Genomic DNA, 139,855 nt, shown 5'->3' on the forward strand with positions numbered 1-139,855 from the left:
GATTGGGCCCTGCGGGTCAAGTCTGCCGCTCTCAATGCTGTCCCGAAATCTACAGCCTGTGTTTAAAAAAGTTCCATATGCTCAGAGACTTTGCTTCTGTTCATTGGGGGATATAGGAAGCTCAGAGCACTTTAGATGTCCCTTTTATGAAGAGGCACATAGTGAGACCATTGATCCCCTGCTGGTGAGGCTCACTGACCTCCCAAAAAAGCAAAAATTTGACCTTTTCCTGTTAGGCAAAGATCATAAGACGACCCGGATGGTCGCCAGATTCTGTGTACAGATCTGTAGGCGCAGACCATCCCCCAATCCAAACTAGTTCATTAAGAAAATCCCCAAACTCGGTTCCATGGGTGACTCTGGGTCATCTCTCTGCGGTAGCTTATCTTAAAGTTTTAAGTGTCTATATGCTTATTGCATTTATAAATTTTAAATTTATTGTTGTACATTGAATTAAATGTTTGTTTTCCTTCTGGGATTGTACCCCCAAGTGTGTTTTATAATCTGGTCTCAGACCGTAATAAATTATCTGTCTGTCTGTCTGTCTGTCTATCTATCTACAGCCTGTGTGAGATGGGAGAAGGGCTTCCAGATTTAAGAGGCCATTTGATGCCTGGGAGGTTCTGGCAACCTTGAATTTATTTTCTATGAGGGTATCTGTATAGGGCTATTGGTGGCTCCCAGTGGCTCTGCTGTTGGAAGGTAGCAAGCAAATTGCTGGAATTATAATGGGGGCTGATCTAGTTGCCAGGTTTATCTTATGTTCTTATGCTATTTGAGTTTTTATTTAATGTTTTAAAATTGATTGTACTGTTTTCATTGTTGTTGTTTGCACCACTGGGCACCTTTGGTGGGGTGGAAATTGAAGGAAGGAAGGCATTCACATTTTCATTGCTATGATGAAGAGAGGCTTGTTCTCTTTTCAGAAGAAGCCCTTGTTATCGAAGAATAGAATTCTATAGTTGGGTCTATGTCCATCAGTGGCGTGTGGGTCAGCGGACTAGGTGGACAAGGCTAGTTCCCTAAATGTTCCCTTGGTGCTTCCTTCCCAAAGCCCAGGAAGCTTCTATCTGGTTTAGGGAGGGAGGTACAATACGCACACATGGGACATTGTTGTGATGTTGTGGCATTGTGACATCACCGGGGCCGGATTTAGGTTTGATGAGGCCCTAAGCTACTGAAGGTAGTGGGGCCCTTTATAGGTCCAACAAATTGCCACTGTTTTTTGTGTTGAATATATGCTATATGGTAATTTATGGACCTAATAGGTATCTAAAGCCATTTGCACATATTGCCATGCAACCAGTCCATGCAGAATGTAGGCACCCTATTTTAGGAAGCAAACTAGCAGGCGGGGCTCCTTACTTACATCATAGGAGCCTACACAACACAAAACACTGTTGCTGTATGTAGTTTTAATTTTATTTGTTTTTTATCTTATATTTTGGAAATGTACATCCAGGTTTTTTTTCATTGGGGGGGGGCAAGAGAGTGGGGCCCTAAGCTATAGCTTGTTTAGCTTATACGTAAATCCGGCACTGGATGTCACTGTTGTGACGTCACCCTTCCAATTGCCCTCACAAGCTGGTTCCCTCTGGCGCTAACTGTTCCCCTACGAAAAATTTCACCACACGCCACTGTTTATCCATGCTACCCTGAACATGCCCAATCTCGTCTGATCTCGGAAGCTAATCAGGGGCAGGTCTGGTTAGTACTTGGATGGGAGAATTGTAGAGGATCATCTATGCAGAAATCTTTTGCCCAATGTGGGACTCGAACCCATGACCCATAGATTAAGAGTCTTGTGTTCTACTGACTGAGCTATGGGCCCAGTTGCACCTGCATGCCTCTGTGCTTGGTTTTGAAACTCAGCCAGTTCCAAAAGCTGTGGAGGTGAAGTCAATGCAAAAGGGGGCAAGAACAGCCTGCCTTTTAAAAAAGGGAGAAATATGTTTTTTTAAATTATTTTGTGTAGTAAAATGGGGAAGAGGTGGCAAAATACTTCTCTCCTCTACCAGCAGCTTCACTGTCATTGGTCAGAACACCGGAAGGGAGGAGTAAATTAGTAATCTGGATGAGAATTTGAGTAGAGCAACCTTCACCAATGTAGAGTTTTGGACTACAACTCCCATCAGGCATGCAACATGACTGCCAGCCACGGCTGATGGGAGATGTAGTCCAAAACATCTGGAGGGAACCTTATTGGTGAAGTCTAGGGTAACATGTCCAGCAACCTTCCCCTGACCTGGTGCCATTTTAATTTTGCTAAGCTTGTGATTTGCTGCGCCCCCCTGCTCCAGCAGGGTTAAAAGGGGGGCAAGGGGGGGACTTCCTTTTGAGGCAGGCATGCAAAACCTCAGAACATACAAAGCGCTTGAAAGAGTGCCTTTAGGCATGCCCAGAGTGCAGTCTCTAAAATGGCCAATCTGTTGCAGTCCAACTCATCTGGAAGGCACCAAGGACTCAGCTGTACAGCTGCAAATATAATGTTTTAAGTGCATTATACAAATGTGACACTAGATGGCGATGGTGAGCTAATGGCAATTTCAATTTTTCTTAAAAAGCATTTTCACAGCTGTTTTTTATACATGTCTAGATTCCACCCAGGCTGCGAAAGGAGGCCTTTTCCTCCTAGGAAAGTTTGTGCGCTCGTTGGTGGCTTCTGAGCTCCGGCAGATCTCTCCGCAGAGACGCCCAAGCTCTGTTTGTGACCCTCTTTGTCTTCTTCCCCTCCAGCAGAAGTACCCGTCTGATCCCGGGGCCGGCAGCAGCAGCAGTGCCGCCGGCGGCTTTGTCCCCAACCTCAACACCATCACCACCAGCCACGAGCTACAGTGGATGGTTCAGCCCACCATCATGGGCGCTTCTCCAGGAATCCCCCCTTACCCGCGACCCTACCGTTGCCCGCACTATCCTCCAGGCATTCGGCCGGGTGTGATCCGCACTGCTGGGCCAATCCTGACACCGCGGAGGCGTCATTCGGAGCATGTGAGTATTGGGGGTGGGTGGGCAGGGAGGGAATGTGGAAGGCCCAGTGGGTAGATGACAGCAGAAGGTTCCTGAAAAATATGTGAAGCTTAGTGCATTTGTGCAGCGACATTTCAGTGTGGCAAAGACCTGCTGTTGTCTCCTAGATAGAGGAGGTTAAAAAGGAGGGAAGAGACTCTGAGGGCAGGCTTGGAACATTCAAAGAATGCACAAGAGGCAGGATTAAGAGGCCTGAAGCACTTAAAAGATTTTGGTGCCCCCATATATGTCAAAATACAGTGGTACCTCAGGTTACAGACGCTTCATATTACAGACTCCGCTAACCCAGAAATATTACCTCAGGTTAAGAACTTTGCTTCAGGATGAGAACAGAAATCGCGCAGCGGCGACAGTGGGAGGCCCCATTAGCTGAAGTGGTGCTTCAGGTTAAGAACAGTTTCAGGTTAAGAACGGACCTCCGGAACGAATTAAGTTCTTAACCCGAGGTAGCACTGTATAAGCAAATAATAAACCGTAAAATGAAATTCTATTAAAAAACAAACAAAAAAAAAACCCTACAATAAGATGGATAAGAATCTTTGGTTTTGTATACAGTGGTACTTTGAGTTACAAACGCCTCAGGTTACAAATGCTTCAGGTTACAAACTCTGCTAATCTGGAAGAGTTACCATGAGTTGAGAACTTTGCCCCAGGATGAGAACGGAAATCGTGTGCCGGCAGCAAGAAGCCCCATTAGCGAAAGCATGCCTCTAGTTAAGAACAGTACCACTGTACTTCTACTTTATATTTGAAAAAATGTTCTCCTGCTTTTTCTTATGGCATTGACTTTGATCAAGTCCTCAGCAGGGCCGTCTTTACCTGGGGGTGCAAGGAGTGCGGGGCACCCGGGTGCCGAATTCTGGGGGGCACCAGGTGCCTGCCGCTGAAGCCGCCTAAGCTCTAAACTATCTACCTGTTATTAAATAATAAATAATTTTGATCAAGCTAGAAAAAACAAAATACACATATACCTAGGTATTACCGAAATGTATACCTACTGGTTCACTAAAGGACTTTTGACTTTGTGCACTCATCTACCAAAGACGCACTGCACCAGCAGCGGCGCTTGTCATTCACAACGATGCCGTGCATGCGAAATTAACTCTTACATCAAAATATTATGTTACGTATTGTATTGAGCTGCTATGCGGCAGCAGGGTCAGTGGCACCTTTGACACGACGATGTTTCTCCTAAGTCGGTGCCTAAACAATACTTATAAGTTTGTGTGTGGTGGCACTAATTTGGGGGCTAAACTAAATTTGGGGGCGCTGGGTGGATCTTTGCAGCCCAGCGGCACATAGGCTAAAGACAGCCCTGGTGCTCAGAATGAATATTACGTAGTACATCTGCTCCTATGCTTGGTAGAGAGATAAGGCATCCAGCCTGCCTTGTTCTTCCGCTGGGATTTTTTAATAAACTTCAACTGAGAAAAGAAACACTCAGCTGAGTAATTTATTACCATTAATGTTAAAAATCCGGCAATGAAAATTTCCCTGCTTCCCTTGATGCCCTAAGCTAGCCTTTCTCAACCTGTGGGTCCCCAGATGTTGTTGAACTACAAATCCCATCACCCCTAGCTAGCAAGGCCAGAGCTCAGGGATGATGGGAGTTGTAGTCCAACAACATCTGGGGACCCACAGGTTGAGAACCACATGGGTGGGCAAACTAAGGCCCGGGGGCCAGATCCGGCCCAGTCGCCTTCTAAATCCAGCCCGCGAATGGTCCGGGAATCAGTGTGTTTTTACATTAGTAGAATGTGTCCTTTCATTTAAAATGCATCTCTGGGTTATTTGTGGGGCATAGGAATTCGTCCATTCCCCCCCCCCCAAAAAAAATTTTAGTCCGGCCCCCTGATGAAAAAGTTTGCTGACCCCTGATCTAAAGCATGCTCTTTGGGAAACATTTTACTCCATTTTGGAACAAGAATGTGCTTCTCAAGCACTTGTTGCCCCTTCATGGCCACAGAAACCATTTTCTTAGGTCTACTCCTATTAGGTTGGGCCCAGGGATGCTGTAGGGCTGTGTCACCCACACGAGGGTTGCCATATGTCCGGAATTTCCCAGACATAGCCGGGATCCGGCCATCGGAAACAGTGTCCTGGTGGAAATCGCTGAAATGTCTAGGAAAATTCAGGACGTATGGCAACTAATGCCGGAAGTCTAGATTTTCCCTGATTTCCTTAAAAATAGCTCCAAAACTTCATTTTATTTTTTTAGATTTTGCAAAAAAAAAAAAAAAAAAATAAAAAAGGTCAGCTTTGGGCAAAACTAAAACTTTGGTTAGAGTGTGTTGCTGATAATATGGGTGCATTATTCCACTGCAGGGGGTTGGACTTGATGATCCATGGGATCCCTTCCAACTCTAGGATTCGCCTTTATACATATATAAAGGTGAGGTTGGAACAGCCTGGTTGCAAGGTGTGGCGTCCTATGGGTGGACTAACTAAGGGGAGGGGAGCACAGAACGTGATACAAGCCGACATCCTTTGAAACACCCAACTGCATGGGCAGACAGCTGGGATAGAAATTCCCATGTTAAGCAATATGATAACACAAAGGGATGTACTGTTGCAAAGCACGATGCACAAAGCACTCTGGGAAGAAAACCAGCCCTGCACATTTCAAAGTCTTCATGTGTACATAGCTTTGTATATCCTCAGCATGTTGATAAACTCAGCAGGCCTGCACTCTGGACATGGCCAAAGGCTCTCTTGTCAGGGTTGGATTAACCATTATGCAAAATAAGCATGGGCTTAGGCCAGGAGTCAGCAAACATTTTCAACAGGGGACCGGTCCACTGTCCCTCGGACCTTGTGGGGGGCTGGACTATATTTTTTTGGGGGGGGAATGATCAGCCCATAGTGTGGGGTGGGGATTATGTCATGTGCACAGTACCCCTGAAATGCACCTGCGTCCAGCACTGAATGAACATGATCACACAGTCTGTAGATGCCTCAAGAGGGCCTCTGGGCATGCACAGAGTGCAGGCCTGCCAAACCTTGGCACATGCAAGGAAAGTGCAAGAGGGCGCTTCCAGCAGAGTCCAGTCTCCAAAAACGGCTGAGCCACTAGTGTAAATTAAACATGGCCTGCTTTTTGATCTGCCTGGTGGGATCTTTCATAGCCGTGCAACAGGCATAGGTTTGACAGCTATCTCTTTTTGATGGCCTGGAGAGGCGGCAGCAGGAGGGGGGCCTGTTTAGCTTTTCTGCCCATCACGTAGCTGCGGAAGGGCACAGAAGCAGCACTGGACGAAAAGGACACATATTTTCACTAGAGATTCGCTAGAGATTAAGGCCAAGATGCTGTTGGTGGGCCATCTCAGCTGCGTTTCCGTAGGCACTTGCGCCCTCTGCTGTCCATGAAGCGCATAGACGGTACTCCAGTTTGGAGAGAGAGCTGCCTCCAGTCATAGACTCGTGGAATTATAGAGTTGGAAGGGATCCTGAGGATCATCTACTCCAGGGTCTCTCAAACTTGGGTCTCCAGCTGTTTTTGAACTACAATTCCCATCATCTCTGACCACTGATTCCACAAGCTAGGGATGATGGGAGTTGTAGTCCAAAAACAGCTGGAGACCCAAGTTTGAGAGACCCTGATCTAGCCCAACCCAATATGCAGCTGTCCCATCCGGGGATCAACCTTGCAACCTTGGCATTATCAGCACCAACTGAGCTATGATGAGTCAACTTCCTGTTTAAATCAACTCAGTTCAGGACCATGTGGACTAGCAACTTTATTTCAAGGGGGAAAGGCCATAGCTCAGCGGTAGAGCACCTGCTTTCCATGGGAAAGGATCTGGGTTCAATCCCTACCATTTCCCAGGTAGGGCTTGGACAGACTCCTGTCTGAAACTCTGGAGACAAAACTGAGCTAGGTGGATGAATGGGGTTTGTGATTTGGTGTGAAGCAGCCTCTGACGCGCCCGTCTTCTGCAGCTGACACCCGAGGAGGAGGAGCGGCGGCGGCTGCGGAGGGAGAGGAACAAGCTGGCAGCAGCCAAGTGCCGGAATCGCCGGAAGGAATTAACTGACACCTTGCAAGCCGTAAGTGACTCTCCCATGCTGTCCCTGGTGCTTCTGGAAGGTGGACTCTTTTATTTAGTGACCGGTATTTAGAGTGTTTGCACCACAATTTTCAGCCAAAAAAAAAAAAGGCTCTCAGAGCAGATTGCACAGAATCAGAACCAAGACAATCACTACCAACAGGCATACAATCTTCTTTTCTTTTATATAATCCTATTTACTGATTTTTCACAAAGAAAACAAGAATCTTTACAAATTTTAACATAAGCCGTAAGTTACTTTATCCATTGACTTCCCATCCTCCACTTCCATGGTTTCCATAAGGTAAAGGTAAAGGGACTCCTGACCATTAGGTCCAGTCGTGACTGACTCTGGGGTTGTGGCGCTCATCTTGCTTTACTGGCCGAGGGAGCCGGCGTACAGCTTCCGGGTCATGTGGCCAGCAAGACTAAGCCACTTCTGGCGAACCAGAGCAGCACACGGAAACGCCATTTACCTTGCACTTATCTACTTGCACTTTGACGTGCTTTCAAACTGCTAGGTTGGCAGGAGCAGGAACCGAGCAATGGGAGCTCACCCTGTCATGGGGATTTGAACCACTGACCATTGGCAAGTCCTAGGCTCTGTGATTTAACCCACAGCGCCACATATTTACCCTTAAATGCTGCTTATTTCGCCTATACCATTCAATGCATCCCACTGGACCTATTTGTCTTAATAATAAGATTGCTCCTATTTCCAGTCCTGCTCGCGTTTTCAGCTACCTATAGTAGTTCTTTAAATACTCAGTGGGAAGTTTCCAGTCCCCGAGAAATACAATCTACAAAAACAGACAGAGAGCTCTCTTAGTGAAGTGGTAGAAGCAATATGTGGCCCCCTGGGCCTTCATACCTGGCCCTTGATCCTCTCCACAGGCCCCAACCCTCCCCATCTTGCTTGGCACTCTCCTTGCCTGAAGTCTCATCCTTGAACTCTGACCACGCCTCTTGGTTCACCAGCTGTGGTGGCTGTTTTGCTTCTGGCCCCACCCACCACTGGCTTGTGGCCCCTGGAGATTGCCTAGAAAGGAATGTGAAGAGGGTCTTCTACACTCTGCCCTAGGGCGTGTTATTGTACTCAACAGTTCCCTTTTGCCTGTTTCTCTCCTGCCCTCTTTGAAAAAGTTAAGAAATCTGCATTTTTCCCCCTCCCCAGGAGACGGACCAGCTGGAGGCTGAGCAATCTGGGCTGAAGAAGGAGATTGCGGAACTGCAGAAGCAGAAGGAGCGGCTGGAGCTGGTCCTGGAGGCTCATCGACCGGCCTGCAAAGTCCCTGAGGAGTCCTCGGGAGAAGAGGAAGAGGGCCAAAGCCGGCCGGAGACCCTTGCCCAGCTTCCGGTCAAGCGGGAGTCCCCGCCGGGCCCCAGCGCCCCTCGCAGAGCGGCTCCAGTGCCTCCCAGCATCACTCTGCCCCCCAGCAGCCTGCTGGAGCCAGAGGCTCTGCACACCCCGACCCTGATGCCCACGCCGTCCCTCACCCCCTTCACCCCAAGCCTGGTCTTCACCTACCCCACACCGGGGGACCCCGATGGCCCCTCGGGCTCTGGCTTCCCACACGAGGCCTGCTCCTCTGCCCACCGGCGCAGCAGCAGCGGCGACCACTCCTCCGATTCGCTCAACTCCCCCACCTTGTTGGCGCTCTGAGGACCAGGAGGGACACCCTGGCTCCGTGGCAGGACAGTCCGGAGAGCGGCGTCTCCAGACCGTTGCGGTTTCTAGGCTGCTTCTGCCGAGGGTTGGGGTTTTTTTTTTGCTGCCAACGGTTCTCCTGGTCATCTGTATACATACCTCATTTGGGGTCCTTGCCTCCTCTGCTGGCCGGAGACCTCACAGGCCTCTCGTTCTGCCATCTGCGCCCAAGTGCTTGGAGTCAAGTTGCCAGTCCTCAAGAAGGACCAGACCATCTTCCCTCCCACCCTACCAGAACTCAAGTCATTCCTTGTTTCTCCTTGCTGGTGGCCGAGGCAGGACAACCATCTCTTTGTGGGGTGGGCTCTAGTTTGGGATTTCCTGCTTCGGCCAAGGGGGTGGAACTCAATGGCCTCAAATGTCCCCCTCCAATTGTTTTATGACTTTTCACAACACTTAAAAAAACACACAACCCTTACCCTTGATATCCTAGTGGTTTTAGAATAAACAAGCCTTTTACTGTGCACCTTTCCACTTCCTTTTCTCAAACTATTGTAGAATCTGCTTTCTTCAAAGCCAGGCATAGAAACACTGATGTTAATCTTCCGTGAACCACCAAAGACTGATCTTTGTGCCCAAAATTATTTCCCATCTCCTGGATGAGGTGGGATACCCTTATGTCGGCCAGGGGTGGAGCCGGTTGAAGACAGATATTTTTTATTATAAACTCACACGTCCCACTGCTTCGCCTTGTCTTAATGTCTCATTTAGTTAATTTGGGTGTTGTTTTGCTCTTCTAAGAGGGTGCATCCTTTGTCAACAAAGCCTGTGGCAAAATGAAGGCGGCAACTTCATTGGTTCGGAACAATTATCCTGCTAAAGATGAACAGGAGGAGCGTTTGTTGTGCTGTTGGGAGGGCAGGAGGAGAGGAATCCCCTGCGAATTGATCAGGCAGCTGATCAAAGTCTCCTTTAGCACAAACCACAAGTCTGGGTTTGTGGAAGGGATTTTTCTGAGGGAAAATACGGGGAGCCTTATGGGCTCTGTGGATGTCAGGGAATCTGGATCTGTCTATCCTGGGTACAGGAAAGTTTGCTTTGTAGAATTGAAAAGCTTGGACTTTCTAGAAGACAAACACCCAAGTTCCTAGTCCTCATGAGCCGCTGGTTAAAAATAGAGAGCGGAGTCGAAATTCCTCAGATGTTTTAAAAATAACGCTTGGGGGTTTCTTTTTCTTGCCTCCCTGGAAAAGGTCACTTTGAAGATTTCTCCCAAAATATTGTCTGCCATCCCCCACCCCCAGTTTTTCTCCCACAATACCCTGGGGCAATGCTAGTTCTGGGGCATTATGGGGGATGTAAAATGGTAACCTGGGTGCCCACAGTTGGCAGACAAGATAGAAGTTCTGGTACTGTCGTGTGACAGGTGAACCCCAGATACCGAGAAACAGGATCTCCCCTCTACCTGGAGAAATTCAGTGAAATTTGTGCCCCCAATTTATTTGCCTACACGGGGTGGGGAAACATGGCAGGACCAATGTTTTGGCAAAGGCTAAAAAGTAGCATCAGTAGAGGAGTGTCTTCCCTCAGCTTCTGTTGCCTATGCTCTGATAACCTCCTGTGTTAGATTACTGCAATGCGGTATACATGGAGCTGCCCTTGAAGGTTGTTCGGGAACTGCAGCTAGTGCAGAATTTAGCAGCTGGATTGCTGACCCCAGAGGCAAGATGGTCTGAGCATGTATCACAAATCCTCAAGGACCACTACCCACATGAACCAACTTGCACACTCCACATCGTGGAGGATGGCAACATGGGAACGGGCCTTTTCGGTGGTGGCTCTCTGCATCTGGAACGCTCTCTCTCGGAGGAAGCATGCCTGGCGCCCTGGTTGCCTGTCCTCAGGAGCCCAGTAAAACTATTTCTGTTTACTCAGGCAGGTGTTTGGTTCTTAACCAGAAGAGTACTAGTTATGTCTGCGGGCCTCTTTTTGTGCTCATTGTTTTCAATGTGGTGGGATTTGTTTATATATATATATGTGATTGTCTTGGATGAGCACTTTAGGCTTATTGCTATTTTTTATATTTGGTTTTCATGGCTTCTTCCTGTTTTTTTATTATGCAAGTTGCTTTGAGATGCTTCGGCGTAAAAAGTGACCAATAAAAATTAACACAAATATATATATATATAAAACACACGGCATGTGCTTTATTTGCAAGTGAGGAGTGGGGTGAGGATCTCCTTTCTTTGGGGGCTGAAGAGTGAACATCAGGATGAGACCAAAAGCCCATCCAGTCCAGCATCCTCTTTGCCACAACTAGATGCCTCTAGGAGGCCACCAGAGGAAACTGAAAGCAAGAGCCCCAGTAGCTGATATTCAGATACACTGCGTCTGCAGCTGAAGGTTTCATACAGCCCTCAATAAACTGTTTTTCCTGCCACATTTGCCTTGAAAGTTGCTTCTTTCAGCCTCTATACCCTACCTAGAAAAGGGGAATCTGACTTTCCTTGCTTTTCAGAAGCTGACTTCTGCCAAGTCAGTTTCGGGACCTTTTTCTGAGCAAACCACCACCACCACTGAAGAACGGGCCTGGCCCTAAATCAGAGATGATCAACTTCAGGTCTAGGGGCCAACTGTGACCCTCCAGGACTCACTCTCTCTCTCTCTGGCCATGGGGACTCTATGGCACTACCACAAACCCCACTACTCTGAAAATCTCCTCTGCAAGAGACTTTTGTGCTTTGGCAAATCATCTCTTTGCCCGGCCAGCCAAGAAAGGTTCCTTTGGGCAGCTCCCACCTGCAGTTGCACAGAGACTGCTTCATACCATGGTGGATTTCCTCCACATCAGCTTGTGGAAACAACTCGGGGCTTTTTTGGTGGGAAGCGATATAGGGAAAGGTAAAGGGACCCCTGACCATTAGGTCCAGTCGTGACCGACTCTGGGGTTGTGGCGCTCATCTTGCTTTATCGGCCGAGGGAGCTGGTGTACAGCTTCCAGGTCATGTGGCCAGCATGACTAAGCCGCTTCTGGCTAACCAGAGCAGCGCATGGAAACGCCGTTTACCTTCCCGCTGGAGCGGTACCTATTTATCTACTTGCACTTTGATGTGCTTTCAAACTGCTAGGTTGGCAGGAGCATGGACTGAGCTCATGCCGTTGCGGGGATTTGAACCACCGACCTTCTGATCAGCAAGTCCTAGGCTCTGTGGTTTAACCCACAGCACCACCCATGTCCCTTGGGAAGCGATATACACCTTTTAAATTAAAACCGAAACCTTCTGCGCGTTCCACGGCGTGGGGCCACAGCAGATTCCTTCTCTCCAGCAGGGTGGGAACATCTGAGGTTAGAACTCACACACTCACAAGCCAGCCCTTTTTGAGCCTGGGGAGATCCAGCTGCAGAGCAACAAGCATGTCCGGTGATTGTTGAGGTTGACTCCTCGTTATCGGAGAGCCAGGATCCGGCCATCTGCTTCCTGGCTGGAGACCCTTTGTCTCCACTTTGGCTGGGCAGGAAGCAGAGGGGTGGTGGTGGGGGTGGACAGGGGCTCTTCCTTGCTTGCCCTCTCTTTTCAGCCTTGCGGGTTGGTTCTTGACAACGGCAAAATGAAATTTGGGGGGGGGGGGACATGCTGACCAGCGCTTGTGCCACAGCCACGTCCGCAGGGTGCCTTGTTCCCACAACGGCAAAAGTAGGAAACACAGAAGCAGTGGTACCATCAGAGTAGGGATCTGGGGACAGATTCGGGGGGCCCTTTCCGCGGAATGGGCACAGGGGTCCCCAAACACAACAGTGCAAGGGCGATCGTCACCAACACAGGACGGTTTTACAGTGGTACCTCGGGTTACAAACACTTCAGGTTACAGACTCCGCTAACCCAGAAGTACAGTGCTACCTCGGGTTAAGAACTTAATTCATTCTGGAGGTCTGTTCTTAACCTGAAACTGTTCTTAACCTGAGGTACCAATTTAGCTAATGGGGCCTCTCGCTGATGCAGCTGTGTGATTTCTGTTCTCATCCTGAAGCAAAGTTCTTAACCCGAGATACTATTTCTGGGTTAGCGGAGTCTGTAACCGGAAGTGTATGCAACCTGAAGCGTATGTAACCTGAGGTACCACTGTATTTGTATTTCCTGTTCAAAATGTTGGTCTTTAATTGCTTCTACTTAATTTGATAATGCGAAAAGAGGTATGTTTATATGATGTATAAAGAATTTATATAGTTAAACACAGCCAGTTATATTGTGGGTGCTATTGTTCAGGGAGGGGAGCAGCAAGACCACCAACCCCAAAGATACTAAGTGTGTCACGTGTAGAGAGTCGCAGACGTCAGCTTAACACACCCTCTTCTCTAATGGTCTCTGTGTTTAAAGAGCTCAAGTTGGCCTGCACGGTTCTTTGCCTCCTCATTTTGACAAAAGCTGTTGAGGTCCTTTTTGAAAAATCTAAAAAAACCCACCATTTTATTTTTTTTAAAAAAGGAAATTCACCAAAATCTACACTTCTGACATGGGTTTCCATCCAGGGGCACTGTTTCCAGTGACTGAATCCCGGTTATGTTTAGGAAATTCCAGACATATGGCAACCCTACCTCATTAAATCCCCCATAACAACCCTGCGAGTTAGGTGGAGAAAAGACAGGGACTGGCCCAAGAGGAGTTTTGCGACCAAGTGGGGACTTGAACCCTGATCTCCCCGGTTATCTAACCACTACACTGCTTTAGGGAACCTACTGCATACTGTGGCTGAATGGACGCTGTAAATCCAGTCCTTCTAGGCTCTAGCCACTATACCACACTGCCATGGGGGAAGGGATCTTTTTAAGCCTTTGGGAGCTGCCTCAAAACTCCCCAGCCAGCAACCTGCCAGGAATGCATTCCACCCCGTCTCCACCGGCCTCTGAGGAACATTTCTCTCTTATCCGGTTTTCCATCCAACCCGCCCCCCCCCCCCACCACCATGGCTGGCCTTCTCCTGACCCCGGTGCACCAGGATTAAGTTTAGTACTGGAGGAAGGAAGAAGCACAGCACCCATTTCTCTCTTCCACACACCCCCTCCCGCCGCCCTCCCTGAACAAGCAGCTGAAACGTAGGCAGGAGGACGGACTCTGCCACTAACTTCACGCACAAAATATGGGAGCTTCCATACGGTTGCCATTTCCGTGTGAGATGCAGTCATGATCTGGCAAATTCAGGTTTCAGAATGAAAGCCAGTACAGAATGAAAGCCAAAAATCCGCCCCCCACCCCCCGTGTTTTCGTAAGAAGGGAAGTACACTGGTACCTCGGGTTACATACGCTTCAGGTTACAGACTCCGCTAACCCAGAAATAGTACCTTGGGTTAAGAACATTGCTTCAGGATGAGAACAGAAATCGTGCTCCGGCAGCGCAGCGGCAGGAGGCCCCATTAGCTAAAGTGGTGTTTCAGGTTAAGAACAGTTTCAGGTTAAGAACGGACCTCCGGAATGAATTAAGTACTTAACCCGAGGTACCACTGTAACAGGGAAATGTGGAAATGCGGGATAACTCTTGAGTTGATGAAGTGCTGTCTGACCTCTCCACAAAAATCAGGATGAATGTTCAATAAACTGGCTGACTAGAATTGACTTTTACGGGGTGGGGTGTGTGTGGCATTTTGGTAACAAGGCATTCCTTGAGCTTCAAATCCATACAAAACACAAGGCATTATTCTCCCCACACCACCCCAGCTGCAAAGCTGATAGATGGGAGTTGTAGTTCAAAACATCTGCAGTGTACCAGGTCAAGGAAGGCTAGGCAAAATAGGAATAAATTGACCCTACACATGTGCAAAGTACTCTTAATAGTTTAGGGATAGTTTTCACACAAGCTTCCAACACAAAGCCATCCACGCCTACTCAGAAGTCACACAGAGTTCAATGCGGCTAGAATTCCTACAAAAATGTGTGCAGGAGCGCAACCTAAATATGCTCTGTTTAGTTGTTAATTATGTTTTACAGAATGTGGAAAACCCCTGGAATTATATTTATATTCATATATATATATATATATATATATGCACTTGCTGTTTATTTAAGATGTTGTAAACTGCTTAAGAGTTTTGTTTAAATATAAGCAGTACTGTATATAAATTAATTAATTAAGTTTCCCTCTATGGAACTACTAATAACTCGAGGGGTTTAGACCTCCAGACAGCAACACACACTTGCACAAATTAACTCTCTCTCTCTCACCCACACACACCCAATTTGCTCCACACCAAGTAGCTGGCTGATAAAAGAGCTTAAAAAGAGTACCAGAAATCAGGACATACACGAAGCAGAATGAGGCCCTCTCCAAAAGTGACAATTTAATACATTTATTAACACCCTGAAAGAAAGAGGAGATTGCTCAAGTCCTGGGTTTCTTTTCAGGGTGGGAGGGGTGTGTGTGTGTATCCTTTCCATTCTGAGGGTGACAAACATAAACATCATACAATGGATATCCTCCGCGCCATTTGCTACACCCTGGAAAGGAGATGGAGCAAGGAGACCTGGTTGGGGCATGGATGCCTTTTCCCCAGCTTCTGTGTCCTGTAGTCCCAGGATGTTGACAAAGAGAAACACTATTAACAGAGGCAGACGTTTCTTCCAGGTCTCTCGCGTTACACAGAGTTCTGTGCATGGTGGAAGCTTGCTGCTTTCACCACCGTTTCTCCAACAAAGAGCAGCATCGCAACAATTTCTCAAGCTCTCTCCACGGGGGACCATCGCAGCAGCCCCTCACGGAAAGGTTAAAATATCCTCCACCCTTCCAGCATATATCCTGCCACAAAGGGCCTAGTGTTTCAAGTGGAGGAGAGTTCCAAGGACCACCACGTTTAACCATTGAGACCATGTTCTCAGTCAAAACTGAATCATGGAAGCTATTGCTATTCAGAAGTTCACTTTCAAGTTGCGGGGAGTCGTTGGCTCAGGGACCCAGCAGCCAACTCCCCCCTCCCCCCACGATCCCTGTTTATTCCCTAAGGAGCAGGAGAAGGGCGCATTTTCAAAAACAGGATAATGGTTCCTTTTGAGGTCCTACCCTCCAAGGAGAGAGAGTTGCAGCCTCTTGGATCCTGCTCCAATACGAGGTTCCCAAATAGTTTTTGAGGGGCCGTTGTTTTCAAGGGATGGTGGTGTTCCCTCCAGGCAGTTCCAGTCAACTGAGCCTCTGGGTTCCTTTCCAATTTCAATAAATGAGAGGAGCGGGGACAGAAGCATGCAAAGTGGGCGGGGGGGGGTCCTGAAAAATCCTGCAGTGTGGCTTGACTCTCTCATCCCCTCTTGCACAAGAAACCTGCCTTCTTAGGCACTCCAGCCAAATTCAGACGCCACAAAAGCACCACCTCCAAACACCCCCCTCCCTCCGAAGCAGCCAGGATCAAATTATCATCACTGCTGCTCTCCCCTATCCCCCTCCAACCCTGTGTACACACAGAATCGTGAGAGTTGCAAGGGACCCCCGCCAGGGTCATCTAGTCCAACCCCCTGCAATGCAGGAAATCCAATTTGAAACCCGCTTAGCTTTGCAAAGGTCCTAGTAGTTTTATTGCTGCACAAGGAGGAGACGCACACAATGGAGGATTTTTCCAGGGCACAGAGAAAGAGGCTCATCACCCACACCTCTCCTTTCAAGAGGGGAAGCCCACTGCCAGAATCAGCGCACCATTTCTAAATACTGCCAAGTGCAGCCATGGAATTGCAGACGCCCCTCCAAAAGCGTGCTACCTCCCCCCCCACACCAAAATGGTTCATGACATATAAAGGTCTCACTCCGGTAACGCGGGAATGTGGCAGCAGAGAGACCCTTGCTGTACCCGACCTTGCTAGATTGGAACAATGGCCCCATTTCCATTGGGACGATTTAGAAGTCCCTGTTTCTCCAGGGGAGTGTTAGGATGTCAGCCACGGGGGTCGCAAGATGGGGGTGGGAGGAGCCCTCCAACGATATTTTATGGCTTTATTTAAAAAAACGAAACACCTCCTTGTAATCAATCCAAAAGCTCTGTACACTGGCCAGAGTTATGGCTTTATATATTTTTTGAAAAAACACGAGCTCTGTGTGATGTCGAAGCTTGCTGCGTTCACCGATGCAGCATGGACCACACAGGAACCACTTTTTAAGAAAACGGAAAAAAACCGGTGGCAATAAATTAAATGCATCCACCGTTGCCCTGCTTTGGGATGTGGGGGGACGGGCGGGTTCTCGTCTCCCCGAGGCGTGAAATCTTCAGCGACAGGGGCTGGGGATGGGAAGAGAAGGCGAGGAAGGCCGGGCGCCCTGTCCTGGCTGACCCGAGTCGACGGGCCGGGCGGCGCGAGGGGTTCAGTCGTCGGGGGTGCAGGCGGGGTGCAGCTGGTCGGGGCTGCCGACGCTGCCGGTGCTGGAACTGCCGTCGCCCAAGTCGCGGGGCCCGCAGGGCAGGTTGAGCTCGGAGGAGCCTCCGCCGGGGCTGGGGCTGGCGTCGGGCCGGGCGGAGGCGCACTCCTCCTCCAGGGCCAGGCAGAGCTCCTTGAGCTCCAGGTTGTCCTTGGCCAGGCGCTCCTGGAGGCCCTCGAGGCCGGCCAGCTTGCGCAGGCAGGCGGCCACCTCGTCGCGCAGCACCTGCGCCGCGTGGTGCCCGAAGAGCTGCCAGTGGCGCGCCAGGCGCTTGGCCTTCAGGCGGTCCTCGTCGAGGAAGCAGCACAGGTCGCGCAGCTCGCGGTTCTCGGTCTGCAGGCGCCCGTTGACGGCCTTCAGCTCGCGGATCTCGCGGAGGTGCTCCTGCAGCTGCCGGTTGACGCCCTGGATGAGCCGGCCGCGCTGCACCAGCGCCGCCAGCTTCTCGGCCTCCTCGTGGCGCAAGCGGCGCACCAGCTCCTCCTTGCTGCACACGCCCAGCTCGGCGTCGCTCAGCTCGGCCAAGGCAGGGCAGCAGACCCCCGGCGTCGTCGGAGGCGTCTCCGGGCTCTGGGGGGGTCCGGCCGGCGGCGCGGCCTCGCGGGCGGCGGGGAACATCGCCGGGGCGCACAGAGGACTGGCTCCTCCGCGGCGCGCTCACCTCCAGCCAAGGCGCAGCAGCAGCGACATCTTGCACGATTCCCCTCCTCGCCCTGCTCAGCAGCACCAGCAGCAGGACATCCTGCCCGGCGGCGGAGATTCCCCTCTCTCCTTCCTCCTCCTGCTGCTGCTGCTTCCCCGGGATAACGGGACGCACGGACGGGAGGCCCGCCAAATGAGCGACGCCAAAAGCCGACGCGCTGCCTCGGCGTTGCAAATGCACGGGTTAAACGGTAGGGGAGCAGGTGCATGGCTGCGAGAGGGGCGCCTGCGCCGAATGGGGGCGGAGTGGGGTGGGGGTAGAGGAGAGAGAAAAGAAAGGGGGGCGGGCGGACATAGGGGAGCGTTAGCGGGTGTGTGAATGCGCGGACTCCCCTTCTGGAAGGGGCGAGAGGGGCGCTGGCGGGATGCAAAGGCTGGCAGAGAGAAGGAAGCAGCAGCAGGAATGCATTTGCAGCAGCTTCGGAATCCCGTCCAAGCGCCCGGCAGGGCGCCTCCCTCCCGCCGGCAGAAGGATTAAGAGGCCGCGCAAATGGCTTTAATCCGGATTAATGAAGGCCGCCGCCGCCATCACTCAGAGGCCCTGGCTTCTCTTGTACAAAATCATGAAGCCAGTCGTCATAAGGCCGCGAGGCTCGCCAAAGCGCAGCACAAGCAAAAACCTTTCCAAAATGCAAAGGAGACCGGGGGGGGGGGGAGAGAAAACCGCACCCGCTTTAATTATGGTGGATTAACTGGCAGGACTCCAGCAGCATCGCATTCTCCCCTGTTCGTGTCTACTGGGGTGTAAGCCCCGTTGACTTCAGCTGCATTTGCGCCTAGGCAGGTCCCGCTGAATTGACCCTATGCAGCTAGCTAGGATTTACTTCTGAGTGGACAGTATTAGGGTTACAGGGGCTCAGATTGAAATAATTGGTCTAAGATATTCATTATCTTCGTTGACTGTCCATGAGTTCCAAAGAGGAAGAAAAAAAGGTTCTCTGTCCACTTTCTCCACGCCATTTTGCATAATTTAATAAGATACCTCTTGCTCGTCTTTTCTCTAAACGAAAAAGTTCCAAACGCTGCAACCTTTCTTCATTACGTAGTCGCTATACCCCCCCTTGATAATTTTGGTTGCCCTTTTCCAAAGCTTCCCCAACGTTATCCTTTTTCAGGTGAGGCGAACAGACCTGGGCACTACAATATTCCGAAGGCAGTCGCACCATTATGATGCCTGCAGTTTGATTTGTAATTCCTTTCCTAACGATCCCTAGAGTGGAGTTTGCTTTTCTCACAGCTGCTGCCCAGTGGGTCAACATCCTCATCAAGCTATCCATTAGGACCCCCAATGTCTCCTTCCTGGTCAGTCACTGCCAATTCAGACCCCATGTGAAGTTCAGGTTTTTGTGTGTGTGCCAACATGCACCAGTTTGCACTTGTATACATTGAACTGCATTTGCCATTTTGCCACCCCTTCACTCAGCTAGGAGAGAGGTCTTTCTGGAGACTTCCACAGTCTCTTTGTTTCAATAACCCTGTACATTTTAGTATCACTAGCAAAGTTGGCCACCTCATGGCTCACCCATCTTGATCGTTTGTGCACAAGTTCCCAAAGCCAAATCTTTGGGGGAATTCCACTTTCTAGTCCTCTCCATTTAGAAAACTGTCCGCCTATTCCTGCTTGCTGCTTCCTCCAATTAACAGGTTCCTGATCCACAAGGGGCTTCCTGGAGAAGCTTCACCTGTTGAACTGTTACATTGACACACTGCTATGAATGGGACAGGAGTCCTGCCAGAAATTGTAGGCGGGAGGGAACAGATCCAAGATTCTGGAATGCCTGTGTGACGTGGGGGTGGGAAAAGCCTTTGTTTTCAGCTGGGTTTTTTGGCACTGGGACTGGTGCCATCAGATGTGGGGCGCGTCTGCAATGGGTCACATGCTGCACACCGCCCCCCTTTTGGAAGAGAAAGGAGAAACCCACAAACTCCATGGAGAGCAAAGTCAGACACTGCTTCTAGGGTGCTGCCAGGGGCAGTCAGTGCAGGATATATTGTTTATGGCACTTGCTGGCTTCATTGAAAAGCTCTCCAAGGAACTTGCAGAATTCTAGAATTACTGGGGAGATGGGGCAAAGCTCAGCGGTGGTAGTAGCAGCACCTTTGCATGCAGAAGGTACCAGGAATCTCCAGGTAGGGTCGGACAGTGGCGTAGCGTGGGGCGGGTGCACAGGGGCAGTTGCCCTGGGCACAAATTTGTTCAGGGAGCACAATTTCAACACCCAGTGCTGCCTCAATACAGCTGCACGCTTCCATTGCTGGGCTCCGTTGAAAACAGCTTCTTCAAGTGAACCAGAAAGTGACCTCTCCAAACAATGGAACTACTCTCCTTTTTTTACTTCTGTGGCTGCGACCTCCTGCATGATGCGGAAACCATTAGGCAGTTGAATGTGCATGCATACTCCGTCTGTTTCCCTCCCTCCTACCCAGCCTTCCACATGGCCACAGGCACTGGCAACCATGCTATGTCACTGCCTCTTTAGGAGAAGGAGGCACCATCCCAGCCCCAAAGGCCTGGCCCCTGCACAGCTTGCCTCTGAAGGACATCTGTCATGGAGGCGCCTCGTTGCACCCTCTCAGAATCCAGTGGCATCGGAGAGCTCTGTTCACCCTCTGCACCCCACCCCTGGCATCAGCCTATTGATGCCCAAATGATTAAGGTTTTAAATGACAATTTTAGGTTATATTTTAATGATCAAAATTTAATATATTTATATTTAACTGCCGCTATATCTGAATTGATTCTGTTATACCCAATTGCAATCCAATGTATTCCTGTTGTGTTTTATGATTTTTCTGATATTGTAAGTGAGCTGGGAACTGGTCTGTGACCGTAATAATAAAATTCAACAGATGGCAAAGCAGCTCTAAACTCTGCCATTTCACAACACCCAAAAGCAACTTCCTGAAGCAGCCTCCTCACTCTACCTAATGACAGGATCAGGTTCCTGTGCATTTCTAGGGACTGGCCTGTTGATCTATGCAGAATTCAGATGAGCTTTGCTGGCTGATGGTGGCATGTAGACTAGATCACATCGAAAGAGAAGCATGTGAATGAACTCCGATATGAACCCCCAACGGTCATCTGGTCCATCCCCCTTCAATGGAGGAATCTCAACTAGATCATATATGACAGGTGGATGTCCAACCTCTGCTTAAAAACCTCCAAGGAAGGCGAGTCCAGCACCAGAGTGAAGTATTTAATTAGCCATTTCTGGCAGTCCTACTCTCAGAGTGCACCTTTCATATTTCTGTATCTTGACTTATTATTCAATATTGAAGCTTACAGAAGATTCAGAAGTTTTCAAAGCCTAACGGCATGCTTAGCAGCAGGTATTACACAGTGTCAGAAGACATTAGAGAGAATCTAACATCTCAAGCTTAATGGTTCATGGCACCTAATTATTTTAGGTGCTTGGGGGGCGGGAACAGGAGGAGGGCGTTGGCTGCATTTGGGTTTCTCTCTCCAGTCCTAATGCTTCGGAGGCTAACTGATTTGTTGCATCATTTGCAAAGGCCCCAGCAGAGGCATACCTGGGCTCCCTTGTGGCCTTGCCAAGGAGCTGCATTGGTGGCCCCTATGCCTTGCATCCTCCATAAGGAGATATATCTGTGCCACTGAAGCTGGGAGAGACCATGGGCCAGAAACTCCAAAAGTGTGCTTTTCAGCATCTTTCGCACTGCACCAGTGACTTCCTTCGCAGCCACTGGGGTCTGCTGTGCTCTGCCTCTCCTCCTCCTCCTCCTCCTCCTCCTCCTCCTCCTCCTCCTCGATGGTCCATCTGCCTGCTTGCCCTCTGCTCACTGCTTTGTCTTCTGCCTCCTTCCTCCATTGCTTTCTTTTTCTTCCTGCCACTCACGACCACTCTCTCCATCTTTCTTCCCTCTGAGCTCCGCTGGGTGCTCTGTTCACACTTCTAATAGTGCCATATACCAGCCGCCGGATTCCTTTGCTGAGGCACCCAGAGGAGTCCGTGTGCCTTGCCTGGCCCACCCAGAGCAGCGGCCTGGGGAGTGCACAGATGGCCACGTGGGCTCCTAGCCCAGACCCTCCTATTTTCCAGGAACAGTCTCGGATTTACAGAAGCCGACCCAGTTTCTGATTTGATCCTGGAATGTCCTGCTTTTCCTTAGGACGTCCCTATTTTCTTTGGAGAAATGTTGGAGGGTATGGAGTTATGCAACCCCCCAAGCCCAGGAGATAAGTAACTATACAAGAACACATCTGAAGGCAGCCCTGTGTAGGAAAGTTTTTAAATGTGCAATGTTTTATTTTGTTTTCATATATGTTGGAAGCCACCCAGAATGGCTGGGGCAGCTCAGTCAGATGGGTGGGATTAATAATAATAATAATATATTTCATCAGGGAAATGTTGGAGGTTATACTAACCAGGGGTCAGCAACCCTTTTCAGCCATGGGCCAATTCACCCTCCCTCAGACCATGTGGTGGGCCGGATTATATTTTGAAAAAAAATATGAACGAATTCCTATGCCCCACAAATAACCCAGAGATGCATTTTAAATAAAAGGACACATTCTACCCATGTAAAAACACACTGATTCCCGGACCGTACGCGGGCCGGATTGAGAAGACAAATGGGCTGCATACGGCCTTAGGTTGCCTACCCCTGTACAGTGGTATCTCGGGTTAAGTACTTAATTCGTTCCGGAGGTCTGTTCTTAACCTGAAACTATTCTTAACCTGAAGCACCACTTTAGCTGATGGGGCCTCCTGCTGCTGCCACACCACCGGAGCACGATTTCTGTTCCCATCCTGAAGCAAAGTTCTTAACCCAAGGTACTATTTCTGGGTTAGTGGAGTCTGTTACCTGAAGTGTATGTAACCCGAGGTACCACTGTACTAACCGCTCCAAGCCAGATTGGAGAGGCATGGTTTTTGCGCGCCCCTCCCCCCCCCCCCGGCCTGCACCCTTGGTGGAGGGCAACTTAGACAGCCCCTAGGTATGCCGCTGGGTGCCAGAGAATTAGAGACATTTGTAGAGGATAAGGCTATCAACGGTTACTGAGCATGATGGCCATGTTCTCCTTCCAGTGTCGGAGGCAGTGAAGTGCCTCTGAATCCAGTCGCAGGGAATCGCAAGTAGGGAGCGTTGCTGTAGCACTCAGGTCCCGCCTGTGGGCATCCTAAAAGAGGCATCTGTGAGAAAGCGATGCTGGACTAGACGGGCCCCAGCAGCCAGGGTCTTAGAATCATGGAATTGGAGAGTTGGAATAAAGGGACCCCAAGGGCCATCCAGTCTAACCCCACCTCCGCAATGCTTGCGTTCTTCCCTCCGCGTTCGCAAATAAAACACGCAAATAAGACACAGTGCTGCGCACTGAAAAAAAATGTGTTACAAGCGAATAAATGATGCTTCCAGCCCCGGAGAAGGTATAAAAGCAAAGCACCAATGCAGGCGCAACGAGGCTCCTGGTCCTCAGCCCATCGCTGCATCCCAGCGCGCTTTAACGCTTTGATGCCAGTTCCCAATACCGCGCCAGTCACAAAGATGGAGTGAGTGCCCGTCCCGTTTGGCAGCGAGGGCGCGTGCGCAGAGAGAGACTCCGGCATATACGTGACCCGGAAGAGGATCGCTCCGGCGGGGTCATGTGCAAAGGCTCTATCCAACTCAGGGGCAGCTGAAAGGGGGCCGGTACCAGTTGCTGGAAGGGGGCGAATGGCCGGCGCGAGGAGAGGGGCTCGGCGCCCGGGTTCTCTTGGAGGGCGAGAGCCGACCCAGGTTTGCCGAGTGGCCGGAGGAGTCGGAGCTGCTGGGTTTACTACGCAAAAGGGAGGGGAGGGGAAATGGGGTGGGTGGGGGCTATGGGGTTTGCTCTCTCCGCCACCCCATAGGATTTAGTGCTGCGGGCTGGGTGACTCTGAACACGTGCAGAGTGCCAAGAGAAGCGGGAAATGTGAAGGTTCTGAGTGTTTTCCCGTTTTCCCCACATAAATTCTGGTGCCACAGGCTGGGTGCCTCTGAGCACGGGCAAAGTGCCAAGGGAAGGGGGGAATGCGAAGGTGCTGGACTTTGCCATTCCTCCCCCAAAATGTCTGGTGCTCCTGATTGGGTGCCTGCGAGCATGTACAGAGTGCCACCTTTCTTGGGCAAAGCCATTTGGATCTTTTCCCAAGGGCAGTGTGCTCCTGGGGATGGGCAGGTTGTCTTTCTTTTCAGACGGGGTGGGTGGGCATGAAGGCTGAGTCCGTGTTCCTCACTCTACCCCTGCTGCAAAGTGCTGTCCTTTCTTCCTTTTTTATTATTAAATTTTTTTATCCTACAGAATATAAAGTACAATAAACATTGAATACTCTTTCTCTCTCTCTCTGAGTGTATTTACATCTCTTCCTGTTGTGTGTTGTTACCACTCTTTCTGTACCACTCTTTGATTTAAAATGCACAGGGCAAATTACAATTCATTAAATTGTCAGGGTGGGGGGAAACAATAAACCAGCAGTAACCAAGGAAGGGATGGCCATGACGGTAGGATTCTGGGTCTGGGAGGCACCCTTGGGTGAAGATGGAGTGCTGTCAAATATGTTGGGTGTAAGCCATGACCCTTAGATGAGCATTACTCATGAACTGGGAGCACTGCTGCCAGAGGCAGTATGGTCGCATCCATTCTTTAACAGTCATGGCTCCCCCCAAAAGAATCCTGGGAACTGTAGTTTATTAGAGGTGTTGGGAACTGCAGCTCTCCGAGGGGGTCTCCTAGCAACTCTCAGCATCCTTAACAAACCACAGTTCCCAGGATTCTTTGGGGGAAGCCATGACTCTAAGATGTGGACGTGATCTATGCCCCTGAGCATGAGACCAGTTGTGGGGATTGTGGAAAAGGCTATTTATTGGTGTTCTTGTGTCCTGGGCTTCCCAGAGGCATCTGTTTGGCCACTATGAGAACAGGGGGTTGGGACTATGTGGCCCTTTGGCCTGATCCAGTAGCCAAGCTTTCCTGATGTTCATTATTGTCCCGACAGCTGCCTGCCTGATCTCCTGAGACCCGGTTTGGGAACTAGTGCCAGATCCCAAAGTTCTCCAAGAGAACTTGATTACCTGGGCCATGACGAGCAACCTGGACATCTTTGTGGGCAACACCACCCTGATTGATGAGGAGGTCTACCAACTCTGGCTGGATGGCTACACAGGTAAGGCTGGATCCCTGTTTTTTGTTCGCTCATTCATTCACAGGTAGGGTGTAATGGTTTAAGTCACAGAGGTGGATAACCTTTTCCAGTCTGAGGGCCACATTCCCTTCTAGGCAGACTTCTTGGAGCCGCACGCCAGTGGTAGTCACAATACCTCCAGGGCCGCCTCTCTCCATATGAACTTACCTTGACCCTGAGATCATCTTCTGAGGCCTTTCTTCATGTGCCTTCTCCATGAGAGGTCTGGAGGGTGGCAACATGAGAACCGGCCTTTTCTGTGACGGCCCCTCGCTTGTGAAATGCTCTCCCCAGGGAGGTTCTCCTGGTGCCTTCATTATGCGCCTTTAGGTACCAGGCAAAAAATGATCCTCTTTACCCAGGCCTTTGGCTGATTAACACCCAGTGCCTTTTAAAAATGTGTTGGGAGGGGGGTTATTGGGTTTGGCTGGCTGACATTTTTTAACCTGGCGCCTAACGATGTCTTCTTCTTTGGCGATCACTCGTAGCCGAGTAAAATTGTCTTCCATAATATAATGAAGGCAGCAGCTGAACCTCTCTGGGGAGAGCATTCCACAAACGGGGAGCCACTGCAGAAAAGGCCCGTTCAACGGAACAAAACAAAACAAAACAGAAACCCTGGAGAGCCAGTGCAGACAATATGGAGCTAGATAGACTCATTGCTGTGCCCTGACATAAGGCAGCTTCCTATTGTCCTGAAGGAAAGTGGGAGCAGAGAGTCATGAATGGGGTTATAAGCTGTATTTTGGGAATGGCGGCTCTCCAAGTGATTTGGGGCTACAGCTCCCTGACCCCTGGTCCTGCTGCTGTAAGTTGCAACCCCACTGCACCCAGAGGGGCTTGAGAGGCTTCCCCACCCCCTTCTGTGGATTTCACCCATCACATGTTTCCGGATACGGACACTTGCCTCCTGCCCCCGCAGTGAACGACGCGGTGACGCGCCGCATCCGCAGCGGGATCCTGGAGCAGACGGGGGCCACGGTTGACGTGCTCCAGAGCGACACCATGGACCACTACCGCACTTTCTACATGCTGGAGCGCCTCCTGCACTCGCCTCCCAAGCTGCTGAACCAGCTGCTCTTCCAGATCCCCCCTTGTCGCCAGACCATGCTGATCGAGAGGTGGGGCAGGGCAGCTGGCGAAGAAGCCAAGGGTGGCGTGGGCGAGGGGGCAGGGATGTTAAGGGGGAGCCAGAGGGGGGATTGGGGCAGGATTCTTGGTGGAGGATCCCTTGGGGGAAAGGCAAAGGTTGGAGGGTGAGGCAGGCATATTCATACATCAGCATGGGTTGATTGATCGATTGAATTTCTATGCCACTTTTTTCTTCTTTTCTATTTTTCAATAAAGAATACAGTCAAACCTCGGTTGCTGAACATAATCCGTTCTGGAAGCCCGTCCGGCTTCCAAAATGTTTGACAACCGAGGCTCAGCTTCTGATGGGTTGCAGGAGCTTCCTGCACTCAAGCAGAAGCCGTGTCAGATGTTTGGCTTTCAAAATACATTCAAAAACCAGAACACTTACTTCCGGGTTTGTGGCATTCAGGAGCCGAAACATTCCAAAACGGAGGCGTTTGGGAGCCGAGGTTTGACTGTGTGTGTGTGTGTGTGTGAATTTCTGTGCCACTTCAAATGAATCCCGCAGTGGCTTACAAACAATAAATAACAATAACATGATACAACATCACCTGTGCAGCACAAACCATATAAAATAATTAACAAACCACCAATAAAACAATTACAATCTATGAAACACTATTGACACAGCAGTTACTAATAATAAGCTGAGTCACAAGTACAGCAAAAGTCATAGGATTAACAGATCAATATGGTGTTTATCTATAAAGCAATATCAATGCTATTGACAAAACAGTAACTAAAAGTGAGCTAAGCATCTCAATTGCAGCAGAAGGTGTAGTAACAGATCCATACGGCATCTATAAAACAATATAGGGCAGCAGGGAATGATGGGAGTTGTAGTCTGGCTGTATCGGGAGGGCCACAGGTACTAAGCTTACCTTCTGTTGTCTTGTCCTGTTCCTTGCCTGCCCCTTCTGGCGGCAGGTATTACGCCTTCGACGAGGCCTTTGTACGGGAGGTGCTGGGCAAAAAGCTCTCCAAAGGCACCAAGAAAGACCTGGACGACATCAGCGTCAAAACTGGGGTGACCCTCAAGAGTTGTCGGCGGCAGGTAATCTCTCGTCCCTTTGTGGGTGGCAGGGGAACCCCATGGAACACCTCTGACTCTTTTCCCAGGATGCCTGGGCAGGGTGGAAATAAAAGGGCACTGCCTGGGTGTCAGAAGTGTAGGAATGTCGCACAGGGCACCTTTCCCCCAACCTCGCACCCTCCGGTTGTTCTGGACTACAACTCCAACCACCCGCTTTCTCAAAAGATTTATCAGAGGTTGCTAGTCCTGCGTTTCCCTTGGTGAGGCTGTTGAACCTATTTAAGCCTGTGGTGTCGATGAGGCCTGTCTGTTTCTGCTCTGTTTTAGTTTGACAATTTCAAGCGGGTCTTTAAAGCCGTGGAAGAGCTCCGTGGGTCTCTGGTGGAAAACATTCAGCAGCATTTCCTGCTCTCGGACCGGTTAGCCGGGTAAGGGGCAGTGGGAGGGCACTGTGCCCTGGGATTTTTGTTTGTTCGTTTCAGTATATTTAAATATATTATCTTCCAATCTCAGGGCAGGTAGCAAATCAGTTTATGTTCAGGCAACCTAAGAAATGTGTCTAAAATCAGCTGTACAAAACATCAGACATAGCAACCTTCTATGGGGCCAGCCCAGCTCCTTACAGCAGCAGAGGCTAATGCTAGGCACTCAAAGGAGCCCAACATGGTTGTGTGAGGCCCTTGACTTGTCTAGGATGTTCCACAAAAAAGGTTTATGGGGTGACAGGGAGGCAATGGCTGAGATTTAGTGGAGTGGCTTTCTTAGTAGCATTAAACCTCCCCTCCATCTGTCCGTCCGCCCCACAGGGACTATGCAGCCATCGTTTTCTTCGCCAACAGCCGATTTGAGACAGGCAAAAAGAAGCTGCAGTACCTGACGTTTGAAGACTTTGCGTACTGTGCTGAGCAGATGATTCAGAACTGGACTTTGGGGGCGGTGGGTGAGTTTTGGACCCACGTAGCAAGATTCCCCTCGTGTTTGTGAAGCGGAAACTGGGAAGTTACGCCACCTTTCCTTATATCTGTCTTGGAAAAGATTTGTGGTTTGTCTGGAGGGAGCTAAATTGTGGGTCCAGGCATGCCAAGTAGGATGGGGAATCCTTTTTGATCTTCATCTCCCTGCTCCCAGCCCCACCACACACACATGCTCGGCAAGTCTACTTTGCAAGGTCAGTGGGACCACCCACCTGTCAAAGTTGACTCGCGGGGGTCAGGAGGGAGATTGCTCCTAACTCCTCCTTCGTCATCTGACATGCAGGCAGCTCAATCCTGCTTCATCCAGCTGCACCGCTGTCTGGGGTCGTGGGTCTGAGTCCCACACTGGGCAAAAAGATTCCAGCATTTTAGGGGGTTGGACGAGATGATCCTTGGGGTCACTTCCAATGCTACAATTCTGTGACATCGCCTATGACATCAGGCTGCTGGGCATGGCTAGAGGGAAACAGTCTCACAGTCCAGCTGGAGAGGCCCAGCGGACTAAGTTCGGCCTTTGGGTCATCGATTCTCCACCGCCATGCTAAGCCAAACCGTGACTTAGCTCAGCAGCAGAAGGGCTGTAGAAAGAGCAAAATGTCTCCTCCCTGGGAGACCTGGGCATTTGTCCATTTGTGCCCAGCCTCTCTCTCCAAATGCCCTCTGTCTTGCCTTGGCAGATACAAACGTGGATGATATGGATGTCGACCTGGACAAGGAATTCTTGCAGGGCCTGAAGGAGCTAAAGATTCTGATTGCTGACAAAGACTTGTTAGATCTGCACAAGAGGTACCTCGGATGCAGCCTTAGCCAAGTGGGGTGGGGGCTGTTTGCCAAACAACCAGGACGTGGTTGGAGCAAAGGGGAATTTGGCACTTTGCCATTTGCCCTTTGAGGTTTCAGGGCTAGAGCTCGGGTTGTAGGGAACCTACGTCTCCTCCTAGATGTTAGACTACCACTCCCATCAGCCACAACCAGCATGGCCAATGGCCAGGGACAATGGGAGTGCAGTAGCTTCTGGAGGGCCCCAGGAACCCCCACCCTGCTTCTAGAGCCCTAATCATAAGCCACCGTAAAATAAGACACTTAAGGCCTTCTCTGACCTCTCCTCCTTATTCCCTCCTCATCCAGTTTGGTGTGCACAGCCTTGCGGGGAAAGATTTCTGTGTACAACGAGGTGGAAGCTAATTTCAAGGTATGGCATGGAGGGACCCTCACTGGGATACATTCTTTAGTTTCAGGACCCTCTTTCCAGCAGCTCCTCCCTCCCTCCAAGTGGCTGATACGAACTTTGCGCTTGATATTTGTTGGTGCACTTGGCCTGCTACTTCACTCCTGGCCATCAGAGGGGGCTGTTGTCCTTTGGAAAATCTCAATCCCGCAGACACAAACTGGGGTGGGGTGGGTTGGCAGCAGCAGAAGAAGGCTCTCTTGTGACCCTTCCGTTAACCCTTGCAGAACCTCTCCCGAGCCCTGATCAACATTGCCTCAAAGCTCACCCACAGCAAAGATGTCCGTGACTTTTTTGTGGATCTGGTGGAGAAGGTAAGCAGTCTCCCCTCCCCTCCCCATCTGAGCACCCCCTCCCGCCAGTGGATCGTGCCTGAATCACTGGGGATGGAGGCTGGGATGTCAAAATAAAAAATCACCAATGAATTAAATGATGATTAAATGTGTTTAGAGCCTAAGCATGCCTGCCACTTTTCAGAGTATAAGAAGGCAGGTCCCTGTCCCAAGGAGCTAACAATTAGAAAAAAATCATATAGGGATAAAAAAACAGAGGTGTGTGGACCAGGGACAGGGGGCATGGCTGGGGAGGGGATGTGGGGAGGGTCCTGAGGGTCATGCAGAGAGACTTGGAGGCCCTCATTTGTTCCTTAGGCCTGAGGTCCTGTGACATGTGCTGCCACACTCTTGCCTTGACGCTTGTCATCTCCCATTGCAGTTTGTTGAGCCTTTTCGGTCGGACAAATGGAGCCCAAACGACGTGCGTCTCTTTCTGACACAGTACACGGCTTGTGCTCACACGCTGGATGCCTTCAGGTTTGTAGGAATGCCAGCGCCCAACCAGCTCCCAACACCTGGATTCTCCTCTGTTCCCTCCCTCCCCACCTTTGCCAATGAATTGTTTACTTGCACTAGTAAAGCCTTATATAATTGTCCTTTTCTTTGCCTTTATACTTGCCCTTCTTCCTGCAAAACAGCCCCTCTCCGTATTATTATTTTTTTAAGGGGGAAAGATCCCACTCTCAGTCTTCCAGCAAAAACATTTTCTCCCTTTCTCACACAGGATCGCTTCCAAATAAGTTGTATTTAAAGCAGGTCCACTGACACGAATTAAGCTAGCCATGTCCATTAATTTCAACCGGTCTACTCTATAAGTAGGGCTAACTTTTGCAAAAGACCCACACCTTTTGAGTAAAACTGTGGGATCTGCTAACACAAGATAACCACCAGCTTGGACAGCTTTAAAAAGCTGTTCAGAAAGATGTTTAGGAGGTTGAGGTAATTTTAATCCATATTAGTATTTTAACTATTGTATGTTTTAAAAGTAGTGTTGTGATTTTTTCCCCTTGCATTTTACTGCTTCAACTTTTGTAAACCGCTTTGAGGGTGTTTAATTTTTTGTAGTATTTTTTTTTTACAACCAAACAATGTATAAATTTTATGAAATAAATAAATAATAAAAGCTCAGACAAGTTGCTGGAGGGCAAGGTGATGCGCTAACTGCAGGATCACTGTGCCAGTATCACTGAATACCAGTTACTGGGAGGCAAGTGTGGGAGAGGGCTGTTGTCCTCCTCTCATAAGACAAGCCCTGGTGGATCAGGCCCATTGCCCATCTAATCCAGCATCCTTGTTCTCATTCTGGACATTAGATGCCAATGGGACGCTTGAAAGCAGGACCTGTGTGCCACGGCGACTCTCCCCAGCAACCGGTAGAAACTTAACAGCCTCCAACAGTGGAGGGGAGAACATAGCCATTGTGGCTGGTAGCCACAGATTAGCAGCCTTCCATTCCATGAATTTGCCAAATCCCCTCTTAAAGCCATCCAAGATGGCGGCCATGAGGTCATGTTGTCCTGCCATCTGGTTAACCTCTTCCCCCCTCCCCTTCTCCTGCAGGCATCAAGCTCTCTGGGAAAGATACATGGGGACGCTGAAAGCTTGCCTTCTGAAGATGTACCACGACTGAGCTCTGCACTTAGTTCTTTATTTTTTTGGGGGGGGGGGAGGAAATCACCTTTAGGTGCAACAAGTTCCAGGCAAAAGAGAACCCGGAGCCCTTCAGGGGAGACGTTTGCTGTTCGCTTGCTGGCTGCGGCCGTCCTGCACAGACACACACAGTTGTGTGTCCACACACAGTTGTGTGTCCACACACGGCGCGACCACCAAGTGTCACTCTTTTCTCTCTACATCTTCAGCAATTAAGGGTTAAAACTGTTGTTGGCATTGAGAAATAAAGGAGGAGTCCTCACGGATGTTGCTTGATTTGTCTGATTCTGGATGGCCTGACTGTGAATAGGCCCCACGGCAAATCTATCTATTTTTCCTTCTCTTGTTTTCTTGTTTTCCCCATGTTGAGTTACGTTCTCCATGTTTCCACAACCATTTGCAATATTTTGTTGCAAACTGTTCGCTAGCATTATGATGTAACTTGCTCCTCATCTCCAATGTTTGTATGCAATTCTGCCAAACGCCCACATTTTTGCAAAGCGATTTTTTGGCTAATATAATACAGTTGCGGGGTTTTGGTTTTGGTTTTTATTTTCAGGAACCCATGCATGCTTTCCCTCAGTCTGTGCATTTTTTATACACATAACTTGCCTGGACATTGCAAAATTTGGACAGGTGCAGATTTCAAAGGCTGCCTTGTTTCGCTTCTCATATAGTTTTGGAAAGTGGAGGATTGGATAGGTTCACCTTTTAAATGTAAACTGAATCATAGTCCCTCTCCCCGACTCCCACATTTCCTACTTAAGAGCATTTGATCTGAGGTAGCTTGAATTTTCTGTTCAGCACATCAAACCGGTGTGCATCTTTAGTACATAGGAAGCTGCCCAGAGCCAGACGCTTGGTGCATGTAGCTCCGTGCTGTGAACCCATGGAGTAGGGGGCAGATGCATCCTTCTAGACCTTTCCTCCTGGCCTTTGGGACTCTCCCCAAGCCACCTTGTGTCCAGTGTGGCATGATGGTTATAGAGTGTTGGGCTAGGACCTGGGAGAGCCGGGTTCAAATCCTTTCTCAGCCATGAAGCTTGCTGGGTGACCTTGGGCCAGTCACTGCCTCTCAGACTAATCTACCTCACAAGGTGGTTGTGAAGATGAATTGGGGAGGAGAACGATATGCACCACCTTGAGGTCCTTGGAAGATAAAGGTGATATATAAATGCAATAAATAAAATATTAATGACTCGTGTATGCCTGCATGGGGGAATAGAGTGCTGTGTGTGAAACTGACTTACTGTACATAGGTAAATTTGCCTGTTTTTCCCCCTTTGTCCCTGGTGGGTTCTGACTACTCTTCCTCCCCGCCCCCATTTTTCAAATTAATTTTCCAAATTTATAACAAACCTATCAACAAATAAGAAAAGAAAACATCAAAAAACAAACAAGCAAACATAAATCCTAACTGTAATAATTCCACTTTTGTTAACATTGTTGGGTGACTTCCTCGAATCCCCCTGGCTGAATTTCCATATATATCATTGTAGCAGTTTTCCAAAACTAATTTCCCCTAAAATTTACTTAATCAATTAACCTCTTTTCTTTCTTATCATTTTAACTTTAAACATATTATTCTATAACATCACATATTTAAATCCTAAGCCAATCCAATACTTGCAAGTAATTCCATTTAAGTTATCTTAACATATTTAGCTAAATAGTCTTTAAATGTCTTCCATTCCTCCTGGTACTCCTCCTCCTTCTGGTCACAGACTCTTCCGGTCAGATCGGCTAGCTCCCAAAAGTCCATCATCTTCATCTGCCACTGACTACTTTTCCTTTTACATCCTGTACACCCTGTACATCTCACCCCCTCCTGCGCACCTGCCCTGCTGGAGGAGACAGAAACCGGGATGTTACAGGCAGGTTAATCGTGCCCCCCAGCCAGCTGCCTCCCTTCCTCATTCCTTTCTAGCAACCCTGCGGGCGGGAACAGTTTTCTCTCCATCATTGCACCTGGCATGGGCCTGCAAGGAGTTCTCTGTAGCAGAGGAGAAGCAGGAAGCCCAGATTCTAGGCCTAGTGATCAGATGGGAGCAGGGCCTAGCAGTGAGGCAGAGCTGGTGGTGCAGAGTGGAGGGGTGGGGTGCCCTGCCTTTTACCCACCAACCCCAATTCTACTTTGTGGGTATGGAGAAGTGCGGTTACTCAGGAGTAAAAGGGATTCTAGTTTCACAGGCCCAAGTTGGGGAGGCAGTAGGGACAGACTAAAGGCCGTGGTTCAGTGCTAGAGCATCTGCTTTTCAGCGATAAGGCCCCGAGTTCAGTCTTCTGCATCTCCAGGTGAGGCTTGCAAGAGATTCCCGGCCTGACACCCTGGAGAGCTGCTGACAGTCGATGTTGACATTCAGTGAGCCAATGGTCTGAACTGATAATGAGGCCTGTTCCCATATTCCTATTTAAGTCAGCATCGCCACCCATAAAAAACAGGTTTGTTTCATGTGTATGTCATGAAATTCTACTCAATATTGATCCAGAGTAGATTCCAATGTATAGTTAGCAGAGTAAAAACTTAAACATGTTGCAGGATTCCCAAAAAATAGACCAGCGGCAATTATATTTCATCCAGCAGAGCTTGACTGCTACTGAAAGCAAATGAGCATAATGGTCACAAATCCAATACATTCAGGATTGGCCCTGTCCACAAGAAATCCAGTTACAGCAGACTTAACTTAAACTTACAATAACTTATAAGACTAAACCTTAATCCTATATACAGAACACCACACCAGAAAGAAGAGAGGTGGAAAGAGAAAGTCTGGGGTCTGGGATTGCCACCATGGAAGGGCAAGGGAGAAACGGCGGTGGGGGTAGATATTATTGGCGAAGGATTTTGCGATGATGCTTGAACCCCTTCCAATCTACGCCCCATCCCAAGGGACGTGGGTAGGGTGAGCAGGGATTACCCACCTCCGTCATTGGTGCTGTGAGCAATAAAATGTGATAAAATCGATGACAATAAAAGCAATTTCCAATCCAATATAAATTTATTTATATTGGGATTTAATAACAAACAAACAAAAAAACACCACTTAATATTTATTTCATTTCATTTGTGAAAATTTTCCCCACAGCAGGTTTTTAAAAATCAAGTACAATGGCATCTAACATTTCCCTTCGTGCAGTTCCCTTGAAATGCAGTGGAAGCCATTCCTAGAGCGAAGATGTCCTCTTTCTGTCGTTGCTCACAGATTTCGTTACAGTTCTTCCGCTCCTCCCATCGAAGCCCGCTCTTGCGCCTTGAGGACTAGAAAGATGCTTTTGCGAAGACGGCGATCAGGCTTCCAAGGCTGCCCTGGGCCGATTCCTGCGCCCGTGGGGCAACTGGCAAGAGGAAGGCGAGATACCCTGGCCCAAGCCAGATGGTCCCACAGCACCGGGGCGCCGACCTTAACGCACGCTTTCTGCCCGGGCGTGCGCGGCGCCTTTGGGATTCAACCCTGCTGCCCTTTGCAGGGGAGGCTGGGCGATGAGGGCTGCGAACAGCTGGCCAGGAAAGGGTGTTCGCTGGGAGCTAAGTGGAACCAGATGTTGGGTGGAATCCTTTTGGCAACTCCGGCTGCCTGGCGGGGGGCCAGGAATTCAGCGTGGGGGGCTGGAGAGGGGAGCCAGCGCACAGTCTCCCAGGGAGCCCGCGCCTAACACTTCGCGCTCTGCACGCAGCCGGGATCGGGGCGCGTTTGGAGAAGGCAAGAGAGGGTGCCGGGGGTGCCAGGCGGCTGCCAGCGTGGTGAGTGACGGGATGTGGGGTTTGGGGGTGGGGAGGGAGAAGGGGCTGGAGGAAGAAGGAGAAGGCCCGGGCCTGAAAGAGAGAGAGAGAGCGTGCGCCAGAGGAAAACATCCCTGCGCACTCTCCCAAAGTTGGTGATCCCATCCTGGGGAGAGCCCAGATTCATTGCCGTGGGAGGTGCCAGGCAGGCCCCCTCTCACTGTGCCAAGCCAAAGATGTTTGAGGAGGGGGAGAGAGACCTGATGCTTCCTTTGAACTAAGTGAAAAGTTTCAAGGTGCCTTCTTACATCGGAGACAATGTAGGATCTCGGCTTCTCCAGATCTCCAGGGATCACTTTGCTTGCCCCCACCCCCGGCACCCTGTGCCCCTCTCTCGCTGGGTGAAGGTGGCGGCTCCGTCTAGGCTTGTTTTGCCCTCCTGAATTGCTTCTGAAGTTTTCCTCCGCCCAGGGCCAGCCAGCCTTCCAGGGCTGTCCAGCCCAGCTTCGGAAACCACAGAATTTCTTGGGGGGTACGGAGAGAAAAGCTGAAGGGCTCTGTGGCAATTGCACATGTGAAAAAGTCCAAAATGTCTCTGGCGTGCTCTCTGCTCAGCTGGTGGGGAAGGTTGGCCTCTGATCTATAGCCTGTACTAACCAATGTCTTACCCATACTATATATATATATATATATATATATATATATATATATATATTTAAAGCGATGCCTCCTTAACAGCCAGGGCTTTCCTCAAATAAACCTGGGAACTGTAGTTTTCTGAGAGTTGTTAAGAGGCTCCTGTGCCCGTCACGGAGCTTCATTTCCCAGCTGTGGTGTACCTCACCGTAACTATGCCGGTGCAAAACAGTGTTAGGTCCAGATTAGGTTGTCATATTTAGAATTAGAATTAAATAAGAAAGTTTGCTGTCAGTGGTGCTTGGTAACATTCGACTTGGTAGGGCTGCAATTTTTAACCCTGGGGGTTAAAAGGAGGACTTCGTCTAGAAATGTGTTCCACATGTATATTAAGATCAGCTTCCTCAAAAATAGATAACACTGCAAGTGGGGCAGAAGAGATAATATAGCAAATCAAAATTGTATTGATTGCTTTTAAAACTGCATTTCTTTTCAAACTGATTTCTTTTATTCCTCCCCCCAAAAAAGAATATATGATTCAGTAACTGGGCCAGCATCTTGGGAAAAGAGAAAGGTTGATGTACAACAGACATTGGGGAGTTATATACCATTTATGAATTGCATGTAGGAACAATTCCTTACATTTTCCTGAAACGGAGTGGAGAGGGGGCTTAGCCCACATTCTCTGCCAGGTGTTGTCCTCTGTGTCCCAACCCATGTCTTGGCTCCATGCTAATCTTAAACCAAGCTGCTTATTCGGTTCCTGTTTCAGTGAAAGTTTACATAACCCAGAAACCAAACCCTTCGAGTCTTTAGAAGTGGATATAATTTAAGCTCTCAAAATTGGTCGACTTATGGGTCGCAGTGCATTTTCATTGAGCCGTTGTTTAAAAATGCAAACATTTGATGCCATGACAACCGTGGGATAGAGGTAGGCCCCAGTTTCTTCTCCATTTCCATCTTCATTGTGGGTTTGCTATTTTTTTATAAAAATCACAAAGACAGTAAAGTCTCCTAACCCTCCACTCACCCAGATCAAATGTGTGGTTCTGGAAGTCAAAGGAGTTAGAGGAAGATTCTGGACAAGGATTCCAAGCCACCAGTACCAACACTGATACGTCACTTGTAAGAGCCTATTATGAAAGTGAGTTTTATTCTTGAGATTGGATGATAAAAACAAGAATGCACTAAAGGGAATGCCATTTACCTGCTCAGATTTTTGGGGTGTCCACGACTTAGTACCACCCTCATTAATCAAAGAGAGGATATGTCTCAGCTGGCTAGCCAGATAATATAGCTGTAAATTAGGTAAATCCCATCCACCCTCTAACCAAACAATAAACCATTCCCCCCACCCCGATTCTCAGAGATTTTTCATCAAAGGGAAATGGATTAATGTTTTTCTGCCAAATCCTAAACTGAGTAGAGGGAATTGATGTATTGAATTACTCCTACACATCCATTGCCAGAACGCTAAACACACGAAAGCTTTTGAAATGTGAGGAACACTTGTTTCTAGTCGCATGCGGTTTTCCTCACTGCAAAAATCAGTTTTATTTTTTCATTATCCAAAAGATTTCCTTTTCTAAATTAAAAGAACAAAGTATTCCAACCAACGAAAATGATTGTTTCATTTGATCCAGCATGGCTCCGTCCTGAAAATGTGAAGTAATAATCTGTTTATATGCACCAGAGCAATTACAATGTCTTTTTGCTTGTGCACAATGTCCACCTTTTTCTCTCGCTCCTGACTTCTAGGGCACCCTCGCCGTCTTCCCCCTGCCCGCAATGTCCCATATGACTCTCTTTGCTCTTTGTCTCCCACCTGCTGACCTGAGCTTTGCAAAAACGCAAAGCTCTTCGGACTTCAGCTCTTATGTACATTTTGAGGGGTGAGTGAGTCACCGTTCTCACCAGGGTGGAGTTGGCACTGGGTAAGGAAGAGGCTTCCTGGGCACCAGGAAAAGTCCTGCACCCATGGGTGCCATCTCGGTGACCCAGACAAATGTGCAGCCTTCGACTTGACGGTGGTGGGAACTTGCTCGCCCTCTGTCCTCATTTGCCCCCAAGGAGACTCCTTCTGGTGACCTGGAACTCCCAGGGCCTCTTCTCTTTCTTGGCACCCATGGAGGTGCCCTATTCAACCATCGGCACCCCTGCTTTCCTCCCTGCTTTCCTCCGAGAGGCTGGCTGTCGCCTCATCCACTCTTCCTGCGAGACCCAGAGGATGCTTGATGATGGGGTTTAGCCGTGCCCGAGGCAAAACTCAGCGAGTTGGCTGTATTTTAGGTATATATACATTAGCCCAAACAAGGGTTATATTTAGCACTGCCTGGAGACCATTTCTGCCTTGAAGCAACATTCAACACACGGGGCCCTTTCATCACCTGAAAGAGGTGCATTCCTGCAATAACAAGCCAAGACCCAGACCTGCATTTATTCCTAACTACTCCTTTGATACTGACTCAATTCTAGTGCTCAGGGGACGGTGCAATTGCAAGTGGGGAGGAGAGCTGTTCTTGCCCTCGGATCCTGTTTGCAGGGGGTGGGCATGTGATTGGCCCCTGTGCTGGGCGAGATACTGGCGTCTTAGTTATATGTTTTTAGGTGCCAGGCAAAAAACGTTCCTCCTAATCGGCCAGGCCTTTGGCTGATTAATATTTGACAGCCTTTTAAATGTGTTTGTGGGAGGGGGGTATTGCTATGTTGTTTTAACTGTTTATTTGTTGCCTTTTCCTTGTATTTTTATTTTTGAGATCTTTTGATGAAGGGTGGTATATCAGTCAATCAATCAATGATGGCTCCTCTTCTTTACGCTAGGTTCCCCATCACCTCTCTGATGGAATGTTATCTCTGCCTTGCCAGGTTTTGTTCTGTTTTTAATGAAAGGCTGGAGGAGGAGGAGGAGGAGGAGGAGGAGGAGGAGGCAGAGCTGGATTGGAGTCAGGGCCTGGCAGGGAGTCAGGGGCCTGATCCGAGTCAGGGAGGTGACATGCCCGATATCTGCAACATGAAAAGGGACAAACCTTTTGGTCTACGGTTTTTAAAGCAATCAATACAATTTTGAACTGCTATGTTATTCCTCCTGCCCACCTTGCAGTGCTATCTATTTTTGAGGAAGCTGATCTTAGAGTATATAATAAAAAGCTAGCTGTTCTGTTTGGGGTGGCACAATGGCTCGTTTCTGGAGAGATCCAAATGGAGCCAATACTTCTTTTTGGTATTCTGAAGTTTGGGAACTTCATTTAGAAAAGTTGACCAACAAGCTATGCATTTCCAGAGGGAAAATGCGAAAAGGATAGATTTTCAGGGGTTTGGTTTGATTTTATTAAATATATCATGGTCTGTTACCTCCCTCTGCTTATTATCAATGGATTGGGTTGAGTAAAAAATATATTTTTCCTCTTTTAAGATTAATCCCACCCATGACAGCAGTGGGTTTTATTTTATTTTACCTTTAAAAGTATACCCAGCCTTTTATTCTCGGTACCAGCCTGATGTGTCTTTTTCTTGCTGTCGTTGTGGTTAGCTCAATAAAGAAACAAAACAAAATAGAGGAGTTGTCTGCTCCAATTCCAGTTCAATAATAAATAAGGGTGAGCATGAGAGGGCCTTGCCATTGTCCTTCTACTGTTAGTAGCACCCGAACTGCAAATTTGGGAGCCCATATTTCATCCTAGGGTGCTCCTAGGCAGGGGATTAATATTTCAAATGGGTCTGTCGGTTATCGCAAACAGACCGTTGGCAACAGGTGATTTTTTTTATAAAAAAAGGTTCTGGATTTTCCACAAAAATAGTAAATTTGAATTAAATGGGGGAGGGAATTAGAGTGGCGCTTGTGGGTTAAACCACAGAGCCTAGGACTTGCCAATCAGAAGGTCGGCGGTTCGAATCCCCGCGACGGGGTGAGCTCCCGTTGCTCGGTCCCTGCTCCTGCCAACCTAGCAGTTCGAAAGCACGTCAAAGTGCAAGTAGATAAATAGGTACCGCTCCGGCAGGAAGGTAAACGGCGTTTCCATGCGCTGCTCTGGTTCGCCAGAAGCGGCTTAGTCATGCTGGCCACATGACCCGGAAGCTGTACGCCGGCTCCCTCGGACAATAAAGCGAGATGAGCGCCACAACCCCAGAGTCGGCCACGACTGGACCTAATGGTCAGGGGTCCCTTTACCTTTTATGTTGATGCCAACGCAGTCATGTGGGCACTGCGAACAGCTTGCATGAATGAGGAGAGCACCACTCCTGCAATAAACACCCCTCTGGAAGCAACCCTAGTCGCAGCCATCCTTGCTTCTACAGTAAGATATATTGGATTTCTGTTTAAATCGCAGTGATCATTTCTAAATTGTTGCCCACGCATATAAAATGTTGATCTGCAGATTTTGAAGCTAAGTCTGGATCAGGAAGCTTGTTCTTCTAATCCCTGGGAGCTGGGAGCTCCCTGTACTTACTTTTCTGGGGTACTTCACTGGAAGCTGCAATGGGGATTACAGTGGACTTTGCATCATACACTGGCTGATGCGGTATAGTGGCTAAGAGACTAGCTCATGGCTTGTCTGGAGAGAGGACATTCTCCCTAGCCACACCCCCTCTCTGCAGGCCACACCCCTCACTGCCACTGCTTTGCACCCTCCTTTAGTTCCGATCCCCCCCCCCCTTTCCCCTAGCTGGAATATACCGTAATTTTCTGTGTATAACACGCCTCCATGTATAAGACACCCCCTACTTTGGGGGACTCCAAATTATGAAAATATTACTATCCGTGTATAAGAAGACCCCCCCCCCATTTTTAACAGTAAAAAAAAACTAGTCTTATACACGGAAAAGTACGGTAAATTCTGCCCCTGCCTTTTGCTTGCATTGAAGGAAGGAGAGAGAGAGGTCTGTGTGCAGAAACTGGTCTTTTGCAGGCCTCTCTGGCACTGCATGCAAAGCAGGTGCTTGGCCACTGAACTCTGTGGATCGTTTCCTTTAAAATCTCGTATTTCAATTTCCCCCCTTTTCTACTCTACCTTATGAACAGCTCCTGAGAACTCAGAAGCCTGCCTATCCCAACTTGGGTACAAGCACCTTGAGTTGCCACCTGGGCGTAATATCCACCCATTCTTCTACTTTTCAGTCCTGATCAGCCCTGTAAAGGTTTTCTCTTGGGGAGAGATGCGCTCTGCACATTCACAGAGGCTCTTAGTGTCTCAGTACTATGGAGAGCAGCCAAAAAGCAGCCTCCCTTTTGGGACATAGAAAGGCGGTCACTTGGCACCCCACTTTGCGTCTTGCCTACCATTCGGGCAAATAAGTGCTGCGTGCTGTCACTGCCCTTAACCTCTAACCGGCCTCCTTTCCCCCAGGCAGAACAATGAGGTCTGTTTCATGTCTCCTCTTGGCAACGCTTCTGAGAGCTGCAGTTTCACAGGAACTGGAGGAACCCGACACTTACACGGTAAATGGCCTGGGCCTCCCACCATGCCAGAGTGGATGCTGTAGGGCAGGAGGGGTTCCAGCTGCAACACAGGCATGCAGACACACACAGAGGTGCGCCCAGGAGGTGGTTGTTAATGCTGCTCAGCTTCGATGCAAGTGATGCATCCTCATCTGGGGTGGAGCATGACAGGGGCTAGAGAGCCAGCGTGGCAGTGAAAGAGGTGGACTAGGAGAACAGGGGGGACCTGAGTTCAAATGCCCACTTGGCCGTGAAGCTCACTGCATCATCTGCCACAGACTTTATCTCTCACCATGGCGTAACTCATAGGGCTGTTATTTGGGTAATATGGAGGGAGGATGCTACCTTGAGCATCTTGGAGGAAAGGCGGGCTACAAATGTCACATGTCACAGTGTGGAGTGCTTCTGTTTATAGGGTGCCAGCTGCCAAGCCAGCCATGCCTCCTTGCAGGATACTCCATTCCATCGCCCTCCCACCCCCAACAGAGTTCCCATAAACCCTCAGTAGTCAGTAAGCATTCCATGCTATCTGGGTATCTGGACTGCTTTGGAGCCCCGTCATTCCAACCCATTCCGGTTTTTGTTTTCTAAATATAGTGGTACCTCGGGTTACAGACACTTCAGGTTACAGACTCCACTAACCCAGAAATAGTACGTCAGGTTAAGAACTTTGCTTCAGGATGAGAACAGAAATCGTGGTCCGGCGGAGCGGCAGCAATGGGAGGCCCCATTAGCTAAAGTGGTACCTCAGGTTAGGGACGTGGGTGGCGCTGTGGGTTAAGCCACAGAGCCTAGGACTTGCCGATCAGAAGGTCAGCGGTTTGAATCCGCGTGACGGGGTGAGCTCCAGTTGCTCGGTCCCTGCTCCAGGCAACATAGCAGTTTGAAAGCACGTCAAAGTGCAAGTAGATAAATAGCTACCATTCCGGCAGGAAGGTAAATAGCATTTCCGTGCGCTGCTCTGGTTCGCCAGAAGTGGCTTAGTCATGCTGGCCACATGACCGGAAGCTGTACACCGGCTCCCTCGGCCAATAAAGCGAGATGAGCGCCGCAACCCCAGAGTTGGCCACGACTGGACCTAATGGTCAGGGGTCCCTTTACCTTTACCTTTTACCTCAGGTTAAGAACAGTTTCAGGTTAAAAACAGACCTCCGGAACGAATTAAGTTCTTAACCCGAGGTACCACTGTATGTTTTTGTAGTTCTTCAAACCTTGGAGTCTGCCCCCTCCTCCAGCCTGCTGGTCCCTCCCTCTTGGGTGTCGGTGGGGATGATTTGGCTGCATAATGACTACACACTAGGAGCCCTTATTAGTGTATAGGATGATATAACAATTTGGCGCAAATGAAGATGGCCCAACAGTCTCATAGAAGGGGGGGCCCTGTACCCCCCTCCACCAAACTATTTTGGGGGCACAGGACTGGGGTGCACAAAACTCTGGATATACAGTAACGCCTCTGAGCAAGCGTAGGCCAGAAAATAGAAAGGGGCTCCTGCCCCTTTAATAGTGCACTCCTTGAAATGCCCTGTTCTACACTACTATTAAAGGGGCAGGAGCTCCACCCTATTTTGCCTTAGCAGTGGTGATGGTGGTTTCTAGGTCAGTGTTGTTTCTGGGTTAGAGCTGCACACATGCCAGGCCTTAGCCCCAGAATACATTTTCGATATGTTCTGTAATACGTTGGCTCTTAATGGCCACTAAATATTCATGGGTAGACCAAAAAGGAAGAGGACTTGCAAGACAGAAGATGGTGTTTTAAGCAGGGCTGAGCATCCTTCACCGGTTGTCTTGCAGTGTGGCAAAGGGGATGGTAGTCCCCAAGTCGGGGGCCTGATTGATATCTTTAACTCATTCCTATATGTCCTCCCTCTGCCCTAGGAATGCACTGACGGCTACCAGTGGGATGCGGAGAGTCAACATTGCAAAGGTACAGCCTGGCATTCCAGATAGCCATCTTGTTGAGGACAGGAACGGGGAAATTGGACAGTTTGGGTTTCTTTTGGTTCCTTATTCTTTCCATTTTAAGGTTCTGTGTTTTTTTAAAAAGAAAACTCCTCTTGAAAATTTGTGCACATGCGTGAGGTCAAACTGTGGACCGAAATGCGTGTATTAGTATAAACGCACATGAAAATTTTTATAGATTGCCTTCATACATGTTGTTTTCCCAGTTATCGTAATTTTTTTGCATGCTTTTCTCACTTTGGTGCACAATTTCCCCACCAAACATTTCCCCATGTTTTTGTGTGCGTTCCTTGGTTGGAGAACCACATTTTTAAACAAGGGGGGTGGGGACTGCGCATTTTGAGGGACAGTTTGGTTTCGGTTTGCATATTGGCTTCGGAAGTGCAAGTACAGTGGTGTCCGCATTAACATGTGAGCAGAGCAAATCTCTTCCTCGTACCTGGTTGGGGGAATAATACGCATTGTGGGAGGAAGGTTGTAGGTCAACCTGGGTGAGCCTCCCATCCTCTTGGGTGTCTTTGTTGGCATCCTAGTGCCTAGAGACCAAGGATGGGGAACCTTGGGCCCAGGGACCAAATGTGGCCCTGCAGCACTCTTGGCTGGCCCTTGGGTCTCTCCCCAGCCACACCCCCTAACTGCCCAGGCTCCCCACCTTTCTTGAGTGTTTTTCTCTGGCCATAATGTGTCCTTGCATGCTGACGAAGCCCCTTTCTGGCCTGGGTGGAAGCTAGAGAGAGTCTGTAGAAACCAGCCTACAGGCAAAATTTACATCTGTAGCCCTGCCCACTTTTACCTCTGTCCAACCACTGCTGTCCTGCGGCCCTCAGGAGATTGCCCAGAAGGGAATGTGGCCCTCAGGCTGTGGCACAGGCTGGGTAAGCAGCAGTGTTAAAAGCTCAGATACATCAGCCAGGCACCAAATGGCTCCTTAAACCAAGGTTTCAATCACCAAAACAGAATGTCTAAAGTCTTATAAAGTCTTATTTTTCAAAAGATGGATTGACTGTGATTGATTAACATCTGGCTGGTTCAGATGACAGCCTTAAGCCTCGGTTAAGAACTTTGAGAACTTAAAGAAGAAAAGTCCCTTGATCCAAAGACAGTCAACATATGTATTGGCCTCTTCCGACTTCTTTTTGTTAACAGCGACTGCTCCTGCTCTGGCTGCACAGAAAAAGCATTTGGGTTCCTGGAATTCATTCCAATTGTGCAGATAAAATATAAGTGTTAGAATTCTACAGCATGTGGGATTAGTGTGTGAATACAGTCCAGAACCAAGATCTTAGATGATGGAGATGTCATGCGCCATCCTGGCACCCAGGCATCCTCACTTGGTCGCAAGTGGTTGGAAGCTAGGTGCAAAAGGCGCCTGGCTAATTTCAAACACTGGTTCCTAAGTGGTGACAGTGGCAAGGAGTTCAGGCATCGCTGGGGTTGTCTTGGCCTAAGGCCTCCACTGAACGTGGAAACAGCGTTGGCTAGGATGTCTCCTACAGCGAGCTGGAACTGACAAGAAGAAGGAGGGAGCCTGGGTGCCCACTCCCCCCGTCTCCCCCTTATCCTGTCCCACCTGATTCTGTTTCCTTCCTCTTCCTCCCACCCCACCCGCCTGCCAGATGTGAACGAGTGCGAGACCATCCCCCATGCCTGCAAAGGAGAGATGAAGTGCATCAACCATTATGGGGGGTACCTGTGCCTCCCCCGCTCGGCCTCTGTGATCAACGACGTGAACTCCGAAAGGGCTCCTCCCCCCAGTCCCCCCAGGCCCAGGCCCCCCCAGCAGGCCCAGTACTTCGTACAGAACAACTGCCCCCAGGGCTACGAGCCGGACAGACAAGGATCCTGCATGGGTGAGTAGGGCGGCAGCAGCAACCCGGAGGGCGAGGGAGGAGGGGAGATCTCAGGGCATGGGGCATGTTTAGCCTTGAGGAGAAGAGACTTGAGAGGGGGGGACATGATAGCCATTAGATAGATAGATAGATAGATAGATAGATAGATAGATAGATATAGATATCTGAAGGGCTGTTGTCCCATGGAAGATGGAGCAAGCTTGTTTTCCGCTCCTCCAGTGAGTAAGACCCAAACTAACGGATTCAAAATAAAAGAACGGAGATTCCGACTAAACATTAGGAGGGACTTTCCAGTGGTAAATGCTGTTTGACAGTGGAACGGACACTCTCAGAAGGTGGTGGAGGTTTTTAATCAGTGGTTGGATTCTTCTTAAGGGACGTGGGTGGCGCTGTGGGTTAAACCACAGAGCCTAGGACTTGCCGATCAGAAGGTTGGCGGTTTAATCCCCGTGACGGGGTGAGCTCCCGTTGCTCGGTCCCTGCTCCTGCCAACATAGCAGTTCGAAAGCACATCAAAGTGCAAGTAGATAAATAGGTACCACTCCGGCGGGAAGGTAAACGGCGTTTCCGTGCGCTGCTCTGGTTCGCCAGAAGCGGCTTAGTCATGCTGGCCAGATGACCCGGAAGCTCTACGCCGGCTCCCTCGGCCAAGAAAGCGAGATGAGCGCCGCAACCCCAGAGTCGGCCATGACTGGACCTAATGGTCAGGGGTCCCTTTACCCTTTACCTATACCTGGATTCTTCTTCTTTCTTTGGCGATCACTCATAGCCGAGTAAGATTGTCTTCCATAAACACGGTTTTAACAGTGAGTCTGTAAGTGACTGTGGAGGCCAATTCTGGATCCACACATCCTTCCACAGTGGGGACATTGGTTTCTGGGTGGGAGTTGATCACAGTGTGGATTTGCCAAGCGTGCCTTCCTCTTGGAACGTTTCTCCCTTGCGTCCTGAGTTCGAGTGTCTTCAAAACCCATGACACCTTTGGTAAAGGCTGTTCTCCAACTGGAGCGCTCGCAGGCCAGAGCTTCCCAATTGTTGGTGTTTGTACTACATTTTTTAAGATTTGCCTTGAGACAGTCTTTAAACGTCTTTCGTTGACCACCAGCATTACGCTTTCCATTTTTAAGCGGTGGGCTCTCCTTCCTTGGAGGTTTTTAATCAGAGGTTGGATAGGGCCACCTGTCAAGGGTGCTTTAGTTGCGATTCCTTCATTGCACGGGATTGGGCTAGATAACCCTTGGGAGAATTCCTTCTGACTTTACAATCTATGCAGACTGGGGCTCTTTGGGCAGGAAAAAGATGATGTGCAACTTAATTTGAAGTTATTGCAGTGATTCGGCCTATATCTGACATGCATTTTTTAAAAATGAGCCAGGAGGGGCTGGGTGTTTCTTGGGTGCTGTAGCGTCTTTGGTGAATGGGATAATAATAATAATAATAATAATAATAATAATTATTATTATTATTATTATTTATTATTTATACCCCGCCCATCTGGCTGGGTTTCCCCAGTCACTCTGGGCGGCTTCCAACCGAATATTAAAAACAGTACAGCATCAGACATTAAAAACTTCCCTAAACAGAGCTGCCTTCAGTTGTCTTTTAAAAGTAAAATAGTTGTTTATTGCCTTGACATCTGCTGGCAGGGTGTTCCACGGGGCAGGTGCCACGACCAAGAAGGCCCTCTGCCTGGTTCCCTGTAACCTTACTTCTCACAGCGAGGGAACCGCCAGAAGGCCCTCGGCGCTGGACCTCAGTGTCCGGGCTGGATGATGGGGGTGCACTTTGATTCCAGGAAGTACAAGCAGAGTGGCTGGGCACCCCCTGCCTCTCAACCTCCTTCCTCTGTGTTTGTCTGTCTCTTATTGGGAGCCTGCCCCTTCTCTCCCTCTCCCCTCCCCTTGCTGCCATGCTGGAGCCCCAGCTGTGTTTTTCTTTTTGTCCCATTCAGACGTGGACGAATGTGAATATGATTCGCACGACTGCCAGCCGAGCCAGCAATGCATCAACACGCCTGGGGGCTTCCATTGCCAGTGTCCGGACGGCTATCGGAAGATCGGCACAGAGTGTGTGGGTCAGTGTGCCTGAGGACTGCGCCCATGGGGTGGTCCTCGGTTTCTGCCAGGGAGTGTGCCTTCATCTTGGGCTGCATGCAATGCAATGGGGCTCTGAAAGGAATGGAACATGTGGGTTCGCAACAAAATATTGCAGCGCAGAGGGCCGGCCAGCCTCTTCCTGTATATTCCATTTCATTCCCTCTGCCCCTGTCTTGTTTTTCATTCCCCCTTGGCACCAGCACTCATGGGGCATTCCAAAGCCATTCAGCCTATGAAATATACTCGGAGTTGAGAGTGGATTTCATGCTCTTTATTCAGCTCATAGTGGTGAGGAGGAATGGAAGTTCCCCCAGAATGTCTGCTTTATATACCTTATTTACACAATGAGCCCCACGTGATTGGCTAATTCCGGGATTCTCCTGTAGGCCAATCAGGTTGCAGATTCACTTCCACCTGGAGCTGGATTGGGTGGCTCCTGTGGATCAGTCAGACTGCTGCATTCTGGATCCTATTGTTCTAGGACCAATCAGACTGCTGCATTTTGGATCCTATTCAACTCAGTACATAACAGCCTGCTCACTCCTCATCCCTTGAGTTTCTCCCGGCCGAACATGATTTCTTGCAGTTCTTCTGGGTAGGGACTCTGTTCATGCTCAGAGGCACAGCAGGGAGGTGGCGGGAGGGGGCCAGAGCCGCTGAGGATTCCCTCTCCTTTCTCCCACTTGCAGACATTGACGAATGCCGCTATCGCTATTGCCAGCACCGCTGCGTCAACTCCCCAGGCTCGTTCTCCTGCCAGTGCGAACCTGGGTTCCAGCTGGCCAGCAACAACCGCTCATGTGTTGGTAAGCAGGGAATGTCCTTGTCCTGCCCTGGTCCCTCGCAGGTCTTCGATGCCCTGGTAGAGATGGCCACTTACCCTATTGGAGAGCTGCCGTTCCTTGCAAATCCGGCCAAATGTTGTGGAGGGAAAGAACACAAGCTTCATGTTCAGAAGGTCCCCTGTTCAAAGGACCAGGAAGCACATGATGGGCAAGACCCTTCCTTGCTTAAGACCCCGGGGAGCCGCTGCCAGTCAGAGCAGGTGGTATTGGGCTAGGTGGACTGTTAGCTTGATCTGAGCTGTGGTTCGGCAGTCAAAGATCTGCTTTGCATTCAGAAGGTTCAATACCTGGGGCATCTTCAGGTAGGACTGGGAGACACTCTTGCTTGAAACTCTGGCGTGCTGCTGCCAGTCGATGTAGAAAACACTGATCTAGATGGACAAAGAGCCTGATTCTGTGTAAGGCAGCTCTCTATGTTCCAAGGATTAAGGCCTTTGCTCACTGGCAGAAGGATGAGTTCAGTCTCCAGTTTCTTCAGTTAGAAAGGATCAGGTCCCAGCTGATGGGAATGACCTCTCTCTCCCTGGGACCTTGAGAGCTGCTGCCAGTCAGAGTAGACAGTATAAGGGTTGGATGGACACATTGCCTGTCCTGGTAGAAGGCATCTTCCCTGTGTTCCTAAGAGGAAACGGCAGAGGCAAAGGAGGGAATGAATGTGAATGAATGTGGCTATAGGTAAAGGTAAAGGGACCCCTGACCATTAGGTCCAGTCGTGGCCGACTCTGGGGTTGCGGCGCTCATCTCGCTTTAGTGGCCGAGGGAGCCGGCGTACAGCTTCCGGGTCATGTGGCCAGCATGACTAAGCCGCTTCTGGTGAACCGCCGACCTTCTGATCGGCAAGTCCTAGGCTCTGTGGTTTAACCCACAGCGCCACCCGCGTCCCAACTACTTAATTTTAGTTACAGTCAGGCTAAGGAGTTAAGCAAGGCTGGAGGATCGTATTAGGCCCACTAGAACTCCCCATTTCACCTGCCGGATCGTTTTGACCAAGCTCTGCTTACCTGCTCAGGTAAAGATGAAGCAGGGCTGGAAGAAAACAAATTGCTTTACATGGAATCCAGCTTTCCATTTAGCTCAGTATTGTCTGCACTGACTGGCAGCAGCTCTCCAGAATTTCAAGCAAGGCTTTCTTGCTCCCCCATCCCGCTCTACTTGGAGATGCTGCAGGGGATTGAAACACAGAACCATAGAATCACAGAATTGTAGAGTTGGAAGGGACTTCCAAGGGTCATCTAGTCTGACCCCTTGCCATGCAGAAATTGTAGCTCAAGAAGCCCTGGCAGGTGGCCACCCAACCTCTGCTTTAAAACAAGGAAGGAGATCCCACCACCTTCTGAGGTCACAGAACAATAGATACACAAAGTTGGAAGGGGCCCCCAAATGTCATCTAGTCCACCCCCCAAAAATACTGGACCTTCTGCATGCAAAGAGGTTGTTCTACCCCCTAGCTACCCCTCTTCCCCATGAAGGGTCTTTGCAGGCAATCACCATGGATTGCATCACTTTGCAAGCACCTGCAGTCAGCCAAAGGCTTCTCAGAAAAGCTGGATGTTTAGGAAGGATTTAAAGGAGACAGTGTGCTGGGAGCAAGTTGCAGGACTGAGGGATAAAAAGGGGAGTGAAGGAGACAGCCTGGAAACCCTTGAAGGGAACAGGAGGCCTCCTGATAGCTTGGGGCTTGCTTGTCGACAAGCCATAAGAGGAAAATGCTTATCCCAGGGGTAAGGTGTGTGTTCCCTGTATGCCCCATAAATGCATAAACTGCCGCCAGCCGTTTTCACCTGGCAATGGCATCTCAACCCCGCTTAAGCTTTTGCAATCTCTCCTCCAGATGTAAACGAGTGCGAGATGGGGGCCCCCTGCAAGCAGCGTTGCTTCAACACGTACGGTACGTTCATCTGCCGCTGCAACCAGGGCTATGAGCTGGACCAGGACGGCTTCACCTGCAACGGTAGGTGGCTCTGTCTCCGCCCCATTTCTCCGCCCCCTTCTTCCTAGCTCCGCCTCTGCCCCTCCTGCTCTGGAGTTCTTCAACCTTGGGTTCCGTGGATGTTGTTGGACTACAACTCCCATCATCCACAGCCATCTTAGATCTTAGGCTTCTAATGGCATGAAACCCAAAGTTGGCACAGGGAGGATTCCCAAATCCTGAGACTTGACACACTGCCCGGTTATGGAAGAGCAGATAAGGAAGAGGGCAACAAGGAAGCAGCAGAAATCCTTTCTTTTGGGGATAATTCAGACTGAAACTCCCAGGTGTCAGAAAATGTTATTTATGTACGCCACGACTGCGGCCCGTGTTTTGTTAGCCCCCAAATGGAAAACGAGCGAGGTCCCAACTGAAGAAGAACGGCAACTTAAGTTGACAGATTATACGCAGCTTGCAGACTTAACATATAGAATAAGAGAAGAAGAAGAACATATGTTTAGAGAAGATTGGAAAATGTTTATTGAATATATGGGAAGTAACTGTGTAGAGCTGAAAACGCTGGTAGCATTAAGATAAATTCAACAGTGTAAAGAAGTTTTGACGGAGGCAATAATGGAATACTGATTGGTATAGTTTTTGTAAAATATGCAGAGATTTATGATATGTAAAATGAACCATTGAAAGAGAAGAAGGGAAGTCATTGAGATCTTAAAGATGTAAAAACGAATACTTTAAATTGTAAAACAGAAAATTTAATAAAAATTGTGTGTGTGTATACATATACATATACAGTGGATGCTTGGATTGCGAACGTGATCCGTGTGGGATGCACGTTCACAACCCACAGCGTTCGCAACCCGCAGCGGCGCATCTGTGCACATGCGGGTTGTGATTCGGCGCTTCTGTGCATGCACGACTGCTGAAACCTGGAAGTAACCTGTTCCGGTACTTCCGGGTTTCGGCAGTCCACAACCCAAAAAAACACAACCTGAAGCGTCTGTAACCCAAGGTATGACTGTATACAGTGGTACCTCGGGTTACATGCGCTTCAGGTTACAGACTCCGCTAACCCAGAGACAGTACATCGGGTTAAGAACTTTGCTTCAGGATGAGAACAGAAATTGTGCTCCAGCGGCGCAGCGGCAGCTGGAGACCCCATTAGCTAACGTGGTGCTTCAGATTAAGAACAGTTTCAGGTTAAGAACGGACCTCTGGAACGAATTAAGTTCTTAACCCGAGGTACCACTGTATATGTATTTATGTATATGTACACACACACACACACACACACATATATAAAATTTTTATTAAATTTTCTGTATGTGTGTGTGTGTGTGCATTAGCAGCAGAAATCCTGAAAGCAGAAACAAGCCCAGTGACTCCAGAACCTGTCCTAAATCTTCTCCCTCCTTCCCAGACATTGACGAGTGTAGCTATTCCACCTACCTGTGCCAATTCCAGTGTGTCAACGAGCCGGGACACTTCTCTTGCGCCTGCCCCCAGGGCTACCAGCAGCTGAGCACACGCCTTTGCCAAGGTAAGTGTGGGGCAGGCATAGCTGCCTCGGGGTGGGGTGGGGACACCCTCTGGCGCCTGAGCAGTTGTATATAGAATCCTAAGTTGTTTGTGCGAGGATGTTAGACACAGGTCAGGCCCCTTGTGTGCCGTTAGCTAGGGGTGCCACTCGATTGAAAACATGTTAACTGATAAACAGGTCATGTTTTCCACGGTGGCTCCCCGCTAGTGGAATGATTTCCCTAGAGAAACATGCCTGGCGCCATCTTATTTATTTATTTACTCCCTCTCCTCCTTCCCCTCTACAACCCTAGACATTAACGAGTGTGAGACGGGAGCCTTCGAATGCACAGAGTCCCAGAATTGCATCAACTTTCACGGTGGGTACCGCTGCGTGGAGAAGAACAGCTGCCAGGAGCCATATGTGCAAGTCTCTGAAAAGTGAGTCTGGGCAGGTCAGGATGGGGGGCTGGGGAGGGGAGTGAGAGAGAAAGACCATCCTGGACCTGAACGATAGCAAAATCAACGTGTATTTCTGTAGCAAGTCCTGGGAAACGGCCCTCGCTTGTATACTTCAAAGGGAAGAAGTATTATGTATGATACTTTTTTAAAAAAAAACACTATTGGTTCTGAAAGCGAAATGAAGCCTCCAGAGGCAGTCTACCAGATGTATGGGTGAAATTACAAAGCTAGGCTATTGGCCTCATACCATAAATAGGAGATCAGGGTTAGCGTCACCACCTGGACGCAACTGAGGGGATTCTTCTGTACTCTGCTTTCTTAGGAACAAAGCAGGATTCCTTATTTGCACAAATGGAGCCTGCGACAAAAAGTTGCAGCGGCATGGAGTGCCCCCCCCTGTGTGGCATAGCCTCCATTACAGCCAATAGCCATTGAAACCCTCTGTGAATTGGGCTGATGCTCTTTTAAAGCCTTCCAAGTTGGTGGCCATCACTGCCCATGGAGCAAGTTCCACAGTCTGGCGATGTGCTGTGTGAAGGACTTCCTTTGGTCTCTCCTGAATCTTTCGACATTCAGCTCTCCTGGAGGTCCACAAGTGTTCTGAGAGGAGGAAAATGTTTCTCGATCTGCTTTCTCCATGCCATGCATAAAACTTCCACTGTGTCAACTCTTACTTGCCGTTTCTCTAAAGTCAGAAATGCTGCAACCTTTTGCTCTTGGCAGAGTCGCTCTTTCCCCTTCACCATTCTGTTTTCACTTTTCTGAACCATTCCCAACAGTAGCTCAGTCAGTAAGAGCATGAGACGCTTAATCTCAGGGCTGTGGGTTCAAGTCCCAATGTTGGGCGAAATATTCCTGCATTGCAGGGAGTTGGACTGGATGTCTACAATTCTGTGGCACTGCCAGTTCAAACCCCGTGAAGGTATATGTGAAATTAATATTTTTTGCCCTGCCGTGTGTCACCTTACACTTGGCTTACACTGAATTGTGCTTGTCGTTTCACCGCCCATTCGCTTAGTTTGGAGAGGTGCTTTTGGAGCTCTTCACAATCTCTCTCTGTTTTGACAACCCTGAACAATTCAGTTCCTTTGGCAAGCTTGGCCACCTCACTGTCCTCCACCCACCCTCCCTTAACCCAATTTGTTTCCACTGTAGCCGCTGCCTCTGCCCAGCCACGAACCTGCTCTGCCGCGATAATCCGTCCTCCATCGTCCACCGATACATGAGTATCACGGCTGACCGAACTGTGCCCTCTGACATATTCCAGATCCAGGCCACAAGCGTCTACCCTGGCGCCTATAACACGTTCCAGATCCGCTCGGGCAACGAACAAGGAGAGTTCTATATCCGGGTGAGTCCCGCTTCCCAGCAGCAGCCAATCGGAGCGGCCCCTGCCCACAGCTGCCATCTTAACCGTTGATCTGTTATTACATATATATTCCAACATATCCCTTGTGCAATAAGCCAGCACCTCCACACACCTCTCTCTGTCCAGGGAAACAAGAGGGAAGATCAGAATTCATGGGCATATTCCACCCAAGGAGGGTTTGGATCACAGTTTGTAAGGGATGTGGTCAACGAAAGAGTCCGAAGGGACAGATAGAAGTGCCATTGAAATTCCACTCGATATTGATCCAGAGTAGATTCCAATGTATAGTTAGCAGAGTAAAAACTTAAGCTTGTTGCAGGATTCCCCCAAAATAGACCAGCAGCAATTGTATTTCATTCAGCAGAGCTTTACTGCTACTGAAGGCAAATGAGCATAATGGTCACAAATCCAATACATTCAGGACTGGCACTGTTCATAAGAAATCCAGTTGCAGCAGACTTAGCTTAAACTTACAATAAGTCTAAAAGTTTAACACTAAGCATACCATGCACAGAACAGAACACCAGAAGGACACTTATTTTTATAGTCAGCATGACCTTGACAGAAGAGATAAGAGAACCAGTTTAAGCCAGCTGTACTCAGCTTCTCTGAAGGAATAACCCAAACATCATGCTTATTTCTTTCACACAGAAAAGCTTCCAGAACCCTTTTGAATTAAGTCCAATAGGAAAGATCTCTGCACATCAGATCAATGCTTTCTGTACCTAGAAATGCAAACTGACGACAAGTGCCATTTTGCCCCTGGGCCTGAGGTCCCCCACCTCTTCCCTGGACCCTATATGTGGGAAGGCAATGTCTGTTTCAAGAAACTCCCAGCTTGAACAGCTACCAGGCCCATCTCGAACAGACTAGGCCCTGGCCTGGCATTCTCCCTCCCTCTCCCCCCAAGGCTCACCCTCCTTTTCTCCTCCACAGCAAATCAACAACATAAGCGCCATGCTGGTCTTGGCCCGGCCAGTGACAGGGCCCCATGAGTTTGTCCTGGATTTGGAGATGGTCACCATGAACACCCTGATGAGCTACCGTTCGAGCTCGGTGTTGCGGCTCACCGTCTTTGTGGGAGCCTATTCGTTCTAGCCAAGCATCGGCACTTCCCCTTGCCTGGCTGAGGAGGGGAGGGGTAAGTCTGGCTTTTGGATGGGCAAATGAACCTTCATCCTAGGAATGGGGAGGGGGGAGAAAGAGAGCTGACCCATGGGTGGGTAAGTAATGAAATAATTGGCTGGACCCCTAGATTAAAAAATGCAGGGCTTTACACACACTCTAGCGGGAGAGAGCCACCAGCAGAGTTTAGAAGAGTCTAAAAATTAAGCGGGAGTATAGCATGGGAATAATGGGCTGTTAGACCCTTTCATATATCCTGTTCAGTTTGCCAACAACCCTTCTCTTTACCCCTCTGGCAATGAACAGACCGCACACTGCTAAGTAAGTTTAAAATGCTTTCCTTACAAAATCCAAAGGTCTGATTCATGTATTGTTCCATGCAATAGCAAGGAACACACATGTAGAATACTGTTGGGTACAAAATGCAGAAGATAGTTTCAAGCATGCGGTCTGAGCTTGGAGTACATCTTTCCTGGTTGGTTACATGGCACAAAGAGAGTGAGGAAAGGAAGAGAAGCTTCACTTCTTCCCTCATTGGAGGTGAGGGTGTGTGGCTTAAGTGAGTCTAGGAACCCAGCTCTCTGGTTTTAACCCTTTCCTGCACTAACACCCTGCCTGAAACCCTGTAGAGCTACTGCTTAAAAACACTCTTCATAATATTTCAGAGATTCCAGATGTGAGCCAGTAATAACAAGGAAATTCTGTGCTTTCAAGTTCAGCTCACAGCAGCTACCAGTTCTTATGGGGGCGGGGCATCCTAGGTTGGTGCAAACTGCTCCCCCACCCCTGAGATATTCTATATTGCAGTGCATGGTTACACTCTCTTCTTCCTCTCTCCATTGCAGAAACATCTGCTGGGTTGGGCTGTGTAAGAGAGGAACCGAGAGGCAAGACGCCACGACCCCAGCGGCCAGGGAAGGGATCTGTCATGGCCTTTTGCATCTTCCCCGACCCCCAAGAAGCACCCATCATCACAACTGGATGAAGAGGGACCAGAGCTGTGACTGGGGGGGCCAGAGCTGTGGCTTCAAAGACGAGCGCCACCCCCTCCAGAACCGCCCTTTGAGCTACCACCCTGCCCGGCAGTGGAACTCGTGCCCCCTTCTCCCACTGCCCCCTGCATCTCAGAGCACAGAGGGGCCTCCACAACCTCGCAGCAAGGCTCCGTGTTTGTTTTCTGCTTAACAGAGTGAGGGAGAGAAAGACAAAACAAAAATTAGTAAAATGATTTTTTATGTGTGTGGAAAGGAAATGATTCAAATGTGTGTCTGGATGGTTCCCAAATGGACCAAGCGCTCCAGAATCTTTGGGGAATAAGCCTTGTCCCTTTCAGTCTCTTCAAGGCTCCCCAGCAGGTAGGAAGGCTTTCCGAGCCAGACACCCACCCTAGATGCTAGAGCCGGTCTAACCCCACATCCAAAAGGATATTGTACTGCTAGGAAAAGCTGGAGCAGCTCCCATACGAGGAAAGGCTAGAACATTCTGGGCTTCTTAGCTTAGAAGAAAGGTGAGTAATTGGAGACACGATACTTAACGCCTGGTGTTCGGCAAGAGAATAGGTAGATGTTTTTTCTCCTTCTCTCTGATACTAGAACCCAATGGGGGGGGGTCATCCAGGGAAGGTGAATGTTGCAAGAATTAGGACAGACAAAAGGCCGTCCTTCGCAATGGCCATACAGTGGTACCTCGGGTTAAGAACTTAATTCGTTCTGGAGGGCCGTTCTTAACCTGAAACTGTTCTTAACCTGAGGTACCACTTTAGCTAATGGGGCCTCCTGCTGCCGCCACGCGATTTCTGTTCTCATCCTGAGGTAAAGTTCTTAACCCGAGGTACTATTTCTGGGTTAGCGGAGTCTGTAACCTGAAGCGTCTGTAACCCGAGGTACCACTGTAGTTAAACGATGGAATTTGCCTACACAAGTAGTAGTGATGGCCACTGACTTTTTAAAAAAAGGGGGGGGGGGTCAGAGAAATTCACAGAGGACAAGACTGTATTGTCACTCCAAGATCAGAAGGCAGCATTTCTCACAAGCAGGAGAGAGCGCTACTGAACAAGTCCTCGCAGCCGAAGAGCTATAACTGGAACCTCAATCGTACCAACTTAGCTGCGATTCCTGCATTGCAGGGGGTTGAACTATAGATCACCCTTGGGGAACCTCTCAGCCTTAATGTTCCGTGACTCTCAAGGCGCCGTGAATTTTCAGCAGGGACCACACATTCCATACAGTTAAGTGCCGAGAAACCAGGCGAAATGCGAATGTGCGCACCTGTTGTGCTCAGGTCCCAATTGTGGGCTTTCCCCAGAGACGTTTAGTTGGCCATTGTGAGAACAGGATTCTGGACTATTGCTTTGTCCCGCAGTCAGGCTTTTATGTAGCCGCATTCCCACCAAAAAGGGCAGGGGTGGATTTGAACCAGGAGCAGGGGACCTGTAGCCCTCCTGATGTTGTTGGACTTCCAGCTTCTGCCCTGCTGGACCACTGGCTATGCTGGCTGTGGATGGTGGCAACCCAAGAACATCTGGATGGGCCACAGCTGTTGGGAAGGACCGCAGCTGAAGGATGGAGCACCTGTTTTGTAGGCCCTCTGGTTCCATCACCAGCATCTCCAGGCAGGGCAGGGAGCGTCCCCAGTCTGAGACCCTGGAGAATCGCCACCACTAAGAAAGTTGGGGTTCCCCTCTCCTGATCTGAAGCAAGGGCCCATCAGCACAGCTTTGCACCTCTGAAGGGGGCAGGCCAGGTGACCCAGGCTGAGAAGCCCCAAAAGTAAGGCAGCACAAAGGTGAAATAGCCAAGATCTTGACCTGGCATGTATTTGGCTCAAATCTCCCTTTGGCCACAGACTCACCAGGTGGGAGCCTCACATGAGGCGTTGGGTGAAGAGGCCAACAACGAAGCAGCTTTTACACAAACATGCCTTGCTTGTGCTTTATGGGCACTGAGGCTCGGGTGAAGTGACGCTCCTATTATTTTTGCATTTTATAGTTGAAATTTGTACTTGTAAACTGTCCCAAGGAATTCTGTGAGTGGACAGTATTCTGTCAACACTGGAAATGAAGGAATAGCTGCCGGGAGTGTAATTGGAAGGGGAAGATTACAGTGGGATAAGGACTTTTCCAAGGCTTTTGCACCCTGCTGAACCTGCCCCCAACCTCCAAAATACACATTCCTTCCTTAGGGAAGTACGCAAGTCTTGTTAATATTTTCCTTGTAAGAGAAGACAAGAACACTGGTGAATCAGGCCAAAGCCCCGTCTAGCGCAGCATCCTGTCCTGACATTGGCCAACCAGATGCCCCGATGGGAAGCTCACAAACAGGATCTAAGTGCGACAGCAGTTTTCCCACCTGCAATGGCTTGTAGCCATTGCTAGGCTTATCAATGAGTTTCTCTAATCCTCTTTTAAAGCTACCCGATACTGTGGGAGCAAATTCCATGGTGGAAACTATGCCCTGCAGAAAGAAGGGCTTTCGGTTATCTTTCCTGAATCCTCCAGCATATTCAGCTTCATCAGAGGCTCCCAGCTCTTCCCAGCAGGCATAGGGGGGCACAAAGAAGCTGGAAGGTGGGGCAGTTTTCAGTGGGGAAATGGCACAAGAAGAAAAGACGAAGCACCTCACCCCCGCCCCATGCTGGTCTTCTGCTTCAAACTGCAGCCTCAGAGGCTGAATTTCTTAAAACCAAATGGCTGTCTCCCCCAAAAAAAGAAGCACAGGACACGTTGCTCCTCCTATCAGGCAGGCAAAACCAGCCACTGGGCACAACTTGGTAATTCACCCAAAGACTGCAAAAAACACGCGTATATTTCCTCTCCCCTGTGTTTAATTAGAACAGGCAGTCTAAAAATGGACTGTTTCTGACTCTGAACTTTGGAAGGGGGGAAATCATAATATTTGTATTTAAATATTACAAATTCTTCCAATGATTGTGCTGAGGGGAAATACTGGAGACTGCTTCTTTCCCCGTTTTCTCCCATTAATTTCCACACAGAACACTTTCAGGGCATTTTGGGGGAGGGGGGTGGATGAGCATTTTAAATATTTGCCCAGCATATCTTTTAAAACCTTTTCAGTTGCTTCCAATTTACTCGCCTACGGCAAAAAACAAGAGCCTGCCCATGTCTTGAAACAAATTAAGAAGAGTCCTTAAGACCAAATCCCACTTCCAACAACAAAAGGTTTAATGCTTCTAGCATCTGAGGTTCTGTTTAGCCTGCATACACACCATATATTTAAAGCACACAGCCTTCCCCAAAGGATCCTGCGAGTTTACAAAGCTGAAATTTCCAGCACCTTTAGACAACAGTTCCCATGATTCTTTGGGGGGAAGCCATGTTGGTGCATACGCAGCCTTAGGTATGATAGGTCATCATGGGATTTTGGAGTTGGAAGGCACCGCAGAGACCATACAGCCCCAACCCAGTGCTCAGCACATGACCTGCAATACAGGGTGCAACTCAATCCTGCCAGGCTCTGCTTACATACCTCCAGCCGGAGAGAGCCCAGCACTGCGCACAGCAGTCTGGTTCCACTCTCCAAAGAGTTCCTGCCATTACGAAACTTCTCCTAATGTTCCTAAGCAGGTCTCTGCTTCTCGGCAATTACTAACTGGTTGCAGCCCTGCCCTCCGTCGCTGTGGATTTGTCTATAATTCCCTTTTAAAGCTGTCCCTCTCTAATTCCGTAAGAAGGTGTGCGGTGTGAAAAAGTACTTTTCTGGGCACCTCAGGGGTTGAAGACATAATAAGAAGAGCCTTTGCAAAACAAAATGTTACAATTTTATTAGAATATCGACAGATTTTTTTTAAATAAAAAAGGAAGAAAAAACCAAGAGGGATGAGACTTGACAGGCCCTAATTTAGCAGCCAAAAGGGGCCCAAAATACCCAGTCGGTGTGCTCTTCCTCAAATAGTCTTGTGGGTGGTGTAAACGACAGAGTCAACCTGGACCCCTCATAAGTTTGTGGCAAGGAAGTGCATTTTGGGCTAGTAAACATCTGGCACATAATGCTAGAGCAGGGGTGGTGAACCTGTAGCTCACCAGATGTTGCTGAATGAAAAAGCTCACTGGCCCGGAAAGCCTCGGGTTCCCTGCTCCTGTGATGAGGCAATAGGACAAACCCATCCTTTCCTTGGCAACTGTGTTTTACAAGGAGCAACAGTGCTGGGTGTCTCTGGGGCCAGCTTCCCACAGCTGCTGGCTGCTGAAATACGGTAACTGTGATCACACAACAGGCCTTCCTCTAACTCTGGTGGCAGTGGGGAGGCGTATTCCACGTTGGCTGGTGAATCGTTGGCACGCAGGCGCACCCACAGCCTCCCACTGATTCAAGGCAGAGGTCCTGATGTGCAGTACAACTGAGCCAAAGTCTTGCTCAAGGCAGGGCCCAAGTTCCTGAAGCAAAAGAGGAAGGAAGAGAGCAAAAGGACAGAGGTTAGGAGAGCCAACAACAGGACAATTGTCAAGGCAACGGGGCTCTCCGAGGTTCAGGCTACAGGGTTGGACCCTCAGGGTGTGGTTAAGACCGACCGGCCCCTCCCTTGGTACTTTTTCTGGCCTCGTTTCCCAAAATCCCACAGTGAAAAACCCGTTCTAGGCTGCTGACTCTCTTCTCTGCTAGATCTCTGTCTGTTGCCTGAGCTCCCAAACCCACATCCTGTGTGGTTCTTGCACAAGATGCCTTTTGCACGCCGAAGCTCCAGGCCTGGGGAGGGGAGGGGAAACACGCAGCTCTGTTGCTCACCTCTGCAGTTTGCCGCATTTGACATCGCTCAGCAGCTGCTCTTGGCACTGTGGCGTTGGGCAAGAGGCGTAAGCAGCCAGGAGGCTGAAGGGAAAGAGAGAAAGCGGGAGAAGGGGGTCATGGATGGCAAACCGAAACCCATTCAGATGGCTTACAGCAGGGATGGGGAACTTGAGGGCCTCTGGACGGTGCTGGACTACAACTCCCACCACCCCTCACGACTGGTCATGTTGGCTGGGGCTGATGGGAGGTGGAGTCTAACAGCCTTTGTATGCCCTGGCTCAGAGCAAGGAAACTTGCCTTGTGCTAGGCCAGGCTTATTTTGTCCTACTCTGATTGGCAGAAGCTTTCCAGGGTCTCGGGAGGTAAGAGGTACTTCCCCAACCCCTGCCACCTGAATCTGGGGGAGGGGGGACACGAAAGAGGTACACAGAAGTATGCATGGATAGGGGGAATGCCTCTCTTGTAATACAGTGGTACCTCTGGTTAAGAACTTAATTCGTTCTGGAGGTCTGTTCTTAACCGGAAGCACCACTTTAGCTAATGGGGCCTCCTGCTGCCGCCGCGCCGCTGGAGCACAATTTCTGCTCTCATCCTGAAGCAAAGTTCTTAACCTGAGGTAGTATTTCTGGGTTAGCAGAGTCTGTCACCTGAAGCGTATGTAACCTGAAGTGTCTGTAACCCAAAGTACCACTGTACTAGGGATCAGCCCCGCTGCATTGTGGGAGATTCAGGAATGGCAAAAGAAAGGCTTTCTTTACGCAGTGCATAGTTTAACTGCGGAACCGGCTCCCACAAGAAGTAGTGATGGCCACCCCCTTGGATGGCATTAGGTGGTAGGCTGCTTCAAGGAGGAGAAGGCTATCAATAGTTAGTGGCTATATTGTACCCTCCAGGATCTGAGGCAGCCTGGGAAACCTTTAGGGCTCCCCATTGGGGCATCTGGTGAGAATAGGATGCTTGATGGGCCTTTGGGCTGACCCAGATGGGCTCCTAGGTTTCTATATTAAGCTAGGCCAGGGTTTCCCAAACTTGGGTCTCCGGCTGCTTTTAGACTACAATTCCCACCATCCCTGACCACTGGTCCTGCTAGCTGAGGATGATGGGAGTTGTAGTCCAGCTGGGGACCCAAGTTTGGGAAATGCTGAGCTAGGCAATGCAGTAGAGGACAGCCTCCTCCACCACCCCAACCAGCCAATGACCTTGTGTCTTTCATAACCTGTCTCCGCACCTAGCTGGTGTTTTGTATCTCTCCAGGATGGCAGCTGCCTTGTCTCCACTGATGCCGCTGATCTGCATGAGTTGCCGCGCAAAGACCTCACTCACTGTTTGGGCCTGGGAGAGGGAGGGGTAATAGAGTTGATAATAATAGTAATAGTAGTAGTAGTAGTGTAGTAGTAACAATAATTTTATTATTTATACCCCGGCCATCTGGCTGGGTTTCCCCAGCCACTCTGGGCAGCTCCCAACAGAATATTAAAAACACGATAAAACATCAAACATTTAAAACTTCCCTAAACAGGGCTGCCTTCAGATGTCTTCTAAAAGTCAGGTGATAGTTTATTTCCTTGACATCTGATGGGAAGCCACTACCGAGAAGGCCCTCTGCCTGGTTCCCTGTAATCTCACTTCTCAGAGGGAACCGCCAGAAGGTCCTTGGAGCTGGACCTCAGTGTCTGGGCTGATCAAGAAAGGCGCCCCTACCTTCAATTTGCTCTACACACACACACACACACACACACACACACACACACACTGGTTAAAAGAAGAAAGAAAGCAAGAGAGAAAAGGGAAGAATAGCAAGCACCCTTTCAGGATTGTTGGCGGCGCAAACAAGAGAGAACTTTGCAAATCAAACCCGCGAGGAGAGATGATGAGGGGGAGACACGGCAGTGGCCTTTAACCACATGAGGAATCATAGGATTGCAGAGTTGGAAGGGGGCATGGGGATCATCTAGTCCAACCCCCTGCAATGCAGGAATCTTTTGCCCTAACGTGGGGCTCGAACCCACAGCCCTGAGATTAAGAGTCTCGTGCTCTGCCGACTGAGCTATCATTGAAGTATGTGGAGTACATTAGAAACTACCTTGTTCTTCACGGCCCCTTCATTAAACTCAGCAAAGGTCAGAAGCCGGCAGGAGCCAGCGCTGGGCTGCAGAGGGCGCTCCTGCTCCAGTTCCTCCTTGGTACAGCTCAGAAGGGTTTTGTCCTAGGGAAGACAAAGGAGGAACAGTCCTTAGCAGCTACAGGGCTCACAACCTCGTTCTCCTCCACTCTCCCCTTTCAGACTCACAGCACCACCTTTTCCTCCTTCTCCCTGCCTCCAGCGCCCTCGTATGGATGGCCAGCTTTTTCATTATAAACTCGCCGAACATTTGTTTCAGTCCTGGAAAACCCAAGTAAGCTCAAGCGAGCAAAGAACTTCTATTTCATTCACGCGACAGCTAAATGGGCTTGCCTGCTGAAGTTGTCGCTGGATTAAAAGGAACAGAGAAATCTCTGTTTTACTGAGTCGCATCAATGGTCCTCTTAGCCCTACGTTGTCTACAAACTTGGGCCTCCAGCTGTTTTTGGACTACAGCTCCCATCATCCTTGACCACTGGTCCTGCTAGCTAGGGATGATGGGAGTTGTAGTCCAAAAACAGCAGGCAACCCAAGTTTGGAAAAGCCTGCCTACACCAACCTTGGACTTTCAACTCCCATCATCCCTGGCTAGCAGGCCCAGTGATCAGGGATGATGGGAGTTGTAGTCCAAAAAATATCTGGGGGCCCAAAGTTTACACCAGCAGCAGTGGATTTTCAGGGTTGAAGGCAGGGTGCTCTCTCGTAGTCCTGCTGTAGGGACTGAACCTGGGACCTTCTCCATGCAAATAATGTCCTCTGTCAATAAACTATGAGGGTTTCAGACAGGGTCTTCCTTTCCCAGCCCTACCCAGAGATGCTGGAGACCAAACCTGGGGACATCTGTGTGCAAAGCTGATGCTCGACCACTGAGCTATGACCCTTCCTTGAAAGAAACCTTAATATGACGAGGTTTCACCAGTTAACTGAATCTCTGTAGAACAGATCAATCATTCTAAAGGGGTGGTGGTGGACAAACCAGCCTCATCTATGCTTCCTGGTGATGCACAAGTACATGTGGAGGCCGATGCTCCCTCCCAAAAGAGGTAGAACCTACCTGTGTGATTCCAAATGCTTGCATTTTTAAAAATCTGACCATTAACTGAGTGGAGGTTGTTGTTTTTAACTGCCACTCAGAAAGGTATTTAAAAGCAATTAATATAACCTTAGCCGATTTAACATTGCGCCCCGATTATCTGTATGCTGGAGGCTAGGCCTAGGCCTGGATAAATAAGATCCAATCACAACAATAAATCAGTAATAGTAAGTGTTCCTGAGCAGATGCAGAGTGCTGCGAACACAGCACTAAGTAACTCCCAACCAGTCTTGGCACATCTTGGGAGAAAAGAAGCAGGGCAAGAGCTTAAGTCAAATCTTTTAAAACCAAAGGATAAAAATACACAGAAGAGGCAGGCAGTTACAGCAGAGAAACAAACTAAATGTGCCACTCTCCTGGGTGAGAAGCCCCCCCCCCCCCCATTTCACCCCGCTCCAAACTCGCCTCGTACAGTCTGGTCAGCTGACGCGTCATCAGGGTCAAATACGCTGCGGATTCCCGTAGGTCCCGAGTGCGTTTAACAAAGAAGCCATCCACCACCTGGGAAAGACAACGGTTATCTTTTAAAAATAAAATAAAAATAAAAATCTTTTTTTGTTTTGTTTTCACAATCCAGTAAAATAGTATCTATAACAGAGAGAATTGAAAAGACAAGAAAGAAAGCAAAAAAGGAAAGAAGAGGGGGGGGAAAGAACAAAGGGGTAAGAAATGTTAGAAAACTTCTGGTTTTCCGTCTGCCAGTTACATTAAAGGTAAAGGTAAAGGACCCCTGACAGTTAAGTCCAGTCACAGAAGACTCTGGGGTTGCAGCGCTCATCTCGCTTTATTGGCCGAGGGAGCCGGCCTACAGCTTCCGGGTCATGTGGCCAGCATGACTAAGCGAATCAGAGCAGCTCATGGAAATGCCGTTTACCTTCCTGCCGGAGCGGTACCTATTTATCTACTTGCACTTTCGCACTGCTAGGTTGGCAGGAGCAGGGACCGAGCAACGGGAGCTCACCCCGTCACGGGAATTCGAACTGCTGACCTTCTGATCGGCAAGCCCTAGGCTCAGTGGTTTAGATCACAGCGCCACCCACGTCCTGGCCGGTAACATTAGAAAAGGGTTATTTGAGACATTTGGTCCATCCTCTCTGCTTTCTGTTAAACCATATTGGAAAGACGACGGTTATCACGGCTGCTGGAAGCTGCCAGTCCCCTTCCCAGGTGCAGGCAGCTAAAGCCTTCCCTAACCCCCCAAATATGCAACCCTGAAGCGGTTGCCATGGCAGGGGACAAGTTAGGGATGGAGGCAGGATCCAGGGTGGCTGAGTGCTGGCAGAGCCTGGGGGAAGCATGCACAGCGGCAGCCCTACCTGGGCTTGAGGTAACACAGCCAGGTAGACTGAAGTACCGACTCTCCTGGGGAGCCCCTACCTGGGTGTTGGTCATCGCTTGCTGGAGAGTCTTTTCGGGCAAGCTGAGGTGTTGTGCGGAGCCCGATTCTTCCACCAGGTAGATGGGGTGTGAAATGCCACATTGCCGCAGACGGAACTAGGAAGAAGTGAGCAGTTAGTTATGAGCTGGGGGTGCTGCAGGTGTGGGAGTGGAGAAGCCTTCAGAGCTCTCCAAGTGCATGTTCTCTCTCTCACACACAAAACGACTGCTTTCCAGGGCTCTCGACACATGCTCAGAGGAACTCTCATCTAGTGCAATCACTTTCTGAAATGTTGCAGAGTGGCAGAGAGGGAGGGAAGGGAAGCAGGGCATCTCCCTCTTGCTCTGCTGAGCAACCAGCTCCCTTGGGCTCTCCTCCTCCCTAAGTGCCACTGAGCAATGGCTGTTCCATCAGGCTGTGGAGCAGAGAAGGCAAGCAGGACTATTCCTTCAGCTGTGATGGGACAGCTACTGCCTGTGGCTCTCATCGCGGTCACTGAGCCACGACCATTGCATCAGACTGCCTGATCCCAGTCCCTTCCCTTCACGGGGCTCCAGGCGACTACTCTCCCCACCCAGACACAGCGCAGCACCTTCTGCTCACGAAAGCGGCCGTCAATGATGCTGCTGCATAGGTCCGGCATCCGTTTCCGTTCTACCACGTAGTCCAGCACCAGCTCCCGAGCGGCAGGTGGCTGTGGCTGTCCTGGAAAATGAAAGAAGGGGGAGGAGGGCGACTGTTTAAAAGAACGTCAATTTAGCCTCAACCTGGTGAACCAAGGGAGAGATACAACCAGAGCCCCCTCCTACAGCGCCAATCAGCCAGCAACGCCAGCCACCAGAGGAATACAGGGCTCTCCAGGACTTCAGGCTCCCTACTTGAAGAATGGTGCAAAGTGAATGTGGGACCCCCTGCAAGCAAGGAAGATCCTCTGCCCCCGAGCCACAGCCTTTTTCCGAAGCATTGGCTGAGTTACTCAAGCTCATCTTGCTGGGGGGGGGGGGGGCGGGTTTGGATGATGAGATGACCCTCAGGTTCTGCGATTCAACGAAAGGCAACTTTCTAGACTTTAAAGCTTTTTCAAAATGGGTAATGCCCAGAGGCTCCAGCTTGGGTCCAAGACGGAGGGAGCCCCAGTGTCACATGACGTGTCTTGTGACGTCACATGCATGACATGCATCGTGCGCACATCGCCGAGAGGGGGCCAAGGGCATGGCCCAGTGCCCCTCGGCACCAATGGCTGCAGCTCCTCCACTCTCATGCTCAGGAGGAGCCTGTCACTGATGCTACACCGTGTTTGGCCAAGGAATTGGCGCCTATGCTAATGCCCATCTTAGCCTCTGGCAGTAGAAGGAAAGGGTAGGTAGGTGGAACTGTAATGATCAGAGGACTGTCACCCCCTTCCCTGCCTCTGTCCTTTCACCACCTGCCCCTTAGCTCCTGAGAGGAGGTGTGGAACTGCAGAGGGAGCGCTGAGAGGCCTACATAGTCGCATGGATGGAGCTGGAAGGGGACCAGAGCAATTCCTCCCCTTCCTGCATCCTTGGTGCAGTTTTAGGTAACTGAAAAGTGTTCAAGGTACCAGACCCTGTTTTCCTAAAGAAGTCATCACAGGGAAGCAAGGGCACCAGGGCACAAACCTCCCTGGGTGACTCTGGGAGAGTCACTGCCTCTCAGGCTAACCTACCTCACAGGGTTATATGCGGAGGGGAGAGAACCATGTACGTCAGCTTGAGCTTCTTGGAGGAAAAAGGGGGCACATAAATGTAAAAAAATAGATAAACTGACGCGGGCTATCAGTGAAGTGGCAGGTTCAGAGGGAAGGCAAAATCCTGACACGCTTTTCCAATGGACCCTCCTATCGCATGGCCCAAACCACCCGCCACACTCACCTGCTGCAGGTAAGACTCTCTCCCTGGCCACCCAGAGGAAGTCCCCGATGTGAAGCTTCCGGATGCTGAAGGGAACATTGTGGCGCTGGAGCTCACTCACCAAATCTTGCTTCCGGGACGTGGGGCCACTAAAGGGGAAATAGGGGGGAGGGAGAGCAGCTCTTTAGAGCACATTTACACTGCCAACAACAACAGCAACAAATCAGAGAAGTGGCTATCCTGAGATGATAATCCTGGTTTCAACTGAACTCTTCCCTTTAAAAAAAATTACAGCTACATTTTATTGTTTTTATCACAAAGGCACTACAAAATTGACGGACATAACACAAGCTTATCTCGTCCTAATGATAAACGTAATTTGTTACCCGAAATATGATTTTATGATCTACATAGGCAAGGAGACAGCTTCTACCGTCTTCGTCTGCTCTGTCAAACGCTGGTTATTTGCTGGTTATTAAGATCCACTTTTGCAGCACCAGAAACCCCCTGATTGGCACCTATACCTTGCATGGTTTCTAGAAGCTTCCTGACAGGCCCAGCGAGCCAGATCTGTATTTCCCAACACCCCCATGGGCCAACTTTGACAGGTGGGCAGGACCACACACCTGCCAATCATCAGGTGACACTAGATGATGGATAGGTGGGTGGTCCTACCCACCTGTCTAAGTTGACCTGGGGAGGTGGAGTGGGGGCAAGAGTAGCCAAAGAAGCAGCACCAAGCAGGACTGATCTCTCACTCATCAGCTGATGAGCAAAGAGTTCAGCCCTGGTTCCTGCAGGGGACTGAGCAGGATTTAACCCACTGACCATCAGCTGACGGGGAGGAGATCTTGCTGCTTTGGCTGTGGGTGGCAGTTACCAGAAAGGGAACCAAAGCATGTAAGCCCATGCAGAATCAAACCCCACCCATTAGCTGTCACCACCTGCCCACCAGAGTGACGGCTGACTGACAGATTGGCGTGGTTTGGGGAAATTAGCCTCACAGGCCAGATTGGACCATTTTTGCCAGTGGGCTGGGGGATGCCCACCCCTGCTGCTAGGCAGTCAAAGCATACTCCTGTCACGCAAACTCTTGGCTGGTTCCTCTGCTGCTCTGTTTTTTACATGTCCAAACTGGAACCAAATTGGGAAAGGGGCATTTATTCTGGGTAAATGAATCCAGACATATGTGTTCTTGAGAGTGCCCCATCCCCTACATGTCAGAAACAGAGTCCCCACATCCGCGTGTGTGTGTGTGTGTGTGTGTGTGTGTGTGTGTGCTTCACTCCTGCAGCTGCCACTCACCCTGTGGTCTCAATGAAATCCACACAGAGGATAACATCAAAGTTTCCGGGGTGAAAAGAAAACTGGGGTTTTAAGAGCCCTGCCCTTGGCTCTCTGCAGCTTGACCTGGAAAACCAGCAAATTTATTTCGTTATTACATTTTAACGTGTGTTATCTATCATCTATCTATCTATCTATCTTTCAACGTATTAATTGCTTCCTACATAAAAATTCTCTTAGCAACTTACAGAACTTTATTTGTAGAGTTTATTTGCTGCCCTTCAGCTGAAAAGGCCCCCAAGGCAGCTCCCAAAGGTTCAAAAAGAGCTTTTTAAAAGATAACAAGTATAACAACAACAAAATACGCCAATACATTACAATTAAAAATGTAACAAAAACCCATATAACAAATCCAGCAAAACAACAGCAAAAAAACCCTTTGACAGCAAAATCAACAAGTCATCCTAACGTGGGTTCACAAAATTAAAACAACAAAGCATTAAAAGTGCAATATTTAGCAGCTTACATTTTGTTCCTTCTAGCAGATGATGATACCATAAAATACAAATTATATAACCCAGCAAGATCCTATCTGGCGGAGTGAGCTGTGCGCTGCTCCAGCAGGGAGTGGATTCCATGGTCCTGATAACAGAGACAGGTCTCTGCCTTTCCCTTCCTTCCTTCCTTGTTCCTTGGATGTGCTGCCGGCAAAGTGTGCTGGAGGACAGGGCTGGGATACCACCCGAAATTTTGGGGGTATGGGGCGGTGGTGCTGATTGGGAATCAAGAGGCAGCTCATGGGCAGAAACAAAAGCAAACATGCTTGGCCAGGACATAGTGCAGCCTGCACACTAAGCCTCACCTGGGGCAGCTTCACTGCCTCTGCTACTCCCCTCCCCGAGAGCAGAAAAGTAGCTGCTCAGGAAGGAGGCTACTTACCTGGGCGAGGCATCCCTATCCAAAGATTGCTTGCTTTCATCATCTCCCTCCAAAAGCAGCAAGGGGTCTCCAGCATCAGCTGCCTCAGCTGCCAGCGAGTTGGAGTCCTTCTCCTTTGGCTCATTCAAAGCTGCCAGTTCCCGGGCTAAGGTGAGCCCTGCGTCTGTCAGAGAATATCTGCCGGAGCAGAGGAGGGTGAGTCAAAATGGCCTCCACCCGGCCTCCCCAGCCTCTCTCCCATCTGGTTGATGTTTCCAGAGTTAAAAGGCTGCTGCGCTTCAGCTTTCACTAGGCAGGTTCCCAATCCTAGGCAGGTTCATGCTAAAGATGGTCCCACCCGCTCTATACTTGACAGATCATTGGGCTGCGCAGGAGAAGGCCTCCTGCAGGTCCCCTCTGATGAGGAGGTTTGTTCCCCACAATGCAGGAATCAGGCCTTGAGTGTGGCAGCACCTCCTGCCTGGAACCCCTTCCCAATGCATATCAGACAGGTGATGTCTCTGTTATCCTTTTGGTCAGAGACAACGGCTGACACCACAGAACAAAGCAGGGCTTTCCACTGATGGGGCATGTAGGCAGCAGGGTCCCTGCCCATTTCTGTGTGTGTGTGTGTGTGTGTGTGTGTGTGTGTGTGTTTTTGTGTGAAAGATGCCATCCCTTCTGGGACCCAAAAATCCTCCGCTTTCGTCTTTCTCTTCTCTTAAAACTTTTGAGCACTTCATACAGTTGGATCGGAGCCTGTAAGCCAGGAATAGGCAAACTCAGCCCTTCAGATGTTTTGGGACTACAACTCCCATCATCCCTAGATAACAGGACCAGTGGTCAGGGATGATGGGAATTGTAGTCTCAAAACATCTGGAGGGCTGAGTTTGCCTATGCCTGCTGTAAGCAAATGTGTGGCTCATGCTAAAAGCTTGCACACCTCACTCCAATACAAGCTATGTGCTATCTATGGATTCTCCCTTACCTCCCAGGTAGCTGGTGCAACATCCTTACCTGGCTGGGATATTGGTCTTGAGGACCAACTCCTTGCGAAGCAGAGTGCTGATTGCAGACCAGGCAGTGTTCTTACTCCCAGGATCAGCCTGTTGGGGGAAGCAGAAGCAGCAACAACAATATACATAATCTCAGGAGAGAAAGGAAGGCTGGGGAAGGCCACCTCAGGGCCGCCTCAGGGCAGCAGAACTTTCCCCTTCTTCCCACCAACCCACAAAGTTGGAGGGATCCTGATGCCTTTGAAGTGTTTTGCTGATTTTTTTTTTTTTAATGTATTCTAACATTTCTTGCAAACTGGTATCCACATTATTGCGAGTGCAGGGTCATAAGGCAGTCCAAGATATTCCGTAACCAGATTATCACTCCAATAGGGCTCCTCCAAACGGCCTGTTTATTGCGCATTCATTCCGATTTCCTTGTGTAAAACTGACATGGTGTTAAACTAGGTTCGGTCATAAGTGAGAACTCATTCCTACCTCTTTGCGGAGAGGTTAAACGGCAATGGTCATTCGTCCTACCATATTTTTCGCTATATAAGACGCAGTTTTCCCCTCCTAAAAAGTAAGGGGAAATGTGTGTGCATCTTATGGAGCGAATGCAGGCTGCGCAGCTATCCCTGAAGCCCGGAGAGTGAGCAGTGCTCCCGCTCTGCTCAGGAAGCTTTGCGTTGCTTTTGCTGAAGCCAGGAGAGCAAGAGGGATCGATCCCTCTTGCTTTTCTGGCTTCGCTGGAAAGCCGCTGCGCAGCTTTCCCTCTCTGCGCAGCGCCCCTTCAGCAAACTGGGAGGAGAAATGTAAGGGGCTCCGCTTCTCCTACCGCTTTGCTGAAGGGGCGCTGCGCAGAGAGGGAAAGCTGCGCAGTGCCCCTTCAGCGAAGCGGCAGGAGAAACGGAGCCCCTTCCATTTCTCCTCCCGGTTTGCTGGAGAGGTGCTGAGCAGAGAGGGAGAGAACATTTTTTTTCTTGTTCTCCTCCTCTAGAACTAGGTGCGTCTTATGGTCGGGTGCGTCTTATGGAGCGAAAAATATGGTCATTTGCTTGCAGGGTTTTATACGTCTTCCCATTAACCGTTCATCCCTCCCCCATTTTTCCATGCATTTCCTCATCACTTTTCCAACCACAAAAGGTCAGCTTTTGAATCTTAAAAGAGTGGATTGTTGTACGAGGGTGACAAAGGGTTCTAATCCATTTCAATTGCACAAACATAAACTTCTGGGACATGCTAGAATCCCTCCTGCAAAACAGTTAAGAGTCTGGAGGTATCCAAAGATTTTCTTGAATTCATCAATCAATCTATATAAGTTTCTTGTTCTAGCCAAAGTGACAACAGTACCAATAAAATAATACAGATCATACAGGAACTCACAAGAAAAAAAGATTTCTCACACAGCGGCTGAGCTGCTCTCTGTAATTCCGGCTTTGTCAGGAAACCCCGGGAGTGAGGATTCTGGAAGAAGGGTCAAAAAGGCAGGATAGATTTTACATTTCCTCCCAGGATTCCCACCTCTTAACACTGCCCCACCTTTGCTGACTTCTTAAAGAGGATTCCAAAACAAAAGCCACTCCCACAATCCTCCAATGTTCAGGTCTTCATCATGCACCTGGGGTTTCCCCACAAGCCTTCTGGGAAAGGTGGGCTCTAGGTTCTCCCCCTCCCCAAATGTTATGTTTTTGAGCTTACTGTATTCTGCATCAGCTGTTATCTTACCACACTGTCCTGGTACAGAGCCACCAAAATGGCAAAGGCTCCAGAACGGGGATCTGGGAAGTACCTCCGGCCACGCTGGCGTGATACTGGTTGCTTCTTCTGAAAGGAAAAAGGAAAACCAGGTGTGTCTTCTTCAGGGACTCCACCAGTCTTAAGGACATATGAACACAAGGAAAAGCCCTGCTAGGTCAGGCCAGAAGGGGCCCATCTAGCCCAGCATCCTGTTCTCAGTAGTCATTCAGGTGCCTCAATAGGAAGGCCGCAAGCAGGACCTGAGCGCAACAGCTTAGTTGAAAGAGCCGAGGCTGAGTGGGAGGGACTTTCCTAAGGCGGGGGGGGGGGGGGACGACGACTCTAGGCTTGGAGGCCAAATGTGACACTCCAGGTCTGTCTCTCTGGCCCTCAGGGCTCTCCCCAGGCCACACCCCTCCCCAGCCCAGCTGAAAGCTTTGAGGTTTTTCCCCCTGGCCAGAACGTGGCCTTGAACTCTGATAATGTTTCTCGCTTGCCTAGATAAAAGATAGGGAGGTGTGGGGGGGTATAAAAACTAGCCTTCTGTACAAAAGTAAAAATTATTTGTTGCTCCGTCTACTTTCGCCTCTGGCCCCACCCACCACCAACTTGTGCCCCCTGCCAGGTGGACCAGAAAGGAACCCGGCTCTCCATTGAAAAAGGTTCCCCATCACTAGCCCAAAGTGACTTGGTAAGCATGTGACAGAAGCAAGAGTTAAACCAGGGACTTCCTGATTCATAGCTGGTTCTCAATGCCCTTCTATGGGATAAAAGTGGAAAATCGGGGTGGGAGGTGGGGGAACTGACCCAATACTGTTCCATGTTTTCATGAGCAAACCAGGCCGGCTACCTTCCCTGACTGCTACCCTGCCAGCCACAATGCCTCTTTTCAAAATTTGATGAAAGGTCTTTTATGTTGCAAGGCCTTTGACCATTCGGGGAGGAGCAGAGCGCGCTCTTTGTAGGAGAGCATTTTGGCGGACGGGCTAAAAAGTGAAATGGGTAAATGTGCTTTCGGCACCACCCACTGGGAAAGCTGCCTGCCCCAGGACCCATGGAAATATGAAAGGCAGCTGTGCGTGGGCACTACATGATCCTCAGCCACACCTCTCAGAGGTGCGGCATAGCAATGTGGCAATCAAACTTTTTTTGCAGGGGGCAGGACAGCAAAGAACCAGAAGGCAGTAGCTTTTAAAGCTTGCACCATGTGGTTTAAATTGCACAACGCAAGCTGTCAAGTTACACAGGACTCCATTTCAGGCCAGTGTTCAAGCAAATGATGAATAGATGAATTTTTACTTCTTCTGGTTGACAGCAAGAATGGGTATTAATCCATCCATGAAGCTGTAGCCCAAGAGGGAGTGAGAAACTCAGGCTTGGAAGCCAAATGTGTTCCTCTGAGCCTCTCCCTAAGCGACACCCTATTTATCTATTTATTTAGAAAATTTATATACTGTACTGCTGAATTATGACAGCATCTAAGGGGTGTGCAAGATACTCACCAATACAGTAAGTAAATCAGAATTCAGTCAAAATCCCAGCTGAAATGTCTTCAGTACGTGCTGGACATTCAGCAGAGAGGGGCCTGCCTGATCTCAAATGGGAGGGAGGTCCTCAAAATCTGAGTCACAATGCTGAATGTACAGCTCCTGGTGGATTTGAGGTGGGCATCCAAGCCATGCGGGGGGTGGGGGAGCACTAACAGTGACTCTACTGAAGACATCAATGATGAGGAAGGGATCAGGCGGTCCTTAAGGTATCCTGGACCCCCTTGTAAATTAAAACCAGAACCATGGGTGCTTTAGTTTGGCTGGTATGAGTCTTTAAACTGTAGTAATGTCTCTTACTTGCCTGGTGGAGGATGGAGAAGAGTGTGGGTGTATTTACAGTATATAGAAACCACTAACTTTTGCATGGCTGAAATGCAGCCTGCTGTACAAAGGTTAGGAGTGATGCCCATTTGTCCTCCCACTGTTGACTCTAGCCCCACCCACTTGTGCCTCTGGCTGCACCTACCACTGCTGGTTGCCAAGGAGAGAAGGCTTGAAAAGGTTCCCCAACCCTTGTTCTAGTCTATGACCTGCACCATCATTCAATGAATGTTTGGCAGCCCATTCTGTGATAATGCACATGTTGCATTCTCACCTTTAAGTGCTTGGCACAGGCATGGATGAGCAGACTTGGGTAATCTGCCAGCGCAGCAGTGGCTGGGACGATTCGTGGGAAAAGATCACAGCATCGTCACCCTACCCCAAATCCACTCAGCCCCACTCCAAGAGACGGGAAGAGGAAAAGAGGGGAAGTGGGCTGCCTCTTGAATTTAGGAGGAACTCGCCCAGGCAGAGAGAGTTGAGACATGGCCATACTAATAGTTCAATTGCTTGTAAGGGCAAGATATTTACACGGACCTTTAAGCACTGTCCTTTGTTTTGATCTGGCTCTGTGGCACAGAGGGCAGGCTGGAGCGCTCTGCTGCCAAACAGCTCACCATCCGCTTGATCCTTCTGAGAAGACGCTGTGGCTTGCAGACCTGGAATTCACAGTATAAACTCTGTTTAATAGATGTTTAGTGGAGACTAATGAAATTCCACAGCTGAGACCAATGAAGGAGATTTGCTCATATGTGCACTTCTCTCTTCCCCCTGCTCCCCCCCCCACAGGGAGAGACAGAGAAAGAGAGAGGGGGCAAAAGAGCAAGCAGCCGTGAATGCATTAAAAGACTAAGCTTTCCAAATGCCAACGTCCTGCTTAGCTTTTGTTCGTTTAAAGAAATGTTACCAGTTTTCAAGTTTACATTTCACCATAGCCATAAGGACTAGAAACCTGTGCAGCTTTAGTGATAAATGAACACCCCCAAGGCCCAACCTAGATGATGCCAATTCCCATGCTGCCCTGTTCATATCAGCCCTAAACAGCCTTAGACTGCAATCCAATATGCAGCTACCTGGGAGTTAAGTGTGGGGCTGGCTTCTGCATAGACATGCACAGGATTGCACTGTGAGGCCTGCCTGCATCCATTGGAATTTCCCCTCATCACCTGACACCCTCCTTTTTATTCCATCCCTCTGATGTGCAGGAGTTGGCTACCCAAAGCGCAACATTCACTCTGCCAGCATGTAAATGTGGAACTTCCTTCCAGGGGATACTCACCAGGCTCCTCCTTGAATATGACTTAAGTGGCAAGAGAAGACTCTACTTGTTTCAGAGGGGAGAGCCAAAACACAGTGGAAGGGTACTTTCTTTGCATACAGAAAATCTCAGAGTCAATCCCTGGCATCTTCAGGCAGGACTGTATGAAACTCTGGAGAGCTTTTGCAAACCACTGTGGGCAAGCAATACTGTGCTACATGGACAGATAGTCTGACTCAGTATAAACCAGCCTCCTATCTTTCTATTTAAACCAGCCCTTTATTCAGTACCATGAGGACTGGAATCTTACTTTCTATTTAAGGAACAGACTCGAGCACACATTGGACCTTCACACGGCTGCCTCACCACTCACCTGTCAATACTGTGCCATTCTGGGCTTGGCAGTGTCTCTCCAGCTGCTCGTCTAGCTGGCGGCAAATGTGCTCACCAAAGTACTGGAGGATCCGAGCCTCGCGCCCGCTGCGCAAAGGGAGTGGGTATTTGCGGAGAGAGCTCAGCGCCTGAACACAAGGAAGATGATTTATTGTTTTGATAGTAAGGAGAGGTGCACATGGTTTCCCCTGTCTCTTCACTTTGACTAACAAGGAGAGCAGTTCAGGCTGGGGCCATAACCACTCTGTGAAATTTGAACTAACCCATACATATTCTCTTTGGTCAGTTCATAGTTGCTGATACTTAGGGCTGGATCCAGACTTCAATTTCAACCCAATACTCACTTTATTTGGGAGTAAGATTTCAGTGGGGCTTATTTCTCAGTATACAGTATATGTACAGGATTGCTTTGTAAGTGATACTTAGAAGATACATATTGAAATTAGTAACTAACATGGGTGGACTCCAAGTCAAGATCTTACCCATCATTTATGCATGTTTATCGATCCTGCTTGTTCAGCCAAAAACAGAGCTCCCATAGCAGCTTTACTCATAGGTCCCTACCCGAAGGCTTATAATTTTAAGGCATAGCACTAGAGGAAAATGTATTGGGAGAGAGGAGGAAACAAACAATTTCAGATGCAAGTTATCCTAATGACCAGCTGGGGAGAAAAGTCCAAGAAGTTTAATATTATGTGTTAGCATTATATTACTACATTATAAATTGGGTACTGAGGGGAATCCAACGAGCGCGAAGAGGGATATGGGCGGAGCAAAACACCCGGAGGGCGTGGCCTGCCACTAGAGGGCGTGGCTTACCCGTTCATAGGCGCGTTGGCTCCTGAGGCGCCCGCGCTCGGCGGCCTGGTCGCGCCACTCCTGGAGCCAGCGCGTAAATAAGGGGTTCGGGCCCCCCTGAGTGGGCTTCGGCATCTTCCGAAGGCGCCGGAAAGTTTCTCTTTTCTCTTTGACCCGGAACTCGACGGGGACATGAAGCGGGGAAGGCAGAGCGGCCTGCCAGGCAGCGACTGCGCACGCGCGCTTCGCCCCCTAGAGGCCGACGGGCGGAACCGTAGACGCAGGAAAAGGGAAGAGCGGCCGCTTCCGCGTTCCCGCTCTCAACCAGCCTTCTCTCCGGAGGCGAAAGTGAGAGAGGCGCCTGGGCAGGTCAAAAATGACAGCCGCTTTGCCCGCGAGTCGGTGGGGCAGGATGAGTCTCCCGTAGGCAACTGAGCGCTGGATTTGGCTCTGGGGAAGGTAAAAAGAAATACGACTCGCCTTTGCTCACAAAAGCCAACCAGACCCACCTGAGCCTTCCACCAGTAAGCATCGCAGACCTGTGAAGCCCCTCCTGCAATAGGGCGTAGCTGTCAACTTTTCCCTTTTCTTGCGAGGAATCCTATTCGGAATAAGGGAATTTCCCTTTAAAAAAGGGAAACGTTGACAGCTATGCAGTAGGGGTGTCATAGCGGGCAACACTGCAGGGTTGTTGCAAGCTACTGTACTGTTTCAGTCTCAGCCCTACCTGCATTGGGACCAATTACTGCTGGAGTGCATTTTGAAGGGCCCTTGCAAACTACTCTCTCGGCTTCAGGCAAGCCTCCATTCTGCAGTACTCAGAAGACACTGCACCGCAAGGCTGTCGCAAGGCACTCCCAACTACAATCTCCAACCTGCACCATGGAAATAATGAGATGCACGTGCGTTTGTATTAGCTGGGTTACTTTATGAATATGTTGAAAAACTTCTTTTTTTTAAGGAAAGAGGTAGAGCAGAAGTGCCCCTCTTTGCTGCGATCTGTTTTGGGGTGTGTGGACGCACTAAGAGTTGTATCCAGTATTAGCCCTACTTGGAGTAGATGCTCTGATAATAATGAACGTGATCTCACTTCGGCCAATTTGTTACAATGGATCTACTCTGAACAGAGATTAGTTGGCAGCAACTCTAAACGCCCAGTCACAATTATGTGGATATATTAGACCAGGCTTCCTCAAACTGGGCCCTCCAGATATTTTTGGCCTAAAACTCCCATGATCCCTCGCTAGCAGGAACAGTGGTCAGGGATGATGGGAATTGTAGTCTCAAAACATCTGGAGGGCCGAGTTTGAGGAAGATGGTATTAGGCTTTCCCATGGATTACTATGAGCTGCTGCTTCTCCCCTCTTTGGACCTGGGATACATCTAAACTGCTCAATCCCTTTCTAACAGGAGATGCTACATGCCTTCTGCATGCAGTGCTGATGCTTTGTCACCGAGTTACAGTCCCTCCCATGAAAGGGAAGAAGCTGCAAATTATTTGTCCGTCTAGGCCAGTGGCATCTGCTTTGACTGGCAGCCGCTCTCCAGGGTTTCCACCAGAGAAGGATCTTTCTTTCCCATCACCTGCTACTTTGATTCTTATAGCTGAAGCTGCCAATTATTACTCTGCTCCTAAGTGCCTTTTCATGTTTACATAACACAGATTAAGATTGCTGCCTTATTAAGAGAACCTTAATATGCACTGCTCCGCTTTGCAAATTTAAAAAGACATCTGTGAACCAGGAAGAGCCATTTCTCAGTGGTTTGACCACAATTTTTGCATTCAGGAGATCCCAGAGGCTCAATCCCCAGCATCTCCAGGTAGGGCTGGCAGAGACCCCTGCCTGGAGAGCTGCTGCCAGTCAATATAGTTAGATGGACCAGTGGGTCTGATTCTGTATAAGGCAGCTTCCTATGTTTCAGAATAGATTCTCTCTATATAATCTCCAAGGTGATTGTCATGGCCTCTGGCTAGCACAATAAATTTATTGAAGGAGTGAACCTCCAAGGTGGCACATGGTTCATGAGACGGGGTTGGGGAGAGTAGATGGAGTAAGACTGAAATCATCCTTCCGCTCCTGCTGTCAGGTGTGTAGTCATCCTGTGTTCTTTGAAGATTGCTCATCAACAGGCAGGCAGAGGCACTGTATGTGCTAAAGGTGTGGTTACACCTAATTCAATAAGAGGCAAGCCGCGTGAGCAACAGAGAGGTGCTGTGAAGTCAGCTGCCTGCAATTTGTCATAGCTCTAACACACCCTGCATGTCTGCTTGCAGCTTCCGAAGGGTCTTCTGCATTTGGATGTTTTGTATAAGATTTTTTTTTTTTGTGGTACTTGGTTCTTTCACTTACATGCACATTTATTGAATTAAATTAGAATGTGGAATCATGATTTATAATTTGGTACAGTATTTGGTTTTGAATGCGGAAATTGTATTGTGTTTCTTACACAGTGGGACCTCGGTTTTCGAATGTTTCTATTGACGAATGTTTCGGTTTACGAACGCTGTAAACCTGGAAGTAAATGCTCCAGTTTTCGAACACACCTCGGAAGTCGAACATGCCACGCAGCTTCTGCTGAGTGCAAGATCCTGAGGCCTAGCTGTTGGCACCCATGAACCACAGAGGTGATATTTGGGCTTATTTTGTGACTGTATGCAATCAATCTGTGCTCATCTCATCTCAGGAGCTCTCTTGCAACCAGTTTGTTTTTGTGACTGTGGAACCCAGTGCATAAATCTGTATTCATCTCATCTCATCTCAGGAACCCTCTGCCAATCACCCCGTGCTGTGAGAAATGGATAAAAGCTGCAAAGCCAAGAGAATCCTTAACAGAATAACAATAGAGGTGAAGAAGGAAATTATTTCCAAACATGAAAGTGGTATCCGTGTAAGTGATCTGGCAAAGCAGTTTGGTATTGCCAAATCTACAGTTTCTAGCATCTTAAAAAATAAAGAAGCCATTAAAGGAGCCAATGTTGCAAGAGGTGTTAAAACACTTACAAGACAAAGAACACAGACAATTGAAGAAGTGGAAAAATTGCTTTTCATATGGATAAATGAAAAACAGTTGGCGGGTGACCGCATTTCTGAGAGCATGATTTGTAAAAAAGCTTTACATTTGCATGCTGACCTCATCAAAAGCACCCCTGGAACAAGTGCTGAGAGTGATATTTTCAAGGCAAGCAGAGGGTGGTTTGATAATTTTAAGAGGAGAAGTGGCATCCACAGTGTGGTGAGACTTGGTGAAGCTGCCAGTGCCATCAAAGAAGAGGCCAACCGATTTGTTTTGGCATTTAAAGATTATGTAGAGGCAGATGGTTTCCTTCCCCAACAAGTTTTCAACTGTGATGAGACAGGCCTCTTTTGGAAGAAAATGCCAAAGAATACCTACATAACAAAGGAGGAGAAATCATTGCCAGGACACAAGCCCATGAAAGACAGGCTAACCCTTTTATTATGTGGGAATGCAAGTGGAGATTTTAAGGTGAAGCCTTTGCTAGTCTACCATTCTGAGAACCCCTGGGTATTTAAGAAAAACAATGTCATAAAAAGCAAATTGCCTGTGATGTGGAGGGCAAACAGCAAAGCTTGGGTAACCAGGCAATTTTTTATTGAGTGGGTTCATGAAGTGTTTGGGCCAAGTGTAAAAGAATACCTCCAGTACAAAAATCTTCCAATGAAGTGCCTGCTTGTTATGGATAATGCTCCAGCTCACCCTCCAGGGTTGGAGGAAGAGTTGGTGGAAGAGTTCAGTTTTATCAATGTAATGTTTTTGCCCCCCAACACAACTTCTCTCATCCAGCCCATGGACCAGCAGGTCATACCTAATTTTAAGAAGCTTTACACCAGAGCACTGTTCCAAAGGTGCTTTGAGGTTACCTCAGACACAGAGCTAACCCTCAGAGAGTTCTGGAAGAATAATTTCAATATCCTACATTGCTTACATCTTATAGACAAAGCATGGAGGGATGTGTCTCAGAGAACAGTGAAGTCAGCATGGAAGACATTGTGGCCAGAAGCTGTCCCTGAATGTGTATTTGAGGATGTTGAAGAGGATGCTCCTATTGTTGAGGAGATTGTGTCTCTGGGAAAGTCCATGGGCTTGGAAGTGAGTAGTGATGATGTTGAGGAGTTAGTGGAGGACCACAAGACGGAACTCACCACAGAAGAACTTCAGAACATTTTGAAGGAGCAGCAACAGGCGGCAACTGAGGAATTGTCTTCGGAGGAGGAGGAGGAGGAGGAGAGAAGAGACAGTGTTCCTACTGCACTGATCAAAGAAATGTGTGCAAAATGGGTTGAAGTGCAAAGTTTTGTTGAAAAATATCACCCTGATAAAGCTGCTGTAAGTCGTGCCACTAACACTTTCAATGATAATGCTATGTCTCACTTTAGACAAATTTTAAAACACCGGAAAAATCCTTTTTGTTCAGATTTGTAAACTGCTAAGGGGGTTTATGTTGAAATATGAAGTGGTACATAAATTAAGTAACTCCTCCTTGTGAAACTTGAAAGCCTCATTATCACCTCACTTGCCAAAACAAGGAGCATCTGCCAGTCACCCTGGTGCTCCAGCAGATGACACCATTGCTCCAGCTCTGAAAGAAGTCCCAGAGCTGGGTTCCCCGTGGTCCACCTCTATTATGCACCACCAGTGGGGGACAGGGTGCTGACCTTCTGTTTCACTGCCTGCTTCAGTGACTGGTGAGTTCTGAGTAGGGATCAAACATGGGGGGGGGGGCCAAGCTAGAGCTGTGTTTAGTAAAAGGGAAAAAATACTGACGGGGGGATTATTGCAATGGTTTCATTTTTATTTATAATTGTAACCTGTCCTGGGACATTATGGCAAAGGGCATGTAAAAAATTAAATAAATAAAAGAGAGGCAAGGTTTTTGACGCAGCATGGCATTTGGTTAGGTTGATATGTCACCAGGGAGTAGGGATGAATTGTAGAAACAGGAGTCCACGAAAAGCCCAAGCCCTTGAAACTGATTGCAAAGTCAGATTGCAAACTTTAATCCAAGCCCTTCTTCAAGGCTGCCTTTAACAGCCTCACATCATAGTGTTTCCCCACAATAGCCAACCAGGTGACTCTGAGGCAATTAGGCAATAACCCACTCTCCCCCTTCATGATCCCTAGCAACCAGTACTTTAGGTTTACTGCCTCTGGACCCAGAAGCTTTATTTTGCAGCTAAATTTTAGCTACTCCTTACCTCCTGCTGCAAAGCCACGCAGCCCAGCACAGAAGGCTGATTTCCAAGACCGTAAGGTCAAGCCATCTTCTCACCAGCTGCTTTGCAGTCTAATCTGCTATTGCCAGGAATTTTGCCGCCACTATATGAACTCCAGGAATTTGTCAGCTTGTAAATTTATCCGGTGTGCAGACAGGCGGATGGATGGATGGAGATCCTTGCAGATTAGCCAGGCAAAATGGTAAAAGGGTGGAGGGGGCCAAAATGGGGAGTTTACAGGGGAGGAAAAACCTTAGTGCCCAATCCATCTAGACATCACTGCACGGAAAGACCTTCAGAGCCATTGGAATTAGGGTAGCCATGTACCCTATTTTAGAGGACAGTCCCTCAATTTAATGTTTGTAGGGCTGTCTGATCGAAGTCTGGTTAAAAAGAAAGAACCATCAGAAGTGCGGGGGGGGCATGAAGTTGCCCATCAGAGCAGGCACACAGATTGCTCCCCCCCCCATCTCAACTTGTTCCCCACTATGCTGAAACATGGGCATAGCTAGGCTTTTGTTGGGGGGCAGGCTTTTGTTAGGGGGGCAGAACCTCAAGTACTTTTATTGGTTTAGGGGAGGCAGCTGCCCCCCCTTGGCTACGCCCATGTGGTGAAACACTTGGGGTTACTATTATTACTCCTGCATTTTCACAGATAAGTAACAAGAACAAAACAACGTTAAATGGTAACATTCCAAGTCTTCTGTCATTACAGGTGTACAAATTGAGAGAGGAGAGGTTCATTTTTTATATAAAAAACTAATTGTCATACTATAGTCCTTAACCTCCGCCCTCCAAAAAACAACAACCACCTACCATTTTTGTATTGGGCTGGAATGTAGTGATCCTACTTTTTAATGTTCTCATACAAAATAAAATCCCACCAATCTAAAACTCTGGGTCCACTGACCCGCTGCATAATTTCAACTGATGCATTAATCTTTCTGGCAGGGTAATTAAATACTGTATACATATATGTACTGCAGCAATAATCTATTGGTAATGTTTGCATCTTTCCAACCCTGAGGGATCACCTGTCTGGCTGCTGCTAACAAAATGTAATGAGTTCCCTTGAAGGTAAATTAGACTTGCCCCCTGAGAACACAGGTAGCAAACACAGAATAGTATCATCTACCACTTCATTGGCCTATGGTGGCACTAATTTCTTTGAATACTAGCTTTTAAAAAACCTCTCAGAGCTTCAATCCCTCTTCCCAGGGAATTCTGGGAACTGTAGCTCTGTGATGGGAATAGGGTCTCCTAGCAAACCCAAATCCACGAAATTAAAAGACACCTTCTCCTTGGGAGAAAGGCGATGGCAGACAGCTTCTTAAATAGCAGAGACATCACCTTGCCAACAAAGGTCTGTATAGTTAAAGCCATGGTTTTCCAGGTAGTGATGTATGGAAGTGAGAGCTGGACCGTAAAGAAGGCTGATCGCCGAAGAATTGATGCTTTTGAATTATGGTGCTGGAGGAGACTCTTGAGAGTCCTATGGACTGCAAGAAGATCAAATGCATCCATTCTTAAGGAAATTAGCCCTGAGTGCTCACTGGAAGGACAGATCGTGAAGCTGAGGCTCCAATACTTTGGCCACCTCATGAGAAGAGAAGACTCCCTGGAAAAGACCCTGATGTTGGGAAAGATTGAGAGCACAAGGAGAAGGGGATGACAGAGGATGAGATGGTTGGACAGTGTTCTCGAAGCTACAAAAATGAGTCTGACCAAACTGCAGGAGGCAGTGGAAGACAGGAGTGCCTGGCGTGGTCTGGTCCATGGGGTCACGAAGAGTCGGACACGACTAAACGACTAAACAACAACAAGCAAATCCAAGCACCTGTTGTTGTTTTTAAAAAAACTAGTTCCCAGGATTCTTTGGGGGAAGCCTGCTTAAAGTGGTCTAATACTGCTTTATAGCGTCAATGGGGCCTAAGTAAGTTCCAGGCTCATTCTCCCACAAAACGTAGGCTCCCAAAAGTACCCAATTTACATTTGGAAATTACCCTTATGCAACCCTTCCACTTCTGCCACACCAATAGTTCAAAAGATGTTAATGAATTCCTGCATTGTAGAAGGCTGGGCCAGAAAACCCTTGGGTGCGCCTTCCAACTCTACAATGCTATGATTTTATGAATGGGTTGCTTGTTCAGCAATTGCTGGATTCCAGATAGAATTTTTTTTGGGGTGGGGGCGACAACACCACTAGGCTGCATGATTTGACATTACTAGGCCGCTTGGGAAAATCAGTTAGGCCTCTTGATGTGTGTGTCACATGTGCCAATCAGGGAATTTGTCCTTCCACCAGGTGAGTGGGAATGAGGCTCTAAATTTAATTAATAAAGGAAAGCCAGATGGCAGCAATTAGCAGAGCCCAGCCAGCAATCCCGCTGTTTATCTTACATCAGTGGAAAGAACAGGGCACAGGAGAGGCGGATGTAATGACTGGGATCCCATCTGCAGCTCCCTGTTGGGTGTTGCCTATTGTGAAGGTAACACACGCACGCACACACGTGTGGAAATCTCCAGGGTTTCCCCCTCCCCCACTTTCCCTTTCCCTCCCCCCCTCCTTTTCTTTCCACGGCTTTTCCTTCCCAGGAGAGAAGGCAAAAGGAAGCCCTGCAGTGCCCACCCACGGCGGCAGGGGGGCGCCCGCGTGCCAGGCGCTGCGCCTCCTCGCCGCCGCTCCACATGCCCAAATAAGGGCAAATCAGGTTGTGAGAATCAGGGAGGCGCTTGAGGGTTTGGCTCGCGCGACGCCTTATTTGGAAGCGAGAGAAGCGAAGAAGAAGGAGGGCGGGGGAGCAACGAGCGGTCCGGGCAGGGCGCGCGGAGAGGCAGGCAGCACCAACAGCAGCTGCAACGTGCACGCGCCTGTGCGTTGCAGAGAGGAAAAGGAGGGGGAGGAGGGAAGGACGCGCGCCCGGCTCGCCGCTACACAAGTCCCCCTTTGTCCCTGTCTGGTGCATCTATGCAAAGGCTTAGAATTGCGTGCATCAAAAGATGCTGAAGCCTTCCTTCCTTCTTTCTTTCCTAGAGATGGAGGGTGGGGGTGAAGGAGATTTGCTGCAATGCGGAGGGGTACTTCTCATTTCTCTCTCCCCTCTCCAAGCCTTCCTTGATCTCTGTTTCAAGTGCCTCCCCCCACCCTCGCAAACAGCAAAAAAGGGGCTGCTGCAGTGGCTATCTGATCCACGCTCTACATCCAATGCACATCTAAAGTGCATGCCTATCTCCCCTCCCCCCCCGCCTCCAAGAATCCTGCGAAAGTTACAGGATACTGGGAATTGTAGTTGTTTGAGGCAGAGAATAATTCCCCGGGATTCTTTGTGTGTGTTGTATTTTTTGCATGTGTTTTATATGTATGGTGTGCACCTACCCTGTGTGTGCCTGTGCCTCATCCTGGGGGTTCCACTTAAAACACAGTTTTGGCACAAACAAGGGGGTGTCAATAGCTGCAGGTGGGGGAGGCCTTGTAGCCCTCTCTCCCTCAATGAAGAACCTCTCTCTTTTTAATTAATTTTTGCAAAGGATAAGGAAACAGTTGTTGCGGCCTTCTCTCTGGCAGTGCAAACTGAGGCATGCCTACTCTGAAGTAAGGAAGGCCTATTTGAGTTTAGTGAGCTTTAACCCCAGGCAAGTTGAGTCCAAGGTGCAACACAGAATGAATCAACCGCCTCTCTCTTTGAGAATCTTTTTTAAAGGCCTTTTTGGAAATGGGAAAGAGCGATGAAGATGCTGCAACATGATCTAGGTGTGTGTGTCTGTGTTCAAATGTGTCTAGTCAGAAGTAAAGCCAGTTGACAGCCAGTGGGGCTTCCAAGGTATGTGAGTCATCAAAAGGCTCAGTCCCAGCAAAAGCAATGGGTGCCTCCCAGCATCTTTGCCTGGCCCTCAGGACTCTCCCCAACCCTCTCTCCAGGCCTCACCCCTTACCAGTCCTTCCCCTTGCCCACATTTGAGTGTTTCCTGACCCCTGGAATGTGTTTGTGAAGAGTGGCAATGCCTCTTGGTGGCCTGGATGGAGAGGTGTGAAACCTGTGGCTGGAATGTAGTGCTCTGCTTTCCTTTGGACTACATCAATGATGCTAAGAGGAGGGTATTGCCGTCTGGGCAGTACAGGACCTCCATACACACGACTCAGGCTTGTGCCCCAGGGAGGTCAGTTCACTTGTTGTTGTTTAGTCGTGTCCGACTCTTCATGACCCCATGGACCAGAGAACGCCAGGCACTCCTGTTTTCCACTGCCTCCCGTAGTTTGGTCAAACTCATGCTGGTAGCTTCGAGAACACTGTCCAACCATCTCGTTCTCTGTCGTCCCCTTCTCCTTGCGCCCTCCATCTTTCCCAACTTCAGGGTCTTTTCCAGGGAGTCTTCTCTTCTCATGAGGTGGCCAAAGTATTGGAGCCTCAGCTTCAGGATCTGTCCTTCCAGTGAGCACTCAGGGCTGATTTCCTTCAGAATGGATAGGTTTGATCTTCTTGCAGTCCATGGGACTCTCAAGAGTCTCCTCCAGCACCATAATTCAAAAGCATCAATTCTTCTGCGATCAGCCTTCTTGATGGTCCAGCTCTCACTTCCATACATCACTACTGGGAAAACCATAGCTTTAACTAAAGACAACAGTTCACTTAGGTGCTGCTAATCATGTATCGGCTTGGCTTCACCCCTGGAAGTGCGGACAGACGGATGCCAACAACAGTATGAGAGTCCATTGCGCAACCACTTTTGCTTCTGGCCCTGGGAAGGTTGTATGCAATGGACAGTGGCCCTTAAAGTGAAATAGATTCTCTGCCCCTACTAATATGCAGTTTCCTGGGACTAAGACCCATTAAGTGCTATGAATTAATCAGCAGGCTGTTCCTTTGGGCCTCTCTCTTGGAAAAAGAGAAGGATCAGGGAAACTATTGCTCTTTGTAAGTCATTGGACTCCCAACTTCCATTAGCCCCAACCAGCATGCTCAGTTGGTAAGGGATGATGGGATGTGTAGTCCAGCTACATCATTGGAGCCTGCCCCCCCCACAGGTTCAAAACATCCCCTTCCAACCAGCCCCAAAATACCGGCTCTCAGAGTAAGAAACAGCGATTAAACTGCAAAATAATAAACGAATGATGCATTAAAACCGCCACCATCTGTGCACTGTAGTAGGATTTCCAATCAATCAGAAAATAAAATGGGCCATTAGGTTTTATAAGCAGAAATCAAAATATTTGCAGATCAAATGACTATAAAAACAGGAACAGGAAGCAGTAAAATGAGCAGCAACTCTACTCAGTCAGCAATTCCATTGAGAGGGTCTAATTACCATAGGACAGACCCACACCATAGGTATGCTATAGGAAAATAAGGTATAAAGCACATCCAATGCACATTTAAGCACATCGCTTCAACCAGAGAATCCTGGGGGCCTGCCTCACAGAGCTACAGGTCCCAGCAACTGTAAGAAATTACAGTTCCTACCATTCTTTGGTGGAGGTCATGTGCTTTCAATGTGTATTGGATGTGCTTTCAATGTATGGGGTGGATCTGCTCGAAATCTACCATTTTAATGTAATTTCTTTTTCCAGGGACAACTTTTCTAAGCTTTGTGCAAGTGAGCCCTTTGTTTATGGGGCTGTAAAGAAGAAAATTTCCTGTACATTGTAGGGCAGGACTGGGGAACCTCTTTGCGCCCCACCCCTCAGGCCTCACCAGGCCTTCTGTGCCATTTCCAGCCTCGCTGGGGGAAAGCATTATCCCTAACCACTGGCCATGCTGGCTCTGGGGGGAGCTGGAGTCCCAGCAATACCTGCAGAGCATTTCATTGGCTACTGAAGTCCTCATGGAAATTCAACAATGTTTTAGTTTGAATTTCTCCTAACATACACATATTTGTGTGCAATTTTGCTTAATTTTTACAAAGGAAATTTCCCTTTATGCAATGCATTTTTGTGCACTGTTTTCACTAGTTCATGCACACTTTACCCCCATATTGTTTTGGAGAGTGTGCATCAGGCAGGTTTATCTAACAGTGCGAATGGAATGGCATCTCTCTCCCCCCCCCACCCCACCTTCCTAGCACTGATGCTGTTGTGCCCTTCAAACTACCTCCTCTTTAAGTCGAGCTATTTTCCTGCTGGCAGACGTGGATCTTTTTTCTCCAGGCTTTTTATGTTTTCCTAAAATGGGCATATAATTTATGAGTGCCTACTCTGTCTCACTCGCTCGGCAGTCGTTGGGGACCAAAGAATTTCCCTCGCCTTCTATTTCCAGAGCAAAAAATCTCTTCAGAATTTCCAGTTCGGTTTTCTCCTCTCTTTTCCCTCCTTATTCTTTTTAACCAAACCATGGGAAATTAAAACTGGAGGTGCTGAGGAGGGGTGGGGGGGTGGTTGGAAATCAAAGCACAGAACAAATGTGTTCCTTTTAGCTTCCCTCAGCCTTTCATTCCCTACACCCCCTGCCCCAGCATGTGGCTAGGATCTCTGCTGTGGTGGGAGGCTGGTTGAGTTATGCACATTCTAGTGCTGCCAAGTAATTTGAACGTGGGTGTCTTGATCCTAGGCACCTCGCAGCCAGTCCCTTAGCTCAGTGGTAGAGCATCTGTTGAAGTTCCTGGGTTCAAACCCCTGTATCTCCTGTTAGGGTTGGTAGAGACCCTTCTAGGAAGTTCTGGGGCCTTCTGCCTGCACAGCAGATGCTCTGCGGTGACCCCCGGCTCTTCCAAATCAAACAGGAACACAGGAAGCAGACTTGAACTGAGTCAGACCCATGGGTCCATCTAGCTCAGCATTGTCTACACTGACTGGCAGCAGCTCTCCAAAATTTCATAGGAGGGTCTCTACCACCTGGATTTTAATGCTCCTCTACCCCTCGTTTTGTTTTGTTTTTATTTTGCTTTAATTTTCTTACTGTTTAAATGGAATTATTATTATTTTTGGTTAAATTTCCTCAGGGGCCCCTGTTAGGACCAAATGGTAGCATGAAAACGTTTTCATCAATAAATGCCCTTGCTCCATCTTACTCTAGACACATGTTGCTTGAAGGATGAGGCCAGGAATTAGGTGTGCACAATCTGTAGACATTTGCCTCAAAAAGAATCCTTGACTGTTCAAGAAGCCTTGAATTCTATTAAACCCCCAAACATCCTTTCAAACGCACATTTTTTTTATTCGACCACTTGGACTCCGTCTCCTATCCACCCCTGTGGGAGACCTACAAGCCTGCCCTAGTGTGGCTGGGGGGGGGGGGGGGGAAAGCCCTTAACTTCCATTTTTAAAACTTCAAACAGTTTGAAGAGAAACTGCAACCATTAAACTACAAGAGGTTCATTGCTATCATGTGGGTTGAATGGGGAGGAGACAAAGCAGTTTTGAAACCCTACCACATGTCTTTATTGGCTTGCCAATGTTGGACTCTGTTAACATAAAAGCATAGAATTGTAGAGTTGGATGAGGCCCTGAGCATCAACTAGTCCGGTGTTTCCCAAAATTGGGTCTCCAGCTGCTTTTGGACCACAATTCCCATCATCCCTGACCACTGGTCTTGCTGTCTAGGGATAATGGGAAATGTAGTCCAAAAACAGCTGGAAAGCCAAGTTTGGGCAACACTGGCTAGTGTCCCGTACCCCCGCTGCAATGCAGGAATCGCAACTAGAGCACCCATGGCAGTTGGCCATCCAGCAACAACTGTTTTGTGAATTACCACTGTATATTACTTTTTATTATTATTTCTTCCCTCCCCTTTCTCCTGAAGGAGTTCAAGGTAGCACACATTAGAAAACAGACACAACCAAAAACAAAATACCGTATTTTTTGCTCTATAAGACTCACTCCCCCCCCCCCTAAAAAGTAAGGGGAAATGTGTGTGTGTCTTATGGAGCGAATGCAGGCTGTGCAGCTATCCCAGAAGCCAGAACAGCAAGAGGGATTGCTGCTTTCACTGCGCAGCGATCCCTCTTGCTGTTCTGGTTTCTGAGATTCAGAATATTTTTTTTTCTTGTTTCCCTCCTCCAAAAACTAGGTGTGTCTTGTGGTCTGGTGCATCTTATAGAGCGAAAAATACGGTAAGTTAAAACTAAAACAGTCAAACTGCTACTCCAGCAGAAAAGGAATAGCAGGCTTATGACAACAATTGTCCTCCAAAGGCCAAGATAAACAAATGTGTCTTAAACACATGCCAAAATACTGACAGTGCGATGGACAAGCATAAGCGATAGTATGGGTGAGCCACTTTAGGCTTAGCAAATATGGCCCTCCAGGCAAGACTTAAAGCGTAGCCACTTGTGGGACTAGTAGTGGCATCTTCAAGGGTAGCCCCATGTAGAATGCACTGCAGTAGTCCAGTCATGAAAGGCTTGCTGAAACGCAGCTGTCCTGGTCCAGGAATGGGGATAGCAGGCAAACCAGCCAGAGCTGGAAATAAACACTTGCTGCTGAAACCACCAGTGACAGCAATGGATCCATGATCATTCCCAAGCTATTGTCTTCCTCATTCCCAGATATAGGAATTGCCTGTCATTAGCGCTATTGCTGGCATTCAGTTGCAGTTTATTGGCCTTCAGAAAGTGGTCCAGCACTTGTACAGCCTCCCCTGATTTAGATGGAGAGATAGAGCTCCCAGGTTCCTGGAAGACTGCTCCCAACAGTAGCATAGGAGGCAAAATAGACGGACCCCCTGAGGGATCCCAATGCCCCCCAAACCATGCGGCCAAGATGCAGTTATTCCAGCTCTACTTTCTGGTAGGAGCAGAGCCACTGAGGAGCAGGGCCTCCAAGTCGCAACCCCAAATCGTTCCAGAAAGTAAGTGTAGCCAATGGTGTTGAAAGGCATGGAGAGATTGAGGAGAGCCAACAGGGATCTGGCTCTCTCCAGTCTCTCTCACAATAAAGGTCATCAGGCAGGGTGACCAAGGGTTTTCCATTGCCATAAAAAGGCCTGAAGCTGGATTGAAACAGGGCTAGATAATCTGCTTCATCTAGGCATGTTTGCAGTTGGTCAGCCACCACCCTTTCAACTACATAATTATCTGCGTCTCTGACCTCACTGATTGCAATACAAGCACACCTAAGCACACACAGGTAGCTCAGGATTACACTCGACGCAACCTGGTGCAGTGGACTTCAATCCACTATAGTTTGTGCCATGGTATATTTCTTGGTCTTTAACACATCACATGATCTTTGCTGGTTTTGCCACAGGAGACTAACATGGTTGGCCATCTGGAGATAATATTATCACACCAAGAAAGGGGTGCATGTTGGCCTCCATATGTTTGTTGAACTAAATCTCCCATCATTCCTGGCACTGGCTTGCTGTGGCTAGGGCTGATGGGAGTCTAGTAACATCTGGAAGGCCACAGATGTTACTCTCTCCTTTACTCTCTTACTGTTGCTTATTATTATTACTCAGCGCTTTTTTCTGGGGGGATGCAGGGGTATGTATACTCCTAAACATTTTGTGAATCTTTGTACTTTGTAGTGATGATTTTCTTGAGTCAAAATGAGAGTACCACTAAACACTTTGTTTAGAAAAAAGGACTATTTACTTATTACTAAATACAGTGGATGCTCGGGTTGCGAACGTGATCTGTGCGGGCGGCATGTTCGCAACCCACAGCGTTTGCAACCCGCAGTGCCGTGTCTGCCCCTGTGCAGGTTGCGATTCAGTGTTTCTGCGCATGCGCAAAGCGCGATTTAGCGCTTCTGTGCATGTGCAACCACTGAAACCCAGAAGTAACCCGTTCTGGTACTTCCGGGTTTCGGCAGGTAAAGGGCCCCCTGACCATTAGGTCCAGTCGTGGCCGACTCTGGGGTTACGGTGCTCATCTCGCTTTATTGGCTGAGGGAGCCAGTGTACAGCTTCCGGTAACCTGAAAAAAATGCAACCTGAAGCATCTGTAACCCGAGGTATGACTGTACAACATAATAATTCCTAGATAAAACACAAGATCTTTCTGCTCCCTTCTATCTCTGTGACACTTACCCCCAGTCCTTTATTTCTGGAAAAAAGGTGGGGGAACTCACCATGAAGTTTGTTTTGTTTATTGCAGGTCTAGTCACAGTGCCCCCCCCAACACGGGCAGTGGCTAAATGTAAAATGTGATTAATAAAGTCAAGCAGACAATGATCTGGATTGGAAATGGCCACAACTTTATAGATTACAGCCATTGGGTGTGTATCTGTTCCTGCACCCCCAGACAAAAAATATATATTTCATTTTTAAAAGGTAAGGGAACTCAGTTCCCCCGAGTTCCTGCTCAAAACGTCCCCTGCTTGCCGAATGTGGCCCTCCAGAGGTTGACTAGACTCCAGCTGCCAGCATCCCCGGCAATCAGCCCAGGCTGGCTGGCATGGATGATGGGAACTGGAGTCCCAGCGGGCGCAGGTTCCCCCACTCCGGCCTGTCACAGTGAACTACGTTTCCCAGGATTCTTGTGGGGGGTGTCGGGAAAGGGAAAGGCCAGTGGAAAGGAGACGAGGCCTTTTTTGGGGGGGGGGGAGAGAGAGAGAGAGAGAGAGAGAGAGAGAGAGAGAGAGAGAATATGAGGGGGGAGGACTCGGTTTCCCATGGTACATCGCGCTGCCGGACCGGAAGCGGCTCCTCCTCGGGAGGCGCCTTAAAGCGGAAGCGTCGTGCCGGGGCGGGGCTGCAGTTCCTTTCGGGCCTCGCTTGACGCGCAGACGGAGTCGGAGCCGCCGCCTCGGAGAAGGAAGCAGCAGTCGACGCCGACGCCGCACCAGCAGCAGCAGCTCCGAGCGCGAAGAGCACCGCCGACGCCGCGCACACCTTCTCTTCCTCCTTCACCTTTCCCTTAGTCGCCTGCAGCACCATGGTAAGACCCGGCGCGGCCCCTCTCCTCCACCGCCCCCCCACCGCCCGCCCCACACACCGGGCCGCCATCTTGTCTCCCGGCCGCCATTTTGAGGGGGGCTCTCGGGGGCCCCTTTCTCCCCGCCCCACCTGGCTTTGGCGGCGAAGGTGCCTCTGTGGCTCGATGTAGCCCCCCCCCCCCCCGCTTAGCCCCTCGCCGCATTCTGGCAGTCACATGGCCAGTCACATGGGGAGGAGCTATTTTCTGTAGTGGGAGGGGGAAGGGAAGCCCCTCATCCTCCCAATCTCCTCACCCTCCCCCCACCACACCCGACCTATATATCACCCTTCTGACGGGGTATGATACTGGATGGAATCTTCTTTTTTTCCTTTTACACCCCCCCCCCATTTTGTAGAGCTGGATGAGAGAGGGTAGAACCCAGGACCCCCATAAGTGTGGGGTGTGCAAATGCCTTCCGAACCTACATTGCCTTTTCTTGCTTCTTAAAATGACTTAATTTGAAAGACCTGCGCAGAGGGAACTCGCTGCCCTTATCCTTTCCCGGACCTCTGTTCTTTCCCTGCCGCCTCCGTCCCTCCCGCTCTTCCTCTCTCCCTCCCTTTTCCACAGCAGCTTCTCTCTACGGAGATGCAGGTTGAAAGGGAAGAGGGATATATAGAGGAGCCTATTGTGTGTAAGTCCCGGCGCGGGGAGGGGGGAGTCAAGACTCACGTGGCTGGGCATTGCAGCAGTTTTATCCCCCACCCCACTCAAAAGGCCTGGATAAAACTATTTGCTCCCTCTCCAAAGAGCAGGTTCTAAATGCTGGCTGAATGTGGCACCTCTCCTAAAATGTCTATCAAATGACACTCTCAGGCTTGTGGTTTATATCCTTCCTGCAGCGAGGAGCTGGCCTGCCAAGAGACTCCTTAATAGTGCTGGCGAGAAATTCCTGGGCTCTTGATACTCTCACCTTTTTCTCCTCCCCTCCCCCTTGCCAAAATTGCTCTCTATTGCCCGTTGTAAAAACGCACCCCCTTTTTCACTTCCCAAACTCTGAACTGGACAGGCTGCTTCCCTTGCCCGGGATTTGCACCCCTCCTAAGAGATCCCGTGTTGTTTCCCAGCTTCTGCTGGTGACAATAGATCTCTCCCTCTCTTAAGAAAAACCACAGTCCTGAGCACGCATCTCCTGAATGCTGCCACTTAACCTTCTCTCCTCTTCCCCCCTCCTCCCCCCCCATCCCCTGCGACACAAGTCTACTTCCTTTTCTGGTGTTGGAGGCAGGAGGCCAAGCACCTCCCTCCAGACTGGCAGCTTTGGGGCACCTGCTGTCTCTGCTCTTGCATTCTGTGCTTTTCCCACCCCAGAAAGCTAGTGCCAGATTCCCGGCATCTCTGCTCCTGGCCTCTCCTGGGGGCAGGCATGGAACCTAGGAGATTTTTCTTTTAAAAAAACACTCCCTAGTTGGTTTATTTCCAATTCTGGCTGTTAAATCGCCCGTATATACCACTCCCAATCCTGCCTTCCATCATCATCCTAACCTTAACCTGAATCCATTTCCTTCTATCTCTTCATTTTAGTGATGGGAATTTCTGACTCTGTTTAAAAGGTCAATTGGATGGGCCCCTCTTTGTGTGTGTGTGTGTGTGTGTGTGTGTGTGTGTGAGAGAGAGAGAGAGAGAGAGAGAGAGAGAGAAGTCTGCCCCAAATTCACTGTCTAGTCATTTGAAGAAGTCCTTGTAAAAAAAAAAAAAAGTTTTATGTGGCTTAACTCCAGATGACTCTGTTGGAGTCAGTTTCTTCACAGAACCTGCTCTGACCAGGATAGGGAAAGGCATCTAGGTTTAGGCTCTGGAATCTCGTCCATAACTGCCTGGGGTCAGTAGCCGGCCAAAATTTGTGGTTGCCTTAAACCTTTTCCTCTTCATTTCCTGTAGGGATGGGGAGTTTGAGGCTTATCTCTATTGCACATGTGCTTTGAAGTTGCCTCTGCAGCGCAAGATCAGGGAGAAAATCTCTGCTCCCCAGTTCTGAGCTCAGGAAGAGGGTGGGGGCTGGTCTGTGTCATGCTCTACTTCTGAAGCACTCAGAAGGGGGGGGGGGAGAGCAGTGATGGCTCATTCTTTACAGAGTTTGAAAGGATTCTTATGGCAAGTGAGTTTGCGGATCCATTTTTGAGCCTTTGCTAATTTGCATGAGTAAATGTAAGTTCTTCTGGATTAGCCTGGATGTCATTCTGAATAGCTTAGTTTGTTAGATCATGGAACTGATAACGCCAAGGTTGCAGGGTTCAGACACCGTATGGGACACCAGCATATTCCTGCATTGCAGAGGGTTAGACTATATGGTCCTCAGGGTCCCTTCCAAATCTGTGATTCTATGGATCAGACCAAAGGCCCAGTCAGCCCAGCATCCTGTTTTTCCACAGTTAAGCAGGCCATGAGGGCAACCTGGTGTTTCTCTCCAGTGACTGATATTCAGGCACAGTTGCACCTCTGAACATGGGCGGGTCCACATAGTCATCATGTGTGGGAAGCTAGTAATATTGTCTAATCCCTTTCAAAGCCATCTGGGCTAGTGCACATCACCACATCAAGTGGCAGCGAATTCTGTAAATGAATTATGCACCACACGAATAAGTATTTTCTTTATCCGTCCTGATTCTCCTGCCATCTGGTTCATTGGATAACCCAGAGATCCAGTACTATGAAAGTGGGAGGGAATGCATCTTATTCTCTCTCCCACATGTGGAGGCTTTGGTGTGGCTATTGGCTGACTCCTTTCCCTTCTCCCTCCCTCCCTCCCTGGGCAGGCATCTGGCGTAGCCGTCTCCGATGGAGTTATCAAGGTCTTCAATGACATGAAGGTGCGCAAAGCATCCACCCCAGAAGAGGTGAAGAAGCGCAAGAAAGCTGTGCTCTTCTGCTTGAGCGAAGATAAGAAGAACATCATCCTGGAAGAGGGGAAGGAGATCCTGGTGGGGGATGTGGGGGACACCATTGATGACCCTTACCTCTACTTCGTCAAGATGCTGCCGGACTGTGACTGCCGCTATGCCCTTTACGATGCCACCTATGAGACAAAGGAAAGCAAAAAGGAGGACCTTGTCTTCATCTTCTGGTGAGGACTCCCTCCTAAAAACAAAACAAACTAAAGCCTACTTTGGTGCTACTGCCAGGCCACCCCATATCCCCTGCCCCCAGGCTCCCCCCCTTCCCCGTACTCACGGAATCATGTTGAAGAGTAGTTCTTTTGGCCAGAAAAATGCTACCAAGCAAATGCAATCAGAGCAGAGGGTCTGGTGTGTTTGGAACCCTTTGTTGGAGGCTACTTCCCTGGCTACTTTTTCCGAGCTGGACACGGATTCTATCTGCTCCAGCCATCCCCCTCCCCCAGTCTAGCCTTGCTTCCAGATCTCATGAAAAGGCTTATTCACGACCTGTCTTGCCACTCTTCTTCCCGGGTGTCAAACCAAGGGCTGTTGATGCCTTGGAAAGAGTTGAGAGCAACCCGCTGGAGAAGATAGCAAGTGACTGAGCTTGGCTGAGGGCTCTAGGATTTCCATGGCAGAACTCGAGGATTTCACTCCGGGCACCTTAGTTCTTTTCAGAGTTGACAATGGGGGCAGAACTGCTTTGATGTGACTTACCTGGAAGTCCTAGGGATAGGGGTAGATCGCTGCCTCAGGCACCTTCAGTGCTTCCTGGCACTGTTGCCATGATAACGTGGGGTTAAAGTCCTTTTAGGGAAGCATCCCTCCACATGTATGCACCCGCCTCCCATATACCTGGGATGCGGAGAATAGAAATCCGTTGCCAAGCAGTTCAGTTTGTGCCCATATCAAATTGTGGCATGGCAACAGCACAACCATTTTAAACACCCTGTATATCTCAGGTAAGGGGGGGTATAAACAACCCAGGAATGAGAGGCAATTGTTGCCCTACACAGTGTGCAAGGAAATTTGGGCTGTCCTGTTGTAGTCTTCAATTTAAAAGGCTGTAGGTCATGGAATCTGTAGCACAGAACTGGGGAAACCTGCGCCCTCATGATGTTCCTGGGCTAAACTCACCATTGGCCATGCTGGCTGAGACCGAAGGCAGTCCAACAACATCTGGAGGACCACAAGTTCCCCCACCCTCTGTTCTAGCAGGTGAGGGGGGAAATGTCTTTGTCCCAGGATTCCGTTTGAGGAAGTGACTCCATTAGGCATATGGATGACGTGGCTGCTGCTATGCCCTTAGGCATCTTCCCTCCTCTATCCTTGTCCGCTCCTTGAGCTGTTTTCACCCTGTTCAGACTAAGAAGGGAGGATATATATTTGTTATTTCCATGGGAATTGGGGCTGGTCACGCTCCTGATGTTGAGGTTGCTGTTTTGTCTCCCCGCAGGGCGCCTGAGTGTGCCCCCCTGAAGAGCAAGATGATCTATGCCAGTTCTAAGGATGCCATCAAGAAAAAATTAACAGGTGAGAGCTGGTGCGGTTGCCTCTTTCACACCAGGGGGATAGGAGTTGGGGACTAGACTGCTGTAGCTCAGCAGTAGAGCACATGCCTCTTACGCAGATGGCCCCACGCTGGAGGTAGAGCTGGGAGGGGAGTCGTGTCTGAAATACTGGAGAGCTGCCAGTCAGTGCCACTGTAATTACTGTCTGTGTAGTGATTATTGTATATGCTTGTGTAAAAGCCGACTTTTTCAGAACATTTTTTATGCTGAAAAAGCCCCCTACGGCTTATACTTGAGTGAGGGTCCCCTTTGCTGCTGTTGGCGGCGGAGGAACAAGCAGCCCTTTTGGGCTGCTTGTTCTTCCTCCGCCGCTGCCACCATTGGCCTCTGCCTCTCGGCAGCACGCTAAATAGGCAGGGGGACGGTAGGGGCTGGGGGGGGGGAGAGAAGCCCCCTCTGCCGTATGCATGCGCACGCACACACACGCACTCCGGCCCACCAGGAGGTTTGTGGTGTGGTGAACTAGCTTATACTCGAGTCAATAAGTTTTCCCAGTTTTTTGTGGTAAAATTGGGTGCCTCGGCTTATATTCAGGTTGGCTTATACTCGAGTATATACGGTAATTTTGCAAGATGCTTTTCTCTTGTGATTGCCTCTCTGCAACCATCTTGGAGGGGCAGAAACTGACCTTGTGAGAATCAAATTGACACTGGCCTCTGCTTTCCTGTGCCATGGTCCCATCTGCAATAAGGCTTCCCCCTTTCCCAAAATGGAGAGAAGGCCTTCACTTGATCAGAAGTGGCAAGTGGTAGGGCCCAAAGTTTAAGACTTGGTAGTACTGTGCTCAGAGGCTCATAGAGCAGGGATGGCCAGGCTATGGCCCCCACAATATGTTGCTGGACTGCTCTTAGCCCCAGCCAGCATAAGCAGGTATGCTGGGAGTTGTCCAGGAACAGGTACCACCCTTCATTTAGAGGTTTGAGCCTCCCCAGCAATGTTTCAGTTAATATCATTGTGGGTTGAATCCAGAGTTAAGTTGGCAATGTTGAAATCAATGGGACAGATTTAGACATTGATTCAGCCCTATGCATCTTTGAAATGCCCTTAAAATGGCTGTTAACAATGTAGTGGTGAAATATTAATTTAATAGTAATTTATTATTTATACCCCGCCCGTCTGGCTGGGTTTCCCCAGCCACTCTGAGCGACTCCCAACCAAATATTAAAAACATGATACAGCAGTAAGCATTAAAAACTTCCCCAACCAGGGCTGCCTTTGCTTCCTGAATAAACAGTTGATTGGGCTGAAACCCTACTTTTGGTCCCTTCTATGTTGCCTTCTCATTCACCTTCACTCTCATTGTCTGAAAACAGCATGCTAATTCCCACAACTGTCTCCCAACTTTGTACTGGCCCACACTTCTCTCCACCTGAAATTGACTTGACCTCTCCCCAATCTGACCCTCCTCCCTGCATCTGAATAGCAGCTAAGCAGACTGAAAGACTTTTCAGATGCTACAAATGGAGCGTTGAGACAAAGAAGTCCATCTCTTCATAAGTTTCTTGGGCAGCCTTCGCTAGCCTGATGTCCCACAGATGTTTCAGGATTGCAGCTCTCACCAGCCCCAGCTTGCCGGGGACTGTAGTCCACGATCTTCTGGAGGGTACCATTGGTGGAGGCTGTTCTTGAGAGCTTTTTCCAGCTGCCACCCGACAGTGACTTTGGCTGTGCAAATTGCCAGTGCAATTTGTGCCTGCTACAAATTGCAGAGGTGGTGGGTTGTTGAGACTGGGGAGCTGTGGTGGTGGACCAAATACAGAGATTGGGATTAAAGGGGTGGATAACAGATGTGTGTGTGGGGGGGGAGGCATTGTTGTTCTTCAGCCTTTGTTCTATCTCTAGTAGCCGCTAGTGGGGAAGGGGTGCTGTTTGATCTGGGGATCGGCCTGTTGAATTGGCTGGGCAGGAATACATGATGGAGGTCTGCAAGAGCCACTCATGTCCCCACCTCTTCCCTTGCAGGGATCAAGCACGAGTTGCAAGCAAACTGCTACGAGGAAGTCAAGGATCGCTGCACCCTTGCGGAGAAATTGGGCGGCAGTGCCGTCATCAGCTTGGAGGGCAAGCCCTTGTGAGCCACCCCCTCCCCCGTTGTGCCAGCGTCTTCGGAGCTTCCATTATATTGGCCCTGTGCTATCATTTTTTGGGGGTTCGGTGGGTGGGACATGGGGTGGGTTCTCCGTTTTAGTTAGGTTCCGGTTTTCTGCCTTCTCACCTTTTTACCCCCTCTGGTGCTCCCTTCTCATGAAAGCAGCTGCAGCCCAACCTTGCGGCTGCTGTTAAAACTTGCCAAACCAGCTACAACTCCTTCTCCCTGTTTCCCGGCCCCCCAAACCTTCCTCTATCCTTCCTCCCCCTCTCCAAGCCTAGACTCTTAAGGTGGCATTCCTTGAGGCCCCACTTCTTGGCTGCTTCCTTCACCCCATGGGACCATTGGTTTCCTCCATTCCAGCTTTGGGACCACTCTCAAGCAGGATTCCACTCCTGGCCAAGGCTTGAATATGGTGTGGGAGGGAGGGCAAAAGGAAGGGGGCACCTAAAGGCAGGGGTCTCCATGGCCCCTCATTCCAAAATTAGTCCATCATTCCCAGTGTGTAATTTTTTTTCTTTTTTTGTTCTCTGTATGTGTGTTTTTGGAAAACAAATGTGGAATGGCAGCTGTGTTCCCGGCCCCCCCTCCCAGTGACCCACAACCCCTCCCTCTTTACCGCCATAGTGGCTTTGTGCTTGTCTGTAGTACTGTGTATAAATGAGATATTGTGGAGAAAGTTGCACCCATCTCAATGTTGGGGGTGGAATTAACAAAATATGGAAGCAGCACCAATGATCTTCAATAAAAAAATTAAATAATGCTACCTCTTGGGTGTGTCTGTCTCTCCCCCCCCCCCTTTTCTTTCTCACTCAACCTGAGCCTTGGGGGTTAAGCACAGGGCTGTGTGTACTTGGTGTTAAAACTTTCCTAATTCTCTGCCAAGAAAAGCAACCCATTCAACCTGTGAGTTGCGCCAGGTCACTAAATCTGCTTCTTGTTCTGACAAAATTCTACCTCTGCCAGAGGTCAGATGGAATCCCCCCTCCTTTTCCTCCATCAGTACTAGAAACCTTCATCCACCTGTTTGCTTCCAGCATTAACCAGGTGATGCCCACATGATTTCCGCCCCATCTTTCTAGCCACAAGAGCTAGAAACTTGGGTTTCATTTTAAATAAAACCCGATTGATCATGAATCTAGAACAAACACTTAAAGGTTCCGTCTCATCTAAGACTCCTAAAGCAGAATGGATGGAACATCGCCTTTCCCTCCAAAATCTCTCTTGAGGAAATGGAGGAAATTTAATGGAGGAAATGTTCGCCTCTCCTTGTGACTTGCTCACTGCTGGCTTAAAAAGTTAATAGCTTACCAAGCACTGCTGGGGAAACTTTTAGTAGTTAAACCTCCTCTTTGTAACCTTCAAAATATGCTCTTTCACGTTTCACAGAAGTTCTTGCCTGCTGGAAGTATTCGTGTGTGTGTACATACATATATCACAAGCTGAATAGAAAACAGGCACTTCCTCATTTATAACACAGGCCTATCATAGAAGGCTTTTAAAATAGTCTGGTGCTTGGACTTTGGTCCGTCCATAGGGTGTGGTGAAAGCACACTGGACGAGCTTTGTGCTTTTCTTTTGCTGCGTTAAGTCTGATGCAGAAATGATAACATCAGGAAGGTGCTATTGACACTTCACGAAGGAAAGTGAATTATATAGGCCCCAAACCCAAGTTACGAGAAGTGATTTTGCCTAAACTTTGGGAAGAACTTGCAGAGGGTATTACGTAGTTATTTGTGGGGAGGGGGAATTGCATCGGGAGATGGGCTGTTTGCTTACAGTGTTTTTAAGCAGAGTCTGCATATTCACCTGCTACAGACACTAGGAGCAGATCGCCTCCGTTGTCAACCAGTTGTGCTCCATGACCTTTTGGATCCCTTTCAACTCCTGGGGGTAATCAGATTTGTAAGAAGTGGATTGCCTAAAATTGTGACTTGGCCCCAGGCTGAATTTTTTTGTTCTTTTTGATTGGTAGAGCATGAGACTTAGGGTCATGGGTTCGAGTCCTTTGTTGGGCAAAAGATTCTTGCATTACGGGGGGTTGGACTAGATGATGCTTGTAGTCACTTCCAACTCTCTATATAAATTCCATTGCTGGCTCTTGAAGGCAGCCTCTCCTAACCTGATACCTTCCAGATGTTTTGGACTACAACTCCCATCAGCCCCTGCCTGTGGGGCTAGTGCAGTATGCACTTGAGAGCACCAATCCCACTAAGAGGCAGGATTCTGTGCCCACCTAAGCCCTTTGCACATTGTAGTAATTGAGACTCCTGGAAGAGCTGCCTCCAGCCCCTGCCTACAGTGTGGGCTCAGCTGCCTACTTGCCTGCTTAGATCTCTCTCCTTAGGGTGTGGCTGGCCCAGTTACCTGCTGTCGGCCAAGGCAGACCAAAGTCCTGGGTGGGGTTCGCAGCTTTCACTGCCATCTCCTGCGCCTCCAGCATCCCTGAAGCTGCGTCATACTGGCACTGCTCAGTCTCTCCTTCCCAGCTGGGCGTCAGCCAAAAGAGGTTTGGGGCTCGGTTCAGAAAGGCAGCGCAACACCCAAGCTTCGTGGGGGAATGGGTGCTAGATTCTCCTTTGCCTCCTGCTCAAATGCTGGGGAAAGGCTGTAACTCAGTGGTAGAGCACCCCTTGGCTTACACCATGGGTAGGCAAAACAAACCCCGGGGGCTGGATCCGGCCCAATCGCCTTCTAAATCCAGGCCGCAGACGGTCCGGGAACCGGCATAGAATGTGCTCTTTTATTTAAAATGCATCTCTGGGTTATTTGTGGGGCATAGGAATTTGTTTTATTCCCCCCCCAAAAAAAATATATAGTCTGGCCCCCCACAAGGTCTGAGGGGCAGTGGACTGGCCCTCTGCTGAAAAAGTTTGCTGACCCATGGCCTACACAAAGCTCCAGGTTCGATTCCTGGCATTTCCAAGTAGGGGTGGGCATCGTCGTCCCGCTGAACCCCTGCGGAACGGCTGCTGGACCACTGAGCTGGAGGAACCAGTGGTCCAGTTCTGTAACAGCTTCCTGGCGTTCCACAGGAATCCTGTCCTTCATCTCCACAGCAGGCCCATGAGGAATGCGGCTGGTCTGAAAGTGTGTTGGGCCCAAGGCTGTCCGGAGCCATCTTAGCCCGGCACTCAGCGTCACACCTCCGTGGCGCAATGATTATTAGAGGCTGGATGTAATGGCCTTTCTACCCTTTTATTAGCTGGGGATGTGGCTTGCGTCACTTCCTTCAAACATCGCCGCCTGTGGAGCTTCTCTGACGGAGGCCCTGGTCGCCAGGCCCAGAGTCCCACCTTGACGGCACCACCTCTCGACCGTGGTTTCTTTTACTTTCATTTTAAAGCAAATTTCACGGGGAGGCTGTTTTCTACCTCTCTGGCACTGAAGCCTGGGAGTTTGCCTGCCTCTTGCACGCTTCCCAGAGGCATTTGGTTGGCCACTGTGAGAGGATGCCGGATCTTTGGCCTAATCTGGCAGCACTGGTTTCTAAGTGCTTGCAATTTGTACGATGTTTAAGGACAGAAATGACCGGGGGGGTGTATTTTGTTGCTTTTATAGCTGCTGGTAACTGGGATTATTCATAATTTGTGAGAGTGTGTTAAATATCTGCCATCGAGTGTTCATTTTTTAGACCAGGGGTGGTTGAGCCAAGGCAGCCTTCCCATCAGCCCCCTGCTGACATGGCCGATGGATAGGGATGATGGGAGTTGTAGTTCATCAACATCTGGAGGGCTACTGGTTCCCCATTCCTGGTTTTAGGTGTCTGTCAGTGTTTGCTCTCAGTGGACAGGAGATAGCTTGCATATGCTCAGAGGCACTGCTGTTAGCTTCACATTTTCAAATCTGTCCTTTTAAAGTTCAGAATCTTTTTAAGAGCAAGTTGCTATTGATGGCTGTACATTGCTCAACTGAGACTAGTTTCCTGAGCGCATTTTGAAAGACCAATCCCCCCCCACCCTCCCCTATCCCTTTGCCCTAAAGCGAACTTGTGGTTAAGGAGTCTCAACTCTTCTTGGTCTCTATTCTTGATGACGCATATCCTTTTTTTCTCTTGCTTAGTGGTAGAGGCGGAGCTTAACTTCTAAATGAGTCACACAAAGACCCAGGCTTTTCGCGGGTGGGGCAGGGAGGATGACCCAGTTTTCTTTTTAAAAGTGTCTCTGAGCTTGCACAAAGTTCCTTCAGCACCAAATAAGTCCCTTGGTGGGACAAGGGTGTATGGCATAGGTGCCCCACCCCAATCTGCCACCAGACTTCTTTCCTGTTGGATTATTCTTCCTGTATTTTAATCACATGTCTCTTCCTGTGTAATTTCAGAACTGGAAGGGGCAGTGTTTTATTTGATTCCCCCCTCCCCAACACCCCTTTTTCGTGGTTGTATGACTTGAGGGAAAATAAGTGCTTCTGTGTAATACAAAATATATACAGTATATTTTATTTATGCATGTGTCTATTGGATGTTTAGATGAAAATCAGAAAGGAATTGCTTTCTCTTTGATTCCCAATCACTACCGGTAACAGTCCGTTGGCACTAAAACAAAATCCATTGCATGCTTATTTGAGAGTAAACCCATCAAACACAGGAGAGCCTATTTCTGGGTAGGCCTGGCCATTCTAATCTGAGGTAGCTAGCTCTGGTGAGAATGGTTTAGTTGGTTTAAATCCAAAACACTTTCATCTCTGCCTCCACCCATGGCTAGCATGTGGCCCCTAACAGATTATCCCAGAGGGAATGCAGCCCTTGATATATATATATTTTAAACAATTTTTAATTGTTTTTTGTTGATTGTCCCTGGGCGGGGCTTTAAGCTAAGAGGCTGTGACTAAGAAGGTCTGAGAGTAGGAAAACCTTGTAATTTTGGAAAATAACTCATCAGTGCCCTTGTTTGTGTCAGGTGCATATATATGGATAAAACACAGGGCAAAGCATTTCTCCCACAGAAATAGGAGTGTCCATGTTCTGATTAAGCTCCTCCCCTTGCCCTCCAATTATAATTGTCATGGTAACTTAATTAGAAATTGGAAGAATTCGTTGCTCTTGAGAATGACAGGCAGAGCTCATGCAACAGTCAAAAAGTGGGCTCTGCTGTCCTCTGCAGGCCAAGCATGGTTATTGCATGACTTTTCAAAGCAGCTCTCAAAACGCTGAATTAATTTTTTAATTTTTTGTCATTGGCATCCATCTGTCTCAAGAGACAATGGAGCGCACCTCTGGAGGTGAAGTCAAATCGCTGCATTAGCAGTGCCAATGTGACCTGCCTAGTCCGCTGAGGACAAAATCGGGAAGTTTGTAGATAATCCAGGCTAGGGCCTGGAAACCAGACATCTTTCTTTCTGTTTGTTTTTTTGCAAGTTTTATTATTATGCACAGTTATTCCCCCCCCCAAAAAAACCCCACAGGGTGGGTGGTAGGAAGAAGAGAGATTAATTCTGCAGTTCATTTGTTTTTTAATTAAGTGGATAAATTTACAGCACATTTTTGCAATGCATTTAAACTTTGCGATAAGGTGATTTCTGCTGCAGCAGAGAAACGTGGTCTAGCTGCAGGTTCTTCATTTACAAAAGGAATAACAATATTCCCTGCTGCATTTAAACCTATCTGCCTTGGCAAAGCCTCTGGGTAACTGTATCTGGTGATGAGTCACTTTTTCCCATCAGAGCAAGGTTCCACCCTGTGTTGATTCTGCAAATCAGGGCTGGGGAACATTTTGCAGCCTGGGGACTGAATTCCCTTCTGGGCAATTTTTTTTGGGTGTGTGTGTGTCACATGCTAGTGATGGGTGGGGAGAGAGGGAGAATCAGGTGGAGATACACATGCCACCCTTGTACAGGAGGCTAGTTTCCACACACACACACCAGTGCCTGTCTGCCCCCCACCCAGGTGAGCAAGAGGCATTAGCAGAATTCCAGGACATATTCCATCCAGGCAAAAACACTCAAGGAAGATGCAGAGCAGGGCCAATGTGGGGTGTGGCTTGGGGAGTGAGGCTGAGGCCCTCTTCTCCACTCCTGGTTTCTCTGGCTGAGTTGTTCATGCCTTTGTTCCAGGCTGTATTTTTTTCCCAGGGGTTCCAGTGTCACATATATTTTTTTAAAATCAAGCTTTACAGGCACTCTCTTCTCCCCTATGGAAAATAAACTGCTTCTTTAAAGTCCCAGTTTACCATTACAAACAAAACAGAAGCAGAATCTCTTGTCTGTATATAAAGTCTGATTACTCTTGCAGCTTCCTGCATTCCCTTCTTCCCAGGACAGAAAATGGAAGTTATTCCTGACAGAAGAAATCTCCTCAAATTGGAGAAATGAGATACTGGGGTCTTGAAATATTTCTGCCTCCTTGCATACACTTTTACAGTGGTGCAGTAGAGAGCGGAGAACACTGGTAAGCAAAGCTCTAGGAATCCCCACCCCCCTGAGCAGAACTGTTGACATCATCTGCCAGAGTGCCACAGTAACCGGTGGCCCCTCCCAGCTCTGGCAATTGAATGAGGTGATAATAAGGCTTTCAAGTTTGTTTTATAACAGCGGGGATGAGGAACCTTTCGCCCTCCAGATGTTGCTGGACTACAAATCCCATCATCCCTCATGATTGTCCACGTTAATTGGGACTGATGAGATTTGAAGTCTTAACTGCAACATCCAGAGGGCCAGAGTTTCTCTCTCTTGGGCATAACTTCCTCCTTCTGCTATAACTGAATAAAATTTATCCGTCTTATCCTAAAGTTATCTTGGCTTTGTTTACCTTCCCTGAACCTAAGGTTTGCGTATAACATTAAACTACGGTTTGGCATTGTGTGAATGAATCTAGCCCAACAGTTTAAGTATGGCTTTATTTGACGGTGATCAAAAGTCACTCAATAACTAAGCTTTGTCGTTTGCTTAGAAACCTCGGTTCATGTTAACCATAGTTTAGTGGTACATGCAAACCCTTAACTATGGTTAAGATGCTGCCACTGCCCCACCCCTTCAATAAAAACGGTTCTGAATACTCAGCTGCTCCCGCTGGTGCTTTTAACTATTCTGTGCTGTAATCAAGGCTTAAGTGAACATCTTCTGCAAGATGCCTCAGCGTTAACTGTGGCCAGTGACTTGTCCATTAAAGCAAATTCATTGCATTTCTAATTAAAAGCCTAAAGGTTTACATTTTAGGTGGCCGAAGATCTTTTAGCAGATTTCCGTTTGTTGTACATGTTGAAACCCAGGCATTCGGCAGCAAGCACTGCTGAGATCTGCATAGCCATGCTGAGTTTAATAAGCTGAGCATTGTGGTTCTGCTACTTTTAATGGATGGAGTGGGAAAATGGAGCAGCATAGCTGCCAATACTTATGGACCCTCCGTGGGCTATGGCGGCCGTCATGGTGAGCTCCTGCACCACAGACTTGAGCACCATGCCATTGTGTGCTACGGATGGGGAATTTCTGTGTTCTGTTCTCATATAGGACAAATCTCCAAGTTCCAATTGCTGTGAACGAATATTGGGGACAGCCACCTCTGAAGCCAAACTGGTGTTTAGGATGCACTCCAAGCTAGACGTAAGAACATACGAAGAAGAGCCCCACAGCTGGATCAGGCCAAAAGTCTGGGGAAATGAGCTCCAGTTCCCATTTAGCAGTTTTGCAGAAGTCAGCCCTGGGTCATTTGGCTCTTTAATTAGTTCTCTTTTCCCTCCTAGAAAAACGACACTTTCTTTTAAAGTTTAAAGAACAAATAACTTCTAGTGCATGCGCTTGCAGTTGCAGATTAAAACATACAAAACAGGCAGGGGATGCTTAAGTTGCGAATATGCTCCCCTGAGTTTACAAAAAAAAGTTTGAGTTTGTTTAAAATCATTTAAGGTTTATGATTTCTCTATTTCCTTCTGAGGAAACTGAATAGTTCAGTGAAACGAAGTTTGTAGCTGGAATCCCGTTAAGGCTTTGTTCAACTCTAGGTTTTTCTAATTTTTTCCTTAAACTTTTTGATTTTTGTTATTTAGTTTAATTCTATATTTCTAGTCGATTACTTCTTGTTTCAGGGATTTTCACGGTATTTCATTTGTTTTGTGTAATTTCTCGGTTCCGTGACTGTCTTTTTTCTACAAGTTGCTAATACGTCTTACATAGATTAAGCCAGTGTTTCCCAAACTTGGGTCTCCAGCTGCTTTTGGACTACAATCCCCAACCACTGATCCTGATAGCAAGGGATAATGGGAGTTGTAGTCCAAAGACAGCTGGAGACCCAAGTTTGGGAAACACTGGATTAAACTGTTACAGACTAACTGAGGTAGACAGCCACACAACATAACATACCTGCTGCTCTGTTAAAACTGTGATAACTGTATCAACTGAAAATAACCGTCACAGAGGTGTATGGCATCATAGAGTTCTATAGCTCTTGCAATTAGCGCTTTACATATGCAATTTGGAGATGCTAACATCCCATAAAGTCCACCCGGTCTCATGTCCTGTTCTCACTGTGGCCAGCCAGATGTCTCAAGCAGGACCACAGCACTCTGCCCACCTGTGATTCTCAGTAATTAGTATTCAAAGGCATCCTGCCTTCAACAGTGAAGGTGGAACATATGAAATATGAAACACCCCCATCTGCATTGGCATTCCTCCTCATCGGGGTTTAGTGGTGTAGTGAGGCAACGGAAAGGCCCCACTACTGCCACCTACTGGCAACTCTGCAATTCTGTTTCAGTTGCAGCCTTCCACAGAGCCTCATATTTTTCACAAACTGCCATCAACCCTCCAACACCAAACCCCAGAGAGTCTTATAGGGGAGTGCGACTCCTTCAGACAAATTTGCAACCCCCAAATCATGAAGCCTGTGTATGAGAGGTCCTCTGCCCTTCCGCGGACTGCAAACAGCCCCAGAGAACAAGGTTAACTATTTCCACCACTCCACAAACATCACAGTGTTCAGAGTCTACCCTCCCAGCTGTGGTGGATTTGTACTATAACATTTCAGCAGCTCCCTGTGTGACACCAAAATCCAGTGCCTCCTCATTCCTTCTGTTGTCCATCATTGTTCTGGCACCCCTTTGGCGCTCTCTCAATTTGGCGGGTGAACCTGTCATGCTCCCTTAAATGCCCTCTGCTCCCAGACCACGACCTTTCCATTTAAAAAGTCAAAAAATTATCCAGTGATGGGCAAAAGCAGAATGCCATCCACAGACCAGAGTCCGTTTAAACCAGCTTTTAACTTTCCAGAGTTGTAGCCCTCTGCTCCAGAGCCTCCCTGACCATTTGATCAGCCATGCCATTCCCTCGAATGCTCACCCCAGCTGGAACCCAGCAGAACCAAACCAAAACACTCGCTGCTTCAAATTCACCAGCCGGCGTTCAAGAGTCTACTGTCCCCCTGCTGGTTTCTGAAGACCCACCTGCTTGCTTACCTGCGTCTCTTGCTATTAATTGCTGCCCTCTTTTAATGGGGTTGTTTCATTCCAAATCTTAATCATGGATGATTATAATTTAACGCTTTAATGGGATGAATTTTAATTGCGCATTTTTTTAATAAGTGGCGGGGGTGTATGCTTCAATCCCTTTTACATACTTGCAAACTGCTTAGCATTTTATTTGTAAACTACTTAGCAATCTTGGCATTAAGTGGCATATTGAGTAATTGATAATAGATTAACATTTATTAATTTCTATGCTCCCTGTGCACTTAGCTGAGTATTTAACTCTTATTTATTTAGATTGATTGATTGATTGATTGATTGAGAACAAACCCCAAAGAAAGAGTTGTATTTTGCACCCTCTGCCTCCAGGTGGTGCCATATTCATTGCCCCAGATCTTGGAAAAAAAAATATGTAAAGAGCAAGAGAGGATTTATATCTCTGAAAATTCGTCACGGTCTTTCTATTACTGTATACAGTTCTTTCTACTGAGTTGTCTCCAACTAAGTCCTGATCAGAGGAGGCCCAGGGAAATTAATAGCCACAGCTAACTTTAAGTCCATTGATTTCAATGGGTCTGCTTAGTTGGATGCAACTCATAATATTTCTCATTCTCCCCCACTGTGTATTTTATTTGCTCCTTGGATCTCCTTTACCCTACAGGGAGGTACGGACCCCCACCCCCCCACCTCCATGCTGAAAAGCAGTATATTTGCACATTCATTCACAGAGGTATATCACAAATAATAATTCAGGACTGAAAAGACCTACGGAGTAACTGAAAAATCAATAAAAACATTCTATTCAGCTTTGTTGCCACTGCCACCACAACGTAGCCATCTTTTGAAACTCGCATTTCTCTTAATTTTGCAATGCAGTTCTTCAGCCAAGTGATTTGTCCTGTCTTCACGCTTTTTATGATGGAAGACCTCTGTAGCCACCCCCAACGACACGTTCTCAAGATGGAGGGGGAGGGAACAGCTGCAGTCGCCTGCGGTTCCTGCGCAATGTTTGCCATCTTGCCAAAGGTTGCAGGCAGCTTTACCTGCAGCAATTGCATGTTGATTGCCCTCTTAAAAGACAAAGTCCAGCAACTGGAGGAACGTGTAGCTACGCTCCAAAGAATTAGAGAGCTGGAGCTCTTCTTGGAAGCAACAGAGCACACCGTCTCCACCCAGGAGGAGACAGGGGACTCCCCTGAGAAGGAGGCTAGTTCACCAACACAGGAGCCAGATATATGGAGAAACGTGACTCAAAGAAGTAGGAGGCCCAGGGTTCGCTCTGATTGTTTAGAAATACACAATCGCTTTGAGGTCCTCTCCCCTAGCATGGAAGACGAAGAGCAGACTCCATTTGAGGATCTCTCCCTCATTACAGTCGATCAGGTATATGAAGACGAGCAGTAAAGTCAGTCCTCCGGGAATGTGCAGGTGACCTTGGAACAGACAGCTCACGGAAGAACCCCAACCAAACCTAAGAGGAGGCGTGTAGTGGTGATAGGGGATTCCCTACTGAGGGGAACAGAAGCAGTGATCTGTGGGCCTGACAAGATGTCTCGGGAAGTGTGTTGTCTCCCCGGGGCTAAGATCCAAGATGTAACTGAACGACTGCAAGGAATCATAAAACCCACTGACAAATACCCCTTCCTCTTGGTTCATGTGGGAACCAATGACACTGCAAGCAATAGCCTCCAGAAGATCAAAAGAGACTACAAGGCTCTGGGCAGGAAATTGAAGCAATTAAATGCACAAATTGTCATCTCATCTGTCCTCCCAGTTGAACGACGTGGCCCAGGGAGAGAGGGAAAAATAGTGGAACAGCTGGCTTCACAAATGGTGTAAACAGGAATGGTTTGGATTCTTAGATCACGGTCTGCAGTTTCTTGAAGATGGACTTCTGGCAAGCGATGGGCTGCACCTCACAACGGTTGGGAGAAATGTTTTTGCCAAAAATCTCAGAAACCTCATCAGGAGGGCTTTAAACTGACTAATGTGGGGGAGGGAGACAGTGCTCCTGAAGGTAGGAGTCTATCAATTGATGAAGATGATCATCCAAATGTCATAGACCAAATGGGGCAAACAGCACGCAGACCTAGTGGTGGGAGGAAAAAATCCTTAAATAAGAGACACGGGGGAATGATTAATGGACTTCAATGTCTGTACACTAATGCGCAAAGCATGGGAAATAAACAAGATGAGCTTGAGCTCATGGTACAGCAAACTAAATATGACATAATAGGCATCACTGAAACCTGGTGGGATAAGTTCCACGATTGGAATGTAATAATGGGGGGATACAATCTATTTCAGAGAAACAGACCAGACAAGAAAGGAGGAGGAGTGGCGTTATATGTCAGGGATGTGTATACCTGTGAAGAGATCCAAGATTTAGAACCTCAAAGCCAAAGTGAGAGCATTTGGGTCAAAATTAAGGGAGAGAAGAATAACAGTGACCTCATTGTGGGAGTTTACTATAGATCCCCAAGCCAAACGGAGGACATAGATGATGCCTTCCTGGAACAGATGGCCAAGCATGCAAAAGGAAGGGAGATAGTAGTAATGGGGGACTTCAATTACCCGGATATTTGTTGGATGTCAAACTCAGCCAAGAGCATAAGGTCAAACAGATTCCTCACTGGCCTTGCAGACAACTTCATTGTCCAGAAAGTGGGAGAAGCAACAAGAGGAACAACCATTTTAGATCTGGTCCTAACCAATGTTGATGACCTGGTTAGTGGGGTAGAAGTGGAAGGATCATTAGGCGTGAGTGATCATGCTCTTCTGAAGTTTACTATACAGCGGAAAGGAGCAGCCAAGCATACTAGGACTCAATTTCTTGACTTTGAGAAAGCCGACTTCATAAAACTTAGGGAAGTGCTGGGTGAGATCCCATGGACAGTAATACTAAAAGGAAAGGGAGTTCATGATGGCTGGGAGTTTGTTAAGAGGGAGATAGTAAAAGCACAATGTCAGGCAATACCAATGAGACAGAAACATGGAAGGTGCCTAAAGAAGCCAGGGTGGCTATCTAAAGAACTTTTAACTGAGTTAAGATTAAAAAAGGATGTGTACAAAAAATGGAAAAGGGGGGAAAACACCAAAGAGGAATTCAAACAAATAGCCAGCACGTGTAGACACAAAGTCAGAAAAGCTAAAGCACAGAATGAACTCGGGCTTGCTAGAGAGGTTAAAAGCAACAAAAAAGGCTTTTATGGGTATGTTCGTAGCAAAAGGAAGAACAAAGAAACAGTGGGGTCACTCAGAGGAGAAGATGGTGAAATGCAAACAGGGGACACAGAAAGGGCTGAACTCCTCAATGCCTTCTTTGCCTCAGTCTTCTCCGATAAAGAAAACAATGCCCGACCTGAAGAATTTGAAGCAAATGATTCAGCAAAGGAAACACAGCCCAGAATAACTAAGGAGATAGCACAAGAATACTTGGCTAGTTTAGATGTATTCAAGTCTCCAGGGCCAGATGAACTGCATCCAAGAGTATTAAAAGAACTGGCAGATGTGATCTCAGAACCACTGGCAGTCATCTTTGAGAATTCCTGGAGAACAGGCGAAGTCCCGGCAGACTGGAGGAGGGCAAATGTTGTCCCTATTTTCAAAAAGGGGAAAAGAGAGGACCCAAATAATTACCGCCCAGTCAGTCTGACATCAATACCAGGGAAGATTCTGGAGCAGATCATTAAGCAAACAGTCTGTGAGCACCTAGAAAGGAATGCTGTGATCACCAATAGTCAGCATGGATTTCTGAAAAATAAGTCATGTCAGACTAACCTGATCTCGTTTTTTGACAGAATTACAAGCCTGGTAGGTGAAGGGAACGCAGTGGATGTAGCCTACCTTGATTTCAGCAAGGCATTTGACAAGGTGCCCCATGATATTCTTGTAAAGAAGCTGGTAAAATGCGGTCTTGACTATGCTACCACTCAGTGGATTTGTAACTGGCTGACTGACCGAACCCAAAGGGTGCTCATCAATGGTTCCTCTTCATCCTGGAGAAGAGTGACTAGTGGGGTGCCACAGGGTTCTGTCTTGGGCCCGATCTTATTCAACATCTTTATCAACGACTTGGATGATGGACTCATGGGCATCCTGATCAAATTTGCAGATGACACCAAACTGGGAGGGGTGGCTAACACCCCAGAGGACAGGATCACACTTCAAAACGACCTTGACAGATTAGAGAACTGGGCCAAAACAAACAAGATGAATTTTAACAGGGAGAAATGTAAAGTATTGCACTTGGGCAAAAAAAATGAGAGGCACAAATACAAGATGGGTGACACCTGGCTTGAGAGCAGTACATGTGAAAAGGATCTAGGAGTCTTGGTTGACCACAAACTTGACATGAGCCAACAGTGTGACGCGGCAGCTAAAAAAGCCAATGCAATTCTGGGCTGCATCAATAGGAGTATAGCATCTAGATCAAAGGAAGTAATAGTGCCACTGTATTCTGCTCTGGTCAGACCTCACCTGGAGTACTGTGTCCAGTTCTGGGCACCACAGTTCAAGAAGGACACTGACAAACTGGAACGTGTCCAGAGGAGGGCAACCAAAATGGTCAAAGGCCTGGAAACGATGCCTTATGAGGAACGGCTAAGGGAGCTGGGCATGTTTAGCCTGGAGAAGAGGAGGTTAAGGGGTGATATGATAGCCATGTTCAAATATATTAAAGGATGTCACATAGAGGAGGGAGAAAGGTTGTTTTCTGCTGCTCCAGAGAAGCGGACACGGAGCAATGGATCCAAACTACAAGAAAGAAGATACCACCTAAACATTAGGAAGAACTTCCTGACAGTAAGAGCTGTTCGACAGTGGAATTTGCTGCCAAGGAGTGTGGTAGAGTCTCCTTCTTTGGAGGTCTTTAAGCAGAGGCTTGACAACCATATGTCAGGAGTGTTCTGATGGTGTTTCCTGCTTGGCAGGGGGTTGGACTCGATGGCCCTTGTGGTCTCTTCCAACTCTCTGATTCTATGATCTTAAAAAAACAGATACAGTAGGGTAAAGTGCATTTGGTATCTTTTGAATTTGGACTGGCTTTATGTATGTGCTGCTGTTGTTTTAAACCTATTATTATTATTATTATTATTATTATTATTATTACAAATTGTTGCAGATATATTGGAAAAACAAGAAACGGGGAAACCAAAATTAGCAGATGAGCCCCTCCTTGCTGCTAAGGCGATATTTTAGTTTGAAAAGTTGATCCAGATTTGTGCAATTAATATGCGTAGCTGCAAACTTAGAGCTGATGAGCATAATTTCTGCTGAAATACGAGAGTCCTGGCATTCCACCAGCCCTTGAAGACACACCAGTTGAGACATGCGTTCCCCCAATCTCCTGACCTAAACCGCCCGTGCTAATTGCTGCCTTAACCCTTGTGATTGTTATGCCGTTTTAATTATGCCTTTTTCCCTTATGGGGTATCCAAGAGCCCATATAGAGTCCTTATATAGGTTCCCTATTGGTAGGAGAAAATAACAGAGGCCAACCAGAGAATATTGAGAAGCAAAGCAGCTAGTAAGCTTGATCTTTATTGATCTGTTGCAACAGGGTGCTCCCCTCACTCTCAGGAAAGGAGGAGGACCCACAAAAATGCTGTGCAAGGGCTTATAAAGACTTTTGAAATTCCCATCCTGTAGACCAAGACCACCCCTCCATACATCACACCTACATCACAGAAAGGGCGGTTTACAGCAGAAATCTGAGTGGTTTGTTTACCACCTGTCTGACAGGTTACCTGTTTAAGGGTCACTTGATTGGATTGCCTGGGGAGCCTGGCCAGTCTTTTGTAATGATAAATACTTAGTTCCTGAGCCAGGTCACAGCCTCACACCCTATTCATATCTTAAATGTGTCCTTAAGACAGGATTTGTGAAGGAAAAGACAATGCGGAGGCTTTTCCATTTTGACCTTGCAGAGAAATAATTAAGGTCAGTTTGGGAATCAAAAATGGTTTCAGGTTAGTCTTCCTGTGCTGATCCATGTACATGCTTGGTTGGTACACTTATGAACATTGGACATATATCCAAGACCTCAAAATTCCTATCACAGTAGCCATGACAGCTACGTTCTCCCTCCACTTTTGGAGGCAGCATGTCGCCAACTGCTGGGCATTACAATTGGGGAGAGTTGCCCTTGTGCTCAAGTCCCGCCTGCCGCCTTCCCATTGAATCCTCTGGCTGGCCACTGTGAGACCAGGATGCTGGACTACATGGGCCTTTGGCCTGATCCAGCTGGCAGGCCTCTCCTTATGCTCTCCTGCTTTTCGGTGCGGCGCTCCAGAGAGTGGTTAAAAAGCTGTGCCAACGGAGAGAGAAGTCACAAGTTCATCGCCGAAGAACATGACAACGTGCGCAAGAAACGTTTAAGGCATTCTGCAAAAGTGCAGCAGCCGGGAGGCGGGGGCTGGGGGGAGGAGGAGGAGCATGAGGGAGAAGAAAACTATTTATTCTTCAACTCTGGGAGAGATCCAGGGACCTCCTCCCCCCGGCCTGCCGCTGAGGGACCTCCATCATGCCTCTGCGCTTATTCATTAATGTCCTTCTTCTGAGCGCATACATTTCCCCCCAGCATATTAGCGACGTGGGAGCTCCTGACATAAGGACATGATGCGTTGCAAAGGACAGCATGTTTTCTTTCCCCGTTCCCCTCTCTAGCCCGCCCCATCCCCAAGGTTTTAAACAAGATGTTTAAGAACATTCGGCGAGGAAAATCAGATAATCCACATCATAAATTTTCAAACCCGCCCCTGTAGCAGCTTGACCTCAGCCACCACCACAAACCCAGCCCAAGTAAAATGTCTTGCAAGACTGCCTCTCCCTGCCCCACCTTCCACTGGCCAGAAGACGCTCAGGCTATGGTTTTGGTGAACCTCCAAACTGGTGAGAAAGCCAGCCGTCTACAGCTTCCTGTGTACCCTATTTGTTAAAAGAAGGCTCTCTATAGATCTTCCTGGGAACATTCTTCTAGTTCCTTCAGCGTTCTTTTAAGTTAGGTTGTTGCTTGCCAGCAGGATGAAGCTGAACGATGCCACCTGGTGGTTGGTGAAATAAACGGACAATGTTTTTCAATGCACTTGAGAGTTGTTCAAGTAACACAGTTGATCCTAAAACATCATATCATGTGATTGTTGCATGCAGACTCCTCCAAGTGTCCCTGTTTTCCAGGGACAGTCCTGGATTTACAGAAGCCATCCTAGTTTCTTATTTGATCACGGAATGTCATGCTTCTCCTTAGACTGTCCCTATTTTCATCAGAGAAATGTTGGAGGGTATGGAGTCATGAGACCCCCGAGACAAGGAGATAAGTAACTGTACAACCTTTAGAATTCATCTGAAGGCAGCCCTGTATAGGGAATGTTTATTAATGTTTTATTATGTTTTTATATACAGTACCGTATTTTTTGCACCATAACACTCACTTTTTTCCTCCTAGAAAGTAAGGGGAAATGTCTGTGTGTGTTAGGGAGTGAATGCCTGCGGGTGGCAGGGGGGATCTGCTGCAGTCGTGAGCAGAGGATCCATGGTTCCCCTTCCTTCCCTCCTCCATGGTTACAAAGCATGGATCCACATGGATCCTCAGGATTTTTGCATTGGGCTACTCCAAACTCACTGTCAGATCACATGTCTGTGGCCACAGCATGAACCACAAAAATCATATATCCACTATTTTGTTTAGAATATTTTTTTTTCTGGTTTTCCTCCTCTAAAAACTACGTGCGTGTTATGGTCTGGTGCGTGTTATAGAGCGAAAAATACGGTATGTTGGGAGCCGCCAAGAGTGGCTGGGGCAACCCATTCAGATGGGCGGGTTATAACAACAACAACAACAACAACAACAACAACATAAAATAGGATATCCCTATTTTCATTGGAGGGTGTGTTGCATGGAATGAATTACTGCTTTCATCATCCCCTTGAGAGACAATGACCCCACAGTGTGTGGGGCTTGCAAGTAATGAGAATAAATGTCTCTTGTTATTTAGTTATTTTTTATCCAACATACCATGCAATTGCTGAACAGATACTCTTCCACTGATGAATCCCTCCTGCAAGAAGCTCAAGACGAAGCCTTCAGCAGCATGATTAAAATACAAGACTGGTTTGGAAGAAGGTTGAGCCAAGGCAACCCTAGATTCTTAGGGCTGCAAAAATGACCCAGAGCTATGTTAAGAGAGCTTTGTATGGGAGAACTAGGCCAATTGCATACTGAAGCCATTTGGAATGCAAAGTAAGCAGGGTCTGCCTTTGAGAATCTTGGTTAGAGAGCAGAAAGTAAATTTAAAAAGTTGCTTATTATAGGAAAAGCACTACTTGGATAGAAAAGGTGTCTAGTTGTGAACTAGCTAGTTCAGACAAGAACAAGTCACAGGCACACAGCACTTGCTGCTTTTCTTTCCTCAAGAGGGTCAAGTGTGACCTCTCACCTCCAGGTCTGAGAGAGTCGTACAAGGAAGAGGAAGTTGCAGACAGGATGCAACCTAAACCACAATAAGCAGGAAAAGGGAGAGATCAGGATAGAGATGGGTACATTATGGGAATCTGGGGGTTCCTCACTTTATCTTAAATCCATAAAAACCCCTCTTTCGCAGGCTGGGTTGCACCCAAACTTCCAACTCGAGGTGTGTCTGAGGTTGCCCTCATTGCAAGGGCCTGAGACAAAACAGGAGGTGCTGCCCTGCCGCCTGTGCCGCCCACCTTGCCCCCTCAGCTGCTGGCAGAGAAGCGGTGCCCGCACTGATTTCTGGTGAGATTGCTCCGATTTCCTATGAGACCTCGCATACGCTGCAAGATCTCATGCGATTTTGGCGAGATCGTGACGGAAATGAGCACAATCTCACCCCAGATCAGCACAGACGCCCGTGCTGCTTCTCTGCCAGTGGTGGAGATGGGGGGGCAGAGAAGGGTGCCCATGGGGGTGCTGCCTTGGGGAGAGGCTTCTGCTGCCAGTGGTGGAGATGGGGGGGCAGAGAAGGGTGCCCATGGGGGTGCTGCCTTGGGGGGGGGGGCTTCTGCTGCCAGTGGTGGAGATGGGGGGGCAGAGAAGGGTGCCCATGGGGGTGCTGCCTTGGGGGGGGCTTCTGCTGCCAGTGGTGGAGATGGGGGGGCAGAGAAGGGTGCCCATGGGGGTGCTGCCTTGGGGGGGGGGTTCTGCTGCCAGTGGTGGAGATGGGGGGCAGAGAAGGGTGCCCATGGGGGTGCTGCCTTGGGGGGGGGGCTTCTGCTGCCTGTGGTGGCTCTTCCTTGTTGCATGCCTGGGCCCCTCCCCATGGCTGGGAAGGATGGGGGGAGAAATTCAAGTCAATTCACACCCACTCCCCCAGATTTCCCACCTCCTGGAGAGACACACACACAGAGAGAAGGCTACATGCATGCATTTCACTTTCTCCAAAGATCAGAATTATAAGCAGGATCCGTTCCAACAGAATTAATTTGCGCTTGGAAAAGCACATAAAGCTGAAAGAGCACAAAAGCGGGAGAGATCACCACTCTTCCTCCTTCCTTCTATGCGTTTTTTCAAGGGAGAAACAGGATACTGCCACACACACCCCACCTCATGACCAAGTGAGCAGTAATTTGTGACAGGAGCTCAGAGGCTTTGCAGGTGCCACTGCACCCATGGGCACCACGTTGGCGACCCCTGCTGCCTATGAGACGCTTTCAGAGTTCCCACCCATCTCGGTGCTTCCACACGGTTTCGCGCTGCCAAAACCATTTTAACAAGGCATTCCTGGGAGGGCAGGAACAGCGATAACAGGCAGGCCGTGATTTATGGGGACACGCAAAGCAGAGAACAGGGTCTCTCCCTGGTAAATAGGTGCAGCTGGGGAACGATGGGCCTTAGCCAAGCCAGACATCCCATCTGAAGGACGTCTTGGGATTGTGTGTGTGTGTGTGGGGGGGAACCTCCTTTCCTCCTCCCCTGCACACTTGGAATGGCTGGGAGAGGCCTGTGTGCGGTTGTGCGAATAAAGGGAGAGAGCCAAGTCTCTGCACAATGGAGATAGGAGGTCGAGGGAAGGCGGGTGGGTCTGGTGGGTGGGTGGGGGGCTTCTGCCAGCATCAGCTTCATTTCTCTAGCAGGCCTTTGCATTAATTGATTCAAGGCTGGCAATAACTGCAGGGTTCCTCTCCTCTCCCTTCCCTCCCCAGCAGCCCCCCTCCCTGCAATATATGTGCTCCATCCCATCCCTCCCCCCCCCCAAAAAAATCTCCCCTGCCGTTTCCCACGCAAAAGGAATTCCACTTATTTCCTTGCTGTTGACGAGGACCCCGACCTCCCTGTGCCACATCTGCACCTTCCCAGTCCTCCCCCCCCCCCCCGCCTATCAGTCTGAATGGAGAGGCTGGAAGAGGAACACATGGCAGCGTGTGAATGTGAGTGCAGTGAGGAACACCCCTAAAATGTGAGCCTCTGCTGGTTGAACTGGAACGCTCTCTCAGCTCAAGGGCCACGTTCCCTTTGGGGCCACTTTCCAGGGGCCACATGTCCCTGGGAAATCTGTGTAATTTTTTTTTTTTTTTGTACCACGGGCTGTACAAAAACTGACAAACCTAGACAGCATCTTAAAAAGCAGAGACATCACCTTTCCAACAAAGGTCCGTATAGTTAAAGCTATGGTCTTCCCAGTAGTGATGTATGGAAGTGAGAGCTGGACCATCAAGAAGGCTGATCGCTGAAGAATTGATGGTTTTGAATTTTGGTGCTGGAGGAGACTCTTGAGAGTCCCATGGACTGCAAGAAGATCAAATGCATCCATTCTTAAGGAAATTAGCCCTGAGTGCTCACTGGAAGGACAGATCGTGAAGCTGAGGCTCCAATACTTTGGCCACCTCATGAGAAGGGAAGATTCCCTGGAAAAGACCCTGACGTTGGGAAAGATGGAGGGCACAAGGAGAAGGGGACGACAGAGGACGAGATGGTTGGACAGTGTTCTCCATGTTACCAGCATGAGTTTGACCAAACTGTGGGAGGCAGTGGAAGACAGGAGTGCCTGGCGTGCTCTGGTCCAGGGGGTCACGAAGAGTTGGACACGACTGAATGACTAAATAACAACAACAGCAGGCTAGAGAAAGGTATTTGCAACCTTTCCAGACCCCCTTTAAACCCAAGCCTACATTTGGGGGCTGAATCAGTATAGCTCAGTCAGTAGAGCAAGAGACTCCTAATCACAGGGTCATGGGTTCGAGTCCCATGTTGGGCAACATGGGGTTTCAGGGGGTTGGACTAGATGACCCATGTGGTCCCTTCCAATTCTACAATTCTATGATCCAACGCTGAACCAACTTGTCTATATCTGCTTCTGGACTTTTCATCCTGCACTCGCAGTACTTCAGCTGAGGTCACACTGGCTCAGAATAAAGTTGGACCTAGTGGTTAGAGCAGGGGTGGGGGACCTGAGGGTTCTCCTTGTGCTCTTTTGCTTGTGGCCCCACTCACCATGCGGCCCTTGGAAGGTCACCCAGAAAGGAATGTGGCCCCCTGTCTGGAAAAAAGCTCCCCACCTGAGTTAGAGAGCAAGAGAAGAGGCTGGAGGAAGATAGAGAAGAACTGAGAGGGTCCGGGCTGCTTTTGCGAGTCTCTCTCTGCTAAGTAGCCGGGGCAGGATTCCGGGTGGGGGTCTTTCTCCGTCTGTCTGTTGCCTCTCTGCCTGCCTCCCTCCCGCTCTCCCGCCGCGGCTGGAGGTTTCCTTCTTCCTCCTCCTCCTCTTATTCTTCCCCGACTCCGGTTCCCTCCTGGCAGGGGCTCAGATCGGCGCCTTAGAAGGGCAAAGGCGGGGAGTGGGACGCCCGCTCCGTCTGCGGCTCCTCCCCATCCCACCCTGGCTGGGAAAAAGGGGAAAGGAAGGGGAATGGGGGGCCCCCGGGCTGTCAGAGCGCTGGACGGCAGCGGCGCGGCAGGGCAGGGCGATGCTCCGGCGAAGAGGAGGACGAGGACGGCCCAGGCCGCGGCTGCTGCTGCTGGCGCTGCTGCTTGTAGCTTGGCGGCTTCCCGGCGCAGGGGCGCAAGAGGCGCAGGCCGCCTGCGGCCCCGACGGCTGCTACGCCGTCTACTTCCAGCGCCGCAGCTTCCTGGACGCCTGGCGCGGGTGCCGGGAGCTGGGGGGCAACCTGGCCACGCTGAAGTACCCCGAGGAGGCGGCCCAGGTGGCCGAGCTGCTCCGCGATGTTCGAGGGGGCGGCGGCCACGCGCAAGGCCCGCAACGGCTCCTCTGGATCGGGCTGCAGCGCCAGCCGCGCCAGTGCTTCCCACAACGGCCGCTGCGGGGCTTCACTTGGACGACGGGCGACCAAGACACGTCCTACACCAACTGGGCGCGCTCGCCTAGCAGCGGCGTCGGGGGACCCAGCTGTGCTGCGCCCCGCTGCGTGGTGCTGGGCGAGCTGGACCTGCAGTGGCTCGACGGCTCGTGCACCGTCCCAGTCGACGGCTACCTCTGCCGCTTCTCCTTCCAGGGGATGTGCGCGGGCCTGGCGGAAGAGGAGGAGGAGATGGAGGAGGAGGAGGAAGAAGGAGGAGGAGGTGGAGGAGCCTCGACGGTCGCCTACAGCACCCCGTTCGGCCCGGCCAGCGGCGCCCTCCGCTACGTCCCCTTCGGCACGGTGGCTGCCGTGACCTGCGGCCGGGCGGGGCCGGCGGTGTCGGTGCTGTGCATGCAGAAGGAGGACGGCAGCGTGGCCTGGTCCAAGGACGCGCCGCTGTGCCGGGAGGCCGTCTATCAGCACAGCTGGTGCGAGGGGGACAACGGTGGGTGCCAGCAGCTCTGCCTGGACGAGGGCTCGGGCTACTCCTGCGAGTGCCACGCCGGGTACTTCCTGCTCCCCGACGGACACTCCTGCGCCTCCCACACCCACCACGACGGCGGCGCCGACGGAGACGCCTGCCGGGGCCGCCCGTGCCAGTTCGGCTGCGTGGCCGACGGGGAGGCGGCAGACGGGTACCGGTGCCAATGCCCCGCGGGCTACGAGCTGGGCAGCGACGGGCACCTGTGCGAGGACCTGGACGAGTGCGCGGAGGCGCCTTGCGAGCACCAGTGCGAGAACACCGACGGCTCCTTCGTGTGCCGCTGCCACCTGGGCTTCAGCCCGTCGGAGGAGGAGCCCGGCCGCTGCGCCGACACCGACGAGTGCCAGATCCCCGGCGTGTGCCAGCAGATGTGCGTCAACTACGTCGGGGGCTTCGAGTGCTACTGCACCGAGGGCTACGACTTGGAGCCCGACGGCATCACCTGCAGCCCCGCGCCCCACCCACCCCCGATGGCCACCGCCCAGAGCTACCGCGGAGCCGGCTTCCTACACCACCTCGACGACGGGCTGGGTTTGGAGATGGAGGGCGAGCTCGAGGACGGCGTCGAGGAAGAGGATGACAGCTATCACAACCTGGCCCTTTCCGAGCACCTCTCCGTTTTCCAGGACGCCAGAGTCGCCTCTCCATTCTTCCCCGCAGACCCCCGCCTGGTTCCCCGCATGCTGCCGGCCACGGAACCCCCAAACCCGAAGTCGACCGCGCCCCTTTTAGACGCCAGCCCCTCCTCCCGACGCTCTCGCATGCCCCCCAACTCCACCCCCACCACTGCTTGGGGCCTCCCCACTGCCTCCCGATCCCCCTCCCCGTTCCCCGTAACGGACGCCCCCCGAGACACCCCGAGTCCCCCTTCGCTGCTGGCGGATCCCACATCCCCGACGGCCCCGCTCGCTCCAACGATCGCTCCGCCTCCCCTCCACCGCCCTCCCGTCTCGGCTGATTCGCCTGGTGAGGAGGAGAGTCCCGCGGTGGTCGGGGGAGTCCGAGCAGCGCCCCCCACTTCTGCTCCCCCCGCCACTCCAACCCCCGACGGGGCGCCCGGGCGGCAGCGGAGGGATGACCGGTGGCTGCTGGTGGCGCTGCTGGTGCCCATCTGCGTCTTCGTGGTCATCATGCTGGCACTGGGCATCGTCTACTGCACCCGCTGCGGTGCCCAGGCCAAGAGCCGCAGCGTCACCCAGTGCTACCGGTGGGTGATCAGCTCGGCGGGCAAAGGGGCTCCCCCGACGGCCTCCAGGCCCGGCCAGCCGGCCACGTGCAGAACCAGCGTCTGAGCCCTGGGCCGGCCAGCTGCGCTGTGCCCCCCCCCCCACGCCTGGCTGGCACAGAACACTCCGCTGCTCACAGCTGGCAGGAAAGCTGGATCCTCAGAAAACCAACACCACATGTGGTCAGTTATATCTGACCACAACCAGGAAACGACAGAGGCCTCTTACTTGGCTTGGAGCAACGTAGGAACCCGATCATTGGTCCATCTGGTTCAGTATTGTCTACACGGACTGGCAGCAGCTCTCCTGGGTTTTAGATGGGGGATAATTCCGGGCCTGCCTGGAGATGCCACTACGGATTGAGCCTGGAACTTCCTGAAATGTGGGGCAGATGTTCTGTCCCTGAACTACTGGGAAGAGAGCCCAGGGACCCAGGCCAGGCCAGCTGGAAGGCTGCTGTGGCAAAGAGACTCTTGACACTGGACCAGAGCTGTCCCTCCCTGGCTGGGACACAAGAAACGCCATACAATGCTGGGAATGTCTGAACCAGGAACTTTAAGAACAGGGGTCCCTCCAGATCAGCACTGGACGGGCAGCGCCTCTCCAGGGTTTCACGCAGGATCCCCCCTCCCCCTCCTCCAGGGGCACAGTTGGGCAATCTGAGACTGAAGTTGGGGGTCTTATGGGGATGGGGGAGAAGCCTTCGGCAGATGGAGAGGCGTGCGACATCAAAACGTAACCAGTCCTGTTGCATTTGCGCTCTCTGCCGGGGAGGCTCGCCCTTCCCTAACACCGTGGGGGGCGGGGTGGGGGGTGCAGAGTTCTCTCTGATCTGCCACACAGAGCACACCCTGCTAGTTGGGGACGCACTGTCACCTCAGGACAGGGGTGCCGACTTGAATAACATATTGGGGGCCCAGGTAAGCCTTGCCCCACGATCACAAGACGAGGCACGCACGCACCATTTGAATGGCAACACCCAGCAACTTTAGGGGAGCCCAGCCCACTCAGATATTTTATTGGGGTGGGGAGAAGAGACCTCGGCCCCCTAGGAATGGGCTCCTTTGCCTCAGGATGCCAAGGACCCCTTTAATGCCCCAGGAGTGCACACAAGCTAGGAAAAGGGGTATCTAGCTGGGGGAGGCTGGGCCCACACCAATGCCTCTCCGCCCCCCATGCCACCCCCTTGTCCATCTGGTCAGAGGGGCCGGAGGGAGGAGGGACACTCTTGGGCTGAAGCCTCTGGGTCCCAAGAACCCCTCTCATTGCAGGCAAAAAACTCCATGCCCTTCTTGAGTTGGGGTGTGGGATGAGGAAAAGGCCCACGCTGGGATGGGACCCCAATTCATGATTTGCACCCGCCCCTCCCTCCCGCCCCCTTTGCAAAAGAAGTGCATTCCAGACCCACGCAGTGGAGGGGGGAGGCAGATTCAGAAAGCGCACTCCAATGAGGAAGACAGATTTTTCGCTTTGGCCCAGGTGCCAGCAGGGCGCGTGTGTGTCTTGTTGCAAAGAGGCGAGGTGTGGGGTGGAGGGTGGGGAGAAGGGAGGAAGGAAGGATGGAGGGGCCGAGGTGGGCTGGGGGTTGGAAACGCAGATCTCTGCATGCCAGGAAAGGGTCTGCACTGATCGTGACTGCTGATGTACTTTTCCTTTGTGGGGGAATTGTTCCCCCTTGGTTATTTTTTCTTTTTCATTTTTTTTCGTTCCTTCTTCTTTTCTTTCTTTCTTCAGTGTGTCCAATAAAAGGGCTGGCGCCTCCACCTGGCTGGAATGAGAGGAGAGTCTTATGAGAACAGTTGGTGGTGGTGGTGTGGGCGGGGAGGAAACGGGGTGGGGGGTAAGAAAGAGAGAGAGAGTGGCTGAGAGGATCCCATATTTCTAGCGCTCAGGGCAGAATTAGGTTAAGGTGACCAGATTCAGAGCAGGGAGAGTCCTCCTAGGTTAGTGGGGGGCTGCAATGGTTAGGGGGTGGCAACAGTGACCCCTTTTAGAGTCCTGGGCCGGCTGGTAGCCATTGGTGGGACATGAGGACTAGTTGGCTGAAGAGTAGTAATATGCCAAGTGGTAGGGAGATCAGGAGATCTGGGTGCTGGTTCTTTCTCTGGAAAGCAAGTGGATTCTGGTCTGTTAAGAGGAGGGAGGGGAAGGTGAGATTAGTGACCAGGGGCACCTCATCAAGTCTGGAATTATTATTATTATTATTATTAAATCCCTATACCGCCCTCCGCCCGAAAATCACAAGGCGGTTTACAATATAAATATGCAAAAATACATACAGTAGTAAATGGAGCTCAAGGGAGATAAAGGGATATGGTCCATGCATTCTAATGCTATATATAATATATTGACAAGGGGGGGTTGGGAACCCATGGAGGAGAGAGGGACAATAACTAGTGGGCTGCTTCTTCTTTTTTTGCAGAGTGGGGCCAGTGGGATCAGGCTCCAGGGGAGAAACAGCAGAGGAGAGAGAGGGTTGTGCCTCTCTTCCAGACCCCATAATTTCAAAATTAAAGATCTGGTTTTCCAGAAACATCGACCACAACTGACACAGGGACCTCCCAGGATCTTTCCCACGGCTTGCCCTGTTGATAGCCCCTAGTTTTGGAGAAAGGGGGGCAAGTCTGGATGGTAATTTGGACCGCATCCCATCCCCCGGAGGTCTTCATCATCATTGTCTCCCATATCCACACGCACCCCTTTTCTGAAGTATTAGCAGCCCAATTAAGATGGAAGTCGGGGGAAATGGCGACAGGCTGCAAATAGGGAACAGTGGACTTGGTGAGAGTCTGTCTAAGCTTTGCACATTTGAGGAGAGGTAGTCACTTTGCTAGTGTAAAGGGACCGCACAGAAAACTGGCTTTCACGGTTTGCTGACTTGCTGTGACTTCCAGGCCCAGAGAAGCCATCCTAGAAATCAAAGCCAGTAAGATGTGACCCCCCCATTTTTCTTTTTTTTTGCAAAAACACATCAGATGTGTCTGTTTATGTAGCTAGCTGGAGGTGAATGGAATACACTCTGCTCATGCCTAGAGGCTTTCTGCCCTTTATGATCCTTTAGCTGCTTGCAGAACTGAGCTTGCTGTTCATCACAGTTTCTGGGGCAAAAATTAGGTTCACCCCCTAGACTGTGGGTGCTGAGGGCGTGAGAGTAGCTTTTAGCAAGCCAGAGAAACTGAGATCACAGCAGATGAAGAAGCCCACCCCTCTCTTCCTATTCCCAGCCCACCCCCAGCAGGATTGCTATATCACACACACACACACACACACACACTCACACTCCTGCATGAGTCAGCCTAACCAAGTCTGGCTGTAGTTTGCATGGATGGGTGTGGTGGCAATTCAACACTTGGCCTAATTTTTGGGTGGGGGGGCTCAGTGGCTGTGGGGCACCCAACAAACTCTGGAACATGTTAACCCTTTGTGACGCTTAGAGAGGGAGATCTAAGAACTTGTTCAGCAGGAAACAATTCCTGGGCCTTAAGGAAACTGAGGAGATGGGGGGATCTGTGAGGTTGTAAGGAATGTGTGCTATTAGGGGGGCGCAGATCGTGCCCCTCCAAGCCCCTCCAGTTAACTCATTCCTTCCCATCCCTCCTCTTCATTGTCAGAACGCCAATATTTTTTGGAGTGTGCAAGTGTCGGGTGTCTGGGGACACTTAGCTCTCCTGCTCTGTTATTTCTCTCCCCCCACAAAACCCGCAAATATCTCCCCATAAACCAAGCGTGATACAGAAACCCCCCTCCCCCTAAAAGAAATAAGAAGAAGACCCAAGCCTCTCCCAGGCAAATTCAACATGAGTTAAAGCTGATGATGTGTGGCTAGAATGAGGAGGCCCAGTTCCTGCAGTTCCTGCAATTTCTTGGGGGTGGTGTGGTGTGGGGGCACTTGGCAGGAATGTGCTTGCCTTGCACATGGTGCAGAGAGGGTTAATATCAGCCTTAGGGTGGAATGTGAGCTTTCTGGAGACTTTTAATAAGGAACAGATGGGGCAGCGGCTGTACACTGGAAGGGATGGGCTGCCCCCTCCCCACACAGGCCCCGTCCCAGTGCCCCCATCACCCTTCAGACCTTATAGGGGTGCCATGGGTCCCTCTCCCCCTCTTAAAGGGGCTCTGGGGCTACAGCATCTGCACCACAGGCAGAAATTCATCCAGTAGAGCTCTATGGACAGAGGCTGCAGTTGCATCCAGGGCCTGCTTGCAGGCATCCCAGAATGGACTTCTGGTTGGCCACTGTGAGAACAGGATGCTGGACTGGACGGGACCCTTCTGGTCTGATCCTGCAGGACTTTCATTCCCCCCCATTGTCATACTTTATTGGGGAGACACACACTGCACCGGTTAAATTTATGCCTGCTGTTGCAGCAGCTGTCAAAAGGCACGGGAACCTTGATTTCAAACGGGCATGAAAGTGTTTCCAGAGTTATTTGGGGGAGTAAGAGGTTTGGAAGTCTGGATTTGTTCTTCCCACGGGCAACTGGGAAATTCAGCTTCCCATAACGGGCATCTGGCCACATGGGCATAGCTGGAGGGGGGCAGCTGTCCCCCCAAATCAATAAAAATACATAGCAAACTGAGGCTCCCCCCCCCCAACAAAAATCTTGGCTATGCCCATGTCTGGCCAGCCACTGTGAGAACAGTGGAGTAGATGGGCCTTTTCCCTTTTTTTGTTGTAAAATTTTTTATTTGATTTTAAAAAATATATATAAACATATAACAAAATCAATTAAGAATCCATTAAATGAGATTACTCTGAATCTTGAGACTTCACCCTATCCCCTCCATGGTTCCTAAAAACCATGTTTACAACTACATATCAGTTCATACCCAAATTTTCCATCAGTCTAAATTGTCCATAAGTTTTATTACTTTACAAGTGTGGTTTAAATCCTGCTAATGCTTTCATCTGTCCACAGTTATAGATGGGCCTTTTTCCTGATCCAGCAGTCAAGCTCTTCTTAGCGTCTCATGAATTAATGACTAAGTGGAAGTCGAGGAAGGGCACTCTTTGCATGCTCAGGATCACTGTTGACATTACCTCACATGTTCTGAAACTGAGCCCTGAAATAGGGAAGGGTGTGGAAAAGGGGTTACAAATGCATTCCTTTTGCACCCTCCCTTCAGTCCCTTTCACTGATTACATTTAAAGGCAACTCCCCATTTACGCAGGGAAATCACGTATATTGGGAACACCACTGGAAAAGCCTGCAAACACCCTCTAAACCTCTGGAAACCTTTGAAAAAGCCTTTAAAAAACCCCCAAAACTCCACCAAACACCAAACTTTGACCATGCCCCTTGTGGGATGGGGTTTAATGGGTAGGAGAAGAGATATCAATTGCAAATTGACCCTCCATGTGTGTGGCTTAAAGAGAGTTTCAAAATCCCATCCTTGTCAGCAAAATTTAAAAGCGTAGGAATTAAGCTGTGGTGTCTTCTTTTGAGCAAGTCCAGTCAAATGAAGTAAGCTGGCTTTCCCCTTCTTACCCCGCTTAACAAAGAATCGGGCAACAACCTGGGAAGCAAGTTTAAAAATAAAAAAATTACCTTACTTTGTAATCATGCATTGGTTGACAGCAATGGCAGCAGTAAAAACTATGCAGGCAAAATACTTCTATTTGCAGTCTAACCAGCTTCAGGCATGTGTCTAAAGCTGTAGCAAGCAGAGGTTATGTTCAAATCCAATACAGGTTCAAAGGAAGAGAAAGAGAAAGTATGACATGTTCCTTTGGGGAAACGACATCACACATAGTCCTCTCTACCAATTGCGTTTCTATGGTCTGAGTATCTACCTATCAGCCGTACTGCTCTGTGGACTTGTTCCCTTCTCATGCTAACTAGCAAGAATATGCATTTATTAGTTTTGGCTGCTCATCTCCCACACCCCTTGCTTCCCTGGATGGAGAACAGTGTCAAAACAAGCCTACTATGCAAAAGGTAAAAGTTATATCCACTGCCCTGCCCAACACTGGCATGTGTGTCCCTGAAAGTAATGTGGTTCTTAGGCTGGAAAATCTTTGCCACCCCTAATCTACTCCATTCTCTGGGCAGCTGCTCATCAGAATCTCTCCCCTCACCTGCCAGCTGGTCCATTTTACCTGGATATTTCAGGGCTTGCACTTGGGGCCTTCTCAATGCAAAGTACAGTGGTACCTCGGGTTACAGACGCTTCAGGTTACAGACGCTTCAGGTTACAGACTCCGCTAACCCAGAAATAGTACATCGGGTTAAGAACTTTGCTTCAGGATGAGAACAGAAATCGTGCTCCATTAGCTAAAGTGGTACCTCAGGTTAAGAACAGTTTCAGGTTAAGAACGGAACTCCGGAACGAATTAAGTTCTTAACCCGAGGTACCACTGTACATCTTCTTCCAGTGAGCTATTATTCCTCCCCTGGGAGCACATATACCAGTAGCAAGTGCAACATAGCTATGCTTTCTGATGCACAGGGCTGCTGCCAGCACCCGCCTCCTTGGGGCAGCTGCCAGGGCCCAAACACCCTACCAGCACCCACCATCAGCGCCAACATTTATCCTTCCCACCTGTACCTGTTCTCAGCAGCTGGATATCAGAAACCACCCACCATTTTAGCGATGCTGCCCCAGGGCATTGTGGGTCATTAAAATGGCAGGTGTCCCACAGTAAGCCAACTCTGGGACTTCTCTCGCCTGTTGCCCACAGCCAGAGATTTGTTGTCCCGGGGTATTGTCCACTTGGAAGGGTACTAGTTTAATTCTTTGGCTGAGGGCCTTGCCATGCCCACCTCTTATCATTCACCAGCCAGCCTGTGTTTGGTGAGAGCCAGGGTACATCTGCTAATTTTACTGAAAGGTGTTTTTTCCAGGCCAGTTTAGCACCAGTTTAGTTGAGCCTTTAAAAAAACCAACAACACCACAAGCTCTTGCTCAAGTGAGTCCCAGGTTTAATTTAGCCAGCTCTGGTGCCCTCTTTTCAATACCAAGCCCTCAAATAGCAAGAAATTAATTAATGACTGGTTTTTGTGGAGGAAGCATGTGGAGAGAGCAAAGCACTGCCCTGCAAGTTTCTGAAAGAATCCGGATGGCTGGCTGTTTTCTACCTGACACTGGCGGTCTGGAGTTCAAATTCTGTCCATTCCCTTCCCCTTCCAAGTTACTGGTCGCCAAAAAGGCTAGAACAGTGTGAATAAATGGGAGGTTCATAAGGACATAAGGAGAGCCCGGTGGCTCGGGCCAGTGGCCCCACTCGTCCAGCATCCTGGTGGCCAGAGTAAAAGAGTGCCTCTGAGCATGTGCAGAGGTCTGCCAACCCCAGCGACCTCCCCTGAGAGGAAGACAAAGAAGGCTGCAGAGGCTCAATCCCACGTGTTTATTTATTCTGAAACTGCAGCTGAACCTTCCTTTGGTCTCCTCCAACCCCCTGCCCCAAATTTGGGGAGGGGAATCCATCGCTCAGGGAAACACAACACCCTCCCCCCCCCCAATTTCCTGCAACGGGAGAGTGTGCGTTGAAGACCCTGGGCGGGCGTCCTTGTTAACGGGCTTTGCGCTCGAGCAGCGCTTGGGTGGGAAAATCAGCCATCCGGCCCACACACAGACACTTGCCGAGGGACGGAGCCAGGAAATGGGGTGGGTGGGCGAGGCCTGGGAACTAGGACGCCAGGGTTCCCTTTTAGGGACTGCGAGCAGCAGCAGCAGCAGCGCCTTGTGGTTAGAGACGAAGGTAGGTCAAAAGAGGTGACGCTATAAACCCTGCTGCACACAAGATGCGGGAAAGGGATAAGGAGGGCTAGCTGGTTTGTAGGATTGCCATATCCCTCCCTCCATCTTCCCATAGTTCGGGCATCTTTCGTGGCTTTAACATTGGCAGAAATTCAACAGGTGCAGCTCCCATCCCATATTGGAAGTGAAGTAGAACCAGCACACTTGATGAATTTCTAAATAAATACCGACGTTCCAAATATGACACCCCCTGTAATTATTGCATGGTAGGGATGTGCTGAAAGTCTGAGTCTGCCCCCCCCCCACTTTAGTATATTTATATCCCAATTTTTTTGCAGGGAGCTGGAGGTGATGTATATGATTTTCTCTCCCCCCCCCCTATTTTACTCTCCCAACAACCCTATGAGGAAGACCAGGCTGAGAGACTGCCTGGCACACTGATCACCCAAGGAAGCTTTTTGGAGAAGTATGGATTTGACCCCATGCCTCCGACAGCCCCAGTCCAACACGGTAACCAATTACAGCACACCGCTGGCACTCCAGAGCGGCCACCTGACCAGCTTTGGGCCCGCTCCTCTGCCTTTAGCCGAGGCTCTCGTTGGAGAAGTTAGCTGGGGACTTTCTACTGCTTGTTGTGCCAAATCAAAACAGCAGAGGAGCGGGGGCTAGATGGGCAGTTGGCAACCCTGTTTCTCAGCCACTGCTGCATGCACATGTGTGTGGGGGGGAGGTGCATAGTGGTTAGAGCGCTGTGTGGCAAAGCTATTCCTCCATCTCTAGGTAGGCAGCTCAGAGGCGGAGAATCTGCTTGGCAAGCAAGCAAAACGCCAGGGATCAGCGAGGGACTCCTGTCTGAAACAACGGAGAGTCACTGCTGCCGGTCAGTGCAGACAGTATTGAGCCAGATGGACCCAAGAGGCTGACTCAGTATAAGGCATCTTGCTCCAGTCCTCCGTTTCCAGGCAGGGTGGAGGCCGCCGGCCGCCCTTGCTGCTCGCTGGCTGTTCCTCCTGGCCAGGGTTGCTGTGAGGTCAGGAGGAACGCTCAGTCCTTTCTGCTGCAGACGGCCGTGTTGCTCTTAGTGACCGGGGTGGCCCCCACCCAAATGGTGAGCCGGGGCGGGGTGGGGGGTGCTGAATCCAGCCCACAAGATGGTCTGCTTTGTCTCATATATTTCTCCTAAACCTCTCCCCCACAGTTCAGCTTCTTCTTCAAACTTTTTTAAAAAAATAAATCCCAGTTTTGTCATTTCAGCCTTCCTGAGAATAAATGGAGGCTGGAAGCACTGGATTAGGAAGGAGCAGCTCCCACCACTAGGCACCGCTCCCTCCTGCAAGGCCCAAGTTCTGTCGAATGCCAACCAGAAGCTTAATCCATCGCATTTATATATGCCCCACTTCTCCAAGTTGCTGGGGGGGGGCGCACACTTCTTATCCTCAAAACTACCCTACATGGCAGGTTAGGCTGAAGGATGGCGAACTTGAGGTTCGCAGAGCTGAAGGCAAGCCATGTTGGCTGTGTGTGGATTTGAACCCGATACCCCTTGGTCCTAATCTAAACGCTGTGGGGCTTGTAAGCCTGAACCCTTCAGACTTCGGGCATATGTGTGGAACTGGTTCTGGTGAGACTGTGATGGTGGGCACAGAAGGCACTCTGTACCTTCTCAAAGACACTACTTCCTATTTAACAGGGCTTCACTTTATATTGAACCTGTCATAAACAGCTGATTTGGAGCATGGAAAGGTTGCCTCAGTACCTCCATCATGCTTTACTTACCGGTAGGTGGAATCCCCGGTGCCCCTGTAGTCCCTGAGTACCAGAACCAAACTCTTCCAATGGAGACTACCAGAGGACAGTGAGATGCCAAAGGCAGGCTCTCACCAGACCAAGAGTAGGCTGGCAGCTCTTGCCTCGTTCAGTGTGGGGCTTGCATGGGAGTAGAGAGCTTTCCAGTGGCTCAGACCAATACGCTTTCCATTCTGCTGCTCTTAACAGCACCCCAAAATTGCCCCTGATGAGGACTCCTTACCTCACCTCACTCCAGAGCTGTCTGGATAGCTATACCCCCCACAAGCCTCCTTTTCCCTGGGAAACATGGCGTCAGGCCTGGGAAAGGTGGCTGTGTTTAGTCCAGAGGTTCCCCATCAGTGCACTGAACAATAATTTAGGAAGGGGTCTGCCAATTCATACACGCCCCCCCCATAAGATATCTCAACGGGGAGGAAAATGGGAAGGACCGCTGAAGTTAGTCTTATCCCTCCCCCACAAACTTCTATGCCTCTCACTATTGCAGGACAGGCATAAATTCAACAGGTGAAGGTGGCACGCCCATCTCTGTGTGCGACAGCTCAGGGCTGGGGGCAGTTGCATATCTGCCTGTCTTGACAGGAGCCAGGATGAGTCCCTTAGCTGCCCCCCCACCCCACATCCCAAAGGGAGTAGAGTACAGCAGTTAGAGTGAAAATGCTTCAAGCCAGGGCATTTCATGGTTAAAAGCGGGGGCTGTGGGCCTTTTATCCCTGAGAACTCCTGGGTCCCAACAGACGATGACTTGAGATATCAAACACATGGAAAGGGCTCATCATTCAATTCCCCGTTTTCTGGCAGAGATGGTGGCATTTAATTGTTTTAGAGCAGAGGGAGGTGGAAGATGATCTTTTTTTTTTCTTTTGCTGCCCCCTATTTTAAAGAGGGAAGTGTGGGGCTTGGCGCGGGGGGGGGGGGGCGCTGGCAGTCAGGACTCCTGGGTTCTTTCCAGCCTTTGTCCTGCAAAAGCCATTTCCCCACTTGGCTCTGCCCCAGGCTGAGAGGGTGGGAGAGACATCATCGTGCACCACAGGGGCTGGGGTTGGGTGTGGGACACTGAGTTCCTTCTCTCTTTCCTTCTCTGGGGGGTGGAAGCCCCCCCCAATCCAGACAGCTATCTCAGCCCCTGCTGCTGCATATGGAACCCTAGACCAGCCCCATAAAAATGGGGAGGGGTTGTTTGCAGGGGGAAAGGAGAGGCGTTTGTGTGTGTGTGTGTGTCTTGGACTGGAGGGTATTTTTTCAGAGGGGAGTGAATCTTTACTTTTCAAGGGTGGGGACTGTGTGCCAAGGAATCTCCCCCCTCCTCCGTTCTTAGTTTGCAAGAGGTGTTGGGGCTCAAATTTCAGAAGCCCTCTGTCTGGCCTGGCTGCGATGATGACCCAGCTGCAAAGGAAGAACACCCTCTGTTCATGCTCAAGAATGCTGTCTTTCCCAAGCAATTTGCAAAGAAAATGCCCATGTTTCCCTGGTATTGCATGCAGGTTCAAGAGCTGAGCTCTGGGAACTCAGGGAAGGCTATCGGACCTCACTCACCCAACCTGGCAAGATGCTACCATATTTAATAGCGGCACAAAGCAGCAGAAAAGAAATATACAGTGCTACCTCTGGTTACGTACTTAATTCGCTCCGGAGGCCTGTTCTTAACCTGAAACTGTTCTTAACCTGAAGCAGCACTTTAGCTAATGGGGCCTCCAGCTGCCGCCGCACCGCCGGAACACGATTTCTGTTCTCATCCTGAAAAAAAGTTCTTAACCCGAGGTAATATTTCCGAGTTAGCGAAGTCTGTAACCTGAAGCGTCTGTAACCTGAAGCGTATGTAACCCGAGGTACCACTGTAACAGGTTTTACTTTCCCCAAAGTGTGGAGCTGAATTAACTGGAGTGGGAGGGCAGCTTCTCCTCTTGAATTTCTGCCTGCTGTGACTCTTATTTCAGCCTGGCAGACCCTTATTTCAGGAAAATCCTAACCCAGATGCAAAGTAAATAGAGCCAAAAGGGTTCACTCCATGTTAGGGTTAAGCCCCCAAATGCATGGATCCCTCTTTCTGCCTCCATCCCACTCAAGTTCTCATCACTGAATTTCTCCACCTCTTGCCTTTTGAGTCTTGGATTGATTCTCTGCCAGAGATGTCCACAGACCCAGATTGCATCCCTCCCAACATGACCACCGGCCCAGAGAAGCTCCAGCCCTTTCAAGCATCAGCAAGGCAGCCCCCACCCCATGTGAAAAGGGTGGGGTACCTGATGCATCATCATTCCCAGCATCATAGACTCTACCGAGCCAAAAGCTGGGGCTGGGGTGTTGCTGGGGTCAGGGCGACAGACTGGGAAGGGAGGGTTATCAGCAGAACAGGAGACTGGACTCAGCTACAATTGGCAAAGAAAGAGCACTTTATATGCCTTGTTTATGCATTCTAACACTGCGACAAGAGATGGCGCTGTGGAGTTCGGTTTTTTGCTAACCCGATTTCTCATACAAAGTTTGCAACTCGTTTATCTGAAACGCTTCTTGGATGTGTCTAGATCCAGCCTGAGTTCTTCCCCATCCCCACCCCACCAAAACAACAACAACAACCCAGTCAAAGAGCAAAACAGTGCAGCTTTAAAATGATTGACATGATGTTTCTCCAGTGGAAAGGTCCTTCGGAAAGTACTTAGCCACAGATTGCACTGCAGAATTGACCTTTGGAACCTCTTGCTTCAGGATGTTGGGGTCACCGCTGGCAGGATTAGGAGAGGAGCTGTACCTTTGTGATCAAGCATGTTCTTCCTCCTGCAGAGTCCATCTCTAGCTCAGTATTGTCTACAAGGGCTGGAAGTTGCTCTCCAGGACTCCTCAGGGGCCCTTTGCACCTCGAGTGTTTATGGCCGGCTGGGATTTGTCCCAGAACTCTGGTCATGCCTCTTGGGTCAGTCACAATCTCTTAACCTGACCCACCTCACAGGGATGCTGTGGGGGTGAAATGGAGAGCGAGGAAGAACCATGTGCAGCTCCTTGAGTTCCTTGGAAGGAGGGTGGGATAAAATGAAATAAACAAATCAATAAATCGTGGCAGCTTGACACAGTGAAGTTGCAATCACAGGGTTTGCAGCTGTGTCTCAGTATGGTAAGGGTGCTGGGAACTGTAGCAATGTGAGTGGTAATTCTGCGTATGCAGCATACATTTAAAACACACACAAACTTGGTTTTGTGTGTGTGTGCATGCATGCATGTGTGTGCTTTAAATGTTTTTTAAATGTATGCTGTGCACACACACACACACGCGTGCACACACGCGCGCGCGCGCACGCACACACACACACACACACAAACACAAGGAAGGGTGGGAAACCTGGGCAAAATGTGCATTATTTTGTCAGCTCTAAAGGGGTGGAGATCTGCAGGCTTTTGCAATCAGGGCTGGACCTCAAATGGATGCAAAGTGGAATTGGATGGGGACTGTATGATCTCATCCCATACACTTAGTAGATACAAGCAAGGAACAAACAGGAAAACACACAAGGCCTAAAGATGTGAAATGTGAATGAAGAACCACAGTTCTGTTCTTGCTGGCTCTCTGTGCAGAGAAAGAGGGGTGTATGTGGGGGGAGGCAGAGTGTCACGCAACCTGGGGTCCCAACAAGAGTGGGAAGGTACACTGCTAAGCCCCGATCCACGCAGCCAAAGATTTCGTGACTCTTCTGGAAGGGCCCTGCGGGTATTCTCTAAGGGCTGGTCCACAGTAGAAGAATTTCTTGAAGCTCAGAGCTCAGTTGCAGCTAATTTAACCGGCAGATGACTGGAAAGAGTCTGAGTAACATCTGGGAAGCAGAGTTGGCATTGTCAAAAAATGTGCTGTCTGTGCACTCCGTTCAGGTTCTGCTGCTTCAAAGGAGAGGGAGCAATGTCACCAACTCCGGAAACTGGTTTCAAAGCTGGGAATCATATGGCGCAACCGTCAAGGGCGGCTCGATCTCTGAGCAAGCACAGAGTGCAAATTCATAACAAAGAAGAGAGTGACCTCAAATGTGCAGAGCTTTTATTCTGCACCATGGCGCAAACACAACCATGTTTCAGGAATTGAAGAGTAAAGGGATGCTGGTCTGAGCCCCAAGCCCATCTCATTAGCCGCTGAGCCAAATATCCATAATTATCCATAATTAACCGCCAAATATCCATGCTGAAACTTTAGGTAGAAAACTGAGCTGGAAACAGACAGTGGCATTAAGTAGGGTTTGGCTTGTGAACCTGTCAGGCTAACAACATTAGGCTCTTACACAAGAGCAGAGGGTTTCCTGAGCATGGGCAGAGTAGCTTTCCATCACTGGCCCTTACACCTGTGGAATCAGAGGGAACAGTTTTCAGGCTAGGGGAAATAGCATCTGGGTGTAATGATCTTTTCTTTCTTTCCTCACTTCCTTCAAACCCCTTTATAATCAAGGACCTTTCTTCCTATATCAAGGATAGGGAGCCAGTGACCCTTAAGATGTCGTCTTCATCCACTTTGACCAGCAGCACCAATGGTCAGGGATTATGGTCAGAGTAATTAATTCAGTAATAATAATAATAATAATAATAATTTATTATTTATACCCCGCCCATCTGGCTGGGCTTCCCCGGCCACTCTGGGCGGCTTCCAAAAGAATATTAAAATACTATAATACATCAAACATTAAAAGCTTCCCGAAACAGGGCTGCCTTCAGATGTCTTCTAAAAGCCTGGTAGTTGTTGTTCTCTTTGACATCTGGTGGGAGGGTGTTCCACAGGGAAGGCGCCACTACCGAGAAGGCCCTCTGCCTGGTTCCCTGTAACTTGGCTTCTCGCAGTGAGGGAACCGCCAGAAGGCCCTCAGTGCTGGACCTCAGTGTCCGGGTAGAACGATGGGGGAGGAGACGCTCCTTCAGATATACTGGACCAAGGCCGTTTAGGGCTTTAAAGGTCAGCACCAACACTTTGAATTGTGCTCGGAAACGTACTGGGAGCCAATGTAGTAACACCTGGGGGGCCACAGATTCCCCTTTCCTGTTCTATAATCACTGCGACACTGTTTACCATGGGCACATTCATATGTGTGGAGCAGAGCTCAAGAGTGGCAATTCAACATCTCTGTACTGAATTGTCATGGGTCAAAGTGGCAGGTGGGGGCTCTTGCATAGAATCATAACATTGCAGAGTTGGAAGAGACCCCAAGGCTCAACCCCCCTGCAATGTGTTGACTGTGAGTCTTCGGCCTGGTACCTTCCTGGGACGAAGGATTCCAGCAACATCTGGAAGGCCACAGGTACACTGGCTGTCAGCAGGGCTCCTAGGTTCCACCAGACACGCTTACCTGGAGATGCCAGGGTTTGAGGCCAGGACTATTAGCATATAAATGGTTGGGCTTTAGCTACGGCCCTCCCACAGTTCTTGGACAGGAATCCCAGGATGGCTTTATAGCTTAGATAAATTCACAACTAATTTTCTTAATGGCCACTAGCCGTTACTGCCCTCCCATCATGCTGTTTGTGGCTGATGGGAGCTGGAGTCCAATGATGGGCCACAGTTTCTCCATCCCTTCGTGATGACAGGAGCAAGCCCAGCAGTAAATCAGACCGTGCAAGTTAGAGTTAACTCTTTATTAGCAAAACAGGGGAGTCAGGCCTAATGAGTGCAGCAACCTGTTTCCACTAAGTCTTGCTCCCCAGGAAGCAGTTGCTGCGACTGAAGGTCGCTGCGTAAGTTCCCCTCCTCTCTAGGGTTCCCCCCAAACAATCTGAGACTCTGCCTGCATGAAGCTAACTCCTCCTCCTCCCTCTTCATGCCTCTCCTGGTTCTGAGAGACCAGGGACAAGGGGAGCTTGTCATAGCAGGAGGGGAAGACACCCTCCTGATGTATCTCTGCCTCTTGGCCTCCCTCCTCTCCTGCTTCAGCTTCTGCCTCAGCTTCTGATTCTAGTCTTCTCTCTGCCACAGACTCTCCCTGCTCACTAAAACCTGGTGCCTCTTCAGCTTCCGACCCCTCCCCCCCTTCTCCCTCTGACCACTCATTGCCACCCCACCCCCGGGCTCTGAGCCTCCTTCCCTTGGAGGTTCCTCAGCCGATTCCTGCTGCCATTCCTCTGCATCCAACCAGTCCCTGACAATACGCAACATCCAGGACTGTTGCTTTGCTGTCCTGCTAGTTGGCTTTCCAAGGGCACCCGACTGGGGATGGTGATGGTGGTCTATATTGGCCTTTGGCCTCTCCTTAGGTTCTTACAAGGGGAGACTGCTGGGAGGGCCTCTGCTTTTGCGGGTCAGCTTGCTAGTGCAGCAGATCCCGGTTACGGAGGGGGTGCCTGCGTGGGCCCATGCAGCCAGGGGCCCTGCATTCTGCACCGTGGGTGTGTGGGAAAGCCATTCGGAGCTTGTGATTAGAGCCAGGTGGATGTGGGTGAAGGGCAGGGCTTGTGCTTTCCCCCCACCGCCCCGCCCCCTGGGAGGTGAGTCAGCCCGGGAAGAATCTGATGAGTTCATCCCTTCTGTCCCCGCAGCAGGAGCCCCACCCTGGGCCAGCTCTTTGTTCCAGAGGCCATGAGCCAAGATGACCCAGAGGAACAGCTGGGTCCGCTCTCTTTCCGCGGTGCTCGGGTCCAGCCTGCCTGGAGAACTTTCGGCGTGGCCAGGGTTACGAGCTGTCATTGACCCGAGTCTCTGTGTGCGCTGAGGTCTCCCATGCACCTTCCCACCTCTGGCTTGGGAGGATTGCCCTGGCTGGCTCTAACCACTAGGGGCCCACTGCCTTTCCGGAACTGCACACAAGCTCACTTCCTGTGGAGCACTTGGAGAGGGCAGGCAGACAGACAGAAGCAGCAATGGGAAATGGAGTTAGGAGGCTCCGGGGAGAGGCAGTGGGTCCCCTTCTGAAGATGGGGCTTTGGCGACGAGGAATTAGACCACCAGTTCCTCTAGCTCCATGTCATCCTGGCAAAGGGGCGTAGCTCAGTGACAGGGCGTCTGCTTTGCAAGCAGAAGGTCTTGGGTTCAGTCCTCAGCATCTCCAATAAGGATGAGAGAGACCCGTGCCTGAAACCCTGGAGATTCTCTGCCAGTCTGTGTTGGCAATACTAAGCTAACCAATGATCTGATTAAGTCATGGGTAGGCAAACTAAGGCCTGGGGGCCAGATCCGGCCCAATCGCCTTCTAAATCCGACCTGCGAACGGTCCGGGAATCAGTGTGTTTTTACATGAGTAGAATGTCTCCTTTTATTTAAAATGCATTTCTGGGTTATTTGTGGGGCATAGGAATTTTTTCTCCCCCCCCCTTCAAAATATAGTCTGGCCCCCCACAAGGTTTGAGGGACAGTGGACCGGCTGACCTCTGGATTAAATATACGACATCATTTCTACGTTCCCAGGTCTACACTAACTGGCAGAAGCTCCCTATAGATTTGGGATGGGGACATTCCCAGGCATGCCAAGGTTTGAACTGAAGTCCACTTGCATTGTAAGGCAGGTGCTCAAACATTGGGCTATGGCTCTTGTTTGAAACAGAGGGACCTGAAGACAACAAAATGATGCTCGTTCTAGGAGAGTCTAGAAGGATAGAGTTGGAAGGGACCACAAACATCATCTAGTACAACCGCCTGCAATGCAGGAACCCTTGACCCTGAGATTAGAAGTCTCCTGCTCTGCTGAATGAGCAGCAACGGCTGGGATCGGAATGGGGCAGGCAGACTGATTCGTCCTCTTTTCTCACTGCTACCCCAGAAAGTCAAACCTCCAGACCAGCCTGTCCCCACTCCTGGCCGTGCCACCTGAGGCCGATGGGAGATCCAGGGGGACACAGGTCCCTCTCCCTGTTCCTTGGCAAAGGCTGTCTCTTTCTCTCCCATGGCTGGTGCTGGAAGCCCAGCTGAGCTGCCTCCCAGTTCCCAGCCTCTTCCATCCCTGTCTCACTTCCTGTTCTCCCAGGGATAAGATGTGCGGAAGGCTAAGGGAGGGCAGGCCAGGCCGGATCCTGCCTCCCTTGGGACCTCGTCCCCACGGCAGCTGTGGGGCACGGGGGCAGGGTGGTCAAAGGATGCCGCGGAAGTGAGGGCGGGGGGCACAGCTGGGCCTCTGGGGCTGGAGCAGGGCCAGGAAGAGAAGGAAGATGTCCTCTCAGTTCATGGTCTCTCTCCCCCCCCCCCATGCTCAGCAGGGACCAAAGGAGACTTTTCTTTAAGGGGGGGGGGTGTCAAATGGAAAAACGATCCCTTGTCCTTTGTACTCACATGCTCTGCCTGCTTCCCTCCTCAGAGACCCAGCGTCTGAGCAGAGTGTTCGTTCCGCAGCGCACCTCTGGGTCACAGGCAGCGCCATGAGAGGGGGCTGCTTTGGTGCAAATCTCTGGCAGCGCAAAACATTGGGAGAGAGGCTGGCCACAACCTCCTGTGTGGCAAAGTAGCTGCTGTGCTCTTCCTAGACCAGATGTGGCTTCACTGGGACCCCAAGACAGCCTGTGTACACACCCTACATTTGAGGCACATGGCGACCTTCCCTTCACCCCCCCCCCCAATTTCCCTGGGAACTGTAGTTTATCCCCATTCCCAGCACCCTTAAACTACGGTTCCCAGGATTCTTTGGGGACA

At 49.4% G+C, this 139,855-nt stretch overlaps 7 protein-coding genes and 2 long non-coding RNA genes across 15 annotated transcripts in view; 6 read left to right on the top strand and 3 right to left on the bottom strand.

Annotated features, from left to right (window-relative positions):
- The window catches only part of FOSL1 (FOS like 1, AP-1 transcription factor subunit), an 18,007-nt gene extending 7,092 nt beyond the window's left edge, over window positions 1-10,915 (top strand). For 2 of the 4 annotated variants that reach the window (XM_080985493.1, XM_080985495.1), the window contains exons 2-4: window positions 2,740-2,988; window positions 6,967-7,074; window positions 8,248-10,915. In XM_080985493.1, coding sequence (XP_080841619.1) covers window positions 2,740-2,988; window positions 6,967-7,074; window positions 8,248-8,736 — 846 coding nt within the window. In that variant the 3' untranslated portion in view covers window positions 8,737-10,915. Of the gene's footprint in view, window positions 1-2,736; window positions 2,989-6,966; window positions 7,075-8,247 lie in introns of all 4 variants that reach the window. The other 2 variants (XM_080985492.1, XM_080985494.1) reach the window with 1 other exon arrangement.
- Window positions 10,916-15,037: 4,122 nt separating this feature from the next.
- On the bottom strand, window positions 15,038-21,197 carry CCDC85B (coiled-coil domain containing 85B). The gene has a single exon (XM_080984975.1). It carries the CDS (start codon window positions 17,722-17,724, stop codon window positions 17,053-17,055), a length of 672 nt encoding a protein of 223 aa, XP_080841101.1. The 5' UTR covers window positions 17,725-21,197; the 3' UTR covers window positions 15,038-17,052.
- Window positions 21,198-23,390: 2,193 nt separating this feature from the next.
- On the top strand, window positions 23,391-31,591 carry FIBP (FGF1 intracellular binding protein). Its single transcript, XM_080985491.1, has 11 exons — window positions 23,391-23,547; window positions 24,786-24,953; window positions 25,894-26,092; window positions 27,033-27,159; window positions 27,466-27,566; window positions 27,945-28,078; window positions 28,790-28,898; window positions 29,241-29,304; window positions 29,568-29,654; window positions 30,055-30,152; window positions 31,236-31,591. Exons 2-11 carry the CDS (start codon window positions 24,869-24,871, stop codon window positions 31,303-31,305), a joined length of 1,074 nt encoding a protein of 357 aa, XP_080841617.1. The 5' UTR covers window positions 23,391-23,547; window positions 24,786-24,868; the 3' UTR covers window positions 31,306-31,591.
- A 1,587-nt stretch (window positions 31,592-33,178) lies between these two features.
- On the top strand, window positions 33,179-55,528 carry EFEMP2 (EGF containing fibulin extracellular matrix protein 2). 4 transcript variants are annotated; one of them, XM_080985486.1, is made up of 12 exons: window positions 33,179-33,203; window positions 41,032-41,119; window positions 42,998-43,046; window positions 44,698-44,931; window positions 46,883-47,005; window positions 47,717-47,833; window positions 49,704-49,823; window positions 51,220-51,339; window positions 51,632-51,758; window positions 52,935-53,130; window positions 54,085-54,289; window positions 55,119-55,528. In XM_080985486.1, exons 2-11 carry the CDS (start codon window positions 41,036-41,038, stop codon window positions 54,244-54,246), a joined length of 1,332 nt encoding a protein of 443 aa, XP_080841612.1. In that variant the 5' UTR covers window positions 33,179-33,203; window positions 41,032-41,035; the 3' UTR covers window positions 54,247-54,289; window positions 55,119-55,528. The 4 variants fall into 4 exon arrangements, with proteins under 4 accessions (XP_080841612.1, XP_080841609.1, XP_080841610.1 ...); XM_080985483.1 differs by lacking the exon at window positions 33,179-33,203 and adding an exon at window positions 34,912-35,067 and having other exon boundaries at window positions 41,028-41,119; XM_080985484.1 differs by lacking the exon at window positions 33,179-33,203 and adding an exon at window positions 34,929-35,067.
- Window positions 55,529-59,026: 3,498 nt separating this feature from the next.
- On the bottom strand, window positions 59,027-75,893 carry MUS81 (MUS81 structure-specific endonuclease subunit). The gene is made up of 16 exons (XM_080985480.1): window positions 75,760-75,893; window positions 74,921-75,068; window positions 73,827-73,948; window positions 71,407-71,505; window positions 71,065-71,145; window positions 69,701-69,789; window positions 68,705-68,881; window positions 67,787-67,891; window positions 66,503-66,630; window positions 65,203-65,315; window positions 64,610-64,726; window positions 63,638-63,733; window positions 62,101-62,223; window positions 61,246-61,349; window positions 60,015-60,098; window positions 59,027-59,665 (listed from the first exon to the last, which is right to left on the bottom strand). Exons 1-16 carry the CDS (start codon window positions 75,871-75,873, stop codon window positions 59,599-59,601), a joined length of 1,767 nt encoding a protein of 588 aa, XP_080841606.1. The 5' UTR covers window positions 75,874-75,893; the 3' UTR covers window positions 59,027-59,598.
- A 164-nt stretch (window positions 75,894-76,057) lies between these two features.
- On the top strand, window positions 76,058-80,237 carry LOC308465530. The gene is made up of 2 exons (XR_013980492.1): window positions 76,058-76,197; window positions 78,191-80,237. It is a non-coding gene; the product is annotated as an uncharacterized lncRNA (long non-coding RNA).
- An 11,360-nt stretch (window positions 80,238-91,597) lies between these two features.
- CFL1 (cofilin 1) lies at window positions 91,598-99,125 on the top strand. Its single transcript, XM_080985502.1, has 4 exons — window positions 91,598-91,784; window positions 94,580-94,887; window positions 96,156-96,232; window positions 98,233-99,125. Exons 1-4 carry the CDS (start codon window positions 91,782-91,784, stop codon window positions 98,343-98,345), a joined length of 501 nt encoding a protein of 166 aa, XP_080841628.1. The 5' UTR covers window positions 91,598-91,781; the 3' UTR covers window positions 98,346-99,125.
- Window positions 98,470-100,078, bottom strand: LOC308465531. Its single transcript, XR_013980493.1, has 2 exons — window positions 99,971-100,078; window positions 98,470-99,934 (listed from the first exon to the last, which is right to left on the bottom strand). It is a non-coding gene; the product is annotated as an uncharacterized lncRNA (long non-coding RNA).
- A 19,485-nt stretch (window positions 100,079-119,563) lies between these two features.
- CD248 (CD248 molecule) lies at window positions 119,564-123,547 on the top strand. The gene has a single exon (XM_080984976.1). The coding sequence runs from the start codon at window positions 119,671-119,673 to the stop codon at window positions 121,837-121,839; it is 2,169 nt and encodes a 722-aa protein (XP_080841102.1). The 5' UTR covers window positions 119,564-119,670; the 3' UTR covers window positions 121,840-123,547.
- Window positions 123,548-139,855: the final 16,308 nt, after the last annotated feature.

The sequence above is a fragment of the Podarcis pityusensis genome (assembly GCF_964106645.2).
Source record: "Podarcis pityusensis genome assembly, chromosome: 16".
Taxonomy (NCBI): domain Eukaryota; kingdom Metazoa; phylum Chordata; class Lepidosauria; order Squamata; family Lacertidae; genus Podarcis; species Podarcis pityusensis.

Excerpts from the sequence above, each read along its gene's own strand:
- FIBP (XM_080985491.1), top strand. The coding sequence starts at position 24,869 with ATGACGAGCAACCTGGACATCTTTGTGGGCAACACCACCCTGATTGAT. Across the intron at positions 27,567-27,944 it reads CTCTCGGACCGGTTAGCCGG|GGACTATGCAGCCATCGTTT; the intron begins GTAAGGGGCAGT and ends TCCGCCCCACAG. Across the intron at positions 28,899-29,240 it reads TTGTTAGATCTGCACAAGAG|TTTGGTGTGCACAGCCTTGC; the intron begins GTACCTCGGATG and ends CTCCTCATCCAG.
- EFEMP2 (XM_080985486.1), top strand. The coding sequence starts at position 41,036 with ATGAGGTCTGTTTCATGTCTCCTCTTGGCAACGCTTCTGAGAGCTGCA. Across the intron at positions 47,834-49,703 it reads CAACAACCGCTCATGTGTTG|ATGTAAACGAGTGCGAGATG; the intron begins GTAAGCAGGGAA and ends TCTCTCCTCCAG. Across the intron at positions 51,340-51,631 it reads GAGCACACGCCTTTGCCAAG|ACATTAACGAGTGTGAGACG; the intron begins GTAAGTGTGGGG and ends CTACAACCCTAG.
- MUS81 (XM_080985480.1), bottom strand. The coding sequence starts at position 75,873 with ATGCCGAAGCCCACTCAGGGGGGCCCGAACCCCTTATTTACGCGCTGG. Across the intron at positions 67,892-68,704 it reads GATAGGGATGCCTCGCCCAG|GTCAAGCTGCAGAGAGCCAA; the intron begins GTAAGTAGCCTC and ends CTGGTTTTCCAG. Across the intron at positions 61,350-62,100 it reads AAGGGGCCGTGAAGAACAAG|GCCCAAACAGTGAGTGAGGT; the intron begins GTAGTTTCTAAT and ends TCCCTCTCCCAG.
- CFL1 (XM_080985502.1), top strand. Across the intron at positions 94,888-96,155 it reads GACCTTGTCTTCATCTTCTG|GGCGCCTGAGTGTGCCCCCC; the intron begins GTGAGGACTCCC and ends GTCTCCCCGCAG. Across the intron at positions 96,233-98,232 it reads CATCAAGAAAAAATTAACAG|GGATCAAGCACGAGTTGCAA; the intron begins GTGAGAGCTGGT and ends CTTCCCTTGCAG.
- CCDC85B (XM_080984975.1), bottom strand. The coding sequence starts at position 17,724 with ATGTTCCCCGCCGCCCGCGAGGCCGCGCCGCCGGCCGGACCCCCCCAG.
- CD248 (XM_080984976.1), top strand. The coding sequence starts at position 119,671 with ATGCTCCGGCGAAGAGGAGGACGAGGACGGCCCAGGCCGCGGCTGCTG.